We start from the raw sequence: 144,179 nt of genomic DNA on the forward strand, positions 1-144,179 counted from the left end.
TAACTTTGGTCTGATGTGGAGACCTTGGGTAGCCCGGTTTTAAGAAGGGCACGGCATGCATAGCAGAGGGAGATTCCTTTAAATCTTAAGCAAGCAAACATGAGAGGGTCGAGGACTTGAAACTGTGATTGACAGTCAGCCCCACATCTGTTCTTAAACCGGCGCCGACATATTGCAGCATGCTGTGCGTCAGGAAAGAGGTGTTGCAAGATTCTGCAATGCTTAGTGAGCAAAGGACAAAGGCTTACCTCAACTTGTGGCTCTGCTTATAACAAAACCAATGTCCACGCTGCCCATCAACTTCGTAGGAACTGGGGGGGAGACTCCTATCAGATAAACTGGACCATTCCTATTCAACGGAATGGATCAGCGAGTGTCAAGATGGCCGGCGTTTGGTATCTGACTATAATCCCAAGCATCCACATCTATTTGTGTCTTCCTTCTCTCCATAAACCTATCCCTCGGCCTCCCAGTCTCTCCCTCTGAGATGATCGGATGATACAGGATCCTTCACACAGCTTAGATGGCTGTTTGGTAGAGAAGTACATGGAATGAAATGTGATGTTGGGACACCATCCTTACTTAGCTTAAGTGGCCTGTTCTGATCCCAGCATGCCTAGTCACTGTCCTTTCCACTCTTACAAGGTAAGAAAGTTTATCCCAGGTCCGGGGAGACATGTGTGCCTATTCCTGAAGACCCACAAAAAAGAGAGTCATCACTTGAAATCCCGAGGTAGGGGAGACAAAAAGATAGGAGGAGCCTAGTTTGCTGGTCAGCCAGTCCAACTGAATTCGTAAGCTCCATATTGAATGGGAAACCCTATCTCAAAAATAAGGCAGAGTGTGATTGAAAAACACACCTGAGATTGACCTCTAGCCAACACACACACACAGAGAGAGACACACACACACTACACACCACACACCACATACCACAGACTACGCAGTAGGGGACAAGGGAGGGAACGAAGGAATGTTGGGAGCACAAAGGTTTTGATCACAGATAGCGCTAGGGAGACCAGGAATGTTAAACACATGCAGGGCTGTCTGGAAAAAGACGTATAACCTGTTTTCTGCCCTAAAGGCTGGGGATGGAGGTAGCCAATCACCTGGGCAACCTCTGTGCTATCTGTAGCGTCAGATCATACCTGGCTCCCCCAAGCTCCCACATCTAGGACTGGAGGGGATTAGTAGCCCAGATGACCTCTGTACTAAATGCATGACTGAGACCATGCTGGATCCTCCCCTAGGCCCTTAAGATGAAGTCTATCTTCAGAGCCCATCTGCCCGTCTTCATGCCAGAGATAAAATGCACTTTGAGAAAAGTTTTGAAATTATGCCTCCTCACGCACATGGGATTGCGCTATACCAGGAAACTTTGCCCCCCAAATTGTAGTGTACTTAAAAATGTCTGAAATCAGCAGCCCAATGGTTCCCAGCCTTCCTAATGCTGTGACCCTGTAATGCAGTTCCTCATGTCATGTGGACCACCAACCATAAAATTATTTTCATTGCCACTCCACATAACTGTAATTGTGCTACTGTTATGAATCACAATGTAAATGTCTGCGTTTTCTGGTGATACTAGGCAAGCCTTGTGAAAGGGTCATTCAACCCCCACGGGGTCTCAACCCCCTATGGGTTGAGACCTACTGTTCTGGAAGTTTGAATCAACACAGCCTACTGAGTCTTGTTGAACTAATTTCTTTCTTGCCTCGTGTGAATCCTTAATCTGCTGGCTCTGGTGTGTACAGAGTCCCTGCGCTGCAGGACAGAGGAAGATGGAAGAAACGTGAAAATACGTGGCCTGCTTCACGCTGCCCAGATAGGGAATGCCTGCCCTGAGCAAAGCCACCCCTTTGTCACTTTATCACAAACTCACTTTTCTTTAGGTAGATTTAATATTTACGGCAGGCAGCCATAAGGTGCCACCAATACCAAAAGCCCACCAAGACTTCTTTTCTTGATCTCCTTCCTATGGAGCAAGCCCTGAAAAGACATGTCTTGGTGGCCTACAAACTCTCCTGGTGGAGAAGGGCTCTGCCCATACAGGGTAGACCCTAGTGGGGAAAAACATGGCCACGCAGATACCTGTGTCTTTAGCTTTCTCTCACCCCACAGAAGATGGCTGTCTCATCCTCGCCTTCTCATCTCCCTCTGTATAGAACCCGCTTCTCCAAACAGAACAGACTGAGGGGCAAGTCATGAGACCCACTGGCACTCAGTGGTAAACAGATCAAGGCCCTGTTGTTGATTCAGTAATGATTGTCTTTATCTAAGACAAATAAGACAGCTTTGTTGTAAAGCATTTGCCTTGTAACAGAGGGGCATGCTAAATAAAGAGCCGGCCGAGAGCCCCAGGTTAAAGAGTCGACCTGAAGGAATGTGAGGGAAGCCACCTCATGGAGAATACTTCTGAACACACCTACCATAACCTTCTCAAGAGCACAGTAGCTGTAGCTGATGTTGTCTGACATTAGGAAGAAGCTGCTTTCTGAGGAAAGCCTGTAATTTTTTAAGAGCAAAATAAGATCACTTTATAGACCACATAATAATGAATGAGTCTCTATGAAATTTCAAACAGCGGGGGAAGGAAATGTACAAAATGCTATGGTCTCCAACCACTGACGGGGCAAACAGAGAACAGCCTCAATCATTCGGACCACTCAGTGAAGTAAAACCCCAGGACTCCATCCCGAAGGAATGGCTTGACTAATAATTTCAACTGTGGCTGTTGAGTCTGTAGTTGACTTACACACACCCGCACAGCACCATCAAACCAAGGCAGCCATTCTCAGCCTGGAGGTCACGACCCCTTTGTGGGTCAGACAACCATTCCATAGGCGTGGCATATCAGTATCCTGCAAGCCAGATGTTTGCATCATGATTCATAAAAGAAGCACCAACATGAGGAACTGTATTAAAAGGTCACAGCATTAGGAATGTCGAGAACTGCTAGCCTGAAGTGTCATCAAATTTGGAAAACACAACTTTACCTCTTGAAATTCTCCTATTGCCAGGGCCCTGTTTGGGAGATCCATTCCCATCAAGATGCTCACAACGATAGTGAATGTCCAAGGTTTAACTGGGCTCTGGGTGCTCAGGGTCCATTCCTGTGCTAACAAATCCTTCTGTTTCTCACTAAACTATTACGGAGCCTCCCGAGACCAGGTCCACCAATTTCACTTGGCATGTTTGGGCCAACTGGTTTGAACAAGCCACAGTTCTCCCTCCCTGGCTGAATGGGAACATAAAGACACTCCTTACGCCCTAGGCCTAAGGAATTAAAGTCTGTAGAGTGAGCCCCCAGCAACATGCAGACTGTAACAGGCTCCTATGCGGCTCTTGTTGGAACTACGAATAGGAGTATCTAGGCGAGGCTCACCCCCTGAGGAAGTAAATCTGAGGGGAGGAGAGTTAGCGTGGAGGCAGACCCTGAACCAGGAGGCTCTGGTGATGCCTTGCTGTTATGAGTGAGTTCCAGGCTCTAGTGTGGAATGACTTACTGGTCTTGCCTCTAGGATGAACTCAGAAGTTCTAAGGAGTGGAGTGAGACAGTATAGGAATGCTGTAACCGGGTGTCTCATTATATGGCATTGGGAGCAGGAGTCGAGGGGAGGATGCTGGTATCTCTAAGAATACTTGGATCCACGGCAGGATTTGAACAGAAGAAAAACTATGAAGAAAGCATGAGAATCCAAGTGACTCAAGGAGGGTGCCCTGAAGGTGGGGTTCACCTAGACCGAGATGGCATTGATTTTTTGGTAGCTTTAAGAGACAGCCTTGAGTGGAGAGGGAGTATGTCGGAGCAGGGCAGGAGTCATAGCGTCCAGCTGTCCGTTGCTGCCTCTGGTGAAAGTCATGACCTGAGCACTCTGCAGGGAAGATTGCCTCTCGTGACGTCAGCCCAACGAGGAAATGACCTTGAAGGAAACAGAACCCTGATTAGTTGCAAGAAAAGTGATCATTTCCATTTTCCCTTTCCGAGAAGGGCTGTGTTGTGCAGTCAATGAAATTAGTGTGCATTGTTTTTGCCTATTTCAATGACAAATGGAAGAGTCGTGATATTGTGGAAGTTGTTAAGTGACCAAGTGAACTTTGGTCAGAACAACCTCATATTGGAGACACTTCATGAAAACTGAAATTTATTGGCACCTTGTCATACAAATTACAATAAAAGCATTTTAAGTGTTTAAACGCCATTTAAAACTCCATTCTGCCTAGTTATTCTAATACATAACGTTTTGCCTGTATCTCAGCTTAAATTGAAAGTAGGTTGGTACTTTTATATGGAATATAAAAAAGCTGATGGTGGTTTTATACGATATAGAAAGACGTAATATAATTTAACTTATAAACACACACAGATGCAAATTTTTCAACCTAAGTACGGAAGGAACTTTCTTCTCTTTTAAAGCACTTTCAATTATTTTGGAGCATGTCTAAAGGGGACACCCAGAATGTCCCCAAAACACGAGCATACCAGTTGTGGTCATCTAAGTTTCTCTTCCTATATTCTGGCTTCTCATTGAGCACAGCAAATCAAAGAGACAATTGGAAAAATAATGGACGGGATCATCTTTCCACACCCAGAGTGTGCCGTGCAGGGATTTCCAAGTTTCCTCCCGAGTAGCCATAACCTGGAAGGCTACCGCCCTATTAGGAAGGGCAAACTGAAAGGTTTGTCCTTGTTCTTTGTGTTTGTTCCTTGTTTCTCTGCCTCCCCCACCCCTCCTTCCCTCTGCCCATCCCCCCTCCTGCCATAAATGCTTTCAGTGCAAAGGAAAGACAGAAAACTATTGGTGTAAACGAGAGAAAGGAGCATACAGCGACAAGATCCATGCCCAACGCTGTCAGCGTTGAGTCCATGCTGGGCTAGGGTTTCACATGACGGAGAAGAGGAGAGCAAATTTATTTTCTTCCTGAAGACTTTTAGAATGGCGTCCAAGGGGAGCCACTCTTAAGGCCTTGGAGTCAAATCTCATGATTTGGAGTGTTTCTTCCACATCATTTTGTACTGAGAGGACATCTGGAGGTTTGTCCTATTGATAATGTGTAATAAAGTACCCAGACTTATGCAGTAAAGTACCTCAACACCATGGAGGGAATTCCCAAGCTGTCTTCTCAGCGACCCTCTTCTGTGGGGAAGAACTGAGGCTGCTTCCACACACGGAGGGGTGAGGAAGGACTTGCGGAGTCAACAAGGTGGTCCCTTGTACCTTCTGTTTTGCAAAGCAAACAGAGTTTCACATGTATTCCATAAACACGTCTTCAGCGAGGGACTTTTTTCTATTGGAATCACAGCACCAACATAGTGAATGAGCCTGGCAGCCATGAGTGATAGATACCCTGTGTCACACCAAGCAGAGGTAAACTGAGGAGAAAGTGTGCACCCAAGCGCCTGTGCTCCCCTCAGCTGGAGGAAGGTTTTCTGCAGGCCAGTACGGAACCTGAGGAATCATGAACATGGAGGGGTACAGCTCGGTGACCTCCAGATAGATGAGGCTCAGCTAAAACAGCATACCTGCTTCTTTCCGATCAAACTTCAACACAACAGCATGGAACTCTGGTTTCCAGTCAAAGGGACGCTTTCTGCCCACGAGTGTGTCTCTGTGACACGTACTCAGATTTCTTCAGACTAAGACCAGGTTTCTTCAGATCCCAGAATTGAGCTCTTAATGGCCTGGCAGTTGAACTATACACATGGGAAAAGCTTTGACACCATGATAATGGAGTGTGAAAGTGTGGGAAGCAGAACAGGGATGAGAGGGAAGCCCACTCGCCATGCTGAAACGTTAAATGAGCACTTGTGGTGGATACATTGTTTTTTCTGGTCTATACCACTTACAGATAATAGTAATGGATTCCTGTAGTTTGTCCCTCACACACATTCTTTCTTTCTATCTTTGATGATACTAAATAGCACAAGCTGGCGCCAAGTACCTATAAGCTAGCAGCACTTGGGTACCATCAAGAGATGCCTGGGTATCTTCTGTGTGCATGACTTCACAACGACCTGGTCTGTGAGTCTTGGCCTTTGTTGGTCGTTTTTTGAGATGAACAGAGGCCCACACAGCATCTCATCTTCCCTCCCCACATAATCCTTTAACACCATTCATCTTATCATATCATAATTCCTTTAATGTTTTAAACATCTCTCCCTTTGCTATTAGACCAAGTATGTTCATCTCCAAGCTTAAAAGGAACCTCCTTGCATATGGCCGTGCTGAAGACTCTTATCCAAACTCCTAGCACAGGGCTCAGGGGCGTACAGCCTGGGGCTCGCCCTTGGTCCCATCACCCACTACCTGAGCAAGTTGTTCTATAGGCTCCTGGCAATAAAATTAGGGTACCAATAATTTACCTCATGGGGCGCTGTCACATACAGAATTTAAAGATACCTAACATACAATGAAATGGTAGCTTGCATGTAATAAGTATTTCGTGTCTGAGTCCTTTTTCTGCTGCTATGACTAAACACCAGACTAGAAAAAAAATGTTTACTTAGCTCATAGTTCTGGAAGTTTGGAAAGTCTGATAGTATTGACTTCTAGGGAGGGTCATCCAGATAAGGCACGGCATGTCGGGGGTGTCCTATAGCAAAGCAGACCTGTTGCATAGCAACTTCCTCTGAGATGAAAACCTTCCATTTGGAAGAAAGCTTGAGATACAGAAAATTAAAAGGGAGGTGAAGCAATAGTATGTTCTAAGTGTGTGTGTGTGTGCACGCATGTGTGTGTATGTATGTATATATGTGTGTTTATGTACGTATATGTATGTGCATGTGTTTGAATGTGTATGCATGTGTATATGTGTGTATATGTGTGTATGTGTGAGAGTGTCTGTGTGTGAGAGAGTATGTGTATATGTGTGAGAGTGTCTGTGTGTGTGAGAGTATGTGTATATGTGTGTATGTATGTATATGTGTGTGAATGTGTATATATATGTGTGTGTGTGAATATGTGCATGTCTGTATATATGTGTGAATTTGTATATATGTATGTGTATGTACGTGTGTGTATGTGTGAATATGTGTGTGTATGTGTGTATGTGTGCATATGTGTATGTGTGTATATGTGTGTGAGTATATGTGTATGTGTGTGTGAGAGTATGTGTATGTGTGTGTATGTGATTGTATATGTGTATGTATATGTGTATATGTGTGTATGTGTATGTGTGAGTGTGTGTGGAGAGAGAGAGGGAGAGAGAGAGAGAGAGAGAGATTGAGAGAGAGAGAGAGAAACATTCTATCCTACCAGGAAGTTACTTAAGGTCAGGTGGTAAATTTCTCAATGGCTGTAGGAAGTCCCTGAAACTGACCAGATACTCTAGAGCCCTTCCTCCCAAGCCCACAAGCAGTAAAGACTTCTCGGAGCCACTCTCAGACTAGACAAGCTGCCTAGAAGAGACACTGAGCTGCTTGCAAGAGGCAGTTTTGAGCTGTCTGGCTCAGCCCAGCTGGGTTGCCTGGGATAGATGGTTTCCAGCCTGTTGAGCCACACCCATGCTGCACAGCACACATTTCAGACGTTTGACTCCTGTGTACCATCATGCAAAACACGGTGTGGATCAGGAACAATTTCAAAGCAGTTAGAAAGATGAATAAGGTCTTATAAAGCACATGTCTGTAAAGCCCGGGGAAGAACTTGCTTTGGAAGGAAAGAAGTTTCATTTCAGATGGCAGGAGGCAATAATTAACAATAACAAGACTGGTGACTCTTTGCTTAGAGTTAAGGATCAAGTGTGTTCCCCAAATTTCACATGTTGCAAACCTGGCACCCAGCGGAGCCATATTGAGAGGTGGGACTCTCAGGGGAAGGTTGTGTGACAGGTGGATTAGTTCACTGAGACAGGTATAGCTATTGGGCTATCACGGGAACAACTTTGTGAGCTCTCAGGGACTGGCTCTTGTATGACTGTTCCTGGGAGGCGTGAGCAACCAACTGGATCATAACTATAATTAGTTCTGTGTATATTTAATATCATTTATTAAACCCTCACAGTTACTTACATATGTATCACTAATAACTATGAACTCATTAAGAGACCACATTGTTTATCCTTTTAATTTCAGCCCATAGCCTGCAGATATCCACTTAAGTCTTGCAAGCGATGGAGCTAACGGTGCTGGACGGATGAATCCTGCTTTTTTCAAAGAGTCCACACTGGAGCAGGAAGCAATCTTGGAAACGGTTCAGGCTAAGCCCGTCATTTACAGGTGAGGAAACTAAGTCACACCGTTAGTTAGCAGGTGTGACTTTAGAATTTGTAAGTGCTGCGTGCTTCGAGGCCATTGGAACTTGTTGCCAAACAAGAAATCCAAACACAATCTTGGTTTCCTGTGTGGGTGGGGTTTCTTTGTGGGAGACAGGAGATTAATTTTCCTTTTTTGGTCACTCTAGCCAAAGAGGTTATAATTTCCTTGATAACCATCCGTCATCACCCGTCTCTGCAGTTCCAGAGAAAAGCAAACCACTGGACTGCCACCCGTGATAAAGTGGTAGTAATGGTGGCGGCATCATAGCATCGTCATCGTCCGATTCCTCCCGAGCTCCTCTCTGCGCAGCTGCTCTTCAGATAAGCGAAGGAGGATGAGGAAGGAAGAGCTACGGAGGCGCAACTGGGGCGGAGCCACGCAGAAGATTTGGTGGACGAGTTTCTCATATATTCTTGCTTTCTGTGGCTACCTAATAGACACTTCTGTGTTTCCAGATTTAGTAGTTTAAAATAAAATCTCCCACTTATTCTACCTACAAATATATTCAAGAGGGACAATTAACTTTGGCCTTACATAGCATCAGCCATCAACCATGAGGATTTTCTTCTTTGATAATTTAACCATGTGGTAGCAAACGGGTGTTGACTGTCCACGGCGATTAAGCGGTGGCTGCTGCCGCTGCTTCGGTTTAGATTCGGAAATGTCTTTGAAAAGCCCACATGCCAAGGCGTCTTCTAATGTTAACAGGTGGGACCAGGCGAGAGGCTTTGGGCCACTGGGATTGAGGACACGCCACACTCTCAGGGCAGCACCTATGGAAGGTTGGGAACAGTTCCCAGCCCTTACCTGATGGTCACACCCTCTGTAACTCCAGTTCCTGGTGATTCGACGCCCTCTTCTGGCCTCTACAGGCACTAGGCACTCAGTACACTTCCATACAGGTAGACAAAACATTCTTTACATAAAATAAAACTTAAAAAACCTCCAAAATACACTTCAGAGAAGTTTAACTCCTAGTACTCTCAAGCAATGGGCTTATGTGATTAAGAAGAGGCAAAGAGAGAGATTTGTGAAAACACATGTTACACTATAGACCTGCTGGTTTTCCAAGGGAAGGCATAACGAAGACAGAGCATCCCGGTGAAGTAAACCCCAAAGGTTGGCTTCACAAACTTTCTTTCTAAATACAATTTGAACTTGTGCAACAGTGTGTGTCCCAGGCATCTTCAAGCACGAGCCTCCAGCCAGACCTTAGTGAAGTCTAACACCTGTGTGTGATTGATACCAGCTGGGCAGAGAAGAGGAAAGAGACGAAGAGAGCTCTGAGACAACCATGCCATCCCAGGGTGCATGTGTGGTCAACGTGGTGCCCGTTTCCCAACGTGGTATCTGCAGAAATGAGTCAGAGCTTACGCTGCACAGATCGTCAGAAGCGACCACCCCACAGTCCAGGTGGGTCTCCCTACAGCTAATCGAGGCAATCAGGTGATTCTAATTTGCTGCAAGTGAACATTGAATTGTGAACACCCAAAAGTTCCACACAAGTCACACTACACAAATGAGCAAGCAACATGAAAGATAAGCCAGGGAAAGGGAGAGGGCAGTGTGTATTAGTGTGGGCTCTCTAGAGGGACAGAACTAGTGGGACAGAGAGATATAATTTCATATATTTGTATTTAACGATATTTAACACATTTAATACAAATTTAAAAATCGATTACGTCAGCTTTAACACAGTAACAACAGCAGAATCAGACCTGAGAGCCAAGAACCTGGTAAGATTTTTAGTCCTCGAGGCTGGGTTCTTCAGCAGCTGAGTAGTCCCACCATGGCTGCCTCTGAGTAGAGGGAGGCTGGCTGACAACCGCAGTGGGGGTAGGGGTTGTTCAGTCCACAAGGCTTACAACAGTGAGCACAGCAGCAAAGGGACAGACTGACTTGGTGGCAGGAGGGAAGGCCAAGAAGCCAAGGGAGTGACGATCTCTTTCTTCCACACCCTTTTCTCCCGGACTACTGGAAGGTGCTACCCACAATCCAGGTGGACCTCCCTACATCCAATCAAGGCAACCGGGATGCTTCTTCAAGTAAGACCATCTACGCAGGCGATTCTAATTTGTTGCAGCCACGATAGTGTTTTAAGCCACCACCTGAAATCTCCAGCTTTAGCAGAAATAAGTTCTGGGCTCTGCAAAGACAAAGTATGGGAAATAGATGCGAAGAAGAGGGAACCATTCTCAGCCCCAGCTCCACATGGCTTCCACATACATTGGCAAAGATTTGACAGTCCAGTTGTAAACATATCCAAAGGGCTAGAGGAGACTGTGTAACGAAAAATAGAAACAATTGCTTCCCAGCCTCTTGACTAGAATGAAGAAACACAGAAAGAGGCAGCAGGCTCATGAAAGAGATTTAAAATGGAAAGATATAAACTTTTGAAAGAAACTGACTGGGAATTGGAAGACTGGGGCACAAGAACAGGAATGAAAAAGTCAATAATTTCAACAACCCGTTCAAACAGGCCGAGTAAAGAATTGTAAGCCTGATACTTGATGGATAAAGATTATACCATGGGATGACAAAGATAGCAAGATGACTGTGGAGGAATGGAGGAATGGAGAAGAAACATGACCAGAATCTCGGAGACATGGGAGACACCACTAAGCACATGCACGTATGTGTAACTGAGTGCCAAAGACAGGAAAGAAGCAGAAAAATACCTGAAGGAATTATGGCTGACAACTTCAAAATATTAATAAATGCCAGGCCACTTTAACTTCAAGATGCTAAGATTAATGTAGGAATTCACACAGATATATCCCCTAGAAGCGTGAAGGGGAGAGCAAGGACCTGCCACACTCTCAGGGCAGCGCCTATGGGAGGTTCGGAACAGTTCCCAGCCCTTACCTGATGGTCACACCCTCCATAACCCGTAACTCCAGCTCCTGGTGATCCGTTGTTTTATACCTGAAACAATGGTTCCCCGGAGCCAGTAATGCAGTCAGAGTTCTCACAAGACAAACATTTCAACCAGGATTTTATGTTCAGGCAAAGTAGCTTTCAAAAGCAAAGGTGGAAGAAAGATATTGCCAGGGAATTAAATATGAGTAATTGTTGCCAAAGACACACTAAAATTTCAACGCAAGCCCCACCCCCACATATATTCTACACTTGGATATTGGGCTTAACTGTGCATCCTCGAAGAACAGTGTAAATGCATATTTATATGTTCCTAGCTGACTACAGTAGTAACAATATGTACTATATTGCTTATTCTGTATAATACTGTATAAATATATTCTATATGTTTAAAAACATTCAGAAATATAATATGTTTGGCAAAACAGCACAAGGAAAGTGGTTGGGAGCAAAGCTGTATGAAATTATTTTTTCAGACATCAACTCAGATCCACAGTAAGGGATGACGAGAACTTGAATTGAGAAATATGATTAATAGAATATACTCTATAAGCATTTCTATTGTCCTTCATCCTCTGAGTTTATTACAAAGACAAACTTATACAGAGTAATAATAATAACTAGTTGAGGGATCAAATAGGAGAAGGAGAAAGACAAGAGGAAAGAAGAAATGGAAAACTCATTAGAGATACATTGGAGGCGAATTTCTAGCTTCCTTCAATTCATATTATGGATTCTAATAAGACAGTATGGTGGTTTGAATAAGTTTGCTCCCATAGACCTAGACCCATGTATTTCCATGCCTGGCCATAGAGAGTGGCACTATGTTGCAGTAGGTGTGGCCTTGTCAGAGGAAATGTGTCACTGTGGGGGTGGGATTGAAGGTCATATGCTCCAGCTGTGCCCAGTGTGATAGAGTCTCTTCTTGTTGCCTGCAGATCAGGATGTAGAACTCTTCAGCTCCTCCAGCACCGTGTCTGTCTGCCATGCTTCCTGTCATGAGGATAATGGATTGTGCTGGCTAAAACTGTAAGCCAGCCCCAATTAAATGTTTACTTTTACAAGAGTTGCCTTGGTCACGGTGTCTGTTCACAGCAATGGAACCCTAAGACAGACAGGATATATAAGTAAGTCTAGGGTTCTAGAGATCACTTTAAAAAGTGAAACGTTTTATAAGAAAATATTTACTCACTGGAAAAGAAAAAAGGAAGTGAATAATAAAACAATTTTTTAAGAATAGGCAGAATAATATAAACAAAGACACAAATCCAACGATCATCAATAACAACTGTGAATGGATTAGACAAGCCAACAGGAAGGAAAATATTGCCACAATGGATTTAAGAACACCAGGTCCACACATTGCAGACTTAAAGATATAAACAGGATGAAGGTAAATGAATGGGGAAAAGTATCACTGGGCAGGCAACAATAATGAACATATATCATGGCTCCATTAGCACCAGAGAAGGGGCTTGCTACAGTGAAACTGGAGGAGACAGAGACAGGATACATAATGCTAAGTAATAGGTGACAGGCGCTGATAGTCAGTCTGGAATGCTTAACAACTTTGGTTGTCTTTGCACCTCACAGTAGAAACCAACATGAGTGAAGTAAACGACACAGAGCAAAGAGGCGTCCATAGAAGTCTTCCTCCAGCACCAGGACTGCAGCGACCACACATAAACAAAGCCATCAACCCCCGTCCCAACGCACATAGACAAAGAATAAGGCCCAACAACAGCAGACAGCTTCCCAAGAACACATGGAGCATTCTCCAGAATAGATCACGTGGCAGGGGATTGAAAAGGTACGCATGAAGTTATAGGTGATGGGAAGACAGAAATATTGATCTCCAGCCAAAATGAAATGAAAATTAGAAATCAGAAGTGGAAAGAAATTTAGCAAATTCCCTAATATGTAGTACTTTAAAAACCAAGTGTAAGGGATGTTACTAAGTATTCAACATAAGTGAAAATGAAAACACAACATTAACAATCTTCCTAGAAAAACGAAAGTCATTTCATTGAGAGAATTTTTAAGATTTAAGATTATTTAATTTGACTAGTATACAAAGAACTGGGTTTGACTGAGTCCTTTTCATACATACAGATAGATCATTATACTTTGTTCTTCATGGTCTCCTGTTCCCACTACCCTTCGCCATATGCATCTCTTCCCCTCTTCCTGTTCCCCACTCCCTGCCCTCCAAATAGTTTCCTCTTGTCATAGTTATCTTCAGCTGTCAAGTTGACACAAACCTAGGATTACCTGGGAAGAGGAAACCTCACCTGAAGAGCTGCCCAGATCAGAATGACCGATGGCTGTGTCTGTAAGTCATTTTCTTGCTTGCTAATTGATGTAGGAGGGCCCAGCCCACTGTGGGCGGTGCCATCCCTAGGCAAGTGAGCAGTGAGCATGAAAGTATAAGAAAGTTAGATGAGCAAGCCACGAAGAAGGCCAGTAAGCAGTGTTGTTCTGTGGTTTCTGCTTCAAGCTGCTGAACGCCTCTTACGCTTGCTCTCAAATATGTGTGTGTGTGTGTAATATAATAATAATTATATATGTTATATAATATATACATATATATGAATTATTATTAATATTATCTCTTGTTCCCTCCTCTTCCTTTCCAACCCCTTTCTTCCCTCTCATGGTCCCTTTATATGCATATAAATAAACATACATCCCACATATGAAATAAATAAACATACATCCCACATATGAAATAAATAAACATACATCCCACATATGAAATAAATAAACATACATCCCACATATGAAATAAATAAACATACATCCCACATATGAAAGAAAACATGGCATTTGTCCTTTCTGATTCTGGGTTGTTTTTGTTTTAATTTTTTTTTTTTTTTTTTTTTTTTACTCAACTGGTTTTTTTTTTATTCGATATAATTTATTTACATTTCAAATGATTTCCCCTTTTCTAGCCCCCCCCACTCCCCGAAAGTCCCGCAAACCCCCTTCTCTTCCCCTGTCCTCCCACCCACCCCTTCCCACTTCCCCGTTCTGGTTTTGCTGAATACTGTTTCACTGAGTCTTTCCAGAACCAGGGGCCACTCCTCCTTTCTTCTTGTACCTCATTTGATGTGTGGATTATGTTTTGGGTATTCCAGTTTTCTAGGTTAATATCCACTTATTAGTGAGTGCATACCATGATTCACCTTGTTTTAATTTTTAATAACAATCCCCAATTCCATCCATTTTTCTGTGAGTGTAATGTTTTCTTCTTGGCAGCTAAATAAAGTTTTATGGTTAACTATTTACCCCATTTTCATTTATCCACATTCGACTTCTTTTCACACATCCTTGAAAACATTTAGTTTTTCTCCTTTTCTTAATGACAACCAGTCTGACAGGGGTTGGGGGTGGAATGGAGTTGAACTACAATCTTAAAGACATTTAAATTTGAATTTCCCTGGTGGCTAAGGAGGCTGAACTTGTTTGCAAACAGTTAGAGCCCATTTGTATTTATTTCTTCCTTTAAGAACTATCAGTTCATTAACCTATTTATAGATTGTACCTCAGAGGGTTGGCACTTCAGTTTTGGAGTTCTATAGAGTCTAAATACTCATTCTCTGTCAGCTGTGTAATTGATGAAGACTTTGTCCCGTTCATGGGCCATCCCCTCACTCGGGTGATTCTTTCCTTTGTACTGTGAAACACTCTTCATTCATACAGTCCCATCTGTCAGTTCCCAGGATCATTTCCTGGCATCCTGTTCAAAAAGTTCCTGTGGCCAGACCATGGCTTTTGCTGGTTCCTTTAACAGCTTGAGAGTTTTGGGGTCAAGAGTCTCTGGATTGTCTAATGTACGTTGCTGACACATATGTGAAAGCGTAGGTGGCAGACGTTGAGTGGATTTACGTGAGTTTCTTCCTAGTCTGTGCCACTGGCTTATATGTCTATTTCTGTGCCCACACCATTCTGCCCCCAGGATTGTGGCTCTGTAGTGTAGTCTGAGGTCAGACTGTGACCTTAGCCTCTGATGCTTAGGGTTGTAGGGTCTTCTTGTTTGCCTTTTGGTTTTGGGGGTTTGCATTTTTTGTTTTCTTTTTTGGTTTTGTTTTGGTTTTATTTGGTTGGTTGGTTTTTGGTTTGTTTTTTGTTGTCATTGCTTGTTTTGGGCTTTTGTTTTTTGTTTTGTCTTGTTTTTGTTTTTGTTTTGCTTCCATAAGAATTTTAGGATTGCATTTTCTAGTCTGGAAAAGACCATGGCTGGAATTTTGACAAGGATGGCACTGAGAGTCTAGATTGTTCTCAGTCACGCTATTTTCGCAACATTGACAGAGCCCTCCTTCCCTATAGTTGGATAAAACAAATACTAACGGACATAAACAGTCAAATAGGCCCACGGGCCATAGACTCGAGTCTAACACCATCAAAGAAAACCCAAAATCCAGCAGGGAAGATGCCAAATCCTAAGGCTCCATCTGGTATCATGGATCACAGAATCAACAGAGCCCCACTACCTCTTCCCTCCCTCCCCCGTCCCCTCCCCCTTTCCCCCCTTCCTTCCTCTCCTTCCTCCCTTCCTGTCAGGCCTGCAGTTTTCCCCAGCAGGCAGCCCCAGGTTCCAGCATCTCTAACATCAGGAATCTAGGTTACAATTCACCTTCACCCTCACAGCTTCACGCAGCGGCCATTCAGGGATTCCCGGCCTTGGCCGCGCTCTGAAACTATGCAGAAAGTCCTTGTGACCTCTCCCATCTCACATTTCCATGCCTGTAATACCAGCACCATGTGGGTGATGTTGCCAAATTCTGCTACCAGCAGAGATGGAGCCTCGCCCTTTGGGGCCACGGTCTCTAACCTGGGGAAACCTTTTCCTAGGCCACTGCTTTCAAACGTGGCAATCTTTCAGTTTAGGCTTTCTCTTCTGATATGAACTCGGAACATCGGGAAGGAGCTCCAAAGGTGGGGTTTTGCCCTCAGGACACTTGCCCACCCTCGCAGAGCGCAGGCAATCCTGAACCCGGAAGTTGGTCTCAGTGACATTCCCAGCAGCGTCCTCAGCACCAGGCAGAACGGTCTGCTCCTGTCTAGAAGTTTCTCCTACCAAACAAATTAATCTATGACATTTAAATTCAACTCCTCATGACAACCAGCAGAACAAAACTAGATTCTTGACCAAAATCTCACACACATTGTCCCTAAGCTCCTGATGGAGTCCTTATTCGCTCTGATCTACTGCCCACATGTCCTCTGTCCATGGTCCCTTTTACCTTTATAAAGCATCATATTTGCCTGTGGGCCAAGGAGAGGCAGTCCTTTGTCCTCCTCAGGGACAAACATCCCTGCCTTCCTCCCCACCCTTTCCCTTCTTCCTCTTCCCCTTAGCCCTAGTCCCCTGGCCTGTGTCTTATTCCCTGCCCTTTGTCTTTCTGGGGCAAATCTTTGTGCTGAGAACTTGGTCTTGGGGTCCTGAGCAAATCAGGGCTGAGCAGTCTCATCCTCCGACCCCACTGAGCTCTGCTTACAGAATCAAGGGCTTTTCTACCCTGTGGTTGCAAACTCTGTCACAACTCCTTCAAATCAGTTGCAAAGGCCTGAGAGCCAGGTGTGTTGGTGCTCCTTCTACGCTCTGCCCGACTGCCAGATAGGCCTGGCTTGCTATAAAGGAGACTGTTAGGACCCTCCTCGCTCTCTCTGCCCTTTTCTCTCTCTGACTCTCTGACCCCCCTTGCTCTCCCTGACCCCTCCTCCCTCTCCCCACAAGCTCCTGGCTGCCCTCTCCTCCTCTTTCTCTCCTCCTCTGTCTCTGTCTCTCTGTGTCTCTGTCTCTCTCTGTCTGTCTCTCTCTGTCTCTGTCTTTCTCTGTCCCCTCTCTTTCTCTGTCTCTACTCCCTTCTCTACTCCCCTTCCCATGCCCCTAAGTAAACTCTGTTCTATAGTAGACCCGAAGGTATCTCTGGGAAAGGGGTGTCTCAGCATGGGCCCGCTGAGTCACCCTCTCCCACCACGCCATTCCTCGTCCTACAAAACATAACCTGGCTTTTTAAAAAACTCATCGACATGGTCAGGTTTTTCATAGCAATAGCCCCTTCTCAATTTTCTGTCTTAGCCACATTTCCCGTGGCTGTGAAAAGAAACAATAAAACGAAAAGCAATCCAAGGAAGGAAAGAAGGGCAGACGGACCGGTGGACTTATTTTCGCCCACAGTTCAGTGTTACTGTTACGGCTCTTCAGGATCGGGGGAAGTCTCAGCCGAAGCTGGTGGTGGCTGCGTGCATTTCATCCATCTGCAGTCAGGAAGCAGAGAGCGGTGGGCATCTGCGCACACCCTGTGGTTCCTTCTGTACAGTTGAGCACCAAGCCAGGGAAGGCTTCTATCTACCTTTGGCGTGGTTCTGTCCACCTCAGTGACCTAGGCAACGGAATCCTTCAAAGTGTGCTCAGAGGTTGACACATCCCTAGCAGCTGTGCCCAGAAGTTTAAAAAAAAAAAATCCTTCACAGGTGGGCGCCCAGAAGTGTATTAAAAAACAAAAACAAAAAATCCCTCACAGGTGTGCCTGAGGGGGGAAATTATCCCTCACAGCTGCCTACCCAAAAGTTAAAAAAAAAAAATCCTCCCAGGTGTGTCCAGATGTTACAACCATCCCCTAGAAGAGTGCCTAGGAGTTAAAGGCAGGCCTCATAGGGGTGCCTGGAGGGGAGAATTATCCCTCACAGGTGTGCCTAGAGGTTACATCACCTCATAGGCAAATCATCCTCCACAGATGTGCCTGCGATTCCCTAGGCGATTCCAGTCAAGTCATGCAAAGGAATTCTAAAAAGCCAAAGCATAAAGGCTTAGAAACGATCATTTAAAATCAAAATGTTATAAAATTATAACGGTCAGCAGAAAAGGAGGAACACCCGGTGCCAAACGAGTAATAAAAACAGAAAAGAAAAAAGTGAAAAGACAAAAAACTGACCCATCTCAAAAACTATGTGGATAAAACATCAGATTTATATATGCCAGGAACTTAAAAACTAAAATACACAGTTGAAAGGATGATAAAGGTGCTATTACACACATTGAAAAGGGAAGATGGGGACATTGCAGGACAAAAATAAATAACTGGAAAAGGACGACATGTAAGTCCAGCCCCCTCTGTGTTTTAAGGCTGGAGACGTCCTAGTGGATGTAAGTGGGTGAAAGGTGAACTGTTGGAATCTGTGAGCTCCCATCTGTCCTATGAGTTCTGCTGGTGCTGAGCCTGTTCTGGATCAATCTCTGATGTCTGCGGTGGCTGTCTTTCCTTTTAGCTTTCCTTTCTTGAGTAAGGGACGCCCTGCCAGCCACACTTAGTTTCCTGGGCAGGATTTCCCACCCCCTGGGATTCCCAGCCTGTATCCTGTGGGGTGGCTAGTGTTCTGTCTGTGGGGCGTCTCCCCTGTGTGCTGGGAGTGGAGGAGACCACAGCATGAGGATCTGTGCAGATGGACCTGCCTTTCCCCCTACAAAATCGAACAGACATTAGAGACCCTGATTGGGGGTGGGGATGGGCATAGTTGTGGTTTTGCCGGAGTGTCGGGTATCAGCAGTGAACCTGGGGGCAGACAGCTGCTTCCAGAGGTTGATCTATCTGTAGACTTCAAATTCAGTGCTACCCAACTCCAGAGTCATTCTTACTTGACGAAATCTACCCCGACACCAGGAGGAGACTTTGCCTCCCATGTAAGTCACTGTCTGAGCTAAGTCTCCTGCCACCTCATTTTTGGTTTTTGAGCCCGTATCTAGCTTCTCGGTCTCCCAGACTGTCTCTCGCAGGTTGAAATTAGGATTCTCTGGTTTATGGCTCTTCCCTGTCCTTGCGACCCTAGGATAGCTCAGTGTCAAACAGTAGGGTCCTTTACAAGATCGTGTCTGGCCACACACAACTTTCTGAGTCGAGGAATTTCCTCTACACTGCGGGCCTGGAGCACTGGAAAAAGTCACTGGCTTAGCAAAACCACTACTAGGTTGTACAATGCGGGCCGGTCCCGTGGGCTGGGCTGTTCATCTGTTTGCACCAAAGTCACCTTTTGGTTGTGGCTTCTGATCCAGCAGCACCACCCCCAAACCATGCACGTGCCCCAGCTTCCCGGGCAGCGAACTGTGGGGCTGAGGCTGGTTTTGCTCGACTTTTGTCTTCTTACAGCTCCACTTGTTGGCATTTCGTCTAGGCTCCGCCCCACAGTTACCTAGCAACAGCCAGGCGAGCCTGACTCACTATAAAAGAAAAGGAGCTGCTTGCCAGCTCCTCTCCCCTCCCCTCCCCTCCCCTCTCCTCTCCTCCCCTCTCCTTCCCCCCCTCCCCTTACTTCTCCTCTCCCCTGCCCTCTCCTTTCTCTTCCCTCTCCTCCTCTCCTATCCTCTTGCTCCCCTTACCCTTTTCCCCCTCCACCCCCCTCCCCGTTCCCCTCCCCCCCTGTCCACTCATGTCTGCTCATGGCCAGCCTGCTCAGGGGGAAGGGATGGATGCCTCAGCATGGGCCCAGGACACCCCCTTCCCCCACACCATATCATGCCTCCACCAAACATATTCCTTCCTTATCTTTCTTTTTAAAAAACACAACACCGCTTACAAGTCTTTGGAGACTTTTCAGCTAATTTAGCACCCACTTTGTAAGATCTGAGGCTCTTTCTCCCAGACCATCCTGAGAACGGTTTGTTTTCTCATCCTGACGCTGCTCACTGGGTCACAGGAAGAGGCTTCTAGCCCTCCATCTTACCCAGACGTCTCGCTAAGAAAAATGTATAACTCAAAACCACTAAATTATATAAATTAGTAAATGTAGCTTAGTATTAAGTGAATATATAATATTCTAATTAACAACTTTAAAGCTTTTTAAAAAACATTTGCTTATTTAGTGAGCATGTGTGTGTGTGTGTGTGTGTGTGTGTATTTGCACATGCACACTACCCCCACCCCCCAGTGGGAAGATCAGAGGGCAATTTTCAGAATTAATTGCCTCCTTCAACCAAGAGGGTTCCGAGGATCAAGTCTGGGTTAGCAGACTGGGAAGCTAAAGCTTTCCTGCTTTGTCCCAACCCCCTTTTCAAAGTAAAACCAAAGCAAACAAAGCCAGTGCTTTAGCTGACAATGCTACAGGAATTTTGACAACGTTATAGGAATTTTGGTGTTTATCCCAAATTGCTTAACTCTTCAGACCAAGGTGAATGGAGGTAAGTCACATGTCTCTCCCAAGCTCTGAAAGGATAGAATGGGATATGAGGGACACTGCTTTGACAATGGCGCCCAGGAGTCTGTCTCCTGCCCCGAACCTTTCTAGGTTTCTTGTGAAAGGGGAGGAGGTGTCTTCTATTCATGACTGACTCCAGGCATCAGACAGCTTTCAGTGACTGCAACAAAATGCTACAGAGAATCAACTCATCTGATTTATAAATTTTTACTTTGGCTCCCAGCTTCAAAGGTTCCAGTCACCGTCAGACAGGTTGTTACTGTGAGGTCTTTGGTGGACAGTGACAGGAGAAGTAACACTACTCACCCCCACTCCAGGAAGCAGAATGGAGCCAGGACAGGCCTGGGTCTCACAGTCCCTTCCAAAGGCATGCCTTCCAGTGAGCTAGGATCTCTCTTCAGACGCTTTAAAGGCTGCATCCTCAGACAGTGGCACCACCCTGAGGAACAATCCTTTACCACTCAGGCCTGAGTGAGACTCAAGGTCCGAACAGTCTGCTTGGCTACTGATCTTTGCTCTTCCCAACTACCCTGTCCCCCATTCCACCTGTCCCCCATACCCTGTTGCTCTTCACAACCCCAAATTCAGAGATGGCACAGTCACTAGAGGAAGTGCAGCCACCTCCTCTGCGCTGGTTTGTAGCAAGCACCACAGAGGGCTGATTTGCCATGGTAGCCATCTGCTCTGAAGGCCTGGATCAGGGTGTTAGCAGGGTCAGTTCTTTAGAAGGACGAACCTACCTGTGTCCACCTCCTTACAGAGCTGTGTCAGTCACCTTCCTTGGTCATGACTGCGTATCTTAATTACTTTTCTATTGTTGTGACAAAATGACCAAGGCAACATATAAAAAGAAGGGCACACTTGGGCTTACAGTTCTAAGGGATAAGAGACCATCCCCATCATGGTGGAAAAATGGCGGCATGTAGACATGGCGACTAGAGCTAGAAATTGAGTGCTGAGAGCTCACATCTCACACCACAAACAGGAAACGGAAAGAACTGGAAATGGTATGTGACTTTTGACACCTCAGAGGCCACCTTCTCCGAATGACAATACTTCCTCCAGCAAAGTACCACATCCTGAACCAATCCAAACACCACCACCAAGTATTCAAACACCCTGGACTATGGGGTAGGAGGGCAGCTCATACAAACCACCACACTGGGGTCTCCCCCATCCCTTATCTCATGGTCATAAGACCTTTCTCTCTTTGTTTCCACCTCCTGGCATTTTCTGTACTGTTGGACATTTGAGACCCACACACCCATACATTGTCTTCAGATTTGAGACCCACACACCCATACATCTAGACACCCTCTCCTTAGTCCACCTATACAAACTTTTTTCTCAATGATCACATCTCAAGGCTCATGGTTGGCATGAATTCTTTGAGATATTAAATCCACGGTGGGAGATGTGTGAATGCTTCCATTGGGGGCCAGTGCATAATATCACTACACAAAATAAGTAGTCAATCATACTTTGTTGAGATTCTGGCAGAAAATAATAAGAGCTACAGAATGTAAGGACAAATCAAAGAGTCTTTAAGAAATTAAACCTGGGGCTGGAGAGATGGTTCAGTGGTTTAGTGCACCTGGTGCTCTTCCAGAGGTTCTGAGTTTGATTCCCAGCAACCACATGGTGGCTTGCAATCATCTGCAATGGGATCTGACGCCCTCTTCTGATGTCTAAGGACAGCTAGTGAGCAGTGAGCATTCCATCATGGAGTGAGGAAGAGCTCATGAACTCCACCCCTAACTTAGTCACTTTTGACAAGTGATAGCTTGTAAGGGAGGGAGGGACAGTTTTCATTAAGGATGTGGCCCCTGGTAGGGGGACTATTCCCTATTATGACCCCATATTCATTACTATATGCAACCCAGATTGGACATAACTGAGGATTTTTCTTTTTAAAAATGTGGGTGGGTGGGTGGGAATCTAGAAGGAATTAGGGGGAGGAGTGGGGGCTGAATATGATCAAAATAGAGTGTAGGAAACTCTCAAAGAATAAATAGACATATATTAAAAATAAAAACAAGCTGGTCCCTTTCCAACTGTGGCCCAACAGAATGTCAATAGTAAAGAAAGCTAGTGAGAAAAAGGGCGATTCTGCCACGACAAAGAGGTGACCAGAGAATACACGATCAATACTCTCAACACATCCATATCCATATCCATAGAGTGGGCTGCCAGATGCAGGCCCCTTGGGCCCTCCAAGGAATGTGGAAATGTGTGATGAGGCAGATGGGGACTCTAAGTGTGTAGACATGAGAATTCTAGATACGTGCACTAATACCAGCCAGTCTAGAGCAAAGAGCTGTTCTAGATCAGATGGTTGAAGTGTGTAGTTCCTACTAGCCCGCTTTAAGTTCCTTGCTGACTGCCTACCAGCCACTGCCCTGGTTCCCTTGGATCTGAGGATGAACACACACACACACACACACACACACACACACACACACACACACACAGGCACACACATGTGCGCTTACTTTTAACCTGCCTTACAGCTTAGTGCCTGGGCTCTTCTTAGCCTCCCGCAGCATGTGTGCCCTGAACTTTACCTCCTGCTCAGCACCCTAAATCTACCCCCAGCTTAGTTGTGTTTCTAATTTCTAGCCTGCTATCCTGGGCCCAATTGGGGAAGTGGTCTCTCTGTCTGTCTGTCTCTGCCTCTCTCTCTCTCTCTCTCTCTCTCTCTCTCCCTCTCCCTCTCTCCCTCTCTCCCTCTCTCCCTCTCTCTCTCTCTCTCTCTCTCTCTCTCTCTCCTCTCCCTCTCTCCCTCTCTCCCTCTCTCTCTCTCTCTCTCTCTCTCTCTCTCTCTCTCTCTCTCAAGCGTGGCAAATTCTCTTTGCTCCTCCTGTGTCTTCTACCCTGCCTGCAGGAAACTGGAAGTCCCGCCTCTTCTACCCAGCCATTGGCCACTGGCATCTTTATTGATCAACCAAGAGCCAATTGGAGATCAGGACCTTCAGGGTTCACTTGCAGATTCCCAACTTCTCACTCCCTACATATCGGATCCTATACATTTGCTCAGAAAACCTAATGGGGAAGAAGATTCTCTAAACAAGTTCTATACACTGGTAACCTATGAATGTTACTGCATTAAAAATATAGTCATTGTGGTATGAGAACTAACTGCCAAGTGTGAAATGAAGCTACAAATCTCTCTCTCTCTCTCTCTCTCTCTCTCTCTCTCTCTCTCTCTCTCTCTCACACACACACACACACCAAATCCAACTGCTTATTCATCCATGAATGGATTAAACTTGAAATTTAAGATATATACAAAGAAAAAGAAATGAATGTATTATCAAAAATTATCACCTTAAAGTCGATATGAGAAGTAGCTATGAAGAGAACGCAATGCCAGAGTCCAGGCTCTTACCTCTGCCTTGAGGACTTGGCCCTGAGAGTGAGCATAAGTCACTAATGGGAGGTAGCAGAATTCAGTGAGTGCATGTGTGAAAAATAAGTGTGTGCAAGGGTGTGTGTGTGTGTAAGAGTGTGTAAGAGAGTGTGTGTATGTGTGAGAGAGAATGTGTGCCCAAGAGCATTTGTCAAAGTATGTATGAGTGCGGTATGTGTATGTGGAGGGTGTGCAGTGTGAGAGAATGAGTGTGTGTAGTGTATATGTGTGTAGTGTGTGTATGTAGTGTGTGAGAATATGTGTGTGTGTGTTGTTCTCTAGTTTTGATTGGTGGTAAACAATAAGGATGGCTTCCATCTGCTTTCTGCTGTTTTCCTCAGAAAATGACCAAACACAGCTGTCATTATAGCCTGAGCAAGAAACCAGGAGCCATGGTGACTTTCTCTCCTCTAGAAAACCAAGGATTTCTGAGTTCAAGGCCAGCCTGGTCTACAGAGTGAGTTCCAGGACAGCCAGGGCTACACAGAGAAACCCTGCCTCAAAACAAAACAAAACAAAACAAAACAAAACAAAACAAAACAAACAAAAACCCTAAAGGCACTAAAGTAAAAGGCACTGAAAGACTTGGACCTTTACGTGTCTGCTCAGTGTGGCATGCCAGAAATGAAACCGAGCATAGGCGCTACACAGTGGACAGTAATGGACTGTACAGAAGCTCTAGAACCAGAAGGAAAGGCCTCTGCTCAGAGGACTGTGTAATAAATGTCCTTGTTTCACTCACATGCCAGGACATTATTTTGCTTTTAGAACTGGAAACCAGAATTATCACAAAGGTCCCTGCTGTCCAGCCTGCCTGTCCCCCAGTTGTCCGCTGCTGCTCAGATTGATCAGCAATGGTGGCACCAAGACCCTAGGAAGGATGCACCGGACCCACAAATGGGATGCAGCATCTTTGGGAAACGGTTGCCAGGGGTGATGTCTGCAGCTCTGAGCTGAGGATAACAGTTAGGGGCAGGCCTCAGCCTTAGCTCTGTAGTGCATTATCCACATGCCTGGCCTTAAGTGTCCTCATAACCCTATACTCAACATTGCCAAGTGCTCAAATTGAAAATGAGAGAGAGAGAGAGAGAGAGAGAGAGAGAGAGAGAGAGACCTACCCTCCAAATCTTTCAGTTCTCTGTCCCATGTTCATGTTCTCACTTTGAGATAAAAAACCACAAAACAACACCATCGCATGCCGGGGCCAAGAGGCTGGTTGTCGACTCCTCCGCCTCTCTGTTTTTGCCTCAACTGCCGGTGCCATCTAAAGTTCAGTTCTGGAGTTTTCTTAGCTTAGGCTTTGTTCGCTCCCTGATACTTTTGTTGCTGTTGCTGTTGCTGTCCTTCTCTCTTCATTGTGAAATGTTTAGTTCATGCACGAAGCATAGAGACCCATCAGGGCTCCCACTGTCAGTCCCAGAAGATACAGGGCAGCAGGCTTTGTCTTGAAGTCAGCAAGATGTTACAAATAAGTGAAACACTTTTAAAGTGTCTCTGAGCTAAGGAGGCTAAGCAATTACATGTTTTAAGAAGTGTGTGCTGCTGGGCAGTGGTGGCACACTTGGGAGGCAGAGGCAGGTGGATTTCTGAGTTGAGGCCAGCCTGGTCTACAGAGTGAGTTCCAGGACAGGTAGGGCTACACAGAGAAACCCTGTCTCGAAAAACAAAAACAAACAAAAAAGAAGTGTGTGCATTTCCTTGGAAAGAATTTTGTTTTTAAAGGACTGCAGACAGTCCCTCAGATGAGGGCATAGCTCAGTCACGGGCCACCTTCTCTCCTCAGTCTTCTGTCCTCCCTGGCTAGTCTCCATGTTTAGGGTTGAATTATTACTTCATAATGGTAACTCCTAAGTGCCCACCCTCAGTCTGCATGTCTCCTTGGAGTTCCAGTTTGGTACAAATCTCTCAGTTTAACACACATCACTCTCCCAACCTGTGACTTCCCCCACTTTCACTTATTCCTGCCTCCAATTGTGACACAGTGCTGTCCCAGGTAGGCACCTCAGACGCCCAGAGTATTATCCTAAGATCATATTCACCATCTTATTTAACCTCAGAACACCCTCAGTCCATATCAAACTAACCCATTTTTCTCTTCCTCTCAGACTAGCATGCCAGCAAGGGCGCTACCATCTCTCGTCCAGATGTCAGCTACAGCTTCTCTGCTATTCTCCAGTCATTCCCTGGGAACCCTGGGAATTCTCACTCACTACACACTGGGAAAACACACTCACTACATTGAAGGCAGTTAGATTAGACTTTTCAAAACGCAAACCTTCAGGGTTTCCTGCCTTCCTCCTGGGGCTGATGTCTACCCATCCCTGAGGTCTCAGCTCACATGTTGTTTCGTTTCCTTTGCTTGTTTGTTTTTGGGACAGGCTTTCTCTGCATAGCCCTAGCTGTCCTGGAACTCAGGACAGTAGACGAGGCTAGCCTTGAACTCAGAGATCCACCAGCCTCTGACCCTGGAGTGCTGGGATTAAAGGCGTAGGCCACCTCCATCGGACTCGTGTTGTTTCTTTAGGGAAGCTCCCTTGATCCTTCAATCTGGGTCACAATCACTTTCTACCAGTTCTTATCTAATGATAGTCTTTCTCTCTATGATACTGTGCTCAGATATAAAAGAATATCTTAAATCCCACACCCTACTTCTAATTATAAGCTCCATAAAATGACAAATAAATTAGCAAACCTCAAGCTCTATGATTTATGGGTAGCCTTGTTGGGATCGTGTGGGAACGTGTTTGATAGCGCTGATAGCACAGTTGTGGAATTCTGGGTTTTCATTGCTGTGAATCTTTCTCCCTCCCGTGTTTCTAATCTAGCTTCAAGCTGCAGCCTACCGGTCTGATTTGGCATAATGAGATAAAGGGTGGGAAAGCTCCTGGCAAAGAGGCTTGATGAAAGATAAAGTATTTTCTGAAATTGTCTTAAAGAAATAGGAAGGGCTGTGAACCAGATCTCTCGTCTATCTCTTGTGAATTCTTAACCATTACAGCCATGGAGAATAAAGCCAAGCCCTGGCTCCGTTGTCTGTGAAGTAATTACATGCTCTCTTCTCATATATTCTCAGTGCCTCAACCACGACAAGAAACACCTACAAACCAAAATAAATCTGAGATAACAAATAAATAGAAACATCCATCGAGTAACAGCAGACAGAAGGCACCCCATGAATGTTGCTATAAACAAAGGATAAAATAGCCAGCAAAGATGTTTTCACATTAAAAATTAAGTTTATAAAGGAGGCAGGGGATGATCTAGGGGTAGGTTAGTGGTAGAGGAGCGCTGGGCAATGATCCTGACCAGGCTGTGCTTTAATGCCACACTAGGAAGGCTGATAAGCTGTGGGGGCGAGGGCAGACACTCAGACCCAGCCATCCGCCATTCAAAGCTGGCTGGCGGCTAGACGCTGAGTGAGGGGTAGTCTCAAAAAAATCAAAGGACTGATAAGCCTCAAGGAGACCGGAACCAGAGGAAAGGCATGCTGGCCAGAAACACAGACCGCCTATATGCAAGGACAGTGCTGGGGGGATTAGGGGAGACTTAGGTAATGAATGGGAGGTGAACAGCAGATACACGGGCTTATATACGTGTTGGGATGGAGGTGGGGGGCAATGCCTGTGGTGAAGCACTTATCTAGCACACACGAAGCTATGAATTTAATCTCCAGCCCCGCAGAAAAATAAGCGGGGGTGGGGTGGGGGAGTGGGGATGAGACGTTGGTACAGAGATTGGTCGAAATCATTGAAGGGGGCGCCCGCCGAGGTTGCAGATGGTTTTCTTGTTTCTTTGATTTCCTTTCTTGGTGGACTGAGAACGACTCACAGTTTGAGGAAGGGCTCAGAAGAGAAGGGAGAGCTACTACAGTAGACAGAGAGTGTGGTGACTACACAGCTCCAGTTCTGACTTTCCCTGGCTGGCCCACCGCGGGCTCCCCACCCCCCACTGCCCCACCCCCACCCCGGCAAACACCAACAGTCCCGCCTGCCTGTCTGCCTGCCTGGGGCCCGGCCTTGCCTCCGCATACTTGACCCCTCGCTGCTCCAGCTGCCCTTTGCCTTGCCTCTGGTTTTTCTTGAGTATGCATTTGGCTTTAAGAACCTTTGACTGATTCAGCGTCCCTGGCACAGGCCATTGGCCATGGCTTTGCCTGGCCACACTACCACTCAGCTGTTGCCACATTTTGGCCACAGTAGGAACTGCACTGCCAAGCTTCTTTCCTGATTGCCCGTGCAAAGAAATGGGTCCTAGAAGAGATCACACTAAGACGCTCAAAGCCAGGGCACAAGGGAAGAAAGGGCCTCTTCTAAAGTGGATTAGCGGGAGGTCAAGACGGGATTGGTACCACGTAAAGGGAGGCGGGGCCGCCGCACGTCTCATTCCCTTTAATAGAATGTGGTACATTCAGATGGCTTCACCACAATGTATGATGCTAAAAAAAAAGCTTTTGTTTTCAAATAATTACAATTTAGAGAACTCAGTGGGCTTATTTATCTTTTGAGCTCAGGAAAACCACATTCTTGAGTACTGATATCCCTGGTAAAATAGGTCCATCTCTAACTTTGTAGAGATATTAGCAGGAGAGTTACACCCCTATTTATGAAACCGGGGCTCTGGGAGATTTCTGCCCTAGAAACATGTGCGCTCACGAAAAGGCGAAGCTGGAAATTCATAGTGGCTGTGGGAAGGACGGCTGCAAGGAAGGGGAGACCAGATGGAACACAATTATATAAGCCAGTATCTCCAAACTCAAAATCCCAGAACTCGATGTGAAGCTGGCCACGTGTGACACACGCTTCTTTACAATGGCCTACGTACCTGAGAGCTGTAGCTCTCAACGGCTCATTATCACTCCCAGCCATCCTTTGCAGAAATGTCTTCATCTGCACCATCTTACCAGGGATTGCTTATCCGTGTCTCAGGGACCGAGAAGGCAAACGTCTGGATTAAAAGCTCCGACTGTGGTTTTAGGTTCCTCATGGAGTTTTTATTTTATGTTATTTATTTTGTTTTAATGTGTATGAGTGCTCTATCTGCATATATGCCTGCAGGCCAGAAGAGGGCATCAGATCCCCATTACAGATGGTTGTGAGCCACCCTGTGGTTGCTGGGAATTGAACTTGGGACCTCTGGAAGAGCAGTAGGAGCTCTTAACTGCTGAGCCATTTCGTCATACCTCCCTTAAATTTTTTCATTAATTTACTTATTTATAAACTTTATATCCTGATCACCGCTCCCCTGATCCCCCCCATAGTCCCTCCCCACATCCCCCTTCCCTTCTGCTCTGAGTAGGCGGAGACCCCCTCTGGGTACCACCCCATCTTGGCACATCAAATCTCTCCCACAGGAGGCCAGACAAGGCAGCTCCGTTAGGGGAATGGAATTCACAGTCAGGCAACAGATTTAGGGACATCTCCTGCTCCAGTTGGCCTGTATGAAGACACATCTGTACATCTGCTACGTATGTGTGGCTGAGGGGGGAGGGGCAGGCTAGGTACAGCTTGTGTGTGTTCTTTGATGGGTGGTTCAGTCTCTGATAGCTCTGAAGGGTCCAGATGAGTTGACTCTGTTGATTTTCCCGTGGAGTTCCTATTCCTTCCTGATCCCTCAATCCTTCCCCCAGGCTCCATCCAACATTTGGCTGTGGGTCTCTGCATCTGTTTCAGTCAGCTCCTGGGTGGAACCTTTCAGAGGACAGCCATGCTAGATTCTTGTCTGTAACCATAACAGAGGATCATTAATAGTGTCAGGGATTGGTGCTTGACCATGGGATGGGCCTCGAATTGGACCAGTTATTGGTTGACCATTTCCTCACTCTCTGCTCCATCTTTCTCCTTGCATTTCTTGTAGACAAAACAAATTTTGTGGCTGTGTTGGTGTCTTTTTCACTCCGCTGAGAGTCCTGGCTGGCTACCGGAAGTGCCCACTTCAGTCTCCATATCCCCACTGCTAGGTGTCTCAGTGAAAGTCACCCTCACTGACTTCCCAGAGCCCCCATCCCAGGTCTCTGGCACATCCCACACCCACCAGCCGCTGGTTTCTGTTCATTCTCCTGGCCTCCAGCCATTTGTCCTGTCTGTCCCCACTCCTGATCCTGACCCGTCCATTCCCCTCCCAACACCCTCTCCCACCCCGTTTCCTTCCCTCCTCTGCCTCCTATGACTATTTTATTCCAGCTTCTAAGTGAGATTCAGACATCCCTACTTGGGCCTTCCTTCTTGCTTAGTTTCTTTGGGTCTTCAAATTGTTCCACCATGTTCATAGAAGCTTTATTCATAATAGCCAGAAACTGGAAACAACCTAGACGTCTCTCAATTGGAGAATGAATAATACAGGAAATGTGGTTCATTTATGCAATGGAATACTGCTCAGCTATTAAAAACAAGGATATCATCAATTTTGCAGGCAAATGGGTGGAGCTAGAAAATATCCTGAGTAAGGTAACACAGAGCCAAAGTGACATGCATGGAATGTACTCACTTATAAATGGATATTAGCCATAAAGTGCAGGGTACCCTAATGAGATTTTTAACACGGTACTTTTCAGAGCCTACTCGTCTGAGTTTAAATAAGCTCTGAACCCTCGCCTTCCAAGGGTTAGGCATTCTAGCCTGAGTTTAAGCATCTGAACTATATTCAAACCAATAAATGGCCTCTAGCATATTAAACAATCACATCTAAGTTAAATATCTAAGAACTTCAAAACCTCTTCATTACAAAGGCACATCTTTTAAAGTGATAGAGTTTTATAAGAATGCATATGCTGGACATTAAGGAAGAGCTAATAAAAGTACGTAATATTTTCTCTCCAATGTATGGCTCGTCTTATGATTCTACCAAAGGCTTTCTCTTCTACACACAGAATCCCAGCTGCATTTACAGTTATCAGTTGGACTGTACAGTAAAATAAAAGTGTCTTTGGGTATGAAAAAAAATAACAACAAGAGCTATGACAATAATATTTTGCTGATGTTTTCTAGATAACTTTGAGTGATGTGTTTTGTGTGTGGCTTGCCTTTGTCCTCCCAGTCATTTAACTTATTATTATTATTTTTATCAAGTATCTTATTGGCACAGCTTGATGTATCCTGAGCTCTGAGGAAGGAGATGGGAGAAAAGATTTGTGGCTGACTTTTTTTTTTTTTAATAACAACTGAGATGTGCTGCTCACCCACTAGGCAAATAATAAATATTTATTGAATTCATTTAAATTGAACCCAGAATGAGGGCATGTTACTGATGGTTGAGATAGGTGTTGCTATGGTAGCCGATCCTGGAGGAAGTAGGGAAAGAAATAGAAGATAATTCTAAATGAGAAAACAGAAACAAAATGAAAAGAAAGGGATTTTACATACAGACACAGCACAAACATTATCTGTCAGAGACGCAGACACAGCAAGCAGCAGGGACACTCCCAGTTCAGGTTCAACAGTGAGACATTAAACCGAACCTACTCAGGTATAGCATTTTCATCTAAAACGAACTGCTTTTTCACACCTCTTATGCACACGGTGATGGCCATGAAGAGACTCTTAGTAGAAGAAAGGGTGGGAGATGCCCCCCAAAGACTCCTGTGTTTACACATTTGGTCCAAAGATGAGTGTCCAATATGGGGAGGTTGAGTGTGGAAGCTCTAGGAGGTGGAGCCTTGCTGGAAAAAGTGGGTCACTTGGGGTGGAGGAGTTTGAGGTTCACAGCTGAGCCCTGGTTCTGTCCCTCTCTCAGCTTCATGGTAATCCCAAAGGAAGGGAAGCAGCAGCTTCCTCCTGCTGTCACACATGGTCAGGCTGTGGCCATGTACCTTCTAAGAAGCAATTAAGGAAGGATGGATTGACCTTGGCTCATGGTCAGTCATGGTGGAGGAGCATAGACGAGGCGGCACTTCACCATGAGTGGGCACTGTTGCCAATTCAATGTAGGGCTGTTGCCATGGCTTGGAGATATCTGACCATGCAACTATGGTTCCTAAGCCTTCAGAGCTGGTCCACAGAAAGACTGTCAGAGAGGCTGGACTTGTGGGCTACAGAGTCCGTAGAATGCTACAAGTGGACTGGAATGAGCCACTCTGGTGGAAGTTTAAGAGGCCAAGATTATGATAGAATGTGGGTAATAAAGGCCAGGCTCATGGAGTTCCAGAGAGAAACAGGAATAGTATTGGAACCCCATGGATACTATTCATGTTATACTGTAGCAAAGAAGCTAGCTACATTCTGTTAGTTCGGGGTCCTGGAAATCTGAGTATTGTTGAGGATTTTTTTTTTTTTGGTGTTGTTTTCGAGACAGAATTTCTCTGTGTAGCCCTGGCTGTCCTGGAACTCATTCTATAGACCAGGCTGGCCTTGAACTCAGAAATCCGCCTGCCTCTGCCTCCCAAGTGCTGGGATTAGAGGTGTGCACCACCACCACCCGCTGTATTGTTGAGTTTTAAAGGAATGAACTAAATAGTTTGATGGAGGCTAAGTCAAGATGATAGAACATATAGGAAGGTCACTGTTCACTGCTCTTAGCCACGTTTACAGTGAAAGAGAACAGAAAGCAGAACAAAGAGATGAAAAATGTTCCATTTGGCAGGGAAAGAAGTCTGAGCAGACTTGACCAGACACAGTGTGGGTATGGTGGTACCATGTATCAGCAATTGGCAGAGATTACAACCACTGAAGAGATAACATACACTTGCACTGAGACAGCAGGAGAGGTATCTTGAGTTTTAAGGGGAACCTCATGGGAAACCATACAGGCCCAGAGCTCTAAAGGGTAACAAACTCATTTGAAAGGAGAAGGTAGGAAGGTACAGCCTTGAAAAGACAGAATCTAGCAGTAAGCACCCTGATAGAGAATGGCTGCCCAGGAGACTGGTTTTATAGACTCGGCTGGGAATGTACCCAAATCTCCCTTGGTCCAAGGAAGCCAAGATAACATCTCAATCTGACAGCACAGTCAGATGTCATCTATATGGTTTTGGCTTTGCAAGTATGCAAAATATAAATGCTATAAAGTATGGAGACTTGTATTACGAATCCAGAAAGCTGCCAAGGCCAAGCAATGTGTAGCAGGGTCAGAATCTCTACCTACACAGAGCTCTGGAGTGGGCTTTGTGAAGGTGTTAAGGTGAAGTTGAAGTTTTAAGGAGAACCCAGGATATGAGAGGATGCCACAAGTATGGAATGCCACACAGGAAAGCTGCAGGGCTGTAAGGGAGCCAGCCTAAGTACGCCGGTTTGGTTTTTGTCACCTTTACACAAGCTAGAGTTATATGGGAAGAGAACCTTAGCTCAGGGATTGTCTCAGTCATATTGCTGCAGGGGGAACTGGTTGATGACTGATGTGAGAGGTTCCGGCCCACTATGGTGGTGTCACCCTTGGCCAGGTAGTCCTGGATGATACCAGAAAGCCAGCTGAGCAGGCCACACGGAGCAAACCTGTAGCAATGTCTTCAATGCCTTATGCTTCAGTTCCTGTCTTGAGCCCCTGCCACGGCTTTCCTGAGAGATGGCCAACAATCTAAGCATAGGCCGAATAAACTTTCTTCCCCAAGTTACTTTGGGTCCTGATTTTAATCACAGCAGCAGAAAGCAAATTAGGGCTCCAAGGAAGAGTCCATACGTGCTTTTGATGGTATAACGGGTGCCTAGGCAATGCTACTGCCCTCCCCGGGTGTTTGACTCAGAGTTTCAGGATTTGGCGGTTTTCCTGATGGGTGCTGGTCTTTGATCTGGTGTTTCTTTGTTATTTGTTCATCGCTCTTCTTATTGCAGTGACAAAGTATATAATGAAAGCAACTTGAGAAAAGATGAGTTCCTGTTGGCTCACAGTTTGAACGTACGATCACACATTGCGGTGAAGCCATGCTGGCGGGTTGTGAGGTAGTTAGTCCATGCTGATGTTCTCCTGCCTTTCTCCTTTTTTTTCCCCTCCATTTTTATTCTGCAGCTCTGTTGTATAACACAGTTTTTCCTGGGGAAATGCTACCCATGTCTACTCACCCCAGATAGGGAGCCCATGACAGACCCAAGTATGGACACCGCCAAAATCCAACACGATGAATAAAGACAATTGCGGTTACTTGCAGGAGTATGGGCGAAGGGTTACTTACAGGAACAGAAATTACTCGCCGAGGGCTGCGTCAGCAGAGCCAGCCCCAGCATCTCACAAAGCTTAGAACCTGGAACACACTGCCTAGCCTGGAGAGGGTTCCACAGATTGGGGAGAGTCCTTTCTAAGGCACTGGTCTTAAACCCCTGCTAGGCAGCTTAGCTGGCGTCTGCATTTTGGGACAAGAAGCTGGTCTTGTCTCAGATTCTTCTTTGTAGCTCGGCTTTCCTTTTCTGGCAGAGAGGGGCCATTGAATCTGGTCTGCTTCGGGGCCTCCCTGAAGCTGTTTACTCACTTATCTACCTTCCTGTTTAAGGAGCTCCCATGCAGGATAGAATGTTTCAATCTCAGAGGAAAGTTAAATAACAGACTCCATCTTGTGGGTGGTGCCATCCATACACAGGGTTTGATGCCCGGCTAGTTTTATGTCAACTTGACACAAGCCAGAGACATTTGAGGACAGGAAACCTCAATTTAGAAATACCCCCACCAGACTGGCCTGTGGGCAAGACTGTGACACATTTTTTAATTCGTCACCTATATGGGATGAACCAGACCAACAGAAACCTAAGACACAGGGTAAGCCTTCTCTCCTAAATTAAACCTCTCTGAACACACCCTTACAGATGTGTCCAGAGGGAATCTCCTATGTAAATCTAAGTGTAGTGAAGTTGACAATGAAGATCCACCAACCCAGGTGTCCAGTCGATGAAAACAGTCCTGGATATTAGAGTTATACAGTCTGGTGTTTGCTCTGTTTGGTTTCAGTCTTGTTTGATCTGATCTTTCTCTGTGTGCTCCCTTTGCTCTCCTTTGGAACAAGAGACGTTTAGTCTGTGCCATTGTGCATTGAAAACAGAGGATTTATTTTTTATTTGTCAATTTTACAGGGCCTTGCTGTTAAACGGTTGTCTTGCATTTCAGAAGAGACTTTGGGTCTTGAACAGTATGAAAACTACAAGCCTATGAATTCATTTTGCATTAACTCTTGTCAAGGGTGCCCTTATGATCACAGCCGGGTTCCATTCACTAAGAAGAATCACTCCATACCCCACATAAAAGATAATGGCCACCGCGGAACCGCCTGCCCCTGCCTCCATGACGGTCCACTTTCTGATGTTCCAGCATTCTTAAACATCTCACTACCCATAGTGAGGCTCATGGAGCCACCACCATAGCAAGACAGCATAGCCTCACACACCACATAGGGAAAAATAGCCTTATCAGATGCCCCCCCCACCCCACCCCCCCCGGGGGTGCTCCACCCTCCAGGGTGCTCCACCCTCGGGGTGCTCCGCCCTCGGGGTGCTCCGCCCTCGGGGTGCTCCGCTCTCGGGGTGCTCCGCCCCTCGGGTGATCGCCCTCAGTGGCATGCCTTGCTAACCCCCACTTGTATAAAGTGTGTTTTACTTGGGGAGTCCTACAACCTTGGTTATTTCTTTTCTTCCCAAATATATATAAAATTTATCACCAGCCTGCCAATTTTCGGAAACTAGAAAAGTCTGTGGGGACATGACTGGAATCTCATTGAATTAAATGACAAAGACTGAACTCTAAAAAAAAATGGTTGTATTATCAATTATGGTCTACTTTTACATATAATTAAAATTCCCTCAATAGCATTGATCTACAATGAGCCTGTCTGTTTTCTGTTCTGTTCATTATTAGGTATTTCCTATTTCCTTTGTACTATTTTAATACTATCTCTTTGATTTTGATTTTTAACTGTTTTTGGAATTAGGACATGCATATTTCAGACCATAACCCTCCCGCCTCTCCCTTCAAGATAGATATACCAACGTCGTGTGTTTCTGTACTTTCACATGGTAAACTTTTGTTCTCATTCCTTACTTGATGCCCTTAACTCCTGTATCAGTTTTCTGTTGCCACTGTGACAAATTATTGGCAGCTCTGCAGCTGAAAACTTCTTTTTTTTCAATAGTGATCCCCTCTGGCATGGTTGCTGCTCCAGGTCTCAGAGTTGGTGCTAATAGGATTGTGTATGTTTCTGCAGATGGATCCATTCCTAAGCTAACCCAAGCTGTTGGCCAAATTCAGTTTCATGTAGGTATGAGACTGAGGCCACGAGTCCTTCTTGGCCGTTTACTGGGGGCCGGTTCTCAATATTTAAAGCACATATACCTGTTCCTTGCTTCCTTTCTGCATCTTTCTGCATCCTCAAAGAGCAGCCCTGAGCCTTGGCATGCCTCACAATCTCCCTGACATTCTCTTTAGCTTCCCCATCCCTCTGTTTCCCTCTCTTCTATCCCCTTCTCTGCAACCAGAATTTCACTTGTTTCTGGACACAAGTGATTAGATTTGTCCCGTCCGTATAATCTAAGACAATCTTTTTTAAGGTCTGTTGATTGGTGACTTTAATTCCATCTGCAAAGTTCCCTCACACTAATGCGTAGACTGGCCTTGGACTGCATAATTACAGGATGGAAATACTGAGGGAAGAGGAATGGGTAAACTGTGGAATTATGCCTCCTATAGTTTCTCTATAATCTATTTCTACCACAACAACTAAAATGGACTTCAGAACACTATTCATTGACCTCCATCTCTGAGCAGAGGCAACAAAGACCTTCTGAAGCACTATACACGCTTATAAGATGTCTGCTCTCCCCCAGCACCTGACTTGGTTCATGTCTCTTCACTCTTTCTCAGCTCCATGGGCTTATGGCTAGGACGCTGTGTCTCTTTCCTCTCCTCAATCGTCTCATCTTGACCCATTTTTGTTTTATTATTATTCTGTAGTCAGTTGTTCAGAGTTCATGAGCTTGTAAACTTTCATTTCCGTTGTTTCTGTTGTTGTTGGTATCCAGGTTTATCTGTGGTGGTCAGATAGGATACAGGCTGTTATTTCAATTTTCTTGTATCGGTTTAGACTTGCTTTGTGTCTGAGTATGTAGTCAATTTTAGAGAAACTTTTATGAGGTAGTGAGAAAAAGTATATTCTTTTGTGTTTGGCTGAAATGCTCTGTAAATATCTTTTGGGTCCATTTTGTTTATGACATCAGTTAACTCCAGCATTTCTCTATTTAGTTTTTGTCTGGATGACCTGTCTAATGTCGAGACTTGGGTATTGAAGTCTCCCACTATCAGTGTTGCGAGGGTCAATATGTGATTTAGGCTGCACCTAAATCTTCTAAGGATCTGGGTACCTAAAGTGGAAAGGGTTCTTTGGAAAGTCGGTTGTGTTGGATGGTGTTTTGCTGGGGCAAATGCCTGAAGAAGTGTTTTCACTGAACCAGAGATAGATGAAAGGATATTCTGCTAACGCAAGGACATGAAAGGACATGTGATAATGAATTCTTCGCTAATGACACACATGTATTGGTCCGCCTTACATTATGTAGTTGAGCTCCATTTGTCAGGACTCCATAGAGAGAAACACACCAAAAAACTTCTGGTCATGTGCTGTAGTTTCTTGCCACTTCCACAGACTTGGCCAATTGGCAGAATGATGTCACTAACATGAAGTTTGCTAAGTCAGATTCACATGCTGAGGCAAGACCCGTGAAGGACAGATGATGTTTGTAGGGATTCGATGGACAGTGAGAGAGGCTGGGCTAGCCTTGGCTATAGAGCTAGCTCTGCAAGGCTTGTTGGTCTCATGTCTTCGCTGATCTTCACTGATCTTCACTTCCTTGAGAGAGGCACAGCTGGGAACTTTTCCTTGCATTCCTCTTGACCCTGGTCTCTCCTGGTGACTTGTGCTAATTCAGCTGGGGCCTGGCTGTCTCTGCTAGGTTGTGCCACTTCTGTTGCTACTCCAACTGAACAGGACTGCTGGTGTATCCACCAAGTGTTTTCGAGTGGCTCAGGCTGCCGCTGCTGACCTGTGAACTGAACTGCTGATTTCCTGACAACACAGATGGGATTTTCTCCAAAGAACCATTTTTAAACAGGTCTTCTTCTCCCATATGCTTTCTTTCCCACTACCTTTGGTGGGCAGTGGGCTAGAAGAGAGATTACAGTGTTTAAAAACCGTCATTACAAGTAGGTTTTTAAAAAATTAAAGTTGCAGGTACCCTTGCGTTGGTGCATAGATGTTAAGAATTGCAATGCCCTCTTGGTGGATTTCTCCTTTGATATGTATGTAGAATCCTTCCATACCACTCTTAAGTAATTGTAATTTGAAGTCTATTTTGTCAGATATTAAAATGACCACACTGGCTCACTTCTTAGGTCTATTGGCTTGGAACATCTTTTTCCATCCTTTAGCCCTGAGGTAATTTCTGTCCTTGGTATTAAAGTTTGTTTCTTGGTTGCAGAAGGATGGATCCTGTTTTTGCATACCTTCTGTTAGTCTGTGTGTTTTTATTAGGGATCAGAGACCACTGATGTTGAGAGACACCAATGACCAATGATTGTTGATTTTCCTCTGTCTCTGTTTCTGCCTCTGTCTCTGTCTCTGTCTGTCTGTCTGTCTCTCTCTCTCTCTCTCTCTCTCTCTCTCTCTCTCTCTCTCTCTCTCTGTGTGTGTGTGTGTGTGTGTGTACTTTCCTTCTTTTGACTTTGCTGGTCTGCCATTTATTCTCTGTATTTTCTTTTATGCAGTTAACCTCTTTAAGTTAGAGTTTATCTTTTAGTACGTCCGTAGAACTGAATTTGTAAATAGAAATTGCATACATTTGGTTTTTATCATGGAATGTCTTAGCTTCACCATCTACTGTGATTGGAAGTTTTGCTGGGTATAATAGTCTAAACTGCCGTCTGTGGTCTCTTAGATTCTGTAGCACATCTGTGTAGGCCCTTCTGGCTTTTAGTGTCTCCATTGAAGAGTCAAGGATTAGTCTAATAGGTCTGCTTTACCTGTTGCTTAGTCTTTTGTTCCCTTGTAGCTTCTAATATTCATTCTTCTTCACTATGTACACTTAGTGTTTTGATTATTATGTGTTGAGGGGGTCTTTCTTTTATGGTTCAGACTATTTGGTGTTTTGCATGTTTATTGAACTTTGATGGGTATCTCCTTCTAAAGGTTAGACATTTTTCTTCTATGATTTTTGTGAAGATATTTTCTATGCCTTTGTCCTGGGTCTCTTCTCCTTCCTTTGTTCTTATTATTCTTAGTTTTGATGTTTTCATAGTGTCTCAGATCTCCTGGATGTTTTCATAGTGTCTCAGATCTCCTGGATGTTTTCATAGTGTCTCAGATCTCCTGGATGTTTTGGGCCAGGAGTATTTTTAGATTTAACATTTTCCTGAAAGAGGTATCATTTTTTTCTATCATGTCTTCAATGCCTGACATTCTCTCTTTTATTTCTTGTTTTCTGTTGGTGATGAACAGGAACTTTTCATTTCTAGGTTTACCTCAGGTTAGGTTTCTGTATTGATTCTATTTTTTCACTTTTAGGTCTTGAACAATTTTATACATTTCCTTTAACATTTTGTGTTTTTATAGATGCCTTTAAGGGATTTATTCATTCCTCCTGTAAGGACTATTTATCATAGTCATAAAGTCTATTTTAAAGTCTTTGTCTTGTGCTTCAGCTGTGTCGCAATACTCAGGCCTGCTGTTTTAGGGCTGCTGGGATCTAGTGGAGACATTGTCCTGACTGTTACTAGCTGTGTTTTTATGCTGGTGTGTAGGCATCTGGGTTTGGGAAGGTTGTCATTCTAAGTGTTGATACCTGGTTTTGTCTTTGTTGGGTGGGTGTTTTGTTTCTTGGTTTCTGTCAACCTCTCTGGTTCTTAGGAGAGTGTGGTGGCTGTGTGTTACCTGTAGGAAATTCTTCTAGCATCCTGATAGGTGTGACCATTGAAGAGTTCCAGGTAAAACATGCTTCTAAGTATTAGGAGCTGACAGTTCAGAATAGGGAAGGAGTGGATGCTGAGGGGGTCTACTGGAGGGGGAATTCAAGTTGTTCCACTGGGATCTGCTTGTCCCCTGAGAATGGGGGCAGAGGGCGAGAAGAGGCTTCAACGGAAGGTAGGCTGCAGAACTGGGGATCAGACTAGGGGATGAAATTAGGGAGAGGAGAAATAAGTGGAAGTCTGTAGTTAGGCTATGCGCTTCCCTGGGCACAGAGCCTGTGGGTTCCTAAGGAGAGCCTGCTGGATTTGTGGATTGGGGTAAAGCAATGGGGGGTGGTGGTGATGAAGGGGAAGAGCTGTATGACCCACTCAGGAAGGGGAAAGTGGGGGGAGGCTGCAGAGGGGAAGCTGCTGCAGAGCTGGGGATGAGTCTTGGGGATCTGACTTGGAGGGGCTTCAGGAGAGCTGAAGATCTACAGATCGCCTGTGTGCTTCCTGGTCTGGAGTGATATTTGTTTCTTTGAGTTTTGGTCTAGATGCAGCTTCTTTGTGGGTGATAGCCCCTGATGCCACAGAGTTTATTTGCACAATGAATATCTTGCTCTTTTTCTTCGTAGCATTGACCACGGTGTATAATTATAGGATTAGTGTGGGGATGGGAGAATTCCTGGAACTGGTCATAGTGAGTCAGAGTTTGATGGGGAGAGTTTAATATTATGTTCATGTGCTAGTCTGGGTGCCACGAGAAACAGATGCCAAATCTGTGAGGATTTTAGTAGAGGGATTATCTAGGGGAAAGGGACAGAGAAGGAACTGGGGCTGGATGGAAGAGCTGTCAGAATCAAAGAGGGAAAGAAGTTGGGTAGGAGCATTTAAATTCTGTGGCAATGGAGAAGCTCTTAAACCAAAGGCAGAGGCCTAACCCTCTGTCCTCCCCTCCCTCCCTCTTCCCCCTTACTTTCTCTCTCCCTCTCCTTCTTTCCTTCTTTCCTTTTTTTCTCATGACTTTCTCCTGCCTTCCCTTCTTCCCTCCCTCCCTTCACAGAATCAACTCAAGCAAGCATGCTTGCTGTCACACTCTCTGCAAGTGACAGCCCAGCAGAAGCAAGGCCCCAACCTCACCACAGTAAGTTCCAGCACATCCATTGGATACCTTGGTGATTAAGCTCCCAGAAGCAGGAGCCTCTGAGATGCAATTTTGTTATGGCCATCCCAGTGTTTAAGAACTTTCCTGTTCACCTCAGGGACTCTGGGGCCACCATGTGTCCACCATGACTCTGCCAGATAAAGGACACAGTTACCAGTCCACTTGGAAAAGTCACCAATATTCCTGACACCCTGGCCATGTGGGAGGTCAGTAGCCCACTGAACAAGCATGGATGGAGACCCAGCAACAGTCTTGGTCCAAGAAGTCTCCTAACTTTACAATATCTGCAAATCACATCTCTTCAAAGGAGACCGTGCACACTATAACTATACTACCTTACAAGAAGAAGAGGAAGAGGAAGAGGAGGAAGAGGAGGAGAAAGGAGTTGTATTGGGGGGGTCCATCTTCCTGAAATTTTCCCTAGTGTTCACACTTCCCTTTAAGTGGACCCTTCTCCTTTTTGCCAGGTCACAGTATTGGAGAGCAAAGTTAATCTGACAACAAGAGAAGGTCAGAATGGTGTTTTAGTTCACTTTCATTGTCAATTTGACACAGCCTAATCATCAGAAAGCAAAGTCTCCATTGAGGAGCTGCCTAGATCAAAGGCTCTTGGGTGTATCTATCGGGGTTGTCTTAATTACTAATTATGGCAGGAGGACCTAGCCCACTATGGGTACTACCATATCCAAATGCATGGTCTTGGGCTGTCTAACAAGTTAGTTAAACCCGAGCCTAGCCAAGAAAGCCAGCACACAGTAGCCTCCATGGCTTCTGTTTAAGGCCCTGCTCTGACATTTCTCAATGATGGACCGTGACCCAGAAGGCCTATGGCCTACTGGAGAAGGGAGCAAGGATAAGAAGAGACCAAGCAACAGTCTTGGTCCAAGAAGGTCCAAGAATCAAATAAACCCTTTCCTCCACTAAGCTGTTCTGGTCAATGTTTGATCAGAGCAACAGATTGAGACCAGGGCCAATGGTTCTCAGCTAACAGAATGAGAGCCAGATCAAATTATGCAAAAGGGGGAAGTAACTAGGCTTGTTTGTGAGGAGTTTCATCTGCTTGCCATATAAGAGAGGCTGTAGGACCCAGCAGTGTGGTCCATTGGTCAGAGACTCAGCAGTGAGCTGCGCTGTGCAGGGGTTACTCTTTAGAATCAGCTCTAACCCAAGGACGCATCTGTTCACTTCTTGCATTGAATAGGCATTTGAAATAATAATTCTTCTATTGTTGGTCATGGAACATAGAACACTGTGCTAGATGATGCTCTTTCAATATGGTCCAGCTTTGGTGAACTTCACCAACGTCAATGTGTTGTACAACAGAACCAAAGCCAGGGAGACTTCCTGGTGATTTTAGATGTGGTTTCTGACCTATCTGGGCTTGGTTCCCTCATCTCTAAGATAAGAAAAATATTTCTCATTAAGGAGTTAGAGAAACAATTGATGAGCTAATTATAACATGCTTTTGCCCAGAAGACCGGCCACACAGGGCTGGATAATAAAGGTCTCTCTGTAATTGCAGAAGCTTTTGAAAGCCAATCAGAGACCCTGAGGGTGACAGCAATTTGCAAGTTAACGTTTCAGTTTGGTTTTGTTTTCTTTCCTTGCAGGGTGGTGCTGGGAGGAGGCTGTGGATCGGAAGCCAGGCAGGCGAGTGCGGGCTGCCTATGAGGTGGACATTTTGATAGGCTATTGGAAGAAAAGATTGGCACTAGTCCCACCACACACAGTGCTTCAAGCTCAAAGATGTCAGCATTGGGCAGCTCATGGAAGGGGGACTACAGAAATGCAGCAAAACCCAGAAGGGATTTATGGGGCAGGAAGTACCCTGAAGATAGCTTAGCCTTTCAGTGTCTTTCCAGAAACTCAAAATCATCCGATTTGTGGGAAAGCAGTGAAGAATGGCAGGGTAGACACAGATAGTGCTAACAGCAGGCTAAGGGCACTAGGAGTTTGAAGGAGTGGGAAGCCACTACAGTGTTTTAGAGAGAGAAACAGTGTTACCTTACTTGCGTTTTAGAGGCTACCCTGGAAAGGTGTGGGCTGTCGCTTTTATCTATCCTTTGTTCCACTTCTGTTTGAGTTACTATGTGTCGTTTTTTTCTACAAAGGAGAACCATCAATAAATTGAACATTATCATGTTCAATTTAATGAAAAACTTTTGTTTGTGAAGGTGAGAAAAGCCACAGACCAGAGGGAAACGTTTGCAAACCCCAGATCCAAGGGATTCGTGTTGAGAATCTATGGGGAAAGTTCAAAACATAGACTGAAGCCAGTCACAAAATAATCAAATCAAAAGAACTAGCCAAGGGGCCAGGGATGCAACTCGGAAGTGGTGACCCCTAGGGTGACCTGGTCCCTCCTCACCCCCATAATTGTAAGTATTGTAACTATTATACATATTTAAACTATTGTAACAACAGTTACAACACACTGCTACATCAGGCTTTTACTTGGACCCTGGGGATCTAAACTTGGTCCTCATGCTGGTACAGCAAGCATTTTACCCTCTGAGTTATCCACCTCCCGACCCCCCACACAACAAGTTTTCAGAAGTGGAAAGCAAATTAGCAGTCAGTGCTGCTGGTGCAGATGAGAAGAGCATAGCCCGGGGAGAGGAAAGATGGTTGACTTTGTAAAAGACAAACCGAAGAATCCATGTAGTGTAGGAACCTGGCTGGTGATGTGGACATGGAGCTGCCTAGGTAATAAGACTGTATAGGGCTAAGAACTTACACACACTGGGCAAGGTAGTCATACACTCCACCTCCGATCTTTTTTATTGTGGATGTGATGTATAGTGCTCACCACATGTTCAGGTGTGTGTGTGTGTGTGTGTGTTTTGGAGGTGTGTGTCTCTCTGTCGCTTAAGCACAGGTCTGAAGCGATGGCTCCCACATTTTTATCACTGGGCCTTCTGGGTCTCCACTAGCTGGGGCTTGGGTGGTCCTATGACTTGCAGTCCATCAGGTCTTCCTATGATGCTGATGGTTGGCCTAGGAGCCATTGAGAAGCTCAAATTCAGGCACTCATTCCAGGGCCCCTAGGTTTTCTCTGTTTTTCTCACAAAGCCCTTAGTGTCTTTGCTGGCAAAGCCAAGTCTTTGAAGAATGACATGCTTTGTTTAGGCACCACAGAGGTGAATGCTAGGAACACAGGCCTCAGGCTCCATCCTGGCAGTGAGTGAAAGGGGTGCCCGCAGGGTGGGGCACCAGAGCCACCTGTTTCTCAACGAGCACACCATACTTAACGCTGCCATGCATGATGAAGTTTGAGGATGAGTGGACTGGAGGGAGAGGACTGGAGAGGATGTGAGGGAGACAGGATGTTTGTATTCCCTCTCGGCAGACAGAAGGGCCCTCCCAGGTGTGTTTCAATTAAAAACAGGATGTGGCAAAGGGAAGGCTGAAGTGTAGCTTCTGTGGGATAGTGGCTATTAGCCTTGATCGAGGACCCCACCTGCAAACTCAGATGGACAGATCAATTAGCTCCTAAACAGCAGGGCTGCACTGATTAACCAACTGATCGATCAGGAAGCACACAAGGAAGAAAGCCCACGATTGGCACACAGGGACAGTCAGCGGTATTAAGCAGTACTTATTGTGTGTTCATAAATGAGCGAACACTGTGGTCTAAGAAGGAATTCAGACAAGAGAGCCAAGGGCCTGGCTTTCAAGCGCCTCTGACCTAGGACCAGAGCAGAAGCCATCTCATGAACAGTTCCCTCACACATGGGAACTCTCCTGTCCATAACGGACTTGGAGTTGCCTGTTGAAGTCCACTCTGCTCTTGTGAGGGTTCTGGAATGTGAGAGCAGTGTTTGGTTTCTCAGCTTTCTCCTATTCCTAGCTATGATTTGAGATGAGGCTGTCAACGTTGAGAGAAGCAGTAAGCTCAGGGTGTGCACACAAGTGTGTGTTTAGTACCAACCACAGGCAGACGACGCATCGCTGCTCTATTTGTGGAACAGGGTAAAGACTGGCAGGGGGCCAGCCGAGCTGGGCTTGTCCCTGCAGCTGCTCAAGTTCCTGTAACACTGGAAGACATCTACTTACTTGCTCTGCCCACAAATCAGCCAGTGAAATATATATATACCAGTGTAATACATTTATATATATACCAGTGTAATACATTTATATATATACCAGTGTAATACATTTCAACATATTAATTCAGAAAAATTATGCTGTGTTCAACACATTAATGGGAGATGGACAGATCTTGAAAAATTCTCTTTGTTGATAGTTTTGTGAGATATGAAGTTTCCCACCAACTTCTGACCTTGTAAAGAAATACTATGATACATAGAAGAACCTGAGTGTTGGGGGTGTAGTAGTCTTGGGGTTGACCTTCCAAAAATGCCACCATTTTTCTGTTTGGTGAATTTGCCTAAATATATTAAGCCTCAGTCTCCCTATAGACAGTGTGGGTTAAAGTGCCTGCCTGCAGTGAGAAATTTAAGAAGAGACAATGAAACCATGACAGGCCTGGCATGTATGGGCACACAAACTAGTTCCTTCTCTCCACACTGCAGATGCATTCTCTGTCTTGGCATAGTGTGCCTGAAACTGCAATCCCCTGCAGTCCCTCTGCTTTCTTGCATCCCTTTTCTCTGCTGCTCCCGACAGCATAAAGTTAGCCCTTCGGAGGCTGAGTCAGCTCTACCCTGGTTGCCAAAAGCTCTTAGGCTCCTTTTATGGTCTGAAAAATGATACTCGTGTCTGGAGAGCATCCAAGTCACCAAGATATTCTAGCTCATGTCTGGCAGCTCTGTAGATAACAGAACAAAACGACTGTCATCTGCCTCAGAGGACACAACAAACATACTGAATACTTAGATCTGTATGACCGAAGTCTTCTGGAATATAGACTCAGAATAGATAAAGGAGGGTCTGATTGCTCATGGCAACCGCAAGGATAAAACTGAACTTGTGGGCTGGGGAAGAGGTACACAAGAAGGATGTGCCTCATGAGACTGTGGACCTGAATTTGGATCGCCAGAAACTATAGAAAAACAACAGTCATGGCAGCATATGCCTGTGATACCAGCATTTGTGGAGACAGGAGGATCTGTGAAGCCCAGTGGACAGTCAGCACAGCTAAATACAAGAGCTTAGGGCTCCGTGAGAGACCCTGTCTCAAAAGTAAAGGTGAAGACACCCCATGGTGAGCTTTAGGCTCATATGCCTGTGTACATGCCTATACATATGTACAGTCACACTAACACACACACACACACACACACATACTCACACACACACACACACACTCACAAACACATACTCACACACACACTCACACACACACACACAGACACACACACACTCACACACACACACACACACAGACAGGCAGACAGCAGGAGTAGGCAACATGGTTTAATGGGTAAAGGTGTTTGCTGACAAGTCCAGTGACCTGAGCCAACTCCCACAAGTTATCCTCTGATGTCCTCACACATTCCCCTCGTGCATACACACACAACATAAACAAATGCATTAGAGTTGATATCAGAAACCCAGAGTTTGCAATTTGAATGAAAACGGAGCAATCAATAAGTAAGAGAAGATGGTTGCCGGATATAGTTTCCTAGGTAATAATTTTTGCGTGGGAATTATAATTAAATAATTTGCTGAACATGAATTGAACAACCAGACAAAAACGATTATAGGAATTAACTCATAGAACAATATATGAAGAACCCACAGAGAAGGAAATATGGGTAACTATAAGAGTATTTCCAGGATTTTCTAAGCACATTCCATACAACTTGTTTCCATTTATACTTTTTGAATGTGGAACCTCAAGTTGCCTGGGCCAATCTCAAACACTGAGCAATCTCTACACACAACCCCAGCCTCCTGGCTAGCTGGGGTGTGCACAACTGTAACTGTTGTGTGATACCAACATGAACTCTCCAGCAGAGAGCTATCTAGCAATGTGTATGTGGGGGAAAGTTTCCTGAAATGCTAACACAGGACAGCTGATGAGAGAGTCCCGCCATCATTCAAACCCAGGGAATCTGGCCCAAGAGATTTGCCTCAGGATTGGTATCCTGCTTCACCTGGTTAAAGACTAGGAGACCAAGGAACTTGGAGGACAACTCAGTGAAAAAGACTGGAGTTCAGGTCTTCAGACACCAAGGAAAGCTGGATGCAATAACTCACATCTACAATCTCAGTGTTCCTATGGTGACATGGGATGGGGAGACAGGGAATCCTCAGAGGCCCAGAGGTCAGATTGTTTGGCATATACAGTGGTGAACAAGACACTCAGTCTCAAACAAGGTAGACATTGAAGATCAAGAAAGCTGTGACTGTCTTCCGACCTCCATCTGAGCACTGTGGCATGTGCATACCTACACTCACACATGAATAAGATGCATGTACAATACACACACACACACACACACACACACATGCACACACACTAAAGACAAGGACATGCTCAGAAGGTCCAACATGTACCTAACAAGGAGGAAGCAGATGAACAGAAGAAGAAAATAATTGAGAAGTAACAGAAACTATCAAGTAGAGAAAAGTTCCTGTTAGGTGTAGGGGCAGTTCTGATGCTAAGATCCTGTTCCCCAGTTGTTCTTGATCTATCAGTAAAGAAAGCAGTGGGCCAGTTGCTGTGTGGAAGGAATAGATGGGACTTCCAGGTCCCTGGAGAAAAGAAAACAAAACGAGACACTAGGGAGGGGAAGAGAGTTCGCCATGCAGTTGATGAAGAAAAGTTGACCAGCCATGTGAGGCCACACAGGCTGCTCCTACAGGTGGGTGGTCAGGGAAGTTTGGCAGGAACTAGATTTAACTGAGCAACTAGTTAGGGCAGGTGGGAGGAGAGGAGATAAGAATATCAGCAAGGGCATTCTTTTCCAGGCAGGGGATAGTACTGCTTAGAAGTTATACCAAGAAGTCAAGTTGAAAATGAACAATTGTGTGTGTGTGTGTGTGTGTGTGTGTGTGTGTGTGTTTTATCTGTGGATTCAAGGGAAGCTGGGTGGGGCTAGTAGCGTGGCCTGTTCCTGTAACTATGGCAGGTTAGTGAAAAGCTACATGCAACAGATAGGTTCCAAGAAAGACATTTTAAAAATCTATGTGACCCAGGGGGTGGTGGTGGTGCACCCCTGTAATCCCAGCACTCTGGGAGGCCGAGGCAGGCGGATTTCTGAGCTCAAGGCCAGCCTGGTCTGCAGAGTGAGTTCCAGGACAGCCAAGGCTATACAGAGAAACCCTGTCTGGGAAAAACAATCTATGTCGATGCTTATAAAGTGTTAGAAGTGCAGAATAAAAGAAGGAGAGGCTGGTAAGAGAGAAGAGAGGCCACAAAGTTGTCCACTGACCTCCACACACAAGCTGTGGCATGTGCCTCCCTCCCCAAACACTTTTTAAAAGAAAAGTTGAAAGTCAAAACAGCTGTATAAGGAGCCTGCAAAGCAGGTGAATGGCTGATGTTTTTATATAGCAACATTGTAAGGATGTATACAAATTTCAGCTCAGCACTTAAGAGTTCTTCTTTCAGGGGGACTAGGAAGAGGGATTATTAGTTAAAGAGAACTTACTGTTCTTCCTGAAAACCCAGTTCACAACCACCTGCAACACCAGCCACAGAGTAGCCAACTCTAATAGCAGTACAAGCATGTATACACACATGCATATAAGTAAAAATTTTAAGTGAATATTTTTTTAAAGAATGCTATAATCAGGCATACAGGCAGGGAGGAAAGCATAACATTTGGATATAGGAGAGTTCATAAGGTCTAGCATCCAAACACAAAGTGAGTCTGTGGAGTAGAAAGAAACTAAAGAGATGGTTCAGTCCACGAAGTGCTTTGCTGGGCAAACATGATGACCTAAGTTTCATCCTAAGAGCCAATGTATAAAGCAAGGCATGGTGATGTGTGCTTGTAATCCCAGCGATTGGGGAGGTGGAGACAGGCAGATCTATGAGGCTCACTAGGCATCCAGACCAGCCTACCTGATGAAGTCCAGACCCCAGACAGGGCCTAGATCAAAATAAGCTAATGCACAACCAAAATGAGGTGGCATCCTTCTCTTGAGGAGCAGAACCCCAGATTGACCCCTGACACTCACATGCATAGGGGTATACACACGGGTATACACCTCTTCCCCCCCCCCCCAAAAAAAAACCAGGTGACTTCAGGTGCAAGGAATATCAGTATTTAAGTATTTAAGTATAACTCAGACAAATATTCTAGAATGAAGTTAAATTGGCCCTTCCAAGAGTCTCCAGTTTTCTATGACAATAGAAACCCTCACCTTGCTTTCTCCCTCTAAGCTCAGTATTTGACTTTATGAATAAAATATTTGCATAATGACAGTATTAGGAATGGTCTTTCAAATTACAGTGATTATCTGAGAAGTCTAAAAACCATGGTCATCTACTTTTGAAACATACCCATTGGATGCTAACAGAGACAATTAATAGGTGTCAGTAGTTAGAAAGTGATTTAACTTAACACCAGACAAAACGCCTTGTAATTACTGAGCTGAGCTCAGATCAAACAATCTACTCTCCCTTTGGAAAGAAACACTTCAGTTTGACTTTTTTTTAAATTTCAGAATAATGAGAGTGTGTTCTCTTCTTGATCATGCCTCAGCTATTCTTGAAAAGACAAGCACCAACACCTTCCAGAAATCCTGAGAAACCGCTAGGCAACAATCCAAGACACAGACGTCAGCTAAGGCCAATGTATCCATCTGTACAGAATGAATTCTCTGCGTTTTGAGAAGCCAAGCAACTGCTGTCTCCTCCTTTGCGTCTTCTGTTTCCAGATTTTACTGGTGCATCAGATCACATGGTTATATATGCTGAGCAGAACCGTGGGACACTGTACCATGATACTGTGACTGCCTCAGTCTCTTTCTCTCCTGCTCCCTCCGTCAGTGTTGAGTAACCCATTTCATTCATCATGCTGTCCTGGTGGCTTCTTATCCGATTATCAAAGTTCTAATAATCATCTCTAGGTGATGCATATCTAAATGTCATTCAGAATTTTTGTATTTTGTTGATTCTGGTGAATTCCCATCACACTCCCCAAACCCACTCATTTCCTGGTTCTCCCATATTCCCCCTCCACCCTTGTAACGTGCAAAAGGAAATTTTTAAAAATTAAAAATTAAAAATTAAAAAAATTCTCACCATGGAAGCTGCAGTGTGGCACAGTGATCAGATAAATCCAAAGTCCACAGAAAAGACTTGTTCTTGTCACCTTGCACACTGCCACAGACTTAAAAATGAATAATTGGGGGGGGGTGTTGAGAGATGATGGCTCATTAGCTAAGGATACTTGTTGCTCTTGCAAAGGATTGGGCTCAGTTCCTAACACCCCTGTGGAGACTTACAAGTGACTGGAACTCCAGTTTCAAAGGGATCGCTGCCTTCTTCTGGACTCCTTGGGTACCAGGCATTCATGTGGTGCACAGACACACATGCAGACAACTACTCATGCACATAAAATAAAATGAAACTTTCTAAAAAAAAATAATATTGATGCAACATACCAATATCTTTTGCAAATAAAGTTATCCTTCATAATCACCCAAATGGTGATTATGAACAAACAGAACTTTAGCACCATGCGGGCAAACAATAACACTTTGTCTTTTTCTGTTGGTGGAGGGAAGAATTTGAGATGATTGATTTAAAAGCGAGTTTAGCTCTGCTTTGAAGGCAGACTTCTTTGAACCGGGAGTAAATTCTTACATCTAATTAGCCCACGGTGATGTGAGTATGAGTAACATATAAATTTAGCTTTGGAGCAATGGCTGAAAGAAAAGCAGTATTTTATCTACCTCTCCCAAGTCAGGACATAAAAGTGAGTTAAATTAGCACTGGAGTGCTGAAGGAATTAGTGTATAAGCAGCCATGACACATAGCTGCCTGTTAATCTTCTCGCCATTTGCCAAGCATTTATGCGGGAGATGCTGTACCAAGCTTTGAGAAATCAGTGGAAGACGACCCTGGGCGCCCGCCGTCAGGGACACGAATGTTGAGAGATAGGCTCAGATTTATCAAGATCGTTTCCTGTTACTCAACTTCCCTTCACTGTGGGTGTATATTTATCAGGATGGATTTTCCTTCTGCCATATCTGTGTAGAACCAAGTCCCTTTGAAGCTGGGCAGAGTTAGAACTGAACAGAAACATACTCCTAAATGTGGCATATGCCACACAACCATGGCCCCTGAACACCATTCAGATAATAAGTGACCAAATCCAGAAGGGAATATGTGTCCTATTAAAGGAAGCTCTCTAAGCATCCTCAGATGGCGAGAGTAGATGCTCGGGCGGCGACTAGCCAGGTAGGACGGCTGAACTGGAGTGCTCACCCTAGGAAACACTGGTAAGGAAAAATCTCACCAGCTCCATGGGAGTTCAGAAGAAGTCCCAGGACGCGGAGGCACCGAGCTGAGGATGTGGTGAGAAGTTACATCTCTGTTTGCGATGGTTGAACGGGTCTCTTTACCATGCGGATGAGTGGCAGTCTTTCCCCAGCCATCTATGGTCACTCCCCTCAAATGACTTTACATTAATCTTTGACAAATATTGAGAGATGATCTGGACCCAGAAGCAACAGATACGTGTGTGTGTGTGTGTGTGTGTGTGTGTGTGTGTGTGTAAAGCTACAGGGTTGAAAACAGCGACTCACTTTTGAGCATTACCCTTTCATGGAGTTCAGAGAAAAAGTTATCTCATTGTCAGTATCCAAGTACAAACTCTGACAGTTAGTTACTCAGCCTCCCCCCACTCCCAGCACACACTGCACTTCCGTGGATGGAAGTCTTTTCAACAGATGGACAGTTGGGTATCCACCTGCATGAGAATGAAGTCAGGTCCTGTCTTTATGTTGCATACATGGAGAAATTCAAATGTGACCCAGTGAAACTCTAACATTTACAGAAAAAAAAATAGAGTTCAATCTTTGCAGTGTTAGGAGAAGCTTTTCCTAAGTGGAGAACACAGAAAATGCATGTTTATGCCCACACGCACAACACACACACACACACACACCACGATAAATTAGACATCATTAGAGCTACAGATTGCGTATGTGAAAGGCTCAAAAGTTCCAACACCAGCACAGAATGGAGGAAGAAGCTTGTAATCATATATTCTGATTCAGAGCTTGTATTTTAAAGGTATTAAAAATAGTTACAGCTTTGTAGTAAATAGATGAATAGCCCAATTAAAACCTGAGAAAAGGGGTTGGGGATTTGGCTCAGTGGTAGAGCGCTTGCCTAGCTAGCACAAGGCCCTGGGTTCGGTCCTCAGCTCATAGGGTGGAGGGTGGGGAATAAAACCTTGACAAAAGATTGTAAATGGAGATGTTTCTTCAAAGAGAACAAACACGCAGTTGCTTTGCACACAAAGCGATAGCCAGTATCGTTACCCACTAGGGAGACGCTTATTGGAAGCACAACAAACATCGTCCCCTATCCTCTCCAGCTGCTATGACACCACCAAAAACAGAAAACAAGAATTATTGGCAAGGATATGGGATAGTCTGTTGAAAATGTCTGTTTGTATGTAATAGCCTTGTCACTTTGAAAATCTCCCTGGAAGTTCCTTGGAAAGTTATGTAGAAAGTCAGGACCCAGCAATTCCACTCCTACTACATATCCCAGTCAGGGTTCTCTAGAGTCACAGAACTTAGTCTCTATATAGTAAGGGAATTTGTTGATGACTTACAGTCTGTAGTCCAACTCCCAACAATGGTCAGCAGCAGCTGTGAATGGAAGCCCAGGGATCTAGCAGTTGCTCAGTCCCACGTGGCAAGCCGATGAAGGAGAGTGAATCTTCCTTCTTCCAATGTCCTTATGTAGGTCTCCAGCAGGAGGTGTGGCCCAGATTAAAGGTGTGTGCCACCACGCCTGGATCTGGGACTTGCTTTGTCCGAGATGACCTTGAACTCAGAGATCTCCCTGTCTTAATCTTCTGGGATTCATAGCCACTATGCATCAAGATCTCCATGCCAAGATCCAGGTTAGAAACTTGTATCTTCCAGCCTCCAGATGAGGATCACAGGTGAGCCTTCCAATTCTGGATTGTAGTTCATTCCAGATATAGTCAAGTTGACAACCAGGAATAGCCACTACACCCAGAAAGATGAAAAGATAATCCTACGTACACACCAGCTCCTGAATGTTCACAAGAGCTGTTTCTACGATAGTCAAAAGAGTAGAAACACTTCAAATATCTGTAGAAATGTGGTAGGCCCATTCAGGGGAATATTATTTAACAATGAAAAGGACCTAAGCACTGCAAGCAAGTGGATTATTAAAAGGATCTGAGGTTTATCATCATAAATTGAACAACTCTGAGACTGCCGCCGCAAACTATTGACATGGACACTTTAATGGTAGATTTCATGGATTATGAAGTATAGCTTAATAAGGCTTTCTTTCTTTTTTGGGGTAAAGATTTATTTATTATATGTAACTGCACTGTCACTGTCTTCAGACACACGAGAAGAGGACATCAGATCTCATTATGGATGGTTGTGAGCCACCATGTGGTTGCTGGGATTTGAACTCAGGACCTTCGGAAGAGCACTCAGTGCCCTTAACCACTGAGCTATCCCTCCAGTCCAGCTTTCTTTTTTTTTAAGAAGAAGGACTGTCATAAACAACCCAAGACCTGTACAAAGCCTCCGCCACAAAGAACAGCAGCAGCAGAAAAAAAATAAATAAAAATAAAAAAATAAAAAACCCAACAAAAAACAAACAAACAAACAAAAACCCACAAGACACTAAATGACCTCAGACGAAAAAGAAGCAGCGCGTGTAAGACATGAAAATAGCAGATAATACTTTTGGAGAAACTTTTTTTTTTAAATAAATCACACAAGAATAGTTTATTCATTCCATAATAGAATTAAGTATGCTTCAGATTACAAAACCAAGGTCATTATAATTTTGAAGGATTAGAATATTATTTTCAAGAAACCAGTCACAGCTTAACTGAAGTAAAAGTAGGAACACGGGGTTGTTGTCTACCGAGGGAAGTCATGTTCCTCTAATACATGGAAAGATCACAAGATACACTTTCTTAGTCCCTGAGGAAGGCATTTTTTTTCTTGATGAATGGATACTATTTCTTTTTTGTAGCTCTTTTCCCTTCTCCCTTTCTCGGTTTCCCCTTCCCACAGAGCTTCTTCAGATGTCTTTGTTAATCCTTAAAGTCCTGATGCTCATCTCTCTGAAGGTCAAGAAACATAGGGTGCCCACGAACGCAAAATATGTGTTGTGATTTGGATACCAGTGGTAAGTCTCTTTCTTCTTGGCTAAGGGCCGCTTGCTGAAGAGGTTCACCACCTTCATGGACCTTGAATCAGCAGGCCTGCCCACGTCACCACAGATCCGGGCACTCAGACGAGACATGCGCAGTGCATACTCTGACTGTGGCGCCGTTTCTTCAGTAGTAAGGAACAAGGTTTCTGCTCCTGACTTCACGCATGCGCCCCTGGAAGTCCCCGAGAAACTTTTTAAAATCCATTAATGGAATCAGAACTCTGGGGGAAAAAACCCAGTGCAAGCACAGGCGGCTTGTCAGAGATTTTATGTAATACAGAGGTTTGTCCCCTTATTTTGAAAACCATTGCCACAGTGAAATTAGAAGGGGATAGACGGCCGGGCGGTGGTGGCGCACGCCTTTAATCCCAGCACTTGGGAGGCAGAGGCAGGCGGATTTCTGAGTTCGAGGCCAGCCTGGTCTACAGAGTGAGTTCCAGGACAGCCAGGGCTACACAGAGAAACCCTGTCTCGAAAAACCAAAAAAAAAAAAAAAAGAGAGACAAAAAGATGGGGTTAGACTGAGTTCTAATACTACACTCTGTGTGTGTGTGTGTGTGTGTGTGTGTGTGTGTGCGCGCGCGCGTGCGCATGCTGGTAGTGGGCGTCCCTCATCACAGATATTATTATTGTTGTTGTTGTTGTTGTTGCTATTGCTCAGGATTGAAGAGTATGCAGGAGCTAGGGAAGCACTCTCCAGCCCTTTCATTTGGTTTTTTGTCTGTTTTAATTTTGAGGCAGTTACACTACCATCAGCGCTGGCTGTTGCTCTGTAGCCCAGGCTAGCCTTAAACTTTCGATCTTCCTGCCTCAGCTTCTCGGGTAGCTGGATTATAGGTCTCCAGACCCAGGTCACACTTTTTGCTGACTCCTTGGATGATCAAGGACAGAGGTTCCTGCTTTTGAGAAAGATGTTCTATGAGAAATAAGAATCTCCTAGGTTTTACGGCTAAGAAAAGGCATGTCCATATTGTGTGCCAAATCTACCTCACAAACGTGAAAAGGAGCGTGATTATAATATACACGCTCAATTCTCTGGCTCGCTGAGTCTTTGCTGCTGAGTATAAACCCCTGATGCTGCGAGCTTTATAAAGCAGAGGGGTTTGTTTCACTCATGGTTATGACGCCTGAGAACTCCCAACAGCATGGGGCGTGTCGGGTGAGCCGTCCTTGGTTACATTACACTGCAGAGCCGTGGAAGCCGAAACTAATGAGCACGAGGGAGACACGAGCAACACAGGACTAGACAGAGGACTCAGTTCTATTTTGTTCTGTTTTGTTCTTCTAAACAACCTAAGAGAAAACATGACATGAATCCCTTTAACAGAGCGGAGCCCTCCCTCATGGTGTGCTCCCTTCTGCCTGGTTTGTTTCTATTTCTGTTTCTGTTTTGTCGATGGCACTGAGCTTAAACAGCAGACCTTGCTGGACAAGCATTGTCACTAAACTTGTGCCCCGCCTGTGGGCTCCATCTCTGAAAGCCTCCACACCCCGCCACCACCACACTGGGGACCCAGCTACCTGCACAAATCATATCCACACCCGGTCTCCTCCCGGCAGTGTGGCCTTGTTAGGGACCTGGCTTAGGAGAGAGAACTGGGGGATCTTTGTTCAAGTATCTGCCTTTAGGGCTCTGGATTCCCGGACAGGAGCAGATCCCAGATCCCAAGTGCGTTGGAGAGTAACCCAAGACCCTCCAGTATCAAGCTGGGGGGGGGGGAGAGGGCCAGGGGTGCTGGACAAGGACGCTGGGACAAAACAGTAGAAAAGGAAACACGGTGAGTCAGAAAGTGGAAGTGCTGAGAAACCGCAGTGCAGCTGTTCCAAGATGTTTGTTCTTAGCTTGCTACAAGTTTTCCCTGCAGCACCCGTGGGGCACCTGCTGCGTGCTCGGTGCTGAGCTGGAGAAACTAAAAGTACAAATGTAGGCTGTGCTGTTCAGGGAGAGTCTCAGGGAACCCTGTAAGAGGAGGCGGCCCAAGATGGGAGTAAGGCTGGCAGTGTGAGGAAAAGCTTTGCAAAGGTCTGTGAACAAATCTGGAACACATGTTGGCCACTGTCTGAATCCATTCAGAGCAGCTATTTAAAAAAAAAATGCCTGAAATTGGGTGATTTATAAAGGACAGAAATTCATTTCCTCTCAGCTCTAGAGGCTAAAAAGATTAAGACATCAGCATCTGGCAAAGGCCTTTATTTCTACATCAGTACAGTGGAAGAGGAGAGAGAGAGAGAGAGAGAGAGAGAGAGAGAGAGAGAGAGAGAGAGAGAGAGAGAGAGAGAGAGAATATGAACTCTGGCATCTCGAACCCTTTATAACATTAAACACATGGCGAGCCCGGATCACATTCTCTTGTTCCCACCCATTACAGTCTCACTGACAGTTACATTTCCACAAGCGTATGGTTTGGACGGCATAGCCGGTACTGACCAACAGGAAAGCGGAAGTAGAGCCTTGGACCTCATGCACCGGCACAGCCAAGAGCTCAGCAGTGGGAGCCAGGAGCAGGGGCTGAGAATGTTCCAGATCACGTGGGCTGGTGAGTGTCTATGGTGAACAAGACCAAAGATGCACAGGGATGGTGTTCAGGGACACCATCCAAACAGAATGGCATTGAGTTTTGTTAGAAAATGCATGGGCCAATGCAAAAAATGTCCCTGTGTGTGTGAGCGTGTATGCGCGCGCGCGCACGTGCTCGTGTACGGTGTCTGCACACACGTGTGCAGACCTGTGAGCACATGCAGAAAGCAATGCCCACCTCTATCACTCTCCACCTTCTTTCTTTGAGACAGGGTTTCTCACTAAACCTGGAACTAGACTGGTCACCGCCAGTGAGCCGCCATGACCCTCCCACATTGCCCTGCAAGGCGCTTGGGTGGCAAGCACTCAGCCACACCCTGCTTTTTACATCATGTTCTCTCACATTTGAGCAGCAAGCACCGCTGTTACCAGCTGAGCCAGCTCTCCAGTTCCATGTGACGGTGCTTCCATGTGATGCTCGGTAGCGTGCTTCGGAAAGACGCGCACAGAATCAGTGTACAGCAGATCCGGAAGGACGAGGAGATAGCATAAAGGTCTTTTCAGTGCAGAAGGAGACGAACGTTAGGACTTGGCGGCATATGGAATTGGGACATTGGGACAGACTCATCCACTTACGTGGTGAGGGATAAGAGGACGGGAGGGGTGGGCCAGAGGCATTCCAGGCCTTGTTATTACAGATGCAGGGAATTTGGCAAGGCTTGGCCCTTCAAACACAAGTTATACTTTATGGTTATTGACTCAGGACCAAACGTTACATGTGTGTGCAAGCACGCCCACAGCCCACATGCAGGCATTCATAAATTAGACTCTTGAATAAAGTCGACTGACTACCGGGCACATATAACTCTGTCACTGTTCACTCAAGTATGAACAACAACAAAAGTGTTGCTAAACTGATTGGGTAGCAGAATAGCCTTGGCCGGTGACTGCAGAGCTTGCTTAAGATCGTGGGCAACTATATAGTTCATAAGTTCACGGCCAAGCTGCCATTGTGATGTCTTAGTCCCTCTGTGTCGCCATTTCTATGCCAATCACGGGAACGATAGCAACGCATGTTGCATATTTGACAATTAAATGCACTATCGCTCATGGACACTTTGGAGGGGAAGGGTTTTATTTAATTTTAATGTGAGGCAGTAAAAATGACTTGTATATACCATGATAATGGAATGATTTGCTTTAGTGTTAAACAGAAGAAAATAGAAAATATCTGGTTATAGAAATCCTTTACTCAGAAAACAATTTGAAAAAAGTGACATTTCCTAAGTGAAGCAGTCCAAGAAATATATCTGGCGACTAGTGTGTTTAGTTCCTTTGTACTAAGGGCCAACCAAATAAAAAAGGACAGGCAATTTTCACAGTTTCTTCCTCAAAGGAATAACACATGAATTCTTTTGCAAATCAAAAATTATTCTTGCCATTTTAACACACACAAGATTGAATTTACATATCCATAACAAAACTAGATAAAACCAGCTGTCTGTGCCTCTTCATCATTCTGGAAGCAGGCAAAGCACCTTTCAGTACCATGAACACTCGTCAGAAGGGGCGAAGGCGTTGGCTCAGTGGTCCTTAACCTTCCTAATGCTTTGACCTTTGACCACAGCTCCTCATGCTGTGGTGACCTTCCCAAGAACAAAATTACTTTTGTTGCTACTTCATAATTGTAATTCTGCTACTGTTATGAATCGTAAGGCAAATATCTGTTATTTAGGTATCTGATATATAAATCCTATGAAAGAGTCATTCGACCCCCTCCCCACCCTCCCTCCAAAAGGTCACCACCCACAGGTTGAGGACTGCTGCTCTGGTTAGTTACCCGCTCAAAGTCTCGAGGTTTACTGAGATATGGAAATGAATAGGGCCTTATCATCAGCTTATGGAGAGCAACCAGTAGCCTTGGCCACAGTATGAGTTTGTAGCAAAACATCCACTATGGGAATTAGGGCGGTGGTTCCTCAGGAAGCTTGGGATATATTTACCTCAAGATCCAGCTATCCTACTCACGGGCACGCACCCCAAAGGACTCTACATCCTATGTCAGACACACTTGGACATCCATGTCCATCACTGCTCTTCATCACAGCCAGAAGCCAGAAACAGTCTCCCTGTCCCTCAGTGTAGAAGAATAAATAATAAAAATATGTTATGCTTACACAATGGAACACTATTCAGTTTTATAAGGAAAATCACAATTTTTGTTTTGTTTTGTTTTTTGTGATGGGACCTTCACCACAGGGACCTCTCTGGTTTGAACCTGGGCAGGCCCTGTGCATGCTGTCACGATCTCTGTGAGTTCATTTGTGTGTCAGTCGTGTTGTGTCTGGAAGACGCCGTTTCCTTTGTATCATCCATCTCCTCTGGCTCTTGTGATCTTTCCAACTCATCTTCTACACAGTTCCCTGAGCCCTGAGGGGAGGCGTTTGATGAACCCGTGAGTGTTTCAAGGTCTCTCACTCTCTGCACACTGTCCAGTTGGTGAAGACATTTCATTTAGGACTGAGCATTCCGAGGTGTCTCGCGCTTTTATCTGGGGCTCTGTCTCCTCGTTTATTTGGTAACTCCACTTACATTTTTTTTTGTACAGGTACATGTTTTAAATTGCTTTTACTGTATTAGGTCTCCATATGACCCGCCAAACGGCCCTTACTGTTAGCTGTCCCTCCTTTCCCCTCCCCTCCCCACCTCTTCCTATCCCTTGTCTTTCGAATCCTCCCGTTCCAGGGTCTTCCCTGTCTCTAACTATTCTGCTTCCTCTTCCTACCCCCTTCCTTCCTCCTCCCCTCTTGCTGCCCCTGGTCCCCAACTCTACACCTAACCTCTCTGGTTATACAGATTGGAGCACAATTGTTGAAGGCATAAAAGCTAACACCACATAGACGCGCATACAGACCACATTTGTCTTTTTGGATAAGAAAGATTTCTTTCTAGTTTCGTTAATTGACTGTGGTTTTGTTTTTTATTAGTTTTGTGGTTTTGTTTATAAAACTGAACGGTGTTCGATTGCATAAGCATGACACGTTTTTATCATCTATTCTTCTGCTGGGACATTCAGGCTGTTTCCAATTTCTGGCTGTGATGAAGAGCAGCAGTGAATATGGGTGTCCAAGTGTCTCTGACATAGGATGTAGAGTCCTTTGGGTGTGTGCCCATGAGTAGGGTAGCTGGATCTTGAGGGAAATATATTCCAAGCTTCCTGAGGAACCACCCCACTGAGTTCCGTAGTGGATGTACAAGTCTGCACTCCCCCCACCATGGATATGAGTGTTCCCTTATTCCACACCCTTGCCAGCAGGCACTATCATTGGTTTGTTTGTGAACACCACATCTTGACTGTTCTGACTGCTGTAAGATGAAATCTCAAAGCAGTTTTGGTTTGCATTTGCTGATGACTAAAAATGTCGAACATTTCCTTGAGTGCTTCTCAGTTGTTTGTTCATCTTTTGAGAGCTCTCTGTTTACTTCTGAGCCCCTTTTTAAGATCAGGATGTTTTCTTAGTGTCCAGATTTTTTGTAGTTCTTTATTCATTTTGGATTATTAACCCTCTATCAGATATATCATTGGTAAAGATACATTCCCATTCCATACCCTGCCAGTTTGTCTGAATGATGGTATCCTTTGACCTATAGCTTTTCAGTCCCCTGAGGTCTCATTTATTAGTTGTTGATCTTAGTGCCTGTGTTATCAGTAGTCTATTCAGAAGGTCTTTCTCTGTGCCGATGAGTTCAAGAATATTTCCCACGTTCCCTTCTATCACGTTCAGGATATCTGGTTTTGTGTTGCTGTCCTTGACTCATGTGCAGTTGAGTTTTGTGTGGGGTGGTAAGAATGGATCTGTGTACATTCTTCTACATGCAGTCATCCAGTTAGACCAGTATCATTAGTTCAAGAGGCTGTCTTTTCCCACTGTGTATTTATGGCTTCTTTATAAAAAAAACTCAGGTGTCCATAGGTGTGTAGACTTATGTCTGGGTCATTAATTTGATTGCCACAACTATGCTGTTTTATTACTATAGCTCTGTAGTACAACCTAAAATCGGGTATGGTGATATCTCCAGAAATTCTTTTATTAGTTCAGAGTTGTTTTGGCTATCCTGGGGTTTTGTGCTTCCAAAAGAAGCTAAAAATAGTTCTTTCCATTTCTATGAAGAATTGTGTTGGACTTTTGATAGGGATTGCACTGAATCTGTAGATAGCTTTTGGTAGGATGGCCATGTCCACTATATTAATCCTACCAACCCATGGGCATGGGAGAAATCTCTATCTTCTAGTAGATTCTTCAACTGCTTTCTTCAAATGTCTTAATGTTTTTATTATACAGGTCTTTCTATTGTTTGGTTAGGGTCACAAAATATTGGATTCCTTAAGACTATTGTGAGAGGTGTTGTTTCCCTGATTTCTCTCTCAGTCTGCCATTTGAATATAAGAAGGCTACTGGTTTTTGTGTTAATTTTGTCATCTAATAGCTAATTTTCTGAAAGTGTTTATCAGCTGTAAAAGTTTCTTAGTGGAGTTTTGACAGTCTGTTGTATATGCAATCATATCATGTGCGAATAAAGATATTTGTAGGCTAGAAGGTAGTGGTGCACACTTTTAATCTTAGCACTCAGGAGACAAAGGTAGGCAGATCTCTTGACTTTGAGGCTAATGTGGTCTATATTCCAGGACAGCCAGGGCTACACAGAGAAAGTGTCTCAAAACAGAGAATGAATGATAGATAGGTAGATAGGTAGATAGATAGATAAATAGATAGAAAGAAAGAAAGAAAGAAAGAAAGAAAGAAAGAAAATTTGTATCCCCTTGATCTCCTTCCGTTATTCTATTGTTCCTCCTAAGACTTCAACTACTATGCTGGATATATGTTGTCTTGTTCCTGATTTTAGTGGGCATGTTTGCATTTCTCCTCCTTTTAGGCTGATGTTCGCTGTGGGCTTGTTGTATATTGCCTTTATTATATCGAGTCATGTCCCTTGTATTCCTAGTCTCTCCAGGACTTATATTACAATGAGATGTTGGATTTCATCAAAGGCCTTTTCTGCATCTAATGAGATGATCATGTGGTCTTGTCTTTCAGTCTGATTATCTTGTAGATTACATTTATTGATTTATATATGCTGAACTGTCCCTGTATCTCTGGGATAAAGCAAACTTTAGCATTGTGGGTAATCTTTGATGTGTTCTTGTATTTGGTTTGCAAGTATTTTATTGAGAATTTTTGTCTTAATGTTTATAAAGCATGTTGGTTTTTACTTTTCTTTCTTCTTTGTGCATTTTAGATATGAGGCCTTGTGAGTATGGCCTTGTAAAAAGAAGTAGATAATGCTCCCTCAGTTTCCATTTTGAAGAATAATCTGATGAATATTGCCATTAATTCTTCTTTGAAAATCTGGTAGAATTATGAACTGAATCTATCTGGCCCTGGGCTTTTTCATTGGGATCTGTTTGATTACTGTTTTTATTTTACCAGAGTTTGTAGGTCTGTTTAAGTTTCTTATCTGATCTTGATTTAACTTTGGTAGGTCAGATATATTAAGACATTTATCTATTTCTATTAGGTTTTTCAGTTTGGTGGATTAAAGATTTTTAAAGTATGTCTTTATGATTCTATGGATTTCTTTGGTGTCTGTTGACATCCATTTCATCTCTAATTTTATTGTTTTTTATCTTCTTTGCCAGTTTAACTAAAGGTTTATCAGTCCTATTGATTTTCTCAAAGAACCAGCTCTCCATTTCATTGATTATCTGTAATTTTTGTTGTTGCTTTTTGTTTGCTTCTGTTTTGTTGATTTCAGTTTTGAGTTTATTTTTTTTTTTTTTTTTTACCATTTAATCACTTTAGGTGGTACCTTTTCTATTTGTTCTAGAGTTTTCAAGTGTGCCATAAAGTTGTGAATATGAGATCTTCTTTTCTTTCCTCTTCCTCCCCATCCCCCCTCCTCCCCTTCCCCCATCCTCCTGCTCCTCCTCCTCCCCCTCCTCCTCCCCCCTCTTCCTCCTCCTCCCTCCTCCTCCACCTCTTCTTCTTCTTCTTCTTCTTCTTCTTCTTCTTCTTCTTCTTCTTCTTCTTCTTCTTCTTCTTCTTCTTCTTCTTCTTCTTCTTCTGTAGGCAACTTAGTGCTATGAGCTTACATGTTGTAACCTGTGTCCCATAGGCTTGGGTATGCTGTATTTCCATTTTCATTCAATTCTAAAAAGTTTTAAATTCCCTTCCTAATTTCTGTCTTGATATGTTTTCCATTCATGAGTTGTTCAGTTTCTATGAATTTGTATACCTTCTATGGTTGTTAATATCCAGCACTAATCCATCATAGCCAGATAGGATGCACAGTGTTATTTGAGTTTTCTTATAACTGTTGAGATTTGTTTTGTATCCAAGTTTGAGGTCACTTTTGGAAAGGAGTTTGAGCCAGAACAGCTGAATCGACCTTCACAATTCAGAAAGAGCCAGAAAGGGTGGGCTTAATTCAGCTGTAAGCCTCCAGGACAACATTTTCATCTAGTGAATAAAAGATGCTTTTACATTGTTCCTTGATTTCCGCTGCCCTCTCAGGGTCTTTGGATAGTGTGATAACTCTTGGTTGCCTCACAGAGAGGGCTGTCCCAGGTCTGTTGGTGGCAGAGAGTGATGGAGGAAAAGGATGAGAGGCACCAGGAAAGAGCTAAGAGATCCTAACCACACCAAGAGGCGGTGTCACCAGGAGTTGAAAGTGTGGTAGGAAGAGGGAAGTAGGTTTCAGTAAAGCAAAAAATAATCCGTGGCAACACGGATGGAAGGCTGAGGAGGACCCTGAGTTGAAAATAGAGTCAGGGTCTCCAGTGGATGGTGTTGAGGAGGGAGGAGGGGCAGCAGTAAGCTTGTCATAGGGCTGAAGGGGAGAACAGAGAGATCACAAGGAAGAACAGGAAGGACACGGAGAGTCGCTGCCAGGCGTGGGCACTGTGGGTCCCAGGTGGAAAGCATTTCTAGCTATCAGGGGAGGACAAGAAGGAATGGGAATGGGGTGGGGTAGGGTGGGGTGGGGTGTCCACAGGATGGAGAAAAGCTGGGTACACACCAAGGCTAGGCAGAGCACCCCTGGGAATGGAGGTAGGGTGGAAGAGAAGCTGTGCAAGCAGTCTGCTGCAGGGCTGGGCTGGGATGACACTTGGCCAACAACTTTTCATAATAAATGTGGTTTGGGGCTAACAAACTTGGCAGTTGGGGCTGCAGTCCTGCCAAAGGTCCCAAGCACCAACTGAAGAAGAAAAAGAGAAAAAGGAAAAAAAAACCCTCATCTCTGGCTATTTCCACAGATGGGAATATTTGAAATTTTGAGTTTGAACATCTGCAAAACCGAGTTCCCCATCTGGGTATGTTGGCAAGCAACACCCACCATTTTGGAATCCTTAGTTTTCAGCAACGAATGTGGTCAGTCAACTCTCTCTCTCTCTCTCTCTCTCTCTCTCTCTCTCTCTCTCTCTCTCTTTCTCCCTCTCCCTCTCCCTCCCTCCCTCCCTTTCTCTCTCACTCACTGAATCCCTACCTTTATAAAAGGCAAGAGATCTGTGATCTCAGTTCCCCTACACTGGCACCATCTCAGTGTTTCTACTCTTTACCCAATCCATGCAAAAGTCTAAACTTCTAAGGTGGAGGAATAAGAAGGCGGGGCCTTTGGTACGTCATGAAGTCATGTGGGTGATGTCATGACCAAAGGACCCCAGAATCCCTCAGCCATCTGCTCTGTGAGGACAGTGAAGAGACATCCTCACCAGGTCACTCTCCCAGTTTGGGCTTCTCAGCCTCTAGACTGTGAGAACTAGCGTGATGTTAGTTGTAAGTCTCCCTGTCTATTTCGTTACAGCAGCTCACATGGATTGAGACAGAAAGTTGCTACCGAGAATTTACTCATTTGGCAAATACCTGAAAATGTGGGCATGGCTGTAGAATGGGGAGGCCTGGGCATGTCTTTGGTGTATGGTAGGAAAAGTCTATATTGCCTTGAATAAAAGGCAGTTTTAGTCAGACTTAGGAGGGAAGAAAGAAATGAGGGGAGAGGGGAGAGAATAGAGAAGACAGCCAATGTGGAGGAGAAGAGACCAGAGAGAAACTTTTAGTCTTCTTAGAGAATAACTTTCAAAGTCTTCAAAGCACCGGCTCTCAACTGCCCCAGTGCTGTGACCCTTTGATACACTTACTCATGCTGTGCGACACCCCAGCCATAAAATTAATTTCCTTGCTACTCCATAACTGTAATGTTGCTACTGTTACATTACAGTTGTAATGTAAATATCTGATATGCAGACAGTCTTTTTTTATCCTAAATTTTTTTTTAAAATTTTTTATTTATATGAGGACACTGTAGCTGTTTTCAGATGCACCAGAAGAGGGCATCAGATTCCATTAAAGATGGTTGTGAGCCACCGTGTGGTTGCTGGGAATTGAACCCAGGACCTCTGGAAAAGAAGCCAGTGCTCTTAACTGCTGAGCCTGTAAAAGGGTAATTTGACTCCACGAAGGGATCACAATGGCAGGTGGAAAAACACTGCTTTGAAGAAATGTGAAGGAGTTAGAGGGATGGTTCAGTACTTATGAGCACTGGATGATCTTCCAGAGAACCTGGGTTCAAATCTCAGCACCCACATGAAAGCTATCAGTCAACTGACACTCCAGTTCTTGGGGGTCCAACACCCTCTTCTGACTACCTTGGACATCAGGTGCACACGTGGCACACAGGTACACAAGCAGACAAAATAGCAAAACACATTAAATAAACACATTTTAAAAATCAGTACAAGGAGGCCAAGGTTTAAAAAAAAAATGGCTGAACTATATTCGTGTCCTAATCTTTTATAAAAGGTGGAACTTCTGAGCCTCTACACTGGATATTTGTTTGGTTGAGAGAATGTCTAAGTGTTAGAGGAACACATTGACTACATTATACTACATATACTACCTGTGTGTATAGGAGAATTTAAGAGGCCTGCAGCCAGTTTAAAAGAGATGGTATGGTCACATGACCTTCTAATGAGATTAACCATCCACTGAACAGAAGCAAAGACAGAATATGACACCGAAGGACCCCAAAGGCATTTCAGAAACATTGGAGCTGTTTGTCCCACCATAAGTCTTGAACATAAAACCCCCACGGAGAATATGTTTTTGCGGCGATTGTAACCTTAAGAATGAGATCACCCCAGATACTCTAGACAAAGTCCACGGCGAATGAATGATGCATAGGGAGCCCTGAGCACATGGCCCGAAGCACGGGTTTGCGACTCCATCACGAGAACCTGGCCCAGCTGCTGCCGGAGGCCAGCTGCCTGAAGGACACGCAAGTAGCGCAGGGACAGCACAGGGACAGCACAGGGACAGCGGGCTAGAAAACAGAGCACAGAGACAAGGAAGATGCTTCATGAAAAGTGACGTTTGCTCTTCAGGGGATCCGGCCCCTCCTTTCTTCCAGTTGGGAGTGGGACTTTCTGTCCTCGGCCTTTCCTGTTACTGGGTTTTGGAAGTGGGCAGCACGGCTGATTTCACACGTTCGTAGCTGAAGTATGCTTCAGCTCCGAACCAAACCCCGTTTGTCTCACCCACTCACATCTGATCAGATATCAGAGATTGTGGACTTTGGATTCTGATCTAGTGTTAGAATTAGTTAATACTTTTGAGGCTACTGGGACTAAAACATGAAGTTTGGAGGTGGGGGGTCACAGGAAGAACATGACAGACTGAACTCTGAAATTCTTATGCTGAACTCCCGACCTTGACGGTGGGGACATCGGGCAATCAGTAAGTTAGAAGATAAGAGGTCATGAGAATTGCGTCCACACGGACAGAATAAACGGCCTACTAAGAGACACCATGGAGGTACCGTGCCCCTTCCACCAAGGCAGGGAAGCAAAGACATATTTATCTAAGAAATAAGCCGCCGATATATCATCACATTCAGACGCCAAGGCCTCTAGAACGTTGAGAAATAAAGGTCTCTCACTCATAAGCCATAGTCTACAGTATTTTGTTTCAGAAGACCATACAGCTACTTCAGACGTCACACACAGGCAGGGTTTCTCTATGTAGCCCTGGCTGTCCTGAAACTCTCGCCATAGACCAGGCCTCATGGGTATCTGCCTGCTTCTGCCCTTGCGATTAAAGGCGTGTGTCACCTCCCACAGTGGAAGGTGTACTTTTATGTGTGTATGTAAATCCATGCTCAGATGTACAATCAGGAATCTGGCTTTGTCTCTCTCTCCTCCACCTCCTTCTTCATTGAAGTTTTCATAGATTATTTTCAAAAAAAAATAAAACTAGTTCTCTGCAAGGTCCTATTGTAAAAGAATAAACTTTAGTGATAGGAGGACAAACATAGACAAAATTTTTCAAAAAAATACCTGAAATTTTGAAAAGGCTGGAAGTTGAATGATAGGAAATCAGAGGCAAGATGCCGAAGGCGACAGCCAATGAGAGCAGAGAGAACTGGGCGACAGCCAATGAGAGCAGAGAGAACCGGGCGACAGCCAATGAGAGCAGAGAGAACGGCTCCACCACCGGAGTGAGATTTTTGGTGTCTTAAAAATCCCTAGTTATGTTATGGGAACATGTTTGTGTTTTAATCCCAGATGTGGGAGATGGGGCTGCTTCAGGTTGTCCACGGCAGCTGACTATTTGCTTCGGGCGCTCCCAGTGCAAGCTCTGGGTGGGGCATGACCTTCGCCTGCAGGGGTAGTTTAATTCTGAGGGCTCTGAAGGGAGATTGTATGCCAGAGCCAGGAGCCAGAAAATTGCTCTCGGAAAGAAGAAAGAGGCAGCTGTTGTGTCTGTTGGTTCCTGCTCCTGCTGCTGCCTTGTCACGTGGTCGAGAAAAAAGACAAGAAAACGTCAGAGATGGCCTAAAGAGAAAGATTGGACTTGTCCCCAAGGAACCCAACACCCCCAATCATCAGGAAGTAGTCTAAAAAGACCTCAATCCCCCCAACCCCCACTATCCTGTCTCTCCTACCAGATATTGGGGTGTTGGAAGGGATTGGGGTGGAGAGGGTGAGTGATAAAAGAACCCAAATGAAATTGATGTATGGGGGCTGGAGGGGTGGCTCAGGGGTTAAGATCACTGGCTGCTCTTCCAGGGTCCTGAGTTCAATTCCCAGCAATTGGTAGCTCCCAATCACGTGGTCGCTCACAACCATCTGTAATGATATCTGGCGCCCTCTTCTGGCCTGCAGGAAGATTACCCTTTCTTGAGTGCCTGGGCTAATCTTCCCTAATTTTTTCTAAAATGCAGATCATAACACACTGTCCCAGTTCTTCCTCTAACTGGGTAGTCTCCAGTATTTGAAATATCCCCCTCACATGTCTGCCTCTGAAAACCTCCAGCTTGCTTGGCATCACCTTCTTAGGCTCTCCGTGAGAGCAAGACTGGAGAGCTCCCGAGTTCTTGTCACTCCTGTGACGTACCAGGCTGTGGGAAGGCGGTTCCGGACACCACATGCCCTCGTCCTCTGCTCCCTCCCCTCCCACTCACTGCTCTGACTGCACAAGCTTGCCAGCGGGGACACCGGGACACCAGCGTGACCAAAAGTTCCTCATTACTCATCCTGAGGACACTTCTCAGGCCTCCCTATGCCCGATCTCAGGATGGACCCTAGAGACCCCAGGCTTGCCCTTCAACAGTCTCTCTCCTGCTGACGTTAATAGCACGCTGACGTCGCGGCTTTCCTCCAGCCACACAGCATCTTCTCTGCCCCTGATCTAGGAATCCCTCCCTCCCTTTCCTTCCCGTAAATGCTCGGACTTTTCTTCTCTCCTCACTCTGCCTGCCCGTGTGGGGGAGACCATCTACACGCACAAGAACAATCTCTCTCCCTCCAGTGCACATCTCCCTCCTGGTGATGGAGAAGTCCCAGAGACCCTCTCAAAGACATCACAACCACAGTCTAAACATAACACCTCATTGAGTCTCACAGTAGGGAAGAGCAGCTCTTAGATTCATCTCTACCTCCCCCGCCCCCCAGACAGGGTTTCTCTGTATAGCCCTTGCTGTCCTGGAACTCACTTTGTAGACCAGGCTGGCCTCGAACTCAGAAATCTGCCTGCCTCTGCCTCCCAGAGTGCTAGGATTACAGGCATGCGCCACCACCGCCAGGCTATTTCTACCTTTTTTAAAAAATGTATTTATTATTGTATGTAAGTACATTGTAGCTGTCTTCAAACACACCAGAAGAGGGCGTCATTACGGATGGTAGTGAGTCACCATGTGGTTGCTGGGATTTGAACTCAGGACCTTCGGAAGAGCAGTCAGGGCTCTAAACCGCTGAGCCATCTCTCCAGCCCATCATTTCTACCTTATATGCTTTTTGTCCATTCTTCTCCAAGGGGATATACTTCACATTTAAACAAGGAAGGACGCACGGAAGAAAACAATCTCCAAACTAAAAATATGGAGTACGTCCACTGGGAATCATACGTATGTATGCAGACAATATCATGAATCCCATTATTTTGATCACTTGGAAAATTAATGGAAAATAAATAAAATTTGGAGTCCATATAAAAGCAGGCTTGTACAGATGTGGTTCTATCTGTGAACTTTATTAAAGACTCTCAGGATGTCTGCCTATGTAACTCTTCAGTGTGTGTCATAATCTCACCATGTGTGCTCCGGGCTCCCTTAAGGAGCAGCCCATCCGAGTTTGTAGAAAGCATAATTCTGCTATTGGTCAAAGAAGTTAGAATTTTCTGCACTTGGGAAAGAATCTTAACATTTTCCATGACTGCAGACATTGTCCAAATATGTAGACAAATTTGGACAAATTAGATTGATTGTTACCAGAAACGAGACTGCCTGCTTCCCTTCTCTAAAGTCAATAATAACCATGAGCTGGTTCACAGCCAACTCTCCCCGATGACTGGGGAAAGACTGCCGTGCCGGAGGAAGATCCCCTGGATTTAGCAAATAATAACTCCTAGGTAAGATTATTGTCATTGAATCTAACTACAATAATTTCCCACAGCATACGATAGCCAGGGCAGTAAAACCAGGGCAGCTAAGAGAAAGACCAAGACAGCCATCTTCGTAAGAGCGACCACAGCCCAGAGGAGCAGGCATCTTTGGTATTTATCCCATTAGCCTGAAATGGTGCTTGGCATACAAGAATCGCTCAATATTTGTGCCGTGTGCTGTTATTTGAGCCTCATATAATTATTAAATATCACAGAATATGACTCCTTTTCTGAAAATTTCAACCACTTACAATGTAGACACTAATCATTCCTCATCCAAGGGCTGCATTTGGCCCATGGCCTGGCCCCTTGCTCGCCTGTGCAAATGCCCCTGTGAGTGAGGACAAGCTGGTAACCATCTTTGTAAGCCATACCATCTGAGAAGTTTCTCTGAGCATCGCACTGACAATGGTGTCCCTGTGCAGACTGTCCCTGTGGCTCCATACAGGCTATAGAGTTGGGAACATGCTGATTGGCCTGAGTACAGTGTGCTCATGATGGAAGCCAAATGGCCGGCCCAGTCACCTCCCCCCAGCCATCCAACACGGAGCTGGCCGGAGGCCAGGAGGTCTCCTCTTCCCCACCCCCATTCCTCTGGTGGCACTGTTCTATTAAAATGCCTCTCTACCCTCATATGTATGTCTTCCTGTGAGAAGTCTTCCCTTGCTTCCTTCCTTTTAAAGTCTTCTCTAATCTATCACACACGTTCCAGCCAGTTGTAACTTTCCCCTTAGTATTGTCTCCTGTGGTAGATGCTATATTTTAAACATATTCAATAGATTCTCTTCCCTAGAGCAGTTGTGTGGCTGAGCTCCTGCTTCATGAATTAATCAGCTCAGTGTCAGAAACCTCGTGTTTGCTGTACTCTTAGCCAAGTCCCTTGCAAGGATTCTACAGTGCGATGCAGTGAATATTTGTGAAATTTAAATGAACAGCCTATGATGGCTCAGAGCAGAACCACTTAAATAATTTGAAAAGCCCTTTGCAATTTCGCAAAACAAGAAAATAAGTAGTTTTCGTATTCCAGAGACTCTTCTAAAAGGAAGCTGTAGGTAATAGGAGAGAAAGAAGACATTGTTTCTTTTATTAAATTGAGTTCTTATTCATTTTATGAAAAGAAAGGTTTTTGAAAAATCAAATTATTGAAGTTTAACTAATTTATAATTGGCCATGAATGAAAGGCTCCCGATTAGCTGTGAGTTGAGGGGTGGCTCAGGAATATTATCAAGACTCTCAGGATCCTAACAACAGCTAGAAGCGATTAGCCACACATGTGCATGGGGCTCAGCGTAGGAAGAGCAGTTAAGCTGAGCTGACCAGGTCAGAAAGCAAATCCTCTACGCTTAGTAATGGAAGCCACCAGAGCAGATCGTGACTCAGAGAGGGACAGGCCATGCCCAGGGGCTGCCAGAACATCCTGGAATTCTTTGAGTTTATCTTATCTTCATTTACGCAATGTTGTATGGCGTTTGTCTCATTCCTTCTGGAACAATCTAGCAGTAAGGAGAGTGTAGCTCATTGTTCAAGCCCAAACTGGTTGTTAGAAGCCAGTTATCAGGCTGGAGAGATGGTTCAGTGGTTAAGAGCTCTGACTGCTCTTCCAGAGGTCCTGAGTTCAATTCCCAGAAACCACATGGTGGCTCACAACCCTCTATAATAGGATTTAATGACCTCTTCTGATGTGTCTGAAGACAGCAACAGCAACAGTATACTCACATATATAAATAAATAAATCTTTAAAAATATATTTTTTTAAAAAGAAGCCAATTATCTGTAATAGTAGAAAAAATAAACCTTTCCTTGTCTCACACAGGTACCTTAACACTTAACACTTCCCTCCTGACACCAGACTGTGCAAGGTGATATTTCTATACAAAGTAGACAATTCTTTGGTTCACCCCTAGCAGGGTGTCATGTAATTTAATTAGATTCTAGCACTGTCTACTTGGACAACTTGTGAGTCAACTTGTGAGTTGGGCCTCACAGTTTAAGGGCTCAAGGCTGTTCTATATCTCAAATACTAACTGCAAGTTTAGGATTTCAGAAGCTCTAACCAGCCAGCCATACCTTAGGACTTCTCATAACCCCAGCCTCAGGTTCTGATATTTCCTTATATTTACCCATTTATTATAAAGGGATATAACATCCAGAAGAGATGCCAATGCTAAAATATGAGGATACGGGCACAAAGTCTCCATGTCCTCTTGGGGTCCACTGCCTTCCATGTTCTCTGCAACCTAGAAGCTCTTCAAACCCACCCTTTTGTGGGTATTTTTAGAGGCATCAACACATAATCACGACTGATCAAATCACAGGTGATGTTCAATCAGTGATTGATTTAACCTCAGCTCCTTCAGGTCAGGGAACCTCTAATCAGATAGTTGGTTCCCTGGTGTCTTAGTTACTTTTCTATTGCTTGTGATAAAATAACACCACCAAAGCATCCTCACAGATGGGAAGGGTAATCTAGGCTTAAGTATGGCTCCAGAGGAATATATAAATCCATCATGTCATGGCAGGGAGGCATGGTAGCTGGAGCGGAGGCTGAGAGCTCACATCTTGAACAGCAAACTTGAAGCAACGGGAGTAAATTCAAAATGGCATGTGTCTTTAAACTCGGTCTCCAGTGAAATAGCCTCCTAGGATTAGGCCACGCCTCCCAGGACAAGGCCCCACCTCCTATGCCTGCCCAAACAGCGCCACCAATTGGGAACCAAGTACTGTGTGTGTAGCTTTTGCTATTCCCACTTTAAGCTCCGGAAACTGGCCACGCTGCCAGCCCCTGCCCCAGCCCAGAGAATATTGGATCTGCAGATAAAAGCCACAGACACACACTCTGCTCAATTTCAAGCTGGCTTACTGGCTCAGTTGCTGCGTGCCTCCAGTCGGCCTTGGCTAGCGTGACCTCAGTACTTCCAGCTCAGCACCCTAAATCTGCCCTCAACTTCAGGACACCTTCAGTCCCAGCTCAACATCCTAATCCCCCATCTGGAGAAGCAGCCTGAGGTAGCTCCGCCTGAGATCTCACATGACTGGTCACCGTTTCCTCATTGGAAGAAGGGCAAAAGTTCCCCTCCTCCCTTGCATTTCTTCATTTCCCTTGTTGGGACCCGGAAGTCCCGCCTCCTTCCTTCTGCTCAGCAATTGGCCCCTGGCATCTTTACTGATAGATCAAGAACCAATTGGGGAACAGGATCTTAGCCCCAGATCCATCCTATATAGCCTAAAGGGGACACTCCTATTCAGCCACCACAGCAGCAACCAGCCCCTACATTGAAACCATCCTGGGCCTTGTCACTTCTGTATTGTACATAAAGACACTTTTTTTCCCCAAAAAGTCATGTTTTAGAAACTATGCTTTGAAAATGGATATAAAGAGTATACAGGGACAAAGACGCAAATTAAATACTTGTTAAATCACAGTAGCCAAGATGTGAGATTTTTACTGGGGTGAGGTGTTTCTGTCCTAGTTTGCTGGGAGATGAAACAGGCCTGTCGCTGTTTCCGTGGGTGGGGTCACAAACAAGGAACAAAATGTCAAAGGTGAGCACAGTGAGATCACTAAAGGACTTCCAAAGTTAGCTGAGCAGCAAGATTGGGCAGACTTCAGGTTAGAGACAGTTACCGGCCTAGTTCACCATAGGAATGTATTTATCTCATGGTATATAAAGTGTATCACCCCCATGCTGTGTAAGTTGTCCAGAGTAAGCCTTTCCGCAAAACACAATGCTGCCTGCTGTGGCGTGCTGAGGCAGACATGCGAGTTGGGCAGTTAGATGACCTGGAGCTCCCTAAATTGAAAGGCTGGCCGGGCAGTGGTGGCACACACCTTTAATCCCAGCACTTGGGAGGTAGAGGCAGGCAGATCTCTGAGTTTAAGGCCAGCCTGGTCTACAGAGTGAATTCCAGGACAGCCAGGGCTACACAGAGAAACCCTGTCTCGGAAAAAACAAAAACAAAAACAAAACAAAAACAAAAAAGGAAAAAAAGAAAAGAAAAAAGAAAGAAAGAAAAAGACTGATTTGAGAGTGCCCTGTTGCCTAGACTCGTGGACCAGACAGAATGGGAATGTCTGGACTATAGGAACACCCTGGTCAAAGTTTTAGAGCAGCTATGGTAAGCCATAATCACCTGCAAATCTGTGCTCAGCAACATTTGAGGCTAGCCTAATAATTATTTTTTGCTTTTTTTACTTTTATTAAAATTAGAATTTTTTCTCACATACTACATTTCGATTATGGTTTCCTCCCCTCCGACTTCTCCCAGATCCATCCCACCTTACCTCCCATCCAGATCCATCCGCTTCCTCTCATTAGAAAGCAAACAGGCTTCTGTGGGATTATAGTATCTAATATGCAATATGTGATATGTAATATGTAACATGAAAAATGTACATGTAATACATACAATATATGTGATGTGTAATGTGTAATATGTAATATATGGAATATATAATATAGATAACTTTAAAAAAAAAGAGTCCTGAGATGATGTTCTGAGACAAGAAACCGCGAAGGTACCATTGAGGTCATTCCTGTGCTCCATCCACTGCAGGGCATGCAGCCTGCTCTAAGAGGAGTCTGTTTGCCCAGGGAGACTCCCTAGGAGAAAACTAACTGTTCATTTGTAAGTGCCTATCAGTTAGAGTTAGCTTCTGGATGAGGAATGGGGGCTGTGCCCAATTCTTCTTTCACTTCTAGGGCCCCATGTGGTACAGACGGGTGCAGGCCCTGTGCATGCTGCCTCCGCCTGTGCCCTGTGCCTGCTGCCTCCGCCTGTGCCCTGTGCCTGCTGCCTCCGCCTGTGCCCTGTGCCTGCTGCCTCCGCCTGTGCCCTGTGCCTGCTGCCTCCGTCTGTGCCCTGTGCATGCTGCCTCCGCCTGTGCCCTGTGCCTGCTGCCTCCGTCTGTGCCCTGTGCATGCTGCCTCCGTCTGTGCCCTGTGCATGCTGCCTCCGCCTGTGCCCTGTGCATGCTGCCTCCGTCTGTGCCCTGTGCATGCTGCCTCTGTCTGTGCCCTGTGCATGCTGCCTCCGTCTCTGCGTTCATATGTGTGTATCTCATGTGTGTTTAGAGGGCCTTTTGTGTGTGCTTGCTTTGGCAGCCATACACTAACATTGGAACACGGAGAAGATTAGCGTTTCCTGTGCACAGGGATGACACAGATGCTGAAGCGTTATGTGTTTCCCCCACGGAGGAGGAGGCAGAAACAGTGTCGGAGCTAGAGGGGATGGAGGGCCCCAGGAGAGAGCGAGGCCTCCTACTATTAAAGAAAGAAGGAATGTGTAAGAAAGAGGGAAATGAACTGAATCTCTAAACTGCTTCTTACTTTACTAAAACCTCATTTTGTTTATTAAGTATTCTAAGCTGATACTAGACAAGTTCACCAAGGCGACAGAGATAATTAGCCGGCTGTCATCCTCGACATAGGAACCTACAGTATGTGAGTAAGGAATAACATTTGAACTATAATTTTTTTTTTGTTCTGATTTTCTCAAAGAGAAAGTTAACTTTAAAACTCCTGCTGGGCAGGCCTGGTGGTTAATCCCTGTAATCCAGGCACGTGGGAGGCTGAGGCAAGAGGGTCATGAGTTCAAGGCTACATAGCCACCCCCTCTATTAAACAAACAGAAAAATAAAAAGCAGAATGCCATGGAAATAAACAGAAGGCAGAAGAAGCTGATAACACGCAGAAATACAGAAGCATTTGGCGAGGGTGTGCTGCCGGCGAAGGGAAGCGAGACAGTGGAGCGGAGAAAGGGTCAGGACGGTTTGAGGAAGATCGCTCTGCTGTAGAGAAGCCTTGGGGTGAAGGAAGAGAAGATGGCTTCCAGGCCCCAGAACGAGGAGACACGAAGCTCTTGGGTTGGGGCAGTGGTCCGCCCCGGGCAGTGAGTGAGGTAATAGACTGGAAGAACCGCTGAGGTGAGGGATTATTGAGAGCCAGAGCTGGCTGTAAAGCGTCTTCTGGAGCCTGATGGAATGCAGACGCTGTAAGACACGGTTACGTCAGCTGGGCCTGTGGGAAGGCAGGGGCACAGAGGCCTACATCCAGGGAGCATGCGCGCCCGGTGAGCGGCTTCACAGGGGTTCCTGCAAAAGGTTTTACTTTGGAGGCGCTGGAGAGATGCTGTGGCTAAAAGCCCTGGCTGTTCTTCCAAAGAGCCCAAGTTTGGTTCCTAACATCCACATGGTGGCTAACAAATGTCTGTAAACACAGCTCCAGGACCTGCACGCGGAGCAGACACACAGCCAGGTAAGACACTCAGACACATAAAGACGCTTTTTTAATATATAAAGTTTTGTTTTTCACCTAAGCAAATTGTAAGCAAAGTGTTTCTAATCCAGAGATACACAATTGGTTCACATCAAATGCGATGATATAAAAGCCACGGAATGCCACAGACTTGGATAGACCATAAGGGTAACTGTCTCAGTAGTGACGTCGACCACCAATGGATGCTCTCGCCGCCCCCATGTGACCACCTCGATATGCTTCGAGCTATTCATAGTTCTGGATTCCTGAGGTGAACCCCATCAAGGAGAGGGCGTCCCGTGAAACCTGCAGACGGGTTCCTCAATTATCCAGTGCTAGAAAGTCCCACACAAAGTTGTTCTGTGGAAGATAAGAAACTATGCTACTTATATGACCCAGACAACTGTTTTGAGGATGAGTCGGTCTACCACGCTCATTACGTGACTACTACCTTCAGCCCTAGAGGAAAATGCAAGTTTTCAACATCCCAACCTACCTCAGCAAGCATTCACTGAACGTCTCGTGATTTCAATCACTTGTATGTATGTGTTTGGGGAAAGGTAGAGAGAGATTCTAGAAACCCAGTTCCTGCATCAAAGTAACATCTACTTGAAGGAAGGCATTTAGCCAGCATGGAAGGACCAGGAAGATTTCCATAGCAGTTCAGGGGGCCAGCGTAAACTGGACAGGACACAGAGGCGGTTTATTCCTCCCACCATCTTTCCTTCAGTCTCAGCACCAACTCTCCCAACATCTGACATCACTTCAGTCTGTTTAATTTGTGTTCAGTGAATGCTTCCTGGGTTTACCTATCAGAAGGGTGCTCAGAATAAAAAGGATCTAAATACTCACTTGACTAAGGATGATGGTTTTCAAATTGGGGTACATTTTGAATCACAGAAGGATATTATCACTGCTGTAGCTGTCCCCGGGTCATTTCTGCTCCTGTAACTTCTCACACTTCTCTTGTCAAAAACCCCAATAAACTCGTGGGTTCCCCATTTGGACTTTGGTGGTACCCTCACTTTGGTCTGTTATTTGTTTCCTGTCTTAGGTGAGTAGACACATCTCTCTGAGAATATTATCAAGAAACAGTGAGACATTCTGCAGAAAGAACTGTGTCTTTAATAAGGCCATGAAAAGTCGGAGGAGTGTTTCCTGTTACAGGGAGACCTTCAGTAGTGCCTGCACATTGATTAGATCCTGGTCTAGGAAGTGGGCCAGGGCAACGAGGCACTCTGTAGAAACAGGAGTAAGGTTGTGGACTGGATAATACAATCATACCATCGCTGACTTCTTGCCCGGGATAATTATATGATGCTTATGTAAGAGGAAGGCAAGCAGAGGGAGTCCAGATGAGAGGGACACAGGTATTCTTTGCACTATTTTCATGATGCTTTGGTAAGCTTCATATTACCTCAAAATCCGAAGATTTTAAAAATTAAGATCGACATAACCCAATAAATATTCTTTTTATTCAGACATTTCTCAGATAATAAGGCAATTACAGAAGATAGTAGGCTATGTAAGGAATCAATCTAGCTACAATGATGTGGAAATTAAATAGTTTACAATTGAGACTTGCAGGATACAGTGAGTTATAATGCTTTGCCGAAGGCTGACCAAGGCTCCACCATTAGCCAGATGAATTATGGTCACAGATCATTTAATTTTTCTTGATCTCACTTTTTAAGCTAATATCCATCTGGTTGCCCTGAGTGCTTTCTATGATAACATGAAGAAACAATGACTCTGTAGACGCTATTCAGTAAGCTTTATGAAACTGAGGACTTGAACTGATATTGGTAACAATGTTTCCTACAACAGATAGTTCTTAATAATATAGACACACCACCACGTCTCACAGAGTGCTATTTCCCAGAGTTCCTTCTGCTTAATACTGCATGCCTCACTTTAAGCAACAGTAGCAACAACAAAAACAATAGTCATGTGACACCACAAAAGAGAAAAAACACCATGTAAAAAGGCAAAGGCCACAGCCAGAGCCGGAGCAGTGGGGCAGCGAGGACGCTGCAATTATTAGACTAGGAACTAAAAGCAATTATTAATATGCTAAGGGCTGTAAAAGCTAAAACAGACAACACCCAAGAACAGAAAAGTAAGACTCCTAAGAAAGAACAAAAAAGGAATGCTGGAGGGGCTGAAGAGCTGGCTCAGCACTTTAGAGCACTTCCTGATCTTGCTGAGGATCTGAGTTTGGCTCCCAGCACCTGCTTTGGGTGGCACACCGTCACTGTAACTCTGGACCGGGGCCAGAAGATCCAAAGACTTTTTCTGGGCTACACAGACCAGTGTGTGGTACATACAGACACACAGACACAGACACACACACGCGCGCGTGTGTACACACACACACACACACACACACACACACACACGAGAGTGAGACAGACAGATGGACAGATGGATAGATGGACAGACAGACAAACAGACAGACACAGAGATGTAGAAGGACAGGCAGACCCAGAAACGGAACAGACAGAGGTATGCATAAATTGATGAGGGGGTGTTTCATGACAGGGTTTCTCTGTGTCACCCTGATGACCTAGAACTTGCTCTGTAGACTGGGTTGTCTTTGAACTCACAGAGATCTGCCTGCCTCTGTCTCCCATGTGCTGGGATTAAAGGTGTGCACCACCACCGCTCAGAATAAATTTTAAAATAAAACAGAACTTTTTTAAAAAATGTGGTGGACGAGTACAAGAAGGTGATCTTTTTCAGGACACAGTAGAACACTTACACATATGTATTCGTAGCAGTTAAGACAGCATGCTCAAGACTTTAAGAGTTTTGTCCTTGGTAGGACAGTCACATTCCAGTGGATATCCAAGAGTATCTGGGCAACACAAATTAGACACAATTTGGTTAAGGGAGAGCGGGCACCAAAATTGGTAGGTAGGGAAGGTAGATCAATCAGGAAGGAGTCAGGGGTGGGGAGGATAGGCTCAGAACAGGGACTGTGTGAAAGCCTCAAAAGCTAATGGAAAGAAGAGACACACTAGCAGCAGGCAAACACCGAGACAGGCGTGGGGGCTTTAGGCAGATGCAGGAGACTGGATGCAGCAGAGAGAAAATGTCTGAGCTGGAGGAAATGGCAGGAAACTTTTTCAATTCCTTGTTTTTATATTTATATTTGTTCTATGTGCATTAGTGCTTTGCCTGCATGTATGTGTGTGAGGGAGTGTCAGATCTCAGAGTTAAAAGCAGTTGTGAGCTGCCATGAGGGTGCTGGGAATTGAACCTGGGTCCTCTGGAAGTGTGGTCAGTGCTCTTACCACTGAGCCATCTCTCCAGCCGCAGTAAAATGTTTTCAAGAAAAAAAATAAAATAACCAGAATAAAACTGTAAATAGTATTTGAACCCTGTGAGGTAACTTCAGAGCTTGTGATATAGAAGTCACAGTAATACTAAAGACACAGAAACAAAACCGGAAGCAATTACCAAGGTTACTAAGAATTTCCCCCGAGTTTAGTTTATATCAGACCTGGAACTATGGGCCTTCCCTCTGTGGGTGTTGCCTGTGCCCTGGACAGCTCTCCACCCGACCCTAGCTGCCCTTGAGGGTTGAAGAGGAGGTGGCACACAGTCAATGACACAGACTCCGGGAGCAGGTGAGAAATGCAGCAGTAAGCTCACCGCAACGCAACGCTGCTGCAAGCGCCTTTAATCCCCTCCACCCACGTCCCCATTGGTCCCAAGAAAGCACGTCTTCTAAACAGCAGTTCCCGACTGGCTGGCATTGTCTAAGTCAGCAATCCCTGGTCTCTCAGGTAGTCCTCAATTGGATCCTGCAGGAGATGCTTTTGTGGCTGTGCGGGCCCTGGCAGTGTCCCTGCCATTCCTACAAAGGCAGGACAACGGTAAAAATTACATATTACTTCTAGAAATCTTGGAAGCAAGAATACAGTGGGAAGAAATGTTTGCAACATTGAGGGGAAAGGCTTTATCAGCCTAGAGTCAAGCACCTTGTAAGTCCATCACTCAAAACCAGAGGAAAATGAAGACTTTCGCAGACAGATAATGACGGGGCATGTGTCTAGCGGGCTCACCTTCCAAGAGCTGTTCAAGATCAGTTGTTTAAGAAGAAGGGAAATCCCCAGACTCGATGGCACACACCTTTAACTTCAGCACGTGGAAGGCAGAGGCACGGGAATCTCTCTGAATTTTGGGAGAGCTTGATCTACACAGTGATTTCCAGCACAGCCAGGGCTGTGAGGAGGGAATCTCATCTCAAAAGCCAAGGGAAAAGAGAGAGAAAGAAAGAAAGGCACATAAGCACACTTGGATAGAAAGAGGGCCAGAGAAAGCATAGTGGAGATAAAGATTTTAAATGCGCTCTACAGTTCTGTATTAGGGATGAAAGCGACCCTGAGCAATGACGGGGGTCGTTTCACGAAGAATACGTAACAATTTGTACGAAGTTGCCTAATGATGGGATGTCATTGCTAGGCAAAGCCATGGTAGCAGAACCACGCAGAAGCCAGCGAGTCCACGATTACACATGGAGGCTGGCAGTGCTGGGTGCTACTGTGTCTAGGGCAGGGAGGGGAGACAGAGGCTGGGAGGGGAAAGGGCAGTGGCTGTGAAGCTAAGTCCCCACAAGGTGGTGAAGTAGTGATTGGTGGTAAGAGTGCTGCCCACCCCCAGGTGGGGGTGCTTCATGGTGGCAAATTCTCAGTGGTAGAGGTTGGCCGTGGCTCCTGTCCCAGAAGAGAGCTCATTAACAGTGGTTCTGGTTCCAAGATGTCACTGCAGAGAGACAACACTGTCCATGGGACACAGGGCACAGCCACCAGCTCCTCCTTTGGGGACAGTGGGTCTTATAGAATCCAGGTAGCTTTCTCTGCAGGGCCAACCACCTATGAGAACTGCAGAGTCCACAATGACCGCCCCGTCGGTGTGCAGGGTGCCAATGTCCAGTCCCCTGATATCCACCGATACTCTCTTTAGTTGTTTTGTCAGAATGTGGTAGATTATTCTTCCCTTTGGCTGTCCTCATAGGCACTAGAGCCATCTATCTTATTGACACAGTTCCAGCAAGGACTCTTAAAAGTCAGCAATAAGAAAGTGAACAATTCAATTAAAAAAACAAGCAAAGACTTTAGCACTTCGCCCAAGAAGATATTCAAGAAGAACCGTAAGCACAGGGACACATGCTCTACGTTATCTGTCACTAAGGGATGCAACTTGAGTCAACTATGCAATCCTATCTACCGCACAGCTACTAGAACCTTTAACTTTTATTTTGTGTGCACTGGTGTTTTGCCTGCATGTATGTCTGTGTGAAGGCTGTCAGATCTTCGAGTTATAGACAGTTGTGAGCTGCCACGTGGGTGCCGGGATTTGAACCAGGGTCCTCTGGATGAGCAGGCGGTGCCCTTAACCACTGAGCCATTTCTCCAGCCATGACCAAACTCAATACCCAATTCTAGAGGTCAGAGCAGTAGTTTCACCCATTGCTGGGGCGCTGAAAAAGTCATGAACTATGGAGACAGTTTGGTAGCATCCAACAACACTAAACACACCCCCACTTTACAATAATCATGCTTTTTTTGGAAGCGTATGTCTACCCGCGGATGCTGGTAGCAGCTTTATACATGATCCAGAACTTGGAAGTGACCAAACATCCTTCAGATCCTTTGGGAGAGCAGATTGTGGCCCATCTAGACAACAGGCTTGCACTCAGCCCTGAAGCAAAAGAACTGTCCTGACATGGAAGCACTGGGGGGGGGGGGGAAGCTTAGAAGTCCATTAAAAAAACAAAAACAAAAACAAAAACATAATTAAAACTACCTGGGCTGACAAGAGGGCTCAGTGGGTAGAGACGCTTGCCACCAAGGCTGAAAGCCTAAAATTAGTCTCTAGTCCACATGGTGAAAGGGGAGAGCCCATTTCTGAAAGTTGTTCTCTGATCTCCACATGAATCTTCCCCAACCCCCACGCACAAATAAATAAATGTGATTATAAAATATTGAGCTGTCAGGGGCTTGAGATGAATATTTCACATAATAAAATACGAATTTTCATGTCTGACTTCAAGAACTTATTTTCTCCAGAAATGCTCTACTAGCCAGCTTTGCCTGAGACTTCAGTGAAGAAGAAAACTTAATATAAATGAGTCTGGTTTCTGCTTCACATTTCAAGGTGTCTAAATGTGGTCAGTTTCTTCAGTCTCTTAGATGCCAAGAGATTAGTCAGGTTTTTAAAGTTACTCGCCTACTTGCCTATATTCTTTAGACATAACATTTTAAATAAGGTTTGTCTTTCAATTATTGCCAGTGACCAAATTCGACTTGCTCTTACAGATGCCGGAACAAAATGAACAAGGTTAGTGATGCCACCTTCTGTTGGGAGAGGGTATGAGTTGCGTTCCCAGGAAGTAATTTTGGAAAAATGCTGGACAGCCTTTTCCAGGTTGGACCTCAGGAAAGCCTGGCCTATTATCCTGAAAAGGAGGGTAAGGTGATCACTGAAACGTTTGCGATAAACGTGGAAGATTCTGGAAACAGAGGATAAATGTCAAGAGAGCTGTCCAACTTCTCAGCCAGGAGATTTCCTGGGGCTCTGATGTCTTTAGCAAACCCTAGTTCCATTGCTCTTGTATTGATTCTGTCCGCAGCACCTTACAGAACACTTTGGGGCCTCAGAACTGATGCTGGGGGAGAGGGGTGGGAGTGTAGAAAGTTTCCTTGACCTTGGTCTTCCCTACCCCGGTCTAGATTTTAAACTGGCTACCTTTCAGCCACCTTAATCCTATTTTTCCATTCCGGGTGCTTTCCACCACAACCTGGGTCATAGCTGGTGCATTATGTCACACTACCTATTTTAAAGGCTGTGTATCATGTGAGGTCTCACAGTTTATCACCTCACAGTTATTCAGGTGCCCCGTGAAGAGCTGTCACCTAGGCTGCTGGGAAGCGACCCAGAATGCAACCGTGCAATGAAATGGAAATACACACAGCCTAGTTAAGGGCTCGGTGGGATGCAATTGTTAGACAGGAATTTCTATAAAACTCAAATTAAGGTCTGGTGTTATCTGACGTTATTCGTCCTTATCAACTCAAAGGAGGTTTGGGAAGGTCTGGGGTGGGGTGGGGACAAGACTAAAAAATTCAGGGGCAGTTGTACAAAATAACACACACACACACACTCACACACTCACAAACCACCTCCAACAGCACTTGTAACAGGACTTTCTTTGGGACTGCCAGCTTCCAAATAACAACATGGAGATTTATATTTATTTATGAATACCTAGGCCTGAAGTTAGGCTTGTTCCCAGCTAGCTCGGAACTCAACTATCCCATTTATACTAATCAAAGTTTTACCGTATAACTGGTTAGTTACCTTTCCTTCCTTCCAGGCCTGCTTCTTCTTTCCCATCTTCCTGATGAATCCTCCCTGGCCTGACTTTCTCCCAGAGTTCCTTTCTCCTCCGGGAAGTCCCACCCTTCTACTTCCTGCCTTTGTTACAGGCCTTCAGCTTTTTGATAAACCAATCAGAAGATGAGACGGGGAGCATTTACAAAATATAACGTGAATAACAATACCAAAGTCAGCTTGTAGTCTGCTCTCAGCCGACAGAGAAATCAGCATTTGAATAATACAAAGACAGCCTTTGCACACTGCACAGTATTATCCCAACAAAGACCCCTCCCAACACTCCAGTAATAACTCTAGTTAGTTTTACAGCTATCTTCTTCCTTGCCCATTGGATCTCTCGGACCTGATGGCTTATGCACTGTAAACAATATACTTGTTTCTAAGAACTGTGTGGGACTATGCCTTCTTCCAAAATGGTTCTCCCCTGTGCTGGCTGATGACTCTAATCTTAGAACTTGGGAGACTGAGGCAGGGGAATGGCCGTGATTTCAAGGCCAATCGTGGCAACATAATGAGGTGTTGGCCAGCCTCGGCTACAGGAAACCCTTCTCTCAAAAGAGGAGGCAGGAACATGGGAAAAGAGAAGTAAAGGAAAAAGGAAAGAAATGCAAAATTGGCCACAGATTTAAATGAAAATATAAAGCACACAAAAAAGTTCACATTCTTTTCCCTTCGTTTTCAAATCAACTCAGGCTGATTAGTTCACCACTTTTCTCTAAACTTTCTGAATTTGTCTAAGTAATTCAAGTACGTGAAGTGTGAGTCATTTTTGAACAGAAGGTTATAGGAGCCGAAGAAGCTTGAGGGTGGAGGTTCTTCGGGGTTGGATCATGGAAACCCCTTCTGGGCATAGAGGTGGCACCAGAGCACTGTGTACACTGCTTGTCTAGGTTGGCATTTCCAGAACCAAGCTTGACAGTAATGCCTAAGAAGCATCTCTTTCACTGGACCATTTTATGGTCATTGGAATAAAAAGCTTTACATACACGATGGAGAAATTGCTGGGCTCCTTCTACTGTGGTGAAGCTGTGTAAGACAGACAAACAGGGATCCAGGCATCCAGTGTCAGACTCAAACTCCTGCTGTAAAAGTAACTTTTATATCCCTGATGTAATAGTCACCTTAGAGGCTTACTGATGAATAAGCTCACCCTTTCTGAACTGTGGCTGGCTAGCTCAACTCAGCTGTTCTGGCTCAAACTCCTCTACAGGATGACTGGTTCAATCTGACTTCTCTTGGCTCCTCACTGAATTGCTCTGCTTGGCCTCAAATGAACTCTGGCAATCTGTTCCAATCTTCTGGCTCCTTCTTGTTTTCTGGTTCCTTCTGTTGTCATCTGGAACCTGTCTCTGTAACAACTGCCTCTCTCTTTCTCTTCTTTTCCGTGCTACCCTCCTAAGCTACCTCTTTCCTGAGCTGTTCTCCTGAGAAATGGGCATATCCCTTCTCTCACACTGTCAAATCCTCTGATCCACCACTTTGTCTGCCCCTCAATTAGACATCACTTTCAAACATGGCTGCTTCCTTCTATAAACCAATTTTACCTTAATGGTGTACAGTAAAGGTATTCTAGCCAAAGGGTTTAAAGACATGCAACATGTCTGCATTCCAGTGGATCACCCAGACCTAGGTCTTTGGATGTGATCAGAGCAGCCATGTTGCTGAATTAAAATTCCTCTACAGCCTGCTCCACCAATGTTGGACCTGTGTTTTCTATTGTTTATTTCCTGTAGTAAATAAGCTGTGCTTGCTAGTTCTATTGATGAGACTGTCTTAGTCACTGTTCTATTGCTATGAAGAGACACCATGACTAAGGCAACTCTAAATTGGGGGCTGGCTTACAGTTTCAGAGGGATTAGTTCATTGTTATCATGACAGGAAGCATTGTGGCACACATGGAGCTGAAGCAGCAGCCGAGGCTCACACTCGGATTCACAAGCACACACACACACACACACCACACACACACACACACACACACACACACATACACGAGAGAGAGAGAGAGAGAGAGAGAGAGAGAGAGAGAGAGAGAGAGAAAGAGAGGTGGGGGGGAGGGAGGGAGGAGGAGAGAGAGAGAACCTGGCATGGCTTTTGAAACCCCAAGGCACACCCACAGTGACACACTTCCTCACTCCCTGGTAACTAAGCACTCAATGAGCCGACAGGAGCCATTCTTAGCAAGCCACCACAAATGCACAGCCCTGTGCGTGGCACTCCCCACGTTCTCCGTTACCATGAGCTGCCGTTTTTTAAGTAGAATAAGTTGCTCAGCAGATTCTACCTGATTGTAAAGAAGCACCTCAGTCACTGGCTGGCCTTGCTCATTTAGCTGGCATTGATTAGGAAGTGCTGACTTTAGAAGATTCTTGATTGACTAACAGGATCTCATCAATAATGGAGACAACATTAACATTCTTCAAATTAAATAGGAAAGCCCCCCCTTGGAATTTTTTTCTTCTCCTCCCCTTCTTTTTTCCTGTCTCCTTCTCCTTCTTCCTGCCTGTTGTTTTGTTCATTGTTTGATTGTTTGTTTGTGTGTGTGTGTTGGGGATTGACTCCACGGTCTTCTGTGTATAGACGAGTTTCTTCCACTGAGTTACAATACCCCATGCTTTGACTTATCTGTGTGGATGCTGTGTCCTCTGTGAATGGATGTTTTTCCTTTCCCGTACCTGTGCCTTTCGCTGATTTGCTGTCTCAGTGAGTTAGCTAAAACTCACTTAGGATGCTGAGAAGTGTTAGCTGGGATTCCTTTCCTTGCTCCTGAACCGTGTGGGAAGCTTCTAGTTTCTCACTGTTGATCATGATGTTACAGTAGTGTTTGTTTTTAATTTTACACAGTGTTTTTTATTCTCTGAGAATTTCTAACAATGTCTTTAACCTATCCACGCCTTTCCCCAGCTCCTTTTGTAACTAAGGCTCCACTGTATCTGACAGAGGGCCCTTTTTTGTTTGAGAATCTTGTATATGCACACAATGTGACTTTGCTCAAGTCCACCCCACTTTCCTCCACCCTGACTTCCCCCGCACCACCTCCCTACCCCTACCATTTGCTCTCAAGGTCATGTGTTCTTTTCTCTTCCACTGGCCAGCATTTTGGTAGGTATATTCAGAACACGGATACCCAAGTCACTGCTGAGGAGCAGTGTCAGTATTTACTGGGTACATTATCCTTTTCTCTGTATTTTGTTCCTATTTTCAGCTTTTTCTTGATTTTGTTTATTATGAATTTAAAATTTTTTATTGTCATTGTTGCTTTTTTAAAAACAGCTCAAAATCACCTAGAACTTGCCAGATAGTTCATATTAGCCAGAACCTGCTGTAATCCTCCTGCCTCTACCTCCTGAGGGCTGGAATTACCAGTGAGCATTCCTGGTATTGTGTTTTAACTGAGCATTTTGCATACATGTATTTTCTTTCTTTTCTTAGCATATCATTTTACACACACTACTACACCTTTTAAATGTGTGCACTGGACTACACAAGAAGTAAGCAATAATTCCATCTTCAAGTGAGACTGTAGCATGTCATGTTATTTAATGACTGTCTTGGTTAGGGTTTCTGTTGCTTTGAAGAGACAACATGACCAAGCAACTCTTGTAAGTACATTTATTGGGGCTGGTTTACATGTTTTGAGGTTCAGTCCATTATCATATTGGCGGGAAGCATGGTAGCATCCAGGTAGGCATGGTGCTGGAGAAGCTGAGAGTTCTGCATCTTGATCAGAAGGCATCCAGGAGAAGACTCTAGACCACACTGGCCTGACTTAAGGATATATATTAGACCTTAAAGCCCCACCTCCACAGTGACACACTTCCTCTAACAAGGCCACACCTCCTCCAATAAGGCCACGCCTCCTAATAGCACCACTTCCCATGGACCAGGCATATTCAAATCACCACAATGACCTTATAACAATGGTATATTCATTCCTCCCTCTGTCCTTAAATCATGTATATAGATCATTTCACTTACACATAAGCATTCTATAGCTGGAAACATATATATGAAATAAATAAAATGAAATACATACTTGTTATGATTTCAAATGGTTATCTGTTATAATCAGTCAAAAATAGTAAACTAATTTCTGGAAAAAGTAAAATTGAAAAAACGTTTTGAGCAAAACCATTTTTTATTTTAAAATATAAATATGTTTATATGTAATTATATTTATATATAATAAATATATTTGTATTTATAAAATATAAAATTAACTTTTACTTAATAAAATACAAAATTAAGCCTTCACTTAATCCTTCTTCATGCTCTTCCTTTACATATCTATACATTAATAATCTATATCATTTCCTTTTCTTCTATCCCAATACTTCCCCAGCATAGGAGATGGGGTCTTATGTAGCTCAGGCTAGCCTCCAACTTGCTATGTAGCCGAGGGTGATCTTAAGCTTCTGACCCTCTTGCCTTTACCTCCCAAGTGCTGAGAGTGGTTATACACAGGGGCCACTATGCCCAGTTTATGCACTGTGGGGAATTGAACCTGCAGCTTCCTGAATACAAGGTAAGCACTTGGCCAACTGAACTGCGGCCTCAGCTCCCCAAGACCTTCATGTAACATTTCTCCGGTCAGATCTACAGGCAACACATCTTCAGCTCTTGTTTGCTGGTGAGGCCTTCATTCCTTAACTGCTTTCTCAGGAGATGCTTTTGAAAGATGCAGGATTCTAGGTCAGTGCTGGATTTCACTCTCAACCCTTAATACATTACTCCACTTCCTGTGCACACGAAGACATCAATATACTCCTGCCTTGGCTTATTTATAGGTAAGGTGTGGTTGTTTTCCTCTTTTTACAATGATAAAGTCTTATCCCAATATTTCCAACCTCTCCAAAGCACCAGAAATGCATCTGAAGCCGTCTGCATATCCCTGCCTCCCTCTCTCTCTCTGCTTGTGTTGTCCACGAGCCTCTCTCCCCTCCCCTCACTTCTCTTCGCTCCTCCTCCTCTCTCCCCTCCAATCACTGGCCTCTCACTGCCTCAATGTGAATGGATAGGAAGTATCTTGCAACAGGTCTCTGCTGTCTTTGTGCTGTATTGGTGTTTCTGTTGACAGGTCCTCAAATTCAGAAGATGTGCTCTGCTCTGTCCAGTTGACTGACAGGCCCATCACAGTACTATTCTTTTCTGCCACAGTGATCTCCTCCTCCTCCTCCTCCTTTTCCTCCTTCTCCTCTTCTTCCTCCTCCTCCTCTTCTTTTAGTTCTCCTTGTTCTTCTTGTTCTCATTCTACTCCTCTTCCCCCTCCTGCTCCTCCTTCTCTAGTTCTTCTTGTTCTCCTCCTCCTCCTCCTCCTCCTCCTCCTCCTCCTCCTCCTCCTCCTCCTCTCTTCCTCCTCCTCCTCCTCCTCATTTTCCCGTTCTGTGGAATTAGCGCTTGGCTCTTTCCTGCAACTTGCATTTCAATGGCTGCATCACCCTGCTGTGTCTGTCTGCTGTCTGCTTTATCCATTGGATTCCTCATCACATTAATTTTAGTTGTTTTACATTCCTGGCCTAATAGGTGCAACCTCCCTGCACTCTGGTTCTCATACTTGCTGTCTCTTCAAATCATGCTTTACCCTTTGGTGTGCCTTGTGAATTTTACTCTTTATAGCTGATCATGATGCACTGGGCTAATAGAACAGCCATGTAGGCCCTTTGCCTTAATTAGGAGTGTGGTGTAAGACGGAATCTGAAGTTCTGTGAATAAGTTTGTCTTTTAGAGAGCCCGGGCCTCTGAACTGTGACCTTGACAAGAGGTTCTGAACCCCCAGTCTCCAGAAGAGGCAGAATGGCTACAAATATGGAGTTAGAGGTTTCTCTTTTACCAAACAGAAGGCTGGAGGAGGTTGAGTTCAGCATCTGTCTCCTACTTCGATGCTTAGAGCATCTTGAACTTAGGGTTTGTCTTTACGGAGGTCCGTTAGGTTTTGCTTGGCAGTCTCCTCTGAAGGAGGGCCCTGTTGAAACAGCCCTCGGGGGCATCCAGAATGACTCCTTTCCTATGCCTTAGCTTGAAAGGATAAAATTTCCTCTTGATATTGAACTGGGCTGTGCTCCTGCAGGTATAACTCACAACCCCTCTACCCTTACAGAGTTTCTTCATAGCCTCAAACCTGTACATACTGAGTCTCCAACAATCTATTAATCATAGTTGTAGTTTTTCTACTGTGGCACTGGTTTCCACGGAGATCTCTGCTTCAATAAGTTGAGATTCTGTGCAGTCTCAGGACAGGAGTTTGTGCTTACTTCTCTAAGAGATTTCAGAAGACTTGAGCTTTCAGATTGTACAGCCTTTCATTTGGGTAGGTTAGAAGATGACCTCTCGACAACAACTACTTATAGGTGTGAAAGAGCAGATACAGAGGATATTCCAAGGTAAAGGAATGAAAATTTACAACTACTACGCATTAAATAAAAATTATTTAAAAAAAAAAAGAAGATGACTTCTAAGGTCTTCACAGGCAAAACTGGAGATCAGAACTCTCCCATTTCTTCACTTTTAATGGAAGCTCTGTTATCTTGCACGCAACTGGAGTTTTTTGAAGTGCTGAGTGTTATGGTGTGTGTGTGTGTGTGTGTGTATAAGATGTTCAGTTGAATTTATTCAGCTTGTGGGAGTTTGTCCAGGCTTGTGGTATCAGATTTAGATATTAAAGAACTTGGGCTCATCAATAACAAAGAGATGAACTGAGAAGAGGGTCACTGTCGGGATCCCACGGGCAGGATCCATATGTGTGTGTGTGTGTATGTGTGTGTGTTCATACATGTATGTAAATATACGAATAACACACATATGTATGTATTTATGTGTGTGTAATATGTGTGTGTTCCATATATGTGTGTATATGTATATACATATGCATACCTTCTGGGGCTCCCGACAAAGTCCATTGCACTGAAGTGCCCTCCACATTCCTAGCACACCAATGTTCTTTCAGCCACCAGTGGGCACATAGTCGTCCTTAGCTTTGACATGCATGTTTTACTGGCAGACTCATCTTACCTTAAACCCAAATATCCCTTTGGCTGCTCCATTATCCATGGGAAACAAGACAACTTCAACATCATTTTAGTCATACTTTGCCCCCAAGTCTCTCAAAATCTCAGCGTCATTCCTAGCAACGAGTCTCCTCAGATAGTAGTATTTCTACCTCTCCGTCTCAATGGCATTTTCAAAACATGTATATCCTTCAATCAATATTTTTATGTCTAGTAATTTATCATAAAGCAATTATTAATCCTAAGGAGACAGTATACAGTTAATTATATTTATGGCCATGGTATTCATAACTCTGGGTCATTGAAAACAGCCTGCTCAGTGTAGAAGATGCTTAAGTATGCTATGATATCTGTGTGTGACATCTCCATTCCACCACTAAAGGTGATATTGTAAAAGAATATTCATTAACATGAGAAAAAATGGAAGATGGTTTAGATGTTTGCTATAGTTGACTTTAAAAAATATATATGTATTCAATATTACAAAAGCATGTGATATGTTTATGGAAAAAATCTGAAAGGCTACTTAACAAAATATTCACAATTAGAGGTGGCTCAGTGGGCAAAGTACTTGTCATTCAAGGGTGATATCTGTAGTTCCAATCTCTAGAGTCCACATAAAACCTGGCCTGGCATTGTGGCCTCCTATAATCTCAGATTCAGAGACAGAGACTGATCCCTGAGTCAAGCTGTCTAGTAGTTTAAATGGAAAGACCTAGCATTAGTAAATAATAAATAAATACACGCAAGTGTGTGTGCATACAGATTTGTCTACACACATAAATGTGAATAAATAAATACTGATTAATTCTTGGATGGTGTAATTATGACTTTTAATTATTTTCTGTTTTTAATTTGCATTTTTCACTATAAATGAATAGTAATCAAACATTTTTAAAGATCATAGATTTTAATTTCTGATGGATTTGGTGTATAATTTGCACATTCAGTCTATGAAAAATTTACTTAAAAGCATCCATAAACTTTAAGTGGCAGACAGAACACCATGGGAAGAGCTCAAAGTCATTACAAAATTGGATCAAACCCAAGATAAAAGATGGAAAAACCCAAGCTTCTATAGCTGTTTCCCAGAATTTTTAGAGTCCAAGTCATCTTAATTCCCAAACCAGCATCTCCTGGTAGCATAGGGTCCCTGAAACACTCAGAGGAAGTGATTCAGACCGAAAAGAGATAAGTCACCTAGTAAATATTCTCTGCCTGCTTCCTGTCCTTGGCTGTCCTGGCTAATTAATGAAGCTACTCCAAGACCCAGGGTCTGAAGCCGGGATGTGTCCTCAGGGAGGACTTGCCAGGCGCAAAGGCAGGAATGGATGATTGTGAAGGGCAGCCGTGGAAAAGGTGCAGCTCAGTATGTGTGAGTCGGGTTGGAGATGGACGTGTGTGTGTGTGTGTGTGTGTGTGAGAGAGAGAGAGAGAGAGAGAGAGAGAGAGAGAGAGAGAGAGAGAGAGAGAGACGGAGAGAGAGAGAGAGAGCAAGAAGTACCAGCAAAAGTTCCCTTCCTCTCTGTCCAAGTCTCTGATCCAGAGGTGGTCAATGTGTGATTACATTCCTTTCCCCTTCCAGTGCCTTCACCCATCTTAAGTAAATCCTGGGTCTTCATCCATCTTAAGTAAACTCTTAGGCTTCCTTAATTAGCTCTGCCAGGACAGCCAAGGACCAGAAAGTGGCACAGCAGGGAGGCAGGTTGCTGCTTCTATGGCTCAGAGCTGTGGTGTACTTGGTCTCTAAGAGGTAGTGCTTTTTTCCATACTGTGTTGAGCATAGCAAAGTCTCTAGTCTCTCTCTCTCTCTCTCTCTCTCTCTCTCTCTCTCTCTCTCTCTCTCCTCACCCCCCTCTTTATTAGGAATTATCCCCCCTTCTCTTACTAGGAGTTAACTGAACACCAGAATGTTTTTCTATTTCCTCTTACTGTATACATAGTCTTTCTGTCTTCTTCTTCTATTACTTAAAGAGTGATAGTAAGAGCATCTTGAATATAAAATAACTGTAATGCTGGAATAGTTGTAAAGAGTCAAGAGACATTTAAAAAATCACTCCAGAAGCTGCTATGATTGTTTATTTGTAATTTTTCTAACCGATTGTGAAAAACAATATGTATCTTTGTAGGTTGCAGTTGGCTTTCTTATCATCAGTTATTGCTCCAGATGCCTTACAGTTCATGAACTTGAAACAAAGGATGCATGGGTCTTTCCTGTCATGCAAAAAGTAACCATTCCCTTGATTTAAAAATAAGAACTTAAAATGTTTTTTGTTGTTGTTGTTGTTGGTTGGTTGGTTGGTTGGTTGGTCTTGTTTTGTTTTGTTTAGCCTTTTTCCTGGCTGGTTTTTTGTTTTCAATTTAGAAACAAGTCACTGAAATCAAATCGTAAACAAGTCATCATGAAGAATACTGTATAATGCTCAATAAATGACCATGGTGTGGTAGAGGTGAGGAGGGGTGAGGTAGGGGGCTGCAGAGATGGTTCAGTGGTTAAGAGCACTGACTGCTCTTCCAGAGGTCTTGAGTTTGATTCCCAGCTGCCGCAGTAGCCCAGTGAAGTCTATAAAAATGATATTTTACAGACAGAGGCAAAAAAAAGAAAGAAAGAAATGTCTCCTGGAAATAACGGAACTCTCTGTAAATTTAGAAGCTGAAAATCTCACCTGGCAATTTACTATACTCTCTTCCTAGCTATTTAAGATGGGCCCATAGTTCTCAAGTAGTCCTTTTCTCTCTTCAAGGGGATTCCTAAGGCCTGGCTGATAATCCGGTCTTTGAAGTCGACTCACTGACCACCAAACTCCCTTTTAAGAATTGCAATGCCTTGCCTCGTAGTTGTTTACATAATTACAAGCTTCCAGCCACAGGCAGGTTTTTATGGCTGTGTGTATGTGTATGAGGATGGCTCTGGCACTCTGGTACTGAAAGCATTGACTAAGTCAGGAAGTTTTGTTTTACAAGGTATAAGGCTAAATGTTAGATAAGGATTTCTCACAAGAATTTGTTAAGACCCAGATGGTATAAGAAACTTCAAACTCTTTGAAGGATTACTGTAAACTATGAGTGACTCTGTATTCTAATCAGGAAGTTTGATGGTATCTGTAAATTGATCCTCTGTATCTGTTTCTTGACAAACTTTGTTCCTGATTGATGTTGCATTTCCTTGTACCAAATGGCTATAATTGTGCCTGCCTCACTGGCTACATCTTTTGAAATGGTAATACCAACTCTTCTTGTATAAAAATCCTTGCCTTAGAGCTCTAAAATACATTCAAATTCAAACTGCCTCTGTGTGTGTGTGTGTGTGTGTGTGTGTGTGTGTGTGTGTGTGTGTGTGGTTGTTTCTGTCTGTCATCTCAGCCAGACCTGTGCCTTCCTGGACCAAAGAATCCTGATTGTCCCGTGGCAGACTTTGGTCTGTAACACCAGCAATGATGTGGTGGCTCATAACCATCTGTAATGGGATCCGATGCCTTCTACTGAAGACAGCTACAGTGTGCTCGCATATATAAACTAAATAAAATATTTTTTAAACAAATACTATTTTTTAGGGGATTCATTAAGCCAACAAGTCTTTTTGTGTAATTAACTTACACCTTCTAAACTGACAGACTTTTGAAAAAGCATTCCAAATATGAGATATGGGTGAGTTAGGAAATTCCTCTCGAGGGCCCACATTAACCAGACAACAGTTCTGGGCTCAGTTTTGGAGACTAGTTTTCAAGGTTTCTTCCACCTCTTCTGGACCTTGTATCATGTAGTTTCAAAATGCCCTGTCCATTTGGTCACAATGAATAAAACAGTACACCTTGTAAGCTGGGAGTGGTGGCTCACACCTGTTTGTTTGTTGGTTGGTTGGTTGATTGGTTTTTATAAGTTTTGCAATATGCACCCCAGTCCCCCTCATCCCCCTTCCCCTCACACCCGCCCTCCACACTTGTGACCTCCCCACTGACAGAGAAAAAAAAGAATCTTGTGGAAGTTGTGTTTCACCGTGTGTCCCACACTATACCCTTTAGTCCACACGTCTTGTCTTTGCATGCAAATGTTCACTGCAATTGAATCATTGGTCTGGTTTGAGGCCTCTGGCTTCTGCTACACTATCAATACTGGATCCTCACAGGGACTTCTCTCGAATACCCTGTCACTGTCCTGTGTCATGGAGATCCTGTAGTTTTGGATCTGTAGGACCAGCTCTTCATGCACTCCAGCAACTTATTGGGGTGTGCCAATTCAAAGTCCTGGATCTAGGCCTGGGAGGCGTCTGAGCTGTCAGCCTGCAGGCTTTCTTGTGCTCACACCCTTGGAGGCAGGGTCAGGCCAGTCTCTGTGGGTTTGAGGCTAGCCTGATCTACATAGGACAGCCAGGACTACATAGAGAAACCAAGTCTCGAAAGAACAAAATAAGTAAATAAATAAATAGAAGTACAGGTGAGTCTTCTCAGACCCTCTGTATGTAACTTAGGCTGACAAGCCAGGGGAACTCAGGGCACTCCTGACATCGCTGTCACTGTAGCAATGACAAGCAACGGTTTGCTTCTCCCATCCTTATTTCTGAGAGCTATGGAAATGTGCGTTTCTCAGGATACCTGTTCTCAGTAAAGACAGCTAGGTGTTTCATTAAACAAAAGTAGATGGCGTGCCATTCATTTACCTTGAGATGTTGCTATGCCTACAGTGTTTGCACAGGGTCTAACTAATAAGACACTAAAATAGGATCCATCCATCTAAAATGTAGTTACTACAGGGTGGGAAAAGTTGTTTGTGTCAAGTGTTTGGCATCAGTGGTTTACTTTCTCTTTTCAAAAAAATGCATCAGTATATCCCAAAAGCTGTGGTGTGTGTGTGTGTGTGTGTGTGTGTGTGTGTGTGTGTGTGTGTGTGTAGGGGGTGGAGGAAGGAGGAGGATGAGAGAGGGAGAAACTCCATCAGGATAAATATTCTAAGTGTTTGGAGGTCATGCCACATGCTATTTTTTCCAATACATTAGAAATAAAATTGCCTCTGGCTGATAAATTAAATCAATATATTATCAAAATTCACAATCACTACATATGTCTGTGTCTATGTGTGTAACCAAAGAGGTCAGAAGAGGGCATCAGACCCACTCTGGAGCTGGAGTCACAGGCCATTGTGAGCGTCTCAGTGTGAGGGTAAAGTATCAAATGTGGGCCCTTTGGAATAACAACAAGCACCCTCCCCTATTGTATCATCTCTTGAACCCAGCAATCTTTCAGATCCCACGGGCTGCCTCCACCCTAAGGCCCCTTCCTGTCCCTCATTTTCTCCTTTCTTTAGAATCAGGCTTGTGTTATAGTCCAATGATTCTCCCAGCCTCCCCAGTTTCCTTCCTTTAATACAACCCCTGGGAGCTTCATTCCATGTTGACCTGTACTTCCAGAACTAACATACAGACTGTGGTGGTTTGAAAGAAAATGGCCCCCATAGGCCAACAGGGAGTGGCACTATTTGGAGGTGTGGCCTTGTTGGAGTATGTCTCTAGAGGGTGGGCTTTGAGGTCTCAGAAGCTCAAACCAGTTCACTTCCCGCTGCCTGCAGATCAAGAAGAACTCCCAGCTACTTCTCCAGTACCATGCCTACCTGAACTCTGCTATGCTATGTAGGCTTAAATTTTTTAAAAACCTACGTTAATGATGGGTGTTTAGTGCTTTAACCTCTCTTCTAGCCCATCACTCACCAGAAGTAGGGAAAAGAAAGCTTAATAGGAAATGGGGGCTGTGGAGTTCTTTAGACATATTCTTTGGGGTGATTACAATCTTCATCGTCAGCAGTCCAGTCCACTAGCAAGACATCAAACACAAATCAGCAGTGGCAGTCCAGTGCACTCAGGAGACACCAAACACAAATCAGCAGTGGCAGTCCAGTGCACTCAGGAGACACCAAACACAAATCAGCAGTGGCAGTCCAGTGCACTCAGGAGACACCAAACACAACTCAGTAGCAACAGTAGCTGGGTCCAGAAGAAACTGTGAGACTCGTTCAGACATGGCAAGAAGCAGCCACAATATCACCACAAGCTCTTTGGTGTGCTTTTCTCTATGAAAACACAGCAACCAATAATCAGGAAAGAGTGGCAAGGTGAACCAATGCCAGAGCTTCATCCACTCTCTGTCGGGTTATACTTACACCCTTTTCAAACATCATGTGTCCTCTCAACACCCTTCAGCAAAACATCACATGCCCTTTCGCCAGGCAGCTTCCAATAAAACACCACGTGTCTGTTCTCAGCAAAACCTCTTCTCATAAGACAGCTTCCAGAAAAGCATCACATGACACAACTGATTCTCCTACAAACCCAAAACTTCCCCCTTCACCCCTCTATGATGATAAAAGACCAAACCTCTGAATTGTAAGCCAATCTCAATGAAATGCTTTCCTTTATAGGAGATGCTGTGGTCATGGTGTCCCTTCACAGCAATAAAACCCTAAGACAAAGGCCAAACCATAACTTGTGTGATCAGTGGTTACATTAGTATAGCTAAGGAAAAAGTACCATTTTAGGAAAGAGGTAAGAGATCGGTGCCCTCAAGGATCTCCGCAAGGATACAGAGGCAGAGTTGAAGATGAACATCAGGGAAGAGATGTCAATGGTCTGTCCCATGTGCTATCATCAGTGTAAAATGGATGTGTTGGTGACTATCAAATACTCATCTGCTTCCCAACTGATATTCAGTTGCCTATTTGACTTCTGGGGAAGCCGATCTTCAGGAATCAGATGCACTGTTACATGAGGTGGTACATGAAGGGCATCTTGGAGAGGTGTGCAACTGGATCTTAGAGACTCAGAAGTCTGACTATTAAATGCATGGTTTCTTATCAGGCACCAGCTGATTGGATGCTTCACAGCGTCTGGTGGTGTGTATTCAGCCTGACATAAAGTTTAGCATCAAAGCTGCTGTTAGATCATGAGTCTCTTCACCTGTCGTGATGACACCTATATATAAGAAAGGATGTCTTCGGTTGGCGCGCGCGCGCGTGTGTGTGTGTGTGTGTGTGTGTGTATGTGGGTGTGTGTGTGTGTATGGCATATGTGTTTGTATGTGTGCAGGTGTGCATGCCCATGTATGAATATCAAGGCTGAGGAGGACATCGAGTGCCTTTCTCTGTCACTTTCCACCTGATTCCCAAGACAGGGTCTCTCACTAAATGTGGAGCTAGGCTGGCAGCTGCAAACCCCAACCATCCTCCTGTCTCTACCCCCAGTAGCACCAGGGTTGCACGCACACAACCATGTTCAGCTTTCTAGGAGAGACTTCTTGAATTTGAACTTGGGTCCCTGCTTTGCACAGGAGGCACACACAAGCTGTCTCACTGAGCCATCCCAATCTATTCTGTCCATCTTTTTTTCCTACTAGCATTCCCTCCCATGCCCACATACCTACATGATATAGCCAGCAAGACTCCTCTTCAAGGACAAATTATGTAAATAAGGAAAGCAACTACATTAATTGTCTCTAACTGGGTATTAAGTTGTTTCAAAACCCCCAATTACACACAAATGAGACCACATTCTGGATGATACACTTCTACTCAAAGCCATTAGATTTGATGAGTCTATAAAAAAATTAAGAATATAAATTTCAGAATGGGGGAAGTTTTTCATTTAAACTATGACAGGGCGATATATAACTTAGTGTTTATTCAAACTGACTTAAAGGGGTGGTATGTTCGGGAAGATTTTGGAGTGAGCATATTTGTAGGAAAGAAGCCAAACAAGAAAGAGCAAGGCAGGTTCTGGTTCATTTATAGGTAACAGCTAATTTTGTTGCCTAGAAGGTCTTAAATTAGAAAAAAGATTTATTTATTTTTGTTTTTATGTATATGGATGTTTTGCCCACCTTTATGTATGTGTATATCATGTGTGCAGTGTCTGCAGAAGCCAGAAGGGGGCATCAGATCCCCTGGATTTGGAGTTAGGCAGTTGTGAGGTTCATGTGGGTGCAGGGCACAGAACCCAGATCAACTGCAAGAGCAGCCAGTGCTTTTAACTGCTGAGCCAGCTCTCCAGCCCCACATCTACACGTTCTTGACAGCTGTGTGTGAGGGTGACTTTCTAAGTCGTCCTTGAATCCTGAATGGGATCCTAGTTGGACACGTTATTTCCTCTAACAATCTGCAGATGGCACCTAGTTTCTCCTTGCCTCCAACGGTCTGTCCCATGAGTCAGTCCTGCTGAGAGGTGAGAGAGTAACTGTGATGACAACGATGACAACGCTCTTTCCCTGCCAACATTCTGCCAGCCGACTCCTTCTGGGTGAGAGCAGTCCTGGATTGTGGGCTCTGATTTAGCCTATTACTTGGCTACTTTGTGACGTCAGCATTTGACACTCAGTTACCCATTTCAATGTGCGCTCTCGGAAAATAGTCTCGGGCACAGAGCAAGCAGGGTGGAACAAGAGCTGGAGAGATGGCTCCGGGGCTAAGAGCACCGACTGCTCTTTCGGAGGTCCTGAGTTCAAATCCTAGCAACCACAGGGTGGCTCACAACCATCCATGATGAGATCAGATGCCTTCTTCTGGTGTGTCTGAAGACAGCTACAGTGTACTTACATATAATAAATAGATAAATCCTTAAAAAAAAAAAAGAAATTAGTCTCATAATTACTTCAGTATTTACATTCGTCAGCGATAGCCATAGCAATTGAAAGATGCTGTTTAAGAATTAATGTTGGTAGATAAAAACGACAGAGCACTGTGTGAAGAGACCCCGTGATTTGGAAAACAATTTTGCTTGCTGACCGGAGGATGGGTGGGACCGGGGATGGGATGAAGCAGACAAATTGACTGTTGGGTGCTCTGGGCTGCGGTGCACTCCCGGAATTTTCCACTAGGTAGTATGCATTCAGGTCACATAGACAGATTTCCTGCAGTGTTGGTGCAGATAAAAAGGCTGTGTGGCTTGGTAATAATCGTGGCCCATTTAGGCAAGGCACAAAATGGGGCATTTCACGGCGATTGTCTCGGAAGCGTGAGGGATTCTTCCACGTGCAGGTTTTAAGTATGGATTCATGAACGCCCGGAGAACAATAGGAGGCGTTCGGAAATGCATCTTAATGAGACTCCAGTACTGACAGCTCATTTTCAAACCATTTTAAAGCTGTTGCAAGGCGGTTGTTTCTTGGTTGAATTTAGAAATAAATAAAACCTTCTCTCCCCCATTTTTTTTCATTTTCTAGGAGTGGTGCTTTCGGAGATTCATGACATATATTAAATATCCATCTTGTCTATCATTGATTGCTGGGCTAAAAGAGCAGCCCTTGCTTCCTGTAGAATAAGGTGAGGAGGAGGATTCCTGCAGTCTCAGTCTAGCATGTGACCCGGAGCTGAGATGAAGGATTGTATACTATCCGTGGGATATGTGTGGTTCTTAGGCTCCGGAGCAGCCTTACTGTCTAGACATTTGTAGTTTATCTGTTAGGCTTTTAAGTCTTTTAGGAGATAATCCCCTCGCTGTGGAATGCTGTGTTTGGAGAAGCATTTTGCTTTCACTCGCTGCATATCAGCAGAACGGCCTCTGAGCTATGCAGACATATTGGGACAAGCACAAATGGGGCTGGCTGGTGTAGCCTGGGACCAGCCTTAGTAAGAGAAGCACATTACCAAATGACGATGGAGCTGGAAAGAACCTGCAGTATCTTCAGTGATAAACAAGATAGAGGATCGATCGAATCCAGTGGAAGTCCGAAAAGCTGCCTGGAAAATGTCTTTGCAAAAAAACAAAAAACAAAAACAAACAACAACAACGACAAAAAAACAAAACAAAACAAAAAAAACCCCGAATGAACAAAACCTGAAACCTGTCATTAACATTTTATGTAAATCCCAGGAAGCATGAGTTGAAGCAAATCTAAAAAAGTTTTTTTCCTCCATCTTGCTATGTTTGTTTTTTGGTTTGCTTATTTGTTTTTTGTTTTGTTTTGTTTGTTGTTGTTTTCATGTATTTCTCTTTGTGGGAAGATGATGGGCCATGACGCCACTAGAAGAAGCTCTAAGAACAACAGGAGAGGGTTGGGCGGGGGCACAAATGCTGGAGCACTTCCCCACCATGGGTAAGACCCCAAGTGCAACTCCGGCCACGCAGGAAAGGGAAGAGGAGGGAGAGGAGGCCACGCGGAACAGGAGACATGGCTCTGTGAAGGCATCTTTACCCCCCTCCACCTGCTTCTATCAGGAACTCGATTTCGTTTTGTCTTACAGAACTGGAGGCGTGGAAACCCCAGCGCAGAAGGAGCCCAGGGAGCCCAGGGAAAAAACCCTGCAAGGCAGAGCGAGGCAGAGTCCCCTCCAAGCAAATTCGGGGTATAGGAGGTAAGCTGTCCACCCAGACACACACCATCCTTTGGGATTGGGTGGAGGTCCTCATGCCCCATGGCTTGGGTGGTAGGTGCAGTCTGCAGACTAATACGGTGTGCGCATGCTCGCTACTAAGGCTGGGCCCCTAGGTGTACCCACGGTCTCTAGATGACGGCTGCCTATTGCCCTGCCTGTGACCTGCGGGTTGGCGGCACTCTTTAGGGTTTTTCAGTCTTTAGGTAGCCAGGCTGAGAATCTTTTCCTTTCTAAAGCGCAGCTTCTCCTTCGCAGTGCATTTCACCTTCAGGTAATTAATTGCTTTGCTCTAAGATCTTAGCACAAGCAGTGAGGAAGAACCACACAGCCTCTCAGATGCCACTGCTGCTTGGGTGTGTGCCCCTCACGAGACATCCTAGATTACCGCCATTAGGGCTTGCTTATAAAGCCTTCACTATCTCACCCCGATGGCCTTTCATCCAATCCTCAGTAAGACAGCCTGCTTGCTACCTGAGAACTCATTGGAATTCCCTTTACTGTCCCAAGGTCTAGCTGCATCTTTTCAAAGTCACCAAAGTCATCTTTAAGAAATTCTAGGCTTCCTGGTCTTTCTGTTCTCAGAAACCACTTTAGAGTTGCATCTCTCTTTAGAGTTACCCCATTTTCAGGATAGACTTCTAATAATACTCCCAACATCTCCCCGTTATCCAGTTCCAAAGCCTTTCCTACCATGTCAGCTAAAGCCCCAGCAGCACACCAGTGATTGATGCCAATCATGTGTCCTGTTCCACTTTGTAACAAGACACAGTTAATTTACCCAGGGCAGATATTAATAAGAAGGGGTCATTTGGGCTCATGGTTCTGGAGGTGATAAAGGACAGGATTGAGAAGCTGCAGGGTGAGGTCTGTACATAAACACTACAAAACCACATAAACCACTACATAACAAGCCCCGTCCTGGCGATGGGGCTAGTCCTGGGAAAGTGAGAAGGCAGGAGAGAAAGGCAGACAGCGTCCCCAGTGAGACCTCTACCCAGAACCCAAACTCCCACCGTGCCCTGCCTCCTGACACTACCACACTGAAGACCGAACCTCAACAGAAATCTTGGACAATATTCAAACCACAGCGCCTCCCCTTCCCAGACACTTCCAACAATCCTGGTTGGCAGGAAGTATTTGTCTTCAGCTTCGTGATGGACAGTGGCAGTCAGAGATAGAAAGTTCACTCATCATGCAGCAGAACACAGTCCCAACTCAGTTGTTTTCAAATACATTCTATTTGGCCTTTGACCTGGTGACTGAAACGTTTGTTTTCATTTCTCCATAGAGCATCGAGATGAGAGCAGTAGAGGAATGGAAGGGAGCTGAGGTGCTAGCTCAGGCTACAGTGCTAGCTCAGCTACAGTGCTAGCTCAGGCTACAGTGCTAGCTCAGGCTACAGTGCTAGCTCAGGTTATGATGCTAGCTCATGCTATGATGTTAGCTCAGGCTCTGATGCTCACTCAGGCTACAGTGCTAGCTCAGGCTATGATGCTAGCTCAGGCTATGGTGCTAACTCAAGCTTTAGATAACTGCTTTAGATGGTTTTCTTGACTGTCAAGAGACAACCTAGCAAAGTTTCCAGGCTCAGGGAGGAGGGCTCCCTGTTCCAATGTGACCATGAGGTTTATATAAATTATTAACGATTAAATTATTCTAAAATTCATCCAAAATGCTGTTACTAGAACGTTTTAGACTTCATTTTTTCATATTTTGTAATGTTTACATAAGCATAAGATATCTTTGAAGAAATTCATTTATTTTTGTCTAAACAGTATTTTGGTGTTATTGTTCTTATTTGAGTTATTGAGACAGTCTTATATCTATGTAGTGCTACCTGGTCTGGTATTCATGAAGTTTAGCCCAGGCTAGCCTCAAACTTGGGTCAATCCTCCTGCCAGTAAGTCTCCTGGGGTTATATGTATGAGCCACTGTGCCTTATTTATGCTTTCTACACACCCAGTACACAGAGCTGTAAGGTAACTTTATAGAACATGTTTCTAATTTTACAAATGAAGCAAAGTTTCATAGTATGAAAATTACCACCATAGGCATAATGCCAACACCTCACCAGGTTGGGGTGTTCATAGCATTTTTGGATTGGGCTTTTGGGCCTAGGATGTTTAATATGTTGGTCCCAAACCACTGGACAAGTGGCATCCCTTCCCCAGCAACCCCAATATACCTCTAAGAGCCTCTCATTGACCCACGGTGTAAAATCTGAAAAGCTGCTGCTGGAGTGGTGTGGGTCTCCCAGGGTTCCCTCCAAGGAACAGCCGACATCCCTGGGTGTCAGGTACCATACGGTCTCAAGCATTTTATACCTAAAGCTGCATCTGTGGACCAAACACAAGCACAGAGCATCTCCTTCCTCAGCGAGAGCAGGTTGGCTCACTGGTTCGCTTTAAGTTGGGCGGAGACTTAATACGTTAGTAAATTATCCACGGTTCCATTAGGCTACAGCACATGGGTTAAATGACCTCGTCACCACTACCCTGTCCCCCCAGGAGTGAAAGAGAAGGCAGGGGACCGAGGCCCAGAATCCCGAAGTGTCTCATTCTCATCCCAAATGGTGAGAAATTCTGTGAGCAAACTCACATTGTCTGCCTCATTCTACACAAAAGGTGAAGTCTATCAGCTAATGCATTTAGATGACGGCTCTCCTCCTAAAGAAATAGGGAGTGGCTGGGGAGATGGCTCAGTGGTTAAGAGCACTGACTGAAGGTCCTGAGTTCAAATCCCAACAACCACATGGTGGCTTACAACCATCCGTAATGAGATCTGACATTCTCTTCCGGTGTTTCTGAAGACAGCTACAGTGTACTTACATATAATAAATAAATCTTAAAAAAAAAAACTAAAGAACTAGGGAAAGGGACTTAGACATTTAACACATCTCAGAATGAACTAAAACCTTTCTATGACTAAATTTGTACTTCCTGAGCCAACTTAGGGCCCATGACACTTGCAGATACAGAGGTAAAGGTAAAGGAGATGCAATAATATATTCATAAAACTCCAGTCACCGCTAGTTTTAACAGACATGTGTGTTAGCTGTTTATTTAAATACCTTCCCCCGCCCCACTGTCCTGCTAATGCTTAGGATTTAAGTTCTATGAGGATGAAAAGGGTTAACGATGGTTAGATTATATTTGAACATAGAGTCTGGTGCTCCCGACTCACCTTCAGCACGGCCGTGCCTTCCAACTCTGCTTCTGCTCAACACTTGAGGGTCCCTGCTCTCTTTCAGAGGTGGCAGCCTTGGCTCGTTCCTCATGGTAGCTGGTGACAAAGCAGCCCTTAGTATTGCATCTTCAGATGCTAAGGTGACCATAGGACAGTCCTAGAACTCATCTTATCTGGTTTGTTTATCTCATGTCAAGTTTGGGGTCTTTCCTGAGTTAGGAATCAAGAATGACCTGTTGGATAAGAAGAAGCAGGATGTACGCATGGGCTGCAGGCTGAGGAAAACCGGCACAGCACTGAGCTATTGGCTTTATGGAAGAGTTTGTTCTATTGAAGGAAAAGAAAAAAGGAGGGGGGGGGGGAAAGAAGGAGAGGGGAAAGGAACAGGTAACTATTAGCACCCAATACAAAGACCCATCCCGTAGGACAGGTAGTGCAGCTTTCCCCAGTTCATAGCTAAACAGAGTATGGCTTTGACACGATCAACAGGTAGAGGGGCTGTGGTGTGCAGTGGAGTCCGCCTGGCATTCTGTGGCTGCCCAGAGCATTGTGCTGTGCACCAATCGCCACACATATATGTGCATGCTAGTGTGACTGTGTGCACGCATGCTTGTGTGTGTGTGCATGTGTGTGTGTGTTGCACACACATGCTTGCACTTCAAGTATACATACAAGCAAGCAAGCAACAGTGAATAGAAAGCAAAGGCAGACTTATTCAGTGGGGCCACATTGGGGGAGGAACAAATTGCTCAATCTTCAGGAAACTGAACTGAGGTCTGGGTTTAAAGGAGAGCAAGGGATGTGCACGGCCACGCTGTTCAGGCTGAGGGACATCTCGGTCCATCACTGCCTTAGCGTCAGTCCCTCCTGAAAGTCGGTCTGACAAGTGGTCAGGACTGTGTGAAATCTCTTCCTGGGCGTCGAGTTCCTCCCCCGGCAACCATGAGGCTGTCAGCCTTCCCCTGCCTGTTGAGGTTCGGTGTGTTGCTATGCACTGCAATGCTAAGTGCAGGTCCCAAGACCTGGTTGCCCCAGAGATGAGAGTCTGCACACAGACCCAGGTGACGCTATGTGATCTTGTCCCCAAGTTATTTCCGATTGGTGAGTAAGGATACCAACAGCCAATAACTGGGCAGAACTGAGGTAGGCAGAACTTGCTGTTCCCAGTCTTGGGGTCAGAGGAGACCAGGAGGGGAGAGAGAAGAAGGTGGAGAAAGGATAAAGATGCCATGGGTTACGAGTCAAGAAAGGGGGCTGGAGAGACGGCTCAGCGGTTACAAGCACTGACTGCTCTTCCAGAGGACCTGAGTTCAATTCCCAGAAACCACATGGTGGCTCACTGCCATCTGTAATGAGATCTGACTCCCTCTTCTGGTGTGTCTGAGGACAGCTACAGTGTACTTACATATAATTTAAAAAAAAAGAGTCAAGAAAGGATGGCCTGGAGGGCTGGTCAAGGAGTTAAGAGCAGCCCAGATGAAACAAAGTAGTAACTGGGACTCAGGGTTATCAATAGGAAATAGATTTCAATAGCATAGAGTATAGATAGCTGCCCAACATTAATGCTTATAAAGGCTTATTATGAAGTTTGTGTGTATCTTTTATTCAGAAACTAAATGATAAAAGGCAGGGTAGGAAGCCTAGATTTAGATTAAATATTTTTTACAACACTTCCCTCTGAATGAGATTCCTCAGAACTGTCTGTTCCTTGGGTCTATTTTTTTCAGTAGTCTGATGTAGCACATGTAGCTCTTTAAAATGGTCTCCTCTCCTGCCAGGTTGGCTATAGTATGATCAGAATGTTAAAACAATTTTTTTGTATTTATAAAACTACATAAATAGCCACTTCAGCTCTTAGGCAGAGAAGAAAGAGAATCCTGGATTAAAATATTTGGCCAGGTTTATCTAAGCACCACAAGCTTCATTTCCAGTCAAAGAAGAGGTATGTGAGAAGCCCAGGGAAGTGTGCGAACAATCCCGTGTAACTGTGGCTGTGATGGCAGCGGATAGTTCAGAATCTGCCTAAAACGTGTCACAGGGAGGAATGCAGAGAGGCCAAGTGAACTCTTCCTCATCCTTGCAGAATTTGCCTTGGTGATGACCAATCACACATATGTCGTCCACCATATTGGTCCATGTCTCTGGTCTGTGGGGTCTGATGCTGCTTGAATTCCTCTTGTGGCATCTGGACATCACGCAGCCCTGTCAAGGTGTTGTGTATCTTCAGACCACACATCTTGTTCACTGTGGAGATAATTAGATAGTCACCAAGAACTTGAAACAGGGGAGAGAAAGACTGTTCTTTAAGAGAATTAAACCATGATAGCTAAATCAGAGCAGAATACTGAAAGTTGTCAGAATAAAAATGGAGTCATTTAGAGCAAACTAAAAACAAAACAGAGGGAAGCGTTGGGGAAGGAAGACATCTTGTGCACACACAGCTCCTAACAAGAGAAGGCTGCCATGTTACGAGTGTGCATGAGACCACCATAGACCTTCACAGTGAACTGTGTGCTTACAGAGAGGCCAGCTTTGCCACTGCCTGCCAGGAACTGCCTTTCGAGCTTGGACTGATGTCACCTTTGTCACTAATGCTTAAGCCAATGATAATTGTTACAAAACAACCCAAGCTAGTTACTTGTAACTGTCAGCTTGGCACAATCACCTGGAAGGACTCTTAATGAGGGATTCTTTAGAGCAGACTGGCCTGTGGGTATGTCTGTGGGACACTGTCTGTGGGTATGTCTGTGAGGTGCTGTCCTGTGGGTATGTCTGTGGGACACTGTTCTGTGGGTATGTCTGTGTGACATTGTCTGGGTATGTCTGTGGGACACCGTCTGTGGGTATGCCTGTGGGACACTGTTCTTTGGGAATGTCTGTGTGACATTGTCCTGTGGGTATGTCTGTGGGACATTGTCCTGTGGGTATGTCTGTGGGACACCATCCTGTGGGTATGTCTGTGGGACACCGTCCTGTGGGTATATCTGTGGGACACTGTCCTGTGGGTATGTCTGTGGGACATTGTCCTGTGGGTATGTCTGTGGGACACCATCCTGTGGGTATGTCTGTGGGACACTGTCCTGTGGGTATGTCTGTGGGACACTGTCCTGTGGGTGTGTCTGTGGGACACCATCTGTGGGTATGTCTGTGGTACACTGTTCTGTGGGTATGTCCAGAGCGAGAGACCCACCCTCAAGGTCAGGCTTCGTGGCACAGGACTATAATCTCAGAACATAGCTGAGGCAGGAAGAGAATTAGTTCAAAGTCAGCTGAACTAAATGGTAAGGATCTGCTTCAAGGGGAAGGAGCGAGAGAATGGGAGAGTGGAGCCTAGACATGGGTTATGGGGAAGAGGAACCAGAGACAGCCAGCCTCCCACCAAGTGGATACGGGCCCCTCAAGAAGGGGCCACCATGAACCAGAAAACCAGGCCTCGTTGCCTGCTCCCTCTTCCTTTATGGGGCGCGTTTTCAATACTTCAGTCCACTCCTTGCCCACTAACATCTGAGGGGCTCACCTCTGTGGACGTACGGCAGCCCCAGACTACCACCGCTGCAGCAGACCGCATATGGAGTGGAGAGAAGCGGGAAGAGTGAGGCCCACAGGAGTCGACGGTATTTAGGCTTAAACAGCCTTCTCCTGGCCAATTTCATGGATGGATGTTAAGTCCATTTGCTTTTGCTGCTCCACTCACCAGACTCAAGACCCCTCCCCCATCACCCCTGGGCTCCTCTGGCTAACGCAATTCCATAGCTGTCACACCAAATTCATCTCCCGAGCTAAGCAAGCAGGCTCTGCAGGGCCACAGGAACCTTTGCGAGTTCTCTTTATTTCAATCGAAATTGCGGCCCTGCTTTTCAAGGTTTCCCACTTGGCTAGGGAATATTTCAAAGCGTCAAATGTTCAAATCAGTGTCAAATTTCCGAGTCTGGAGTCCGCAGCGTACATAATTTTGTATGACTTGGTAACTTATGTTAATGTAGCTCAGTGGTGTTAGGGTTTAAAAAGAGGGGCGTGTTTATGGTAAATTTTTAAAATTTTTAAATTTTAATTTAAATATTTTAAAATTTAAATTTTAATATTTTTAATTTTAACTTTTAAAATATTTTTAAAATAAAGAGGCCTAGATGTGGAGGCCGCCTACTAAGTGTGTAGGACACCTAGTAGGTCACCTGCAGCAGAATCCCCTCATACAATACATTCCCTGACTCTAAAATCTCAGAGCTGTTCCTGACCCACCAACCATTAACTGTCCTTCTAGCTGGTGATTATCAGGTTGACCTTTATTACTGAAATGATTGATTTTAGGGTGAAGGTGGGGGATATTTATAAAAATGTTAACTCTCCCAAATCCAATAATATTAGTTTTTAACGCAAAGGTTATCTATGCAGATCTACCGACTATTCAGACCACGGGAGAACTATTGTTCGGCCTGAGGAACTTGGACTGCGCTTCTGACCATCCGCCCTGCACGATGAGGTCTGCTAGCATTTTGCAAATAAAACACTGCTCATGGAGCCCAGGGACAACAGGAGGCACGCAGCTTCCAGTGCCACGGAGGTCTGCCCAGCGTGGAAGTTCCTGTTTCGCTCTTCTCTAGGGGTTGGAACCGCAGAGTGTTTCTGTCAGCCCATGAGGGCTCAGTGGTTAGCGCGGACAAATGGAGGACCGAAGGGACCAGCAATGCGTAAAACGTTAGTGCTGGCTTTTCCTGATATCGAGCAAATAAGTCTCCAGCACCAGAGTCTTCCCCACTATTTCCTCACTAAAGAGGCTGTGTGAGGATGATGGCTCAGTTTCTAGGAGTCTCGGACCAGCGGTCCCTCCCTAGTGTAGCAGAGGCTCCCTCTCCTTGCCTGCGCGCACGCGCGCGCGCCACTCTCTTCCCCGTGGAAGAACCAGGTCAGCGCTCATGACTTGGTGGCCGATTTGTCTTATAAAAATAGCCACACCGGGCGTGTCCGCAGAAGCTACATTTCAAGGAAGATCGGCAGCAACCTGAGTCAGCCGCTCGTGAAATGTGAGGAAGCAGGCAGCTGACAGCAAGGAAAGAGCTGATGGGAACCGAAGTGTCCCCATGTCACACTGAGGAAGTAAGAAAGAAATAAACAACTAAGCAGGGACAAAAAATGTGCTGGTGGTGCTGTAACCAAAGTAATCACTGCAATCACTAATGACTTTCTATTTTTAAAAGTGTATGTGCTTTCATATTTATCAGAACATAAATAGGTAAATTAGTTTAATGACTTCACATATAATTAACATGGTGGCGAGACTAGAGTAGATACATCGTCAGAAAAAAAAAAAAGCCTTACTGTTTGTAACACTTGTTCTTAGAATCTGACTTTTGGCCGGGCACTGGTGGCACACACCTTTAATCCCAGCACTTGGAAGGCAGAGGCAGGCAGATTTCTGAGTTCGAAGCCATCCTGGTCTACAAAGTGAGTTCTAAGACAGCCAGGGCAACACAGAGAATCTTGTCTCAAATTAAAAAAAAGAATTTGATTTTTTAAAATAATAAACCCACAGGCTCTGGAAGAATTTACATTTGTATCAATATTTAAATTCAGCTCTAAAGCTAGAAGAAAAGATGTCTTTCCCATTGGAGTCTCTTATCTAGTCAGCAGAGTTTAACCAGGTGTGAGAAGGCTTGGACCTCTTTCACACACTTGATGCTCATTTGGTTTTAAGGCCTGAAGATGGACGACATCTTTCTTGTTTGCTTCTTGAGAAAGGGTGTGCGCGCATCCCAGGCTAGCCTTTAACTCACGATTATCTCCTTGCCTCAGCCTCCTGAGTGGCTGGGGTTCAATCTTTAAAAACTGAGTCCTAAAACCGTTTCATTGAGTAGCGCTGTTTCCGGTTTCTCCATTGAGTGTGTCCCTGTGCACGCCTGCAGTGCCTGGAGGCTGCACAAGGTCCCTTCCCTCATTAGTCACAGCCAGAAAGATGGAGTTCAGACAGAACTCTTAAGCTTGGAAAGTAGCTTGTTGCTTACCAAGAGAAAGACTGTTCTCACATGGATGCCAAAGGCTCTTTGGGCTTTCCAATTGGCTTTACTGTGTAGCTGGTTGAAGAGTAATGTTACGCTCTTTTGGAAGCATATTTTTCATCAGTAAGGTAAGTAGGCGTGGCTGCAATATCTGTAAAGCAGGTTTGAGAAGAGGCCCTGCCATCCCTGTTGGGCGTGAAGGAGCATGGGTAGAAGGAGCTAGCCTCAGCTACTTTTAAAACATTTTTATTATTATTATTATTATTTTAATTACGTGTTGAGTCTGCATTGGGTGCCTGAATCCCCTGGAGGTGAAGTTACATATCCTTGGGAGCCACTCAAATCTTCTGGATAAAGAACAAGTTCCTCTGCCTCAAAGAACAGATTCTTATGGCTCGCCGTGACGACTTCCGGGGGAGGGCACTGAAGCACCTAAACCCAACATGTGTCCCAGGGCCAGCAAGGGCAAGCTGGACTTTAAACTGATGTCATCTCTACACCCCAGACATTTCCTGTGGGTCACCTGGCATATGCCAGGCAGATGACCCAACATCTCAACAAACAGAAACAATGCATATCTTGGAATAAAAGTAAATCCTTCAGCTTCGGGCATCCTCACTGAGGAGCCCTCCTAAGACTTCAGAAAAAACATCCTCAAACTGCAGGTTAGACACCCACAGGTTCACACGGGAAAGGAGCCTTTGATAGATTTACATGGAAACATAAAATGTATGCAGAATAAGAATAAATTTTCAAAAGTAATGAATATGTGTGAATACACACTGCACACAACACATGCATGTATATGAAAACATTTTCAACGCTGCTTAGGGATTGGAAAGAAAGAAGACTATGAATTAAAGTTTGGAAAGGACAGGGAATTTAGGAGGATAGAGTTTCTTAGAGCCTTTGACATGATAAAGTTTGGAAAGGACAGGGAATCTAGGAGGATAGAGATGGTTAGAACCTTTGACATGAGTCTGGGGGATGTGATCATTCTGGGTGGGTAAGACCCATGGCCCAAGCCCCTGCTTACCCGAGGCATGCAAATGACAGCCCAAGTGTTGTTCTGACTAGCATAAGCCCTTACAGGATAGTCTTAGAATGATTTGTTTTACATCAAAGAACAAAGAACATCAACATCAGCATTTCCTCTAGAGGAGACACGTGTCCTATACCTGCATGTCTACTCAAATAATCCTACCAGGAGACAATTTGGGAATAACCTGCTTTTTCTCTCCGAGAACCTCTTTGATCATGTTCAAAAGTTCACAAATCACGATGAGCACAGAGCTGGCCTGCTTCACTTCTTGGGAGATGAACAACAGAGAATGGATCGAGGACAGGCATGAAGAGAAGAGAGGGAGGCTGGTGGTGAGGTGGCCATCACTGCATGCCAGCTGTCCTGGTTGAAAACTCACGGGGGTGGCCGGAAGAAGAGGGCACACAGCACACGTTTCTCTCCAGAGAAGTCATCCCCACTGGGCACAACTACCAAAGGCCCACAGCTGCCTCCAGCTGTGCCTCGCAGTCCTCTCCATTCAAAGGTCAGGAAACAACCTGACGTGCTGAAACAACTTGAACTGAGTGCTGTCGCTGTCACCAGAGTACTGTTCTCTTTTTCCAAAGGAAACAATCCCTGAATGTGTTCTTCGTTGCATAGGCTGATCCTTGTGTTACAAAGAGAAGATGAGAGAGAGAGAGAGAGAAGAGAGAGAGAGAGAGAGAGAGAGAGAGAGAGAGAGAGAGAGAGAGAGAGAGAGAGAGAGAGAGAGAGAGAGGAAGATAGGAAGATAGGAAGAAAGAGAGAGGAGAGGGGAGGCAGAGCAGGGGGTGTTGCCCGCACGTATCCTGAAGGTTGATACCTTGACCCGTTACCATTGTCTAGTTTGATGCCTTAGGGAGATTGATTCCCAAGAAAGTTGAGTCCTGAATGAGTCAAACCTCATCTCTCAGAAACAGAAGTTTCTTCTGTGCCAGTGTCAGCTCCTTTGGATAGCAGGGATAAATGTGAAGCAGCTGTTCCTTTCCTCTGAGACTTTCTCCTACGTACAAGAATTCATGACTGTTTGCTAGAATTTGCCCCCCCCCACACACACACAAATTGCATTTGCTTTACCTGCTGATACATGAACTAATTTTCATGGGGAAAGATTGTAAACAAAAGGAAACAAAGGTTTCCTGCCATCCCGGTGCGGAGCTTAAAGAAGGAAGAAGGAAGAAGGAATTGATTGAAGCAATTAGAATATGGAGGGATGACTCTGAGATGCCTGGCCGTGGGGAGCACTTCCTGTTCCTGCAGAGGAACCCAGTTCAGTCCTTAGCACCTCATCTCGCCGTGGGTCATAACCACCTGTAACTTTAGTTCCAGGCGATCCAACGCCTCTTTTGACTTCCAATGACACCTGCATGCACATACACTCATGCACACACACAATTAAAAATACAATATGCGCTGCATCAATTAGTTGGTTGTAGCTAGGTTCCTACTGTGTGCTCATTGATAGAACATACAAAACCTCTCACACACTATATTATTGTCATAAAACTTTCAAAGTTTTTGCTCTGGGCACTTGACCTGTTCAGTCAACATCCCTTCTCAAGATGCATCTTGGGTAGAGATAAGAGGTATTGCTCCGTCTCTTATAAACAGTTAGCAGGAGGAACTGCCATCCAGTTTTCTGTTCTCTGTCTCCCTGTCTCTGTGTCTGTCTATCTTTCTGTCTCTGTGTCTGTCTCACTTCACTGTCTATGTTTCTCTGTCTCTTGATCTCTGTCTCCGTCTGTCTCTCTGTGTCTGTGTCTGTTTCTATGTCCGTTTCTTGGTCTCTCTGTCTCTGTCTGTGTGTCTGTCTCTGTCTGTCCCTCTGTCTCTGTCTATGTTTCTCTGTCTCTTAGTCTGTCTGTCTCTAGGTCTCTCTGTCTGTCTCTGTCTGTCCTTCTGTCTCTGTCTGTCTATGTTTCTCTGTCTCTTGGTCTGTCTGTCTCTAGGTTTCTCTCTCTGTCTCTCTCTGTCTCTCTGTCTCTGTCTGTCTATGTTTCTTTGTCTCTTGGTCTGTCTGTCTCTAGGACTCTCTGTCTGTCTGTCTCTGTCTGTCCTTCTGTCTCTGTCTATGTTTCTCTGTCTCTTGGTCTGTCTGTCTCTAGGTTTCTCTCTCTGTCTCTCTCTGTCTGTCCCTCTGTCTCTGTCTGTCTATGTTTCTCTGTCTCTTGGTCTGTCTGTCTCTAGGTCTCTCTGTCTGTCTGTCTCTGTCTGTCCTTCTGTCTCTGTCTATGTTTCTCTGTCTCTTGGTCTGTCTGTCTCTAGGTTTCTCTCTCTGTCCCTCTCTGTCTGTCCCTCTGTCTCTGTCTGTCTATGTTTCTCTGTCTCTTGGTCTGTCTGTCTCTAGGTCTTTCTGTCTGTCTGTCTCTGTCTGTCCTTCTGTCTCTGTCTATGTTTCTCTGTCTCTTGGTCTGTCTGTCTCTATGTTTCTCTCTCTGTCTCTCTCTGTCTGTCCCTCTGTCTCTGTCTGTCTATGTTTCTCTGTCTCTTGGTCTGTCTGTCTCTAGGTCTCTCTGTCTGTCTGTCTCTGTCTGTCCTTCTGTCTCTGTCTATGTTTCTCTGTCTCTTGGTCTGTCTGTCTCTAGGTTTCTCTCTCTGTCCCTCTCTGTCTGTCCCTCTGTCTCTGTCTGTCTATGTTTCTCTGTCTCTTGGTCTGTCTGTCTCTAGGTCTTTCTGTCTGTCTGTCTCTGTCTGTCCTTCTGTCTCTGTCTATGTTTCTCTGTCTCTTGGTCTGTCTGTCTCTATGTTTCTCTCTCTGTCTCTCTCTGTCTGTCCCTCTGTCTCTGTCTGTCTATGTTTCTCTGTCTCTTGGTCTGTCTGTCTCTAGGTTTCTCTCTCTGTCTCTCTCTGTCTGTCTCTCTCTGTCTGTCTCTCTGTCTCATTCTCTCTGGTTTTTGATGTAGGATCTCTTTACATAACCCTGGCTGTTCTGGAACTCACTAGGTAGTCCAGACTGACTCTTGAATTCACAGAAATCCACCTGCCTCTATGTCCCAAGTGCTGGGCTCAGAGGCATGCGCCACTCTCCTGTTGTCTTTTACGGGTGACTCCCAGCCTAGAGACAGGATGTGCTGTCAGGCAGTGGTGTCTAGTAGAGGACCAATTACATGTGCCGTGCAGAGTGCGAAGAGAGCAAAGGCTTAACAGGGTGCATTCAGAAATATTGAAATTGTATCTCCAGGGGCTAAAGAGACGGCTCATTGGTAAAGAACATTTGCTGCTCTTCCAAAGGACCCAAGTTCAAGTCTCAGCCCCTACATGGTAGCCCACAAACATCTGTAACTGCAGTTCCAAGCACTGACGCCTTCTTCTGGCCTTCTCAGATACTGCACACATAGGGTGCACAGATATATTCAGAGAGAAAACATCCATACATATAAAATAAGAATAAATAAATAGAATTTAAAAATAATAAAATGTCTTGAGCATCAGATGAAAATACGTCTGTGCCTTTTATTCTAATTCACCCCTTGAAGGCTGACAGTGACTTTGTAGGTAGTCTGCAGTTTGCTTTTTTTTTGTTTGTGTTTGTTCATTTGTTTGGTTTCCTGTATGGCAATATAAAGAAGCCTCAACCATGGAAAGAGAGGGGAATGGAGGTGAAAATAACTCTCCAAGTGCGGGAATGTGCAGCTGCCCGTCATGTGGGGTCAAAGGTTGCCCATGGTTGCTGTCAGGGCCCTCACGACCAGCCAGTGGGAATCCACGGTGCCATCCAGGTCTGTAGACATTCTACATTCTAGAAATAGAATTTCAACACATTCTCCCAGATGACTTATCTTGGCAGGTTTCCCTTTTAATTCTCCTCCTGACTGCTCAAGAGACACTTCCCCGTTCTCTTAGGAGGGTCAGTGTCTGGTACAACCAACCAGGGTCAGTCAGCAATTGGCTTCAGGAACTGTCTCCAAGGCGGGGACAGTCTGCCAAGGGCACACTGGAAGGGGTTTGCACTAGGCCACGCTGTAGTTCCCAGATTCCATTGAGCCGTGAACCGTGCAGGAGTTACGTTTGACAAAGTGCATAGGGTGTTCTGGGAACTCGTGTCTTTGCCATCCCTGAGGCTAGAGTGACTTAGCTCTAAGTGGAGTGGACTTTTTGGTTTCATCGTGAAGCCACATGGGTAAAGATAAGATGTGGGTGGCCTCCCTGGCATTTCTGTCTCACTTATATCCATGGTGTCTCTCTGTCACTCAGCATGATGTTACAGCTATGCCCTGCTGTAAGACCCTTTCACAGTCCAGTGTCCCAGCATTTCCACTAGATGATCTTTGAAAGGCAGCCTATGCAGGAGCTCCGGCGGGTGCAGAGCTGTTCCAGGAAGCTTACTTAAGAAAGCTAGATTTTAGACAGGATTCCCTAGCTGACCCAGGCCCTGCTCTAGGGAGGAAACCAAACTCTGGAGTGGTTTAAAATTTAGCCCAATCTTTCAGAAAATGTCGGGGAAGCAATATTGAAAGGTCCACTGTCATTTTAGTTTTTATCAACCATAATCATGGATGCATTTCCAGCAAAAGCAAACAAACAAGCAAAATAAAAACAAACATCTAGCCTTTATTCAAACTTCACTGTCTCATTTGAATTGTGCAATATTTGAGTCCAAAGTTTTTCTTTTGGTTGGAAAGATTGTTCTTTGTGACTAAAGCCAGCCTGCAATAATGAAGTTTCTTAAGGTCATCTCTTCCGGAAGCGCTTTGTGCATGCAGAAGTGACAGAGAAACTGCGAAGTATTGGGTATATTTCTATTGTGGTAACAGCGGTCCTTCAACACACGCTGACTACATGACAGGCGCTTCTAGTTGAAGGTCAGCAGAGGTGAGCAGCCCGCAGGTCTTGCCTTTATAGGAATAATAGGTGACCCATATTTAATAGGTGCCCCTGTGTGCTGCTCCCAGCATGCACTCTGGGTGATATACACAAGTATACAAGCTGCATGCTCTGGAAGCATGGAGGAATAAGCACCTGGCACCTGGAGAGTCTAGAAGCTTCTCAGCAGAGCTATGTTGTTTTCTGTGCAATGCCACCAAGACATGCCCTAGAGGCAAACCTGCCGGACCTGTGCAGAACCAGGAAGGTGCCTCTGAATGAGTCATGTTCTGCGCCCTCTCCACAGTCTCTGGAGTGTTTGGGTTTGGGTGGTTAGCATGTGCAGTGTATTCTGTATTCTCCTCTGCCTGTCATGTGTTCAGGCCCTGCAATGGCCTGGTTCAAATAGGAAGGTGCGCCTGGATCTTTAAGGGACTGGAGCACTACAGAGAACCCAGGCTGAGCCCTGGGTCAGTTGGCCTTGGTCCTGAGACATCCAAGCTACCACAGTTATTTGGGAAGCCTTTGGCAGCAGGTTCTGGAAAGCCTCTGGAGCCATCCAGATGACCCTCACAGATCTTCTAGCAGCACAGCCAGGGTCCTAAATTTAGTACTCTGTACTTTGTGAGAACATCGGGCTCCTGTCAAGTGTCCAGTGTGGCAACACAGTCCGTTTGTGTGAACTGAGAGCTAGCAGGTGCTCCGACGCGGAGCCTGGCTCCTGAGGGGGGATTCCATCGTGCACCCAGGGCTGCCTCCCTGCCAGGGGCGCCTCCCTGCCAGGGGCTGCTTCTATGCTATAACGTGAAGGTTTTCCGCTATGGCAGGTTTGCAGTCGACCTAGCTTCCTCTACTCAACGTAAAATGTAACTTGGTCATTGCTCGGTCTTGAGAACTTTCTGTTGTTTATTTCAATCTGGGACTTACTCTCTCCTCAGTGTTCTCACTGTTTGCAGATGGCTCATCTGACCTTCACTCCACAGTGAAAGGAGCTTGCTGTGTGCAGTGTGAAGGCTGTGATGGAGGCCGAAGACCTTTATCTAATCCAGTGTGTTAAGTTTCAAAGCCGGGCCTATGGCTGAGGCGCCTGTTTAACCTATCAAAGTGAACTGGGCCTTCAGTTTCTCCCAGCATCCCTTAGCTCCTACCTGTTACAGGGTTCGGCTAGTGGTTGAAACACAATTGGATTGCTGCTGTGGGGATTGTCACAGTCTGGAACATTAGTTTGACATGTGAGGCTATGGCTTATTTTCTGGGGAAATGTGGAGAGAGCATTTTCCAACAAAGTACTTGTGTGAAGACTCGTTGGAGAAGACCCAGAGCAATGCTGGAGGTCTTTCTGCCTGGGGCGCCACCTCAAATCAGTGCATGTCTGCAAAACAGCCTTGTGACAGTCAATCTCCCACACAAGCTACAAGTCAGCTGCTGGGACAGACAGACAAACTTGTCAAACGGATGTGATACAAACGTCTCCCCTTTGTGTAGCCCACAATAGCTCTTGTTAAGCTCCTGTCATTACCTTACAACCTGTCTCCCTGGCCTCCCTCTCCCCTCTCTCCCCAGATGTCATTCATCCCTGACCCCAGCTCTCTCAAAAAAAGGAATTCCACCATAAGAGGGATGCAGGATGGACCACACTGTGAAGGAGCAGGAGGGTAAGACAGCTAAAATATAGGTGCAAAGGGAAAGTGTCCCCATGGGAGGGACGCCCAGAAGGAAACTGGGCAGCAAAGACAACATAGAGATTTACAAAGTGTTAACTCGGGAATGCCAGAGGGGTGTGTGCTAGCCGCCGGGGGGGGGGGGGGGGGGGTTGGAAGTGGCAGCCATTGAGCAAAGTTAAGGCAGATTAAATATAAATGGTGTGTGTGTGTTTGTGTGTGTGTGTGTGTGTGTGTGTGTGTGTGTGTGTGTGTGCATCAATCCAGAGCTCTGCTGGGAGCTCAGAATGGCTTAACCATTTACCGTGACTTTGCCTGTAACCAAATCACCTTGTGTTCAGGAAGCAGCCATCTTGCATGTAGATGGTCACGTCCTTTTAAGAGTTTTAGCTTGAAAAAATTAAAATCACATGTCTTAGGGTTTTTATTCCTGCACAAAACATCATGACCAAGAAGCAAGATGGGGAGGAAAGGGTTTATTGAGCTTACACTTAGACATTGCTGTTCATCACTAAAGGAAGTCAGGACTGGAACTCAAGCAGGTCAGGAAGCAGGAGCTGATGCAGAGGCCATGGAGGGATGTTTCTTACTGGCTTGCTTCCCATGGCTTGCTCAGCCTGCTTTCTTATAGAACCCAAGACCACCAGCCCAGGGGTGGCACCACCCACACATGTTATATGGACTCTGCTCCCTATTTATTCTCTGATATGTCAATAAAAACCGATCAGCTAATGGACTTCTGACAGCCAAGAAAGGAGGAGAAAAAGAGGAAGAAAGAATACAGCCATGAGGAGAGGGTTCCGGAGATCCCATGGGGAAAACACCTGGAGCAGAGAAAGGCAGATCTAATTCAAGTTAAACCCGAATCGCCTCAGCCGGAATACAAGATGGAGGAACCTGTGCGCCATCTTGCCCTTTTATTACACAGAGTCACGTGAATGCGGTCTCCCTTTCAAATAGTCTTCCTGCACCTTTCCTTATCCTGAGGATGGCGTGAGATAGAGCCACACCCGTGTGGTAAGGGGAAGCAGTCTAGAGTATGCTGAGAAAGTTCAGGACGGAAAACCTGGGAGCCGTCTGTTAGGAGTATGTGCTTTGTGGTGGGCCATGGTGCGGAAGGCTCCCAGAGCTCTGTCTACCTTGATGAAGAGCCGCTCCTCAGGAGTGATAACATCCTTGTGCTAAGTGTTGGCTTCCTGAAGATTCTGTCCTGGCTATTTTCTCTACCTGCATTCCGTGTGCAGGCTAAACAAGGTCACCCGAGGCTCCTATGCACTGCTTGTACCCCAAGCCCAACAATGCCCTGCCCACACCTGAAACTCTGGGCACTATCTTATAAGAGTGAACAGTATACTAGGAGGGCGCCCTCAGAGAGGAGAAACTACTGGTCTAAGACGGAGGTACAGACACCTGCATGTGCCGGATGGTAGGTACATCACAGACAGTGACGGATGGTGTCATGCGTATAGTTGATTCTCTGCAATGTGACTTTGAGCACAGTAGCTTGGGACAGCTTCCACCAAAGCGTGGAGCCCTGCTCGCATGCCTCAGCCCTGTAGCCTTAAATCCCACTGTCTCCAGACATGTGTGTGGTGCGGCTTCCACGGCTCTCGGCTGGGTGGGTGAGGCAGAGCCAGACTAGTCCCTAGACGTGGGGTGTGTGGTGCATCTTCCTTAGCACACCGCTGGGTGGGCGTGGCATCCAGGGCTGGGTGGGGTCATGCATGGCTTCCCCACCAACGCAGCCTTAAGAGAATGGAGAAGACCGATTGCCTTTTAAACCTGGTGAAGAAGTTCCTTAAGAATACCTGAGACCCATGGTTCTCACCTGTCTTAATGCTGTGACCCTTTAACGCAGCTCCTCCAATTGTGGTGACTCCCAACCACAAAATTATTTTCATTGCTACTTTGTACCTGTAATTCTGCTAGTTATAAGTCATGATGTAAATATCTGATATGTAGGACATTTGACATGTGAATCCTGTGCAAGGGTTGTCCCATCCCCAGAGGGGTCATGGCCCACAGGTTGAGAAGCACTCTGCCTTAATATAAAAGAGAGATAGCTTCCATGGGTAACATGGAAGAGGAGGCTCAGAAGACACCCTTCATAAAAATGGCCTAATTTTCTTAGCCTTTCAGGGGGCGGCAGTGGGGAAATTTTAAACCCTGTGATTTAATATGGGAGAACCTATGTTACAAGGGGCATGCAGAATGAGGAACTGGACAGGATCACAAGTTAGGAGTTAAGTTACAGCACAATATGGTTTCTTAACTTTCTCTCACAGAGAGAGAGACAGGGTGGGGAGAGAGAGGGAGGAGGAGGAAAAGGAGGAGGAAGAAGAGGAAGGAGAGAAAGGGAGGGAAAAGGAGGGAGAAGGAGGAGAGGGAGACAGACAGAAAGGGGGGGAGGGAGAGAGAGGGGGAAGGAGGGAGAGGGAGAGACCCAGGGGGAAATATAACCAGACATCCTCAGGCTGGGGGATCCGGACACTGAGGCTGTCCAGCATCATAAAGGACAGACCCAAGATCTAACATAAAACAGGTGACAGACAGACAGACAGGGAGCCAGGAGAAGTGATCAGGCTGTTCTTGCAGATGGAGAACTGGCTGTCTCAGCTGCAGGCCATGTCCCCGGGCTTGGTGGAGAACTGCCCATAAATCCCAACCTGGATGGCTGCTGAGGTCAGAGGTAAAGGGGGAAGAAGAAGGGGAAGCTGTCTCTGGGGCTGCTGTGTCCTTCCCCTATCTCACCGGCTCAGAAGACTGTGGAGAACAAGACTCAGGGAAGAGCTGGCTCGCAGCTCTCTACAGAAGTCTTCAGAGTAGGAACATGCGAGCGTGAGGTTAATTACAAAGATAGCCTTGCTTCCCTGGGGGAGGGGCGTCTCATAGCTTCCTGGTGCCTGGAACATTTTACACACAACCGTGGCAAGCTCTCTCTGTTTATGGCAGAGAATCTTCTAGAACATTTAAGAGGTTGTGAGGGGCGGTCTGTGCTCCAGAGAACAGGAAGAAGCCCAGGTTGCCTCTGGACAGCCTTCCTTTCCCAACACGGCTGATGCTGAGGTCTTTTCCTTGATGTTATGAAGGAATACGCCTGGGAATTTTGTCTGATACGTGTGGGAAACGCAGAGCCTCGTCCACTTGGCTGTTAAGACTTCTCTGCTCTTGCCGGGCAGCGGGGTGGTGCACGCCTTTAATCCCAGCACTTGGGAGGCAGAGGCAGGTAGATTTCTGAGTTCGAGGCCAGCCTGGTCTACAGAGTGAGTTCCAGGACAGCCAGGGCTACACAGAGAAACCCTGTCTCGGAAAAAAAAAAAAAACAAAAACAAAAAACAAAAAACAAAAAAACAGAAAACAAAAACAAAAATAAGACTTCCCTGCCCTTTCCCTCGTGACGCCTGCCTTTAGTCTGAGCCCATCCTGCCACACCTTCTAAGCTTCAGCTGCTGTCTCTCTACCTGACTTTGGTCTCAATGCCCATGTAGCCCACCCACAAACCTGCAGTATTCTTCTTCTGCTGAACACCTCTCCAAGAAAAAACAAGACAAAAAGCTTTGGAGAAAATAGTTAGATTTGGAAGGTTGTATTTAAACATGTGTGGCTAGCCATCGCTGTCTAAAACTGTCAGCTGAAGTGAGTTTTTGGAGCAACTTCTGTGCGATGCTTTGGGGTTTTGGCGTTCTTTATCTAAGCCATGGATTCTGGGGCATCCACTCCGCCAATTAAGAAGTATCCTGAGTAAGGCTTGTTCTCCCAAGCTCTCCTCCAGAGCAGCACCTGTTACTCATAAACAATGTGACATAAACTCACTCACCACTCAATTACATCATCACAGTAACGGCTTGGGAGGAACAAATAAACTTTAATTCATGCCTACATTTTGGGAAGAGACCAAGAAGATCTGTCCTTTAGGGAGGAAGGGGAGGAAATGAAATGAGTGGAACTGGTCCCCCGGGAATCAACCATGACGGCAACAGAAACTTCAGTCAAGGACCCCAGTGAGGGGATCTACTCACGTCCACTCACCCATCTGGATGCAGACCTCATGGACCACACTGGCTAGTTGGTGTGAACCATAGAAAGACGGAGCCCAGCAGTGACAAGGAAGTGATGGCTAATCTACATCCTGTGAAGAATCTGACTGACATGGATTAAAGCCTTGACGTGCGTGTGCTCAGTGGGGACAAGGAAAGCAGAGTCTCATCTCTGTACAATCTTTCTGTCGGTTTAGAATTCCTGAAGTGACCTCCTTCCTACCTCAGAGTTCCCAGGAGTCATTCCAGACAGAAACACGTTCTGGTCACTAGAGATCAAAATTCCTGGTTTAATAAAAGCAGCATTCTTGACTGGTATGTAAATAACAAAGCAGGCGTTCAGTGGTCGTGATGAAGAGAGAGGTACTCGATGCGTTTGGCGTGAGACTGACCCCTGCAGGTTCTTTCTTCTCTCCTTGCTTCTGTGCCTGTAATGACAAATACGAGATGCAGATTTATATTGACCAGTGGGTAGGAGCACCTGCTCAGCTCTCCAAATCTCCTGATTAGTCTTTAAGTGAATCAGGTGGTCTCTATGGAATCAACTAATGTGACGGTTTAAGCTGGGTAATAACTAACTTCCTTTCTCTCTAATAGTCAAAGAGACTGTGCACTTGAAGGTAGTTCTTATGCCATTAGGTAGATTCCATTCAGCTAGATTAAAACTATTGTAATAATAAACAGCACTGAGCAGATTAACCTTCCAAGCCGAAGAAAACAGCAATCCTAACACACACCCTTTTATTTTCTCTCATTTATTTATTTATAACTTTTATGTGTACGAGCATTTTGCCTGTGCATATACATGCATTCTGCTTGAATGCCTTGTGCTCATGGAGGTCAGAAGTTAGTGTCAGATCTCTTGGAACTGAAGTTAAGGGTGATTGTGTAAGAGCCACCATGTGGGAGCAGGGAACCAAATCAGGTGTCCTCTGTGAGAGCAGTAAGTGCTCTTAGTGGCCAAGCCATTCCTTCAGTCCCTCCTTCTAACTTCTTATTAAAATGCTCCTGAGAATATGCAAAGAGGTAAAAACTGGCCCTGATGCCGAAAGCTAAAGAGGGTAGGTCAAAGTTCAGATGGACTTTCCACTGTCTGATCACCAGTGGAGAATGATGGACAAACAGGTTCTGGGATGGCAGGACACGGCCATTTGAATCAGACAACTTCAAACCAAGGATAAGGTTAACTAATCTCCTCCTTTTAACTCCAGAACTCCGGTGGTGTTGAGCTGGAAGAGCAGCTTCTTCCCGCCCCTCTGAAGTGGGCTCAGCATTGAAGGCAGCCAACATCCTCCCCTCTCCTCTTCTTCCCTCTTCAGCAGTTCTATTTCTATGTCCATTCAGAGACGATGTTCCCCAGTTAACAGCCAGCCAGAAGCCGATGGGACTCAGTAGCATTTTAACTAGTGCTGAAGAGGAGTGGGTTAAAAGAAAGACCTTGAAGCTCTGTGTCCTCCCTGTATACAGTGTCATGGTGCTTCGAATGTACAACTGTCAGAAATCTCAATTCCTTTCTGCAGATGCTGAGTCTGAGGTGCCACACATGTAGCCTGTGTCCTTCTGTGGATAGGTCAGGCAGGAAATATGAACAGTCCATGAGTGTGCAGTGAAGGAGTCTGAGGCCATATCACTTGCCTCGCCTCTGGGTAACTCAATTCTCCACCTATGAAATTAGTTTATAGCATTCCAGAACAAGATATTTATACTGAAGACTCAAGGGAGGGTTTATTTTTCAAATCACCACTGCAAATGCAGATAGAATGAGCCTTTATTTATGAAGCAATTGCTTCAACATCTTTACTAATGGAAAATTCTCAGGCTGGATAGATACTCTAGAGCCGTTTCCTGGTTGATTCTGCTTAGGGATATTTTGATTATGGCTTTTCACAGTAATTCTCCTATAGACTAGATTAACCAGCTTAACTTCATCACCTTTGATAGGTCCCGTCAACTGGAGAGCTACAGAGGTAATTTGTCAACTGCACGATGGAATGCGTTCTTAATTTGAAAGTAAAAGCCAAGTGGAAATCCCTGTCATGTTCCATAATGCATTAGATACAGTGCCGGCTGTTACCAGAGGGCTTTGTCCTGCTTTCTCCTCAATACGTCATGTTGGAAGAATGGCTGTAATTTTCTAAGCCATTATTTTAGAGCAATCAAACTAGTGCTGCAGAGGTCTGGGCTCCGATATTCCCTTATAGCCAAGAATCTGAATAAATGGGAAGCAGCTCAGAACTTGGCCATGCTTACTTTATGCTGTGGCAACAACAGCTCAGCTATAGTATATGTTCTGTGTATACATATAGAGAGATACACAGACACAGATGCACAGAGACACACACAGACACATAGAAAGACACACAGACACACATATAGAGACACACAAACACAGACACACAGACACAGACAGACACACACAGAGTCACACATGGACACATATGTACATACACACAGAGATGCACAGACATGCAGACACACATGGACACACATACACACACTCAGATGTACACACATAGATACACAAATGCATGTACTCAGACACAGAGACTCATACAGATACGCATACACAGACACACACAGAGAGATGCATACAGATACAGATACACAGACAAACATACACATGTACAGACACAGAGACACACATAGACACATACACATTATATTAAACTTAAAAAATAAAGAATGTTTGAAGACCATATTAATGATGGAAGCAGTCCTCCTTTTGTAGGGTTAATTAGTTCCTAATAGGCAATGGTGGGTAGCAACATGAGTGGCTGTGACCAGCAATGACCACTCCTGTCAAAGGGTATAGTCTGTGTCACACACATTGTGCAAAAAAACTTATACCACCTCACCAGTCCTAATGTCTCCAGGAAGTGGACACAAAATCACCCCTAGACTGAGTCAGGGAGGTAAACATCAGGTATCTGGGAAATGTTCTTCCAGAAACACAACCTGTAAGAATGGGAACCATGATAGTCTCTTCCCCGGGCAGTTAATTAAACCCAACAGTACTTACTGTATGCCTTCTGTGCCAGCTTTTGTAGGCAAGTATGGCAACTCTGTGGTTCTCTTTATCCAAAGAATAAGCAAATTATCAAACAGGAGATGGAGCTTAGAAGAAAATGATACCTAAGAGACCTGACAGTGCTCAAGAATTACCAGGGAAATATGGAAGGTGTAGACACACTGGTGTGGACAGAAGACATTCTTGGTGCAGAATCTCCTGAAGTGAGGGAGTGAGACCCAGGCCAGTTGGGAGGAAAGCAGGAGCTGCAAAGACCCTGGGGTGGAATTAAAGTTTGACAGCTTGGGTCTGAGAGAGCAGTGAGGCAGAGCCTGAGTCTGTGAAGGGAGATGAAGAACGCTTAGGAATGTGGCCCTGGGCAGACACAGAAAAAGCTTTGGATGCTGTGTGAGGTGGGAATCCACAGCTCTGCTCTCCCTATGCTGTGCCTGTGGCCAAACCAGATTTCATAGCGTTACATGCAGTGAGATAGCTGAGGACCAGCTGATGAAAAGATATCCTGTCTGTCCCTGGGCCTGGACAAGAAGATCACTCTATGCAACTCTGGGCCATTTGACCAAGCCTGGCTATTCAGTCAGTAGAGCATGAGACTTTTAATCTCAGGTCATGGGTTCAAGACCCACATTGGGCACCATCTGACCAAACCACTTCAGTCAGTCAATAGGTTCTCCAGTGCAGGAGCAAAGATTGAAAAAGAAAAAAGACAATCAGACAACGTTGTAGCATGACCCAAGCCAGGCTCGCAAGCACAGGGGACAGGAGTTCACTGGGTTTCTGTTCCAGCTCAGATAGTGACTGTGTCTTTTCCCCCATTGCCTGCATTGGAAGTTTTCTTCTTTGGCTAGTTTTAAAGGAACTGGATAAAAGGAAATCAAGAAAAGGGAGAGGAGGTTGGTTGCTCCAGGTGATCAAATTCTGGAAATGCTGGAGGGGGCTCTGTACTAACCAAGTTTTACAGGTGGTAAGGATGAAAAGGTCTGCATAAAAACTTTACAAGGTGGGGAGGAGACTGTGGGATATGAGCTCACAGGGGGGGGGGGAGGGGGCAAGCTCCTGATAGGAAAATAAAACCCACGAGTTTCATAAAAATAATCTCGGACCATCAGGAGGTTTATATGTTAGAACTCTAGTTCCTGGGTAGAGGATAAACTGAGGCCCAAGTTGAACTGGCGAGACCATTGAGTCCGTGCAATACGGATGGTGAATGATGGGGCAGGCTGAGCAGAACCGAACCAGTAGGGTCTACAAACCAAAATTCCTGAAAATAAGCTGTGTCTGCAAAAAGCTGGTGGACGGATTAAAACCCCACTGAGCGTGGAGAATTTGGAAATGTGATAACTTAACAAAATCCTGATCTCCATCAATCAAGTGGTTTAAAATGCCATCAGAGGGGCTGGAGAGATGGCTCAGCGGTTAAGAGCATTGTCTGTCCTTTCAGAGGACCAGGGTTCCATTCCACCACCTACGTGACTCACCGCCGTCTGTTATTCCAGCAGCAAGAGTTCTGACACCTTCACCCAGAGACACGTGTAGGCAAAACGTCAATGAACATAAAATAAAAATAAAAAATATTTTAAAATACAGCAAGCACATCTGCCTGGCTGCAAGCTTCCTCTCTGATGCACTCATCAATGTATTGTAAAGTTAGCTTGGTTTCTGGCTTTCTTCATCCTGCTTCTACAAAACGTTATGCAAGTGCTGTCGCACTGGTTCACGAGACCCAAGGTGACTGAGCAGCACATTCCGAGGTCATGCTCATCCATATTTTTTTCCTTCCAGAATAAACTCTCTCTTACTCCCTTTGAGATGGGGGGGGGGTGATTATGTCAATGGAACCAACGCTCTCTCAGAAAGATGTGCCAGTGACTTTGATAAGATGATGCTACATAAACTAAAGACCAAAGGTTTCTGGTTCCTGACTTGGTCCAGTGGTCGAGGGGAAGTGCTGTCAACAGGGAGACTAGAGCAGAGGCAAGCCCAGGGAAAGAAAGCCCAGGCCTGCTCTCAGTTATGCAGAAGGGATGGCAAGTGGCCCTCTGCGGAACGTAAGAGTTTCCAGTCTGGAAATTAGACATGTGGTTGTGTCCAGAAATATAAATTTGAAAGAAATCAAAATAATAAATGTATAAGGCAATGTGGAAGAAGATCTCTAAAGGCCTCGTTTTATAACGAGAGTTGAGTCAGTTCAGCATAACATTAACGATCTCCTAGCTGGCGATAAAATAGGACTTATGTTTAACATTTTGGTTTCAGTCAGCTTGTAGGGCAAATCAGATCCCATTCTGGGCCTTCTACAAGATGACACGATGTGGAAAGAAACAGTGAGGAGTAAGGAGCAATTGGCGTGGTTTTCAGGTAGAACGGCTCGGGCTTGTGGCTTCAATGACCGTAGAGCATTCCTTGTTGGCTTCCCTCGCTTGTCTCCCAGGAGAATGAGAAGCCCCCATGGGAGGGACACATACAGGGAGCACACTGCATGTCCACACTCCTCTCAGTGGCTTTCCTGATTCTCTGTCTCTGTCTTCATCTCTCTTTCTGTGTGTGTATGAGTATGTATGTGCCCATGTGTGCATGCCTGTGTACAGGTGGCCTGCAGAAGACAGTCAGGTGTCTTTTTCTTGCTCTCTACCTTACGTTGTGAGACTGAGTTTGTCACTGGAAATGGCACTCGACCATTCAGCCGGGGTTGCCAGGGAGCTCTGGAGGCCTCCCATCTCTGCCACCTCAGGGTCGGGACTGCGGGTGCATCTGTCAAGACAGTTTTCTATGTGGGATCTGAGGACCCAAAGTCGGGACCACGTGTTGCAAGCTTTCTAATCCAAGATGACAGGACCCAGTCTATCGGGCTGGCAGGCTGCAAGGGGATTCTTATCCAAAGGCTGCAGCCTGGATGGTACAGGTTGAGCTGTTGGGTTTCTGTTTGTCTGTTTTATGTAGTTTTGAATTCTGTGTCCTATATATTCACATACATTTTGATAGGATGCTTTAAACAACTGTGCAGTGAGGTGGGGGCAAGAAGAGACCAGGTGGAAGAGGGCTGTGGGAGAGATCTGCTCAGTTGCTATGGCAACCCAAGGTACTGATCAGCCCACAGTTGCCATGGCTACCCAAGGTACTGACCAGCCTGGTTGTACACGCCGGACACTGGCCAGCTCACGTGGCTCTATTGTTCCCTGTTTGTATTTTTCCTCAGGGCTCCCTCCTCCCACCACAACACTCATGCAAAGATGTCACACGCTGAGCCATCTCCTAGCCTCTGAGTTCCGTGTCTCTTGGTAAGTGTGTTTGTCACTGAGGCAGTCATCCACACAGATGACCAGGAGGAGTTGATCTTGAGACGCTTGATATAGCTTCAAAGACTTCTTTTCCAAAATAGATCACATTGACAGCTTCAATGGGTCAGCAGGCGAGTGGACTTCTGGGGGCTCATTCCTCAACCCCGTTCATTCCCAGGCTACATCAGGAGACCTTGGCACCCTGACCCAGTGTCTATGAGTATTTGTGCTTTGAATTTTTCTAATTGATTCTAATGATTGCTGCCTTTCAGGGTCTTGGGTTCTGTAAATGACAATTTAATCTTTTACATCGCCAAGGGAGTACAGGACAATAAGATATCGAGCATGGTGTGGTCATGAGCTAGAGGTGGAGGCACAAGTACTCCAGAGGTGAGGGACTGCTACCACAAGACCCTGTCTGGAGGAGAAAGAAAAAGACTAGCAAGAATGGAAGATTCCTCAGCTTGGACATCAGCCAAGTTTAAGTTTGAAATTTGATAGTTTCTTGCACTATCAGCTAAATTCTCTGCGCTTTGGTTTTTCTCCTGTGTGGAATGAATGGAAGCATTTAATGAATGACATACGTAAACTCCCAGCTCATGCTCCATGGTCCATCCAATAGACAGTATTGGGAGAATTTAAATCTGGCAGCCTGGGGCTAGAGAGGTGGCTCAATGGTTAAGAGAACTGACTGCTCTTCCAGAGGTCCTGAGTTCAAATCCCAGCAACCACATGGTGGCTCACAACCATCTGTAATGAGATCTGACACCCTCTCCTGGTGTTTCTGAAGACAGCTACAGTGTGCTTACATATAATAATGCATAAATCTTTAAAAACAATCTGGCAGCCTGTTTCTTTACACAGTTATAAAACATTTGTCCAAAAGAACCCAGCAACTGTGTCACAGTTTACATAATTTCAATGTAGAAAAGGAATAATAATCTTTATCAGTTTATGAATTGAGGAATGTTTCACAAATGTAGAGGAAAGATGCCTGAAATTATCACCTGCTCGCCTGCTGTGGGTTTTTTTTTCCTCTTCCCTATAGTTTCCAAAAGTCAGAGTTAATAAAACAATGTCATTTGATTGATTCAGTGGCCATGATTGAGTCTTTGCTTTCTATGAAGTGAGTTTTCCCCTCAAAATTCATGGAGGGCGAACCCCTAGTGTTGGCAGGTAAAATGTGTATGGAGTGATTAGGTTAAATGAGATCACAGGGCAGAGTCTAGTTTGATTAGAATGAGGTCCAGGGGAGAAAAGGGAGGAGGAAGAGAAAGAAGAGGAAGATGCGGAGGAAGAGGAGAAGGAGGAGGATACTGTTTTCTCTTTAACAGTTGAAGACTAGAAAGAAAGGCATCCATGTAATGCCTTGCTAAAAATCAAATCTGATTTAATTTTGAACTTCCTATCCTCTGAATTATGAGGTTAGAATTAGAACACATTCTGTCGTGTAAGCCCATCAATCTGCGACATTCTGTTATGACAGCCCAAAGAATTAGGACAACCTCTCTCCCGTCTATCACGTACCCATTTTACTGCTACCCTCAAGGAACACGTCCTTGGCGTCTGGTGAATTTGTCCTTGGCCTGCTGCTTCTATTTCTGACCCATGGGACAGCAATGGTGTGGACAGGCAACAGGTATGTTTCCTAGAAATAAATATATGACACTTGGCTCATCAAACCAACCAGTCATCATCAGGAAGACTTCTTTAGCAGGACTATTCACAGTCATGATTTCTATAGTCAAGTTCCCCGAGCATCGCATTTCCTTTTCCTGAGTAAAACCCTGACCACCGAGGGAGAAGGAGCAGCTCCAGCAGGCTTCAGCTCAGCGGTGAGATTCACCAGCTGTTCCCAAGGGTCTCAGAGCCATGGGAAGCTTGGCAGTTCTTAGCCACACAGCTAGGCCTTAGCCCTACCCTTTGTGTGACTTTCCTGCAGGTCACACTTGTACCCCAGTGTCCCACAGACTGGCATTGTTCTGCCACCTCTGCACATTTCTGCCTCTCATTCCCTCAGCCCCTCATGCCCTCCAGCGCGGTGCATACCTTACATCTCCTGCCTTCACCTCCCACCTGCTTGGAAAGGCCTTGCTGTCTACTCCAGACAATGATTCAGGGCATGGTGGTTACGCATCTTCAGAGAACCTAGCGAGGGTAAAGGTTTAAACGTATTCATTTATCTAAAAGTACTGAGCTTAAGTATTCATCTAAAGTACTATCGGTTCTAGAATCAGGTGTGGCTAACTCACGCATGTAACTCTAGCTTTTGAGTGGCTGAGGAAGAACTATGTAGTAAGCTCTAGGCCTGCCTGGGCTGCAAATCCTGTCTCAAGAAATGAATATTTTCATGGGAAATGCAGCAGGTTCTTTGCAGGACACTGCGTTTCTCTATATCCGTGGTGGTCCCCGACCTTCCTAACACTGCGACCCCTTAATACAGTTCCCCATGGGAGCTGACCCTAAGCAAGAAAATGATTTTCGTTGCTACTTCATAACTGTAATTTTAATGCTGTTATGAATTGTAACGAAGATATTTTTGGAGATAAAGGTTTACCAAAGGGATCAAGCCTCACATGTTGAGAACCACTTCGTTTCTAAAGAAATAAGTCATAGGCCTTCAGAAGACAGCTCACTAGGGCTTTGTTCCCTGTGTGCCTGTGCTGCGCTCACGTGTGTGTGTGTGTGTGTGTGTGTGTGCGCGCGCGCGCGCATACACACACACAACTGATATTTATATTTTCTGATATTTATATTTTCTGTTGTTGTTTTGCTCTTCTCCCTCAAGTAAACTATGAAGGAAGCATCCTAAAGACCACTACCATGGTTAAGTTACAGATATGGAAATGTAAGTTCTAACCACTGAGGAAGCCACTTACTTTGTAGGAAGATCCATCTGTAAATGAGAATCTTGATTCCTACCTTCTAAGACTCATGTGAAGGTTGGCTGAGAGACTGTTAGCCTCCTGGTAGACCCCCAACATGAGAGTTTTATTCTGCGCCTTACTCCTTCCTGTACTTCACATGGGGTAAATGCTTGAAATACTCTGCTGATACTGCTCTGTATAGAGATGAAGCAGGCTAACAATGTCAGGCTGAGATAATGTGGGGTCCCTCTTTAGCCTGAGATGACCCGATGTCATGAATTTTCAAGCGCGAAGACACTGAATAGAAGGCGGCTCAGGGTTGAACAGCAATGCTCTGTAAGGCGGCCACTGTGTTTCCCACGTCCCTTCATTCTTCAGAGAGTGGCTTGATAAGCCCACAGGATGCCTGGGAATTCTTCCAGGCCTTGTGATCCCACTGCTTGCAGTTTTCTACTGGGCATTTTGCAGTCACATTAGCCCCAAAGGAGACAGCCAGAAAACCTATTGGAAATGAGGAAATTTTCCACTGCTGGAGGAGAACCCTAGTCATTCAGAGACAGCCCTTTGAGGCACAGACCTCGTACTAGTTCCATTTCTTTTTCTTTCTCTTTCTTGGGTAGGGGTAGGAGGAGATAGGTTCTCACTATGTAGGGTTGGCTATCCTAGAACTTCCTATGTAGACCAAGCTGGCCTTGAATTCATAGAGATCTAACTGCCTTTCCCTGCCCAGAGCTGGGGTTAAAGGTGTGTGCTATCATGTCTTAGTCGGGGTTTCCATTCCTGCACAAACATCATAACCAAGAACAAGATTGAGAGGAAAGGGTTTATTCAGCTTACACTTCCACACTGCTGTTCATCACCAAAGGAAGTCAGGACTGGAATTCAAGCAGGTTAGGAAGCAGAAGCTGATGCAGAGGCCATGGAGGGATGTTTCTTACTGGCTTGCTTCCCCTGGCTTGCTCAGCCTGCTCTCTTATAGAACCCAAGAATACCAGTCCAGAGATGGCACCACCCACAATGAGTCCTTCCCCTTGATCACTAATTGAGAAAATGCCCCACAGCTGGATCTCATGGAGGTACTTCCCCAACTGAAGCTCCGTTCTCTGAGATAACTCCAGCCTGTGTCAAGCTGACACACAGAACCATCTAGTACATATCAAGCCCAGCACTTGGTATGTTTTCTTAAAAGCAGTTGGATACAAACTATTTTAACTGAGATGATGCTTACCCCCAAAATTGGAGACCCAAGGAATCTGATTCTTTATTGAAATTTAACCACAACAATGAGCTCATTTCTCCTTTGCCTATGTTAGCCCCACAAACAGCTTTGCAGAACAGACATGGTGTCCATGTTGGACACAAAGGGAGTCTGGAAGGTCCGGGGACTTCAGACATGGGGATTTCAGAAAGACCCAAATCCCTTCTTCTCTCAAATATAATCTCTCCTGAGTTTAAAGAATCTACTTTTAGAGTCGTATTTATAGAAGGAAATGTGTTTTAAACAGATGTACATTTGAACACAATGCAAAATCTAAAACAGATCTGAAGTATCGAGGGCTGACATGGAAACATGGGAATAGAAAGGAGGGAAAAATTAAATATTGTTTGAAATTTCATCTGGCGTGGATGTGTGTAAAAACCCAAATTTGGGGGCTGGAGAGAGGGCTCAGTGTTTAAGAGCATTCCATGTTCTGCCAGATAACAGGAATTTGGTTCCCAGCACCCACTAGTCTGGGGAATCTAACACCCCCAGATTCCCAAAGGGCACACACACGGCGTATAAACAGACATACAAACGGAAATTAAAACAAACCTGGCCAAGCCAGCTCAGTCAGTCAACAGGGTCTCCAGGGAGGGGGGGGAGGAGTGAAAAGAAAACACTATTCAGTTAGACAACACTGTAACTCAACTCCAGCCGTGGCGGAAGCTTTATCTGTTTTCCAGTCTGCTTTTATACAAATCTAGGTCCACACAAAGAATTTAGTCAGTCCTTAGACATAAACAGAGTAGTTAGGGAATAAAGGAAGCGCAGACAAAGGTCCCATGATTACTGTGTTCAGAGTCTTAACAAGACCCTTCAAGACAAAAGAACCCATTCCTCAGCAGTATCCATCTTGAGCCTGCTTCCTCCCGCTACCCCAGTGTCAAAGCCCTGCCAAATTCCTAGAAGGCGGCACCAAGAGCTCTCCACACAGACCTTTAAAAAGATCTTTTGTATCTTCAGTTCTGAACAGGGAAGTGGGAAGGGGTGGATGGAAGAATAGGGGGACGGAAGAGGGCTTATGGGATTTGCGGGGAGTGGGGACCCAGAAAAGGGGAAATCATTTGCAATGTAAATTAAAAAAATAAAATAAAAAAAAAGAAAAATAAAATAAAAAAATAAATAAACAAAAGAAACCTAGCATGTTCCCTCTTGGGTTTATCTGCTGTGTCCCTCTCATGGCTGAGTCCTCCTTTAGTGTCTCTCCCTTCCCTTCTGCCTCACTCGCTTGCTTGCCCACTGCCTTTCTTCAGTCCTGTCAAAGCCCCAACTCCTCCTGGTACCCAACCATTCCCTGGGGATGTGGGGTACAGATGATTGGTCTGCAACAGGAGACAAACGGAAGCCCAGGTCTTAGCACGGTAAAAGTTCATTTCTCACATAAAATCTAAAACAAGGGTTTCCGGCTGCATGGGAGGAGTTGGGTGGGGACGGGACGGAGGAAGGCCCTTACCTGTACTGTCATTTGAAACTCTACAGTGGGAATCTCTAGGAATTTCTTTCTGGAGCCTTTAAGATCATCCAGCATGCCCCCTGCAGCTGGGAAGGGGGAAAGGCTAGAGAACATGCCATGACTTCAGATCACATTCCACTGAGAGGAATTATTCAGAGTTCCATCTGGTTGTCAGGGAGGGTTGGGCTTAGAAATACAGGTTGAGATTTGTGTGTGCAGTCCGCCATCTTTGCTATAGCAAAGTACAAAGGGAGAAATAAACCACACCCAGGACAGCAAGCAGGCTTGTTTCATAAATCAAGTTTCTGGTAGAGGAAAATGGGTAGACAAGGGCAGGTAGCTAGTTAGAGGGATACTCGTGCGCACTTCTTAAGAATTTTACTTTAAGTTAGACATGAGTAAGACCGTGAAGAAGCATCATTCTCACGCGCCTTCTTAATAAGGAGATTCATGCTTCTAAAAGGAGCCATGACGTCACTAAGGGCTCGTCATGAAACCCTCAGGGCCTCTCCCATCCCCGTCCGTCAGTCAGTGTGTATCCGTGGTCGTGGGCTTTCGGAGCTTTGCTGGGATGTTTGTCGGTCTGCCATCCGTGTTCACTGCCGCCTGTAAGGGTCCTGGCTCTTCTGCCTTCCTCTGACCCTTACCATCTGCTTCTAAATTCCCCAGCATGGCCCCTGTCCTCCTCGCCCACCCTGCTGCCGAGACTGTTGGGATTCACTCCAGCACAACAGTCAGCTGCTCAGTGATTTTCACACATCTACTCCGTGCAGAGTAAATGTCATTTACTCCTCTAGGCTTTTGTGACATTGCACCAAACATAAATTAATCTTCACCACACAGCATCCAAGGGTGATATTTTGACACTTTTTTTTTTAACATGTCAAAAATAGAATTCCCATTCAAATAAGTCAATACAAAAGATTTGTTACTGTTCTCCATGATAATTTATTACATCTCCTTGATCCACATTCCCTGTTTTTATGTGGTGGGGGTGGGGGAGTCTTTGACTTTATAACAGGAATCAACAGGAAAAAGGAATTTGCTTCATAGAAACTCACATCTACAGTCAACTTTAATCTTTAATTCTTTTAGTGTGTGTGTGTGTGTGTGTGTGTGTGTATGTGTGTGTGTGTGTGTGCATGTACATGCTATAGCATATGTGTGAAAATCAGAGAACAACATTCAAGAGTTCTGAGCACTGACTTCTTGGAGGTGAGTGCCTTCACCTTCTGAGCCAATCTTGCAGAACCCACAGTCAAACTTTTGACACTTACATAAACACACACACACACACACACACTCATACACATAAATCACATTTAAAAAATAATTTAAAAGCAACATAAAAGTACATTCACTCTATCTATTGCTATAATTTTCTGTGGATTTCAAAAATACGATTTTTGGTAACCCCATGATGTAGAATCACTGTTGTTAGTGCGCCATCTAGTGGGCATCTTACAAGAGTTAATTACTTTTTTTTTTATTTTTTATTTTTCCTTAGGCTTTGTTGGGGTAAAAGAGGCTTTCAATGGCTGACACATGCAAAGAGCCAATGAGCTCTCTTTGGAAGGACACGGTGTACAATACAGACAATGACAAAGTGTTGGTCCATCCAGAAATTTACCAGAGAGCCTACAGAAATCCTTATTTAGTTAATATAATTGAAGAATGAATAGATCAGAACAAGCCAACATATTTGTTTGGTGATCATACAGAATGCACAATCTGTACGTTAGTACAGTAGTATTGTCCACAGTTTACCCAGAGCCTAAACACAGTAAAATGTGTGCGACACTACATGTACATTATAATTAGTTTTATTCTTGATATGAAGGGATACTGTTAAGTGCCCGCAGATCCACGCTTTGAATAGATCTTTTGGTTATGGTATCAAGATGTGGCTCTGGGCTTTCTGCTGACTTAAGTTTAAAATTACAGGTGATGATGTTTTATTTGCCGAGGATCCCGGTGTGAAGGACAGCACATTTGTCACTTTAATTGACCCCTGGTGGATCTATACTCATCGTCACATGCTCCTGTACATTGACGGTTAGTAGTGAATATTCAATAAAGACAGAGATAAACAAGAGACACCTGTGCTTCTTAGTTATAGGCTTGCTTTCGAGGCTCCATGCTCTTTCACAGATACCGTATGAGGGAAGGCGTCGCGGCTGTATGCAAGGACAAAACCCGCAAAAGCACACACAGCGGCCATGTAAAGATAGTACGGAGAACAGGCATAAGAACGGGTTACCACATGCTCAGCCCGACACTGTGTTGCTCCTACTATGACAAACGTTGAAATTATGATTATTAAAGGAACCATTGTCACATATGCAATTGCTGCAGGAGAGTTGCCTTTAAGTAGACTTGGGAAAATGGAGACTTGAATGTATCATTCATGTTCTTAATAAGGAGGAGGGGAAGCACTCTGCTGCTTGGCCTCTCTCCAGCTTGTAGACAACCTGACCGAGAACCTTTGACAAGTGAAGTGTCTGGAATTAAGCGAGACCCACTCCTGTATAATGTTTCCATATAGACAACACCAAGGTAGAGTGGAAATGTGTGAGCACGTGAGTGTCCTAAAAACACACAAAACAACAAAAGTCAGGCCCAGAGCTAACTAAAAACACAAGACCAACAAAGGGTTCCACATGTGCCACTGCTGGACAGTCTCAAGAAATAACAACGGCAATCAATCATGGCTGGGCAGCATGGCAGCAAGCTGCAGCCATGGGTACCCAGACGGGAGCTAAGTTCTGACAGACCTTTCCTGTGCTGTAACACGCCCAGAAGAAACCTGCCGGGCTGTGTTTCAAATTGTACAGTGCCATTTCTCTTTGACATTTTGTACTTTTTATTTCTCAAAAACACAACCACACTGAAGATTTCAAAAGAACATAATCTTCTGAAAGGGAACTGGGAGGTCAGAGTGAGGTCACCACATAGTCCCATAAGTGGTGCTGCCGTGCACTATATCGTAAAACTGCACAGAGAGCGAAGACCGGTGCTGAAGACACTGGACTCAGTATCTTACTCCCTCTTCCCAACATTCCTTAGCACAAAGGCTCAGTTGGGGAAATCAAATCTATTCAACCAGTAGCTCCTGATCCCTGAGCTGTGGCCCTCTGTTCTGCCAACTTCTTCTTACTATCTCTGTCTACCATGTATGTAATTACATACATGTGTAAGTGTGTGTACATATATATGTGCATATGTGCACAAGTGTGTGTGTGTGTGTGTGTGTGTGTGTGTGTGTATGCGTGCATGTTGAGTCAGGGTCAGCATGGGTTCTCTAATTATTATTTTCCACCTTAGTTTTTTTGAAGTTTATTTTATTTTATTTTTAATTGTGTGTGCCTGTGTGTGCATGTATACAAGTACATGTACTTTTGAAGGCCAGAACTATTGGGTAGCCCTGGAACTGGAGTTACAGACAGTTGTGAAGTGACCAACATGGGTGCTGAGAATCACACTTGGGTCCTCTGAAAGAAAAATATATGCTCATCAACACTGAACAGTCTTTCCAGCCTGCACCAACATCACCTTTTGAGACAAGGTTTTTCACTGAGTCCAAAGCTCTAGTTTGGCAAGATTGACTGACCAACAAGTCCCAGGGATCCTCCTATCTCCATCTGTCCTGATTTGAAGTATAGCCAGAAGCTTCTACAGCTGGCTTTCCCAGGGGTGCTAGGAATCTGAACTCAAGTTTTCATTCTTTTTTTTATTTACATTGCAAATGATTTCCCCTTTTCTGGGTCCCCACTCCCTGCAAGTCCCATAAGCCCTCTTCTGTCCCCCTATTCTTCCATCCACCCCTTCCCACTTCCCTGTTCTGGAATTCCCCTATACTCTTGCACTGAGTCTTTCCAGAACCAGGGCCCACTCCTCCATTCTTTTTGGACATCATTTAATTTGTGGATTATGTCTTGGGTATTCAAAGTTTCTAGGCTAATATCCACTTATCAGTGAGTGCATACCATGATTGATCTTTTGAGACTGGGTTACCTCACTTAGTATGATGTTCTCCAGCTCCATCCATTTGTCTAAGAATTTCATGAATTCATTGTTTCTAATGGCTGAATAGTACTCCATTGTGTAGATATACCACATTTTTTGTATCCATTCCTCCGTTGAAGGACACCTAGGTTCTTTCCAGCTTCTGGCTACTACAAATAAGGCTGCTATGAACATAGTTGAGCATGTGTCCTTATTGCATGCTGAAGAATCCTCTGGATATATGCCCAGTAGTGGTATAACAGGGTCCTCAGGAAGTGACATGCCCAGTTTTCTGAGGAACTGCCAGACTGATTTCCAAAGTGGTTGCACCATCTTGCAATCCCACCAGCAGTGGGGGAGTGTTCCTCTTTCTCCACATCCTCGCCAACACCTGCTGTCTCCTGAGTTTTTGACCTTAGCCATTCTGACTGGTGTGAGGTGAAATCTCAAGGTTCTTTTGACTTGCATTTCCCTAATGATTAATGATGTTGAACATTTCTTAAGGTGTTTCTCAGCTCTCCGAAGTTCTTCATGTGAAAATTCTTTGTTTAGCTCCGTACCCCACTTTTTAATGGGGTTATTTGGTTCTCTGGGTTCTACTTTCTTGAGTTCTTTGTATATATTAGATATTAGCCCTCTGTCAGATTTAGGGTTGGTAAAGATTCTTTCCCAGTCTGTTGGTTGACGTTTTGTCCTTTTGATGGTGTCCTTTGCCTTACAGAAACTTTGTAGTTTTATGAGGTCCCATTTGTCAATTCTTGATCTTAGAGCATAAGCTATTGGTGTTCTATTCAGGAACTTTTCCCCTGTGCCCATGTCCTCCAGGGTCTTCCCCAGTTTCTTTTCGATTAGTTTCAGTGTGTCAGGTTTTATGTGGAGGTCCTTGATCCATTTGGAGTTGAGCTTGGTACAAGGAGATAAGAATGGATCGATGCGCATTCTTCTGCATGCTGACCTCCAATTGAACCAGCACCATTTGTTGAAGAGACTATCTTTTTTCCACTGGATGCTTTCAGCTCCTTTGTCGAAGACCAAGTGACCATAGGTGTGTTGGTTCATTTCTGGGTCTTCAATCCTATTCCATTGATCTGCTTGCCTGATATTGTACCAATACCATGCAGTTTTTATCACTATTGCTCTGTAGTAGAGTTTAAAGTCTGAGATATTGAATCCCCCTGAAGTTCTTTTACTGTTGAGAATAGTTTTAGCTATCCTAGGTTTTTTGTTATTCCAGATGAATTTGAGAATTGCTCTTTCTAGCTCTATGAAGAACTGGGTTGGGATTTTTATGGGAATAGCATTGAATCTGTAGATTGCCTTTGGCAAGATGGCCATTTTAACTACATTAATCCTGCCAATCCACGAGCATGGAAGGTTTTTCCATTTTCTGAGATCTTCTTCGATTTCCTTCTTCAGAGAACTGAAGTTCTTGTCATATAGGTCTTTCACTTGTTTGGTTAGAGTCACCCCAAGATACTTTATGCTATTTGTAGCTATTGTAAAAGGGGTCATTTCCCTAATTTCTTTCTCAGTCTGCTTATCCTTTGAATATATAAAGGCTACTGATTTGCTTGTGTTGATTTTGTAGCCAGCCACTTTGCTGAAGTTTTTTATCAGCTGCAAGAGTTCTATAGTAGAGTTTTTAGGGTCACTTAAGTATACGATCATATCATCTGCAAATAGTGATAGTTTGACTTCTTCCTTTCCAATTTGTATCCCTTTGACTTCCTTCTGTTGTCTAATTGCTCTAGCTAGGACTTCAAGAACTATATTGAAAAGATATGGAGAGAGGGGGCAGCCTTGTCTAGTCCCTGATTTTAGTGGGATTGCTTCAAGTTTCTCTCCATTTAGTTTGATGTTGGCTACCGGTTTGCTATATATTGCTTTTACTATGTTTAGATATGGGACTTGAATTCCTGTCCTTTCCAAGACTTTTAGCATGAAAGGATGCTGAACTTTGTCAAATGCTTTTTCAGCATCTAATGAAATGATCATGTGGGTTTTTTTCTTTGAGTTTGTTTATGTAGTGGATAGCATCTATGGATTTCCTTATATTGAACCATCCCTACATCCCTGAGATGAAGCCTACTTGATCATGGTAGATGATCGGTTTGATGTGTTCTTGGATTTGGTGGGCAAGAATTTAATTTAGTATTTTTGCATCGATATTCATAAGGGAAATTGGCCTGAAATTCTCTTTCTTAGTTGAATCTTTGTGTGATTTTATTCTCTTTCTTAGTTGAATCTTTGTGTGGTTTTGGTATCAGCATAATAGTGGCTTTGAAGAAGAAGTTGGGTAGTGTTCCTTCTGTTTCTATTTGGTGGAAAAGTTTGAATAGTATTGATGTTAAGTCTTCTTTGAAGGTCTGATAGAATTCTGCACTGAAACCATCTGGTCCTGTGCTTTTTTTGGTTGGAAGCCTATCTATGACCCCTTCTATTTCTTTAGGGGTTATGGGTCTGTTTAGATGGTCTATTTGATCCTGGTTTAATTTTGGTAATTGGTATCTGTCTAAGAAAATGTCCATTTCCTCCAGATTCTCCAGTTGTGTTGAGTACAGGTTTTTGTAGTAGGATCTGATGATTTTTTGAATTTCCTCGGTTTCTGTTGTAATATCTCCATTTTCATTTCTAATTTTGTTAATTTGGATACTTTCTCTGTGCCCTTTGGTTAGTCTGGCTAAGGGTTTATCTATCTTGTTGATTTTTTCAAAGAACCAGCTTTTGGTCTTGTTGATTCTTTGTATGGTTCTCTTGGTTTCTACTTGCTTGATTTCAGCCCTGAGTTTGATGATTTCCTGTCTTCTTCTCCTCCTGGGTGAATTAGCTTCTTCTTGTTCCAGGGTTTTCAGTTGTTCCGTTAATCTTCTAGTGTAAGCTCTCTTGAATTTCGTTTTGGAGGCACTCAAAGCTATGAGTTTTCCTCTTAGCACTGCTTTCATTGTGTCCCATAGATTTGTGTATGTTGTGCCTTCATTTTCATTAAATTCTAAGAAATCTTTGATTTCTTTCTTTATTTCTTCCTTGACCAAGGTATCATTGAGTAGAGTATTGTTCGGTTTCCATGTGTATGTGGGCTTTCTGTTGTTTTTACTGTTACTAAAGACCACTTTTACTCCATAGTGATCTGATAGGAGGCATGGGATTATTTCAATCTTCTTATATTTGTTGAGGTCTGTCTTGTGACCAACTATATGATCTATTTTGGAGAAGGTACCATGAGGTGCTGAGAAAAAGGTATATTCTTTTGCTTTGGGATAAAAAGTTCTATATATATCTGTTAACTCCAGTTGCTTCAAAGCTTCAATTAGTTTCATTGTCTCCCTGTTTAGTTTCTGTTTTCCTGATCGGTCCATTGGTGAAAGTGGAGTGTTGAAGTCACCCACAATTATTGTGTTAGGTGCAATGTGTACTTTGAGCTTTAGTAAAGTTTCTTTTATGAATGAGGGCGCCCTTGTATTTGGGGCATAGATGGTCAGGATTGAGAGTTCTTCTTGTTGGATTTTTCCTTTGACCAGCAAGTAGTGACCTTCCATGTCTCTTTTGATGACATTAGGTTGAAAGTCAATTTTATCTGAAATTAGAATGGCAACTCCGGCTTGTTTCCTGGGACCATTTGCTTGTAGAATTGTCTTCCAGCCTTTTACTCTAAGGTAGTTTTTGTCTTTCACATTGAGGTGCGTTTCCTGTATGCAGCAAAATGTAGGGTCCTGTTTGCGTAACCAGTCTGTTAGTCTATGTATTTTTATTGGGGAATTGAGTCCATTGATGTTAAGAGATATCAAGGAGTAGTGGTTATTGCTTCCTAACATTTTTGATTTTAATTTTATACGTGTGTGGTTATCTTCTTTGGGTTTGATGAAAGAAGCTTAATATCCTGCTCTTTCCAGGGTATAGTTTCCCTCGTTGTAATGGTGCTTTCCCCCTATTATCCTTTGTAGTGCTGGGTTTGTAGAAAGATATTGTGTAAATTTGGTTTTGTCATGGAATATCTTGGTTTCTCCATCTATAGTAATTGAGAGTTTCACTGGGTATAGTAGTCTCAGCTGGCATTTGTGTTCTCTTAGAGTCTGCATGACCTCCGCCCAGGATCTTCTAGCTTTCATGGTCTCTGGTGAGAAATCTGGTGTAATTCTGATAGGTTTTCCTTTATATGTTACTTGGCCTTTTTCTCTTACTGCCCTAAGTATTCTTTCTTTGTTTAGTACATATGGGGTTTTGATTATTAAGTGATGGGAGGTATTTCTGTTCTGGTCCAATCTGTTTGGAGTTCTGTAGGCTTCTTGTATATTCATGGGCATCTCTCTCTTTAGGTTAGGGACGTTTTCTTCCATAATTTTGTTGAAGATATTTGCTGGCCCTTTAAGTTGTAAATCTTCACTCTCATCAATACCTATAATCCTTAGATTTGGCTTTCTCATTGTGTCCTGGATTTCCTGGATATTTTGGGTTACAAGCTTTTTGCATTTTGCATTTTCTTTAACTGTTGAGTCCATGGTTTCTATGGTATCTTCGGCATCTGAGATTCTTTCTTCCATCTCTTGTATTCTGTTATTGATATTTGCGTCTATGGTCCCTGATTTCTTCCCAAGGTTTTCTATCTCCAAAGTTGTCTCCCTTTCTTAGTTTTTTCTACTTCTGTTTTTAGATCCTGGAAATTTTTGCTCAGTTCTGTCATTTGCTTGTTTGTGTTTTCCTCTAATTCTTTAAGAGATTTTTGTGTTTCTTCTTTCATGACTTCTGCCTGTTGATCAAGGTTCTCCTATATTTCTTTAAGTGTTTTTGCATTTCCTCCTTATTGGCTTTTATATTCTCCTGAATTTCTTTCAATGATTTTTGTGTTTCCCTTGCAAGGGCTTCTAATTTTTGATCTATTTTCTCCTGAATTTCTTTAAGTATGTCCTTCATGTGTTCCTGTACTAGCATCATGACCAGTGATTTTAAATCCAAATCTTGTTTTTCTGGTGTGTTGGGGTATCCAGGACTTGCTAATGTTGGAGAATTGGGTTCAGATGCTGCCATAATGCCTTGGTTTCTGTTAGTAATGTTCCTACGTTTGCCTTTAGCCATCTGGTTCTCCCAGGAGTTAGATGGTCTTATTGTCACTGGCTGGTGCTTCAACCTACTGTGGATCTTTAAGGTTATTTCTGCAACACTGGATGACTGGGTTTCTTCTGGCACAGATTACTGATATGCTGGCTTCCTCTTTTGTGCCTTTGGAGCCCTTCTCAGTCTTGCCTCAAGCAATGCTATACTTAGGTTGTCAAGGTCAACCAGGTGTTCTCTGTCTGCTCTATTATGGAGGGAAGAAGTTGTGGTGGGGGTCACTCCCTCTGTTGATTCTCACATAGAACACAGGTCCTGCTATGGACTGGCTTGCAGATGAACCGCCTATGTGCTCAGTTCCTGAGTGCAGGCAGACCCCTGGCGGTTTGCACCACCAGAAATCTAAAGCTCAGGGTGATACAGTACCTAGTGATCCTTTTGTGTCCCAGCAGGCATCGAGTATGGCCGAGGGGCTTCTCTCCTTCCACAGCTCCCTGGGCAGGATACGGGCCCCCTCAAGTTTTCATTCTTGTGTAGCAAGTGATTTACAGACTGAGTTATCTTTCCAGCCTGATTCTCTTTACCTTGGACCATCACCAAAGCTCACCAAATAATCTATTCTACTCTTGATGAAAATGAAGATGTATACAATCAGTAAAGAAGATACTATGAGGGTCCTCAGAAAATAAAACAACAGCAAAACAAAAACAAATCAATAAAACTGAAATGAAACCGCTGTGGATCCAGCTGTCCTACTGGTCTACCTCTATCTAGCTGTCCTACTGGTCTACCTCCATCCAGCTGTCCTACTGGTCTACCTCCATCCAGCTGTCCTCCTGGTCTACCTCCATCCAGCTGTCCTATTGGTCTACCTCCATCTAGCTGTTTTACTGGTCTACCTCCACCCAGCTGTCCTACTGGTCTACCTCCAAAGGAAATGAGACTAAGTCATCACAGAAATGTCTACACTCCCATGGTTTGTACAGCAATGTTTACAACAACCAAAACTGGAGTCAACTGAGGTCCATTAACAGATGAAGACCAAACATGTAGTGTGTGCACAAATAAAATAGTGTTCTCCAAAGGGGAATAAAGTCCTGGCATTGTGTCCAGATGATACACACTGGAGGATGTGATGTTAAGTGCAACAAGCTGGACACAGAAAGACAAATACTACATTTTTTTTTCATTAACATATGGAGACTTTAAAAAAATTGATCTCATAGGAGTAGAAAATAGAACAGTGTTCTCTGGATGCTAGGAGAAGGAAAGTGGAGAGGACAGAAGGGGGCTGGATAACAGATATCCAATTGCATCCAGACAGGAACATGTTCTAGTGTTCTACATCTCGGGTGACTAGGATTTAGTATGTTTTTAGATAGTAAATGAGATGAGTTCAAGGTTTCCTAGCATGTAGAAGTGATACATGTTTAAGGAGACAGGCATGCTAATTGTCCTCATCCAACTATTCTACCTGTGCACATGTCATATTGTCACACTGTCTCTGAAACTATGTACCCTTGTTACCTATCACTTTAAAACCGTGTCCACTCAGCTTTGTTTCTGCCTAAGCGTCCTGACATAACTACTCTATTTTGGCTGTGAACCTTTCACAGCTGAGACATCTCTCCAGCCCATGACACAGGGGCACAATTAATGTATTTACTTGTATTTACCTTTTTTTGTAGTTTTGGGGATTGAACCCAGACACACACACACACACACACACACACACACACACACACACTAAGTAAGCATTCTGCCACTGAGCCACATTCCCAGCCTTGCTTTTGACAGTTTATGGTGGTGTTTCCATGTTTAACACAGCTTGATGTTATGCTGGTGTCTTAACTATGGAAGGCCACTAAGAACAGAAATGTCCACCCCTGATACTCAGCCTGGATAATAAGAGCCATGACCACTTCCCTGTCTGTATAAT

The sequence above is a fragment of the Apodemus sylvaticus genome, chromosome 17, assembly GCF_947179515.1.
Source record: "Apodemus sylvaticus chromosome 17, mApoSyl1.1, whole genome shotgun sequence".
NCBI lineage: Eukaryota > Metazoa > Chordata > Mammalia > Rodentia > Muridae > Apodemus > Apodemus sylvaticus.